Source organism: Scophthalmus maximus, chromosome 7 (genome assembly GCF_022379125.1).
Source record: "Scophthalmus maximus strain ysfricsl-2021 chromosome 7, ASM2237912v1, whole genome shotgun sequence".
Classification (NCBI taxonomy): Eukaryota; Metazoa; Chordata; class Actinopteri; order Pleuronectiformes; family Scophthalmidae; genus Scophthalmus; species Scophthalmus maximus.
The window spans coordinates 5,066,063-5,210,241 of NC_061521.1; the positions used below are offsets into that span (position 1 = coordinate 5,066,063).

At 42.3% G+C, this 144,179-nt stretch overlaps 3 protein-coding genes and 1 long non-coding RNA gene across 21 annotated transcripts in view; 2 read left to right on the forward strand and 2 right to left on the reverse strand.

Moving 5' to 3' along the window:
• The first annotated feature begins 5,572 nt into the window (after nt 1–5,572).
• lsp1a (lymphocyte specific protein 1 a) lies at nt 5,573–63,645 on the forward strand. Of its 6 annotated transcripts, XM_035642342.2 has the most exons (12): nt 5,573–5,931; nt 19,497–19,643; nt 26,608–26,887; nt 28,300–28,442; nt 28,683–28,878; nt 29,175–29,375; nt 36,710–36,753; nt 45,297–45,378; nt 46,870–46,998; nt 54,853–54,942; nt 55,303–55,388; nt 62,792–63,645. In XM_035642342.2, coding segments are annotated over exons 1-12 (1,458 nt in total). In that variant the 5' UTR covers nt 5,573–5,872; the 3' UTR covers nt 62,793–63,645. The 6 variants fall into 6 exon arrangements, 5 of the variants coding, with proteins under 5 accessions (XP_035498235.1, XP_047189154.1, XP_035498236.2 ...); XM_047333198.1 differs by lacking the exon at nt 62,792–63,645 and having other exon boundaries at nt 55,303–55,392; XM_035642343.2 differs by lacking the exon at nt 62,792–63,645 and having other exon boundaries at nt 29,238–29,375; nt 55,303–55,392.
• prr33 (proline rich 33) lies at nt 55,624–66,166 on the reverse strand. Of its 2 annotated transcripts, XM_035642341.1 has the most exons (4): nt 66,009–66,166; nt 65,570–65,617; nt 58,953–61,713; nt 55,624–55,920 (listed from the first exon to the last, which is right to left on the reverse strand). In XM_035642341.1, exons 3-4 carry the CDS (start codon nt 61,696–61,698, stop codon nt 55,634–55,636), a joined length of 3,033 nt encoding a protein of 1,010 aa, XP_035498234.1. In that variant the 5' UTR covers nt 61,699–61,713; nt 65,570–65,617; nt 66,009–66,166; the 3' UTR covers nt 55,624–55,633. The 2 variants fall into 2 exon arrangements, with proteins under 2 accessions (XP_035498234.1, XP_035498233.1); XM_035642340.1 differs by lacking the exon at nt 55,624–55,920 and having other exon boundaries at nt 58,095–61,713; nt 66,009–66,162.
• A 2,208-nt stretch (nt 66,167–68,374) lies between these two features.
• tnnt3a (troponin T type 3a (skeletal, fast)) lies at nt 68,375–82,192 on the forward strand. 12 transcript variants are annotated; one of them, XM_035643034.2, is made up of 16 exons: nt 68,375–68,517; nt 70,478–70,518; nt 70,824–70,837; nt 71,488–71,496; nt 71,973–72,105; nt 73,437–73,456; nt 74,270–74,288; nt 74,432–74,477; nt 74,574–74,690; nt 75,408–75,485; nt 76,005–76,118; nt 76,328–76,440; nt 77,365–77,455; nt 77,963–78,003; nt 79,114–79,154; nt 81,876–82,192. In XM_035643034.2, exons 2-16 carry the CDS (start codon nt 70,499–70,501, stop codon nt 82,082–82,084), a joined length of 1,065 nt encoding a protein of 354 aa, XP_035498927.1. In that variant the 5' UTR covers nt 68,375–68,517; nt 70,478–70,498; the 3' UTR covers nt 82,085–82,192. The 12 variants fall into 12 exon arrangements, with proteins under 12 accessions (XP_035498927.1, XP_035498926.1, XP_035498931.1 ...); XM_035643033.2 differs by having other exon boundaries at nt 68,376–68,517; nt 71,973–72,113; nt 73,439–73,456; XM_035643038.2 differs by lacking the exon at nt 73,437–73,456 and having other exon boundaries at nt 68,376–68,517; nt 71,973–72,113.
• A 41,680-nt stretch (nt 82,193–123,872) lies between these two features.
• Nucleotides 123,873–144,179, reverse strand: part of LOC118315770 — a 22,837-nt gene continuing 2,530 nt past the window's right edge. The window contains exons 2-3 of the long non-coding RNA XR_007031035.1: nt 136,472–136,512; nt 123,873–124,722 (exon numbers count right to left, since the gene is read on the reverse strand). This is a non-coding gene — a long non-coding RNA (uncharacterized LOC118315770). The remainder of the gene's footprint in view (nt 124,723–136,471; nt 136,513–144,179) is intronic.

Genomic DNA, 144,179 nt, shown 5'->3' on the forward strand with positions numbered 1-144,179 from the left:
CATTATGCTATAAACACCGCTAACCAATAGCCATAGTACTGTGGACCTAGCAACTAGCACTCTGATTACAAAAGCACAGTAGCATACGGTATGGTTACAGAGTGCGACAATAAAATGGAAAATAAGAGATAAATGAAACAGGGATAATTACTGGTCAAGCAGAACGCATCGTTTGTGAATCTGTTAGCTCTCGTTGCTCTGTCATCTGTGGAGCCGCTCCGATGTTTACATCTGCTCGATCTGCTTCCTTCTTTTTAGTTTGTTTTTGCTCGTGGTCTTTGTCGTATACGCAGTTTGTGGCAAAGGAGGTGGGCAGTTTTTCCATGCTTGGTGTTTATCTTCCCGTGTTTTCAAACTAACTCCGCTTCAGCTCCTTGTTGCGAAGACGGGAGCTTGGTCGTGTTGAGTCGAGTGTGTGCACAGGGACTGAGAAGTGCACCGCAGCCTGTACCCGAATGATTAACAGAGAGAGACCCCCTTGGCTGTGATTGGTGATTTTTCTTCGGGCGCAGTGGATTCTGGCAAATGGCATTAATTGTAGTAGGGGGAGCTAAATGACCCAGAGTCTGTCACAGATGATTTGTCTCACATATTACTACCAGGATTTAGCGACAGTTTCAGCAAATATGAAAAAAAGTGCAAATTCTACCAACAGCACCTTTAACACAGCGTTTGTATGACTGGGGATACATCAGTGTAGCCTGGTTTGCCTGTACCCCCAACTCCAGTCATCAGTTGATCACTCTTTAGAAAGCGTCTTGATATCCCTCACCAGTGCATGCATGAGCCGCTTTCGTCCGGGGCGAAGCTGGACATGCCATCTCAGCTGATGATGATGGTCGATAGCCACGGCCACGTTAGTATTTTGGCCGGTTGCAGATTTACTTGAACTCGTTTCTGATGCCCATGACGTGGTTAATTTTTGCTAGTGTCAAGACAAATAAAGTCAGCTTATATTTCCTAAACCACTGTAAATTGCTTGTTAAATTTGGGTCCAAGAGGTTGAAAGCTCGGTTTACGAGCAGCCATCTGGTAGGGGGCGGAAACGGAAGACGTTCATGCCTTTCTGTGTGGAATTAACATGTTCTCCCTGTGTATATGTGGGTTCTCTCCGGGTAACCGGCTTCCTCCCACAGTCCAAAGACATGCATATGGGGTTACAGGAATCCAGACATTTTTTTTTTTTTTAAACATGGAGCGTAGAGTCCAGGTAGGCCTGTCACGATAATTGCGTATTGACTTATCGCACGATACATGAACATGAACTCTATAATTTCTTTTGACCTTGATAATCGTCATTGTGTTTACATGGGTGTTTCTGCCTCTCAGCAGTCTATGATAATTTTGCAAAATTATTGCCGCCACTTCTTCAGAGTTTTATTAAATTTAATGAAGTCGGAATTACATGACTCTGCGAGGGCATTTATTTTTACACAACAACACAACGACAGAGCGCTGTCGGTGAAACGCCACCAAGGAAAAACAGTGAGGACAGAGTTGGGTTACCGAATACGTGAAAAAGTTCAAATTCGGTATTGTTTTCCGGCTATCTGCAAGGACGTGACTACCTGCTAGGAGGATTTTATTCATCTGACAGGTCCTGTCTGACTACGTAATGAATTTACGTACCGGCCTGCTTGTTGGTTCCTGAGCTTGGATCAGTTGACTCCTTGTCTGCCACTGATATGAAAAACAGACTTTCTAGCCTTGGTTGGTAATTTGGCAGGCTTTTGCGTCTCTTTCCTGTGGAAGTTTAATTAAATTCAATTCAATTCAATTTTATTTGTATAGCGCCATATCACAACATATATTGTCTCAAGGCACTTTACATAGTGAGGTCAATATTACAATATTACAGGGAAAACCCAACAAATCCCACAATAAGCAAAGCACTTGGCGACGGTGGAGAGAAAAAAATCCCTTTTAACAGGAAGAAATCTCTGACAGAACCAGACTCAGTTGTGGGCGGTCATCTGTCTCGACCGGTTGGGGTGAGGAGAGAAATGAGGAAGAGAGGAGAGGTGGGCAGAAAGAGGATGGGAGGAGAAACATTAGGAGAGAAGAGAGAGAGAGGACAGTTGTACAACCGCCTTTGTAATCTCTACCAGACTGATACTTATAATTAAAAAAAAATACAATTATGTTGTTGTTATTATTAGTGATGATATTAATATTAATAATAACAATAATAATGACGGGTTTGGGTCCTGCAGCTCTGGGGTCAGAGATACACTAGGAGAGATAGAAAACCCAAACAGGGTTAGTGACATGTACTGTAAACATATAGGGGGGTAGTATAACAGTTGCTTTAATTTCTACCAGACTGATACTTATAATTAGTGAAAACTGATACTTATAAATACAATGATGTTATTAATAATAATAATAGTATTAATAATAATGACGGGTTTGGATCCTGCAGCTCTGGGGTCAGATCTACTAGGGGAGAGAGAAAACAGAGTTAGTGACAAGTTTAAGCATGCTGCTTTGGCAGGCCTGCATGGAGTTGCGGATCTTCAGAGAGCAGAGGCTTTGACTCCCCTAAGCGAGGTAGGAGGAAAGGGAAGAGAGACTTTACCCCTCAAGGGGGCATGAGAAAATAGCGTAAGAAGAGAGTAGAGTGAAAAGAGTGTTAGCAGTGGGTGCGCTGAGGTTTTATAGGCCTGTTGACCCCCTGGGGTCTGGGACACACAGTGACCAATGGCAGCTGGAGCTTGGAGGAGATATCACAACAAAGGTGTGAAAGGTGAAGCATTCTGGGAATCAGAGTTTTTCCAGTCGGTTACTTTGTCTTTAGAACAAAGGGCCACATGGTAAAGTCCTCCATTTTGTGAGGCATGACATGTGGAGCAATGCACAGTGTTTGATGTCCTGCGGGAGTGTCAGTCGGCTCATCAGCACAAGCACCTCACAAGCTCCATTAAAGATCTTAAACATGCAACTAGATGTTGTACCCTGAATGCACATTAGTTATCACATTTTGCCCCTAAGGCTGCTTTGATGAACTGCCCCCATTGCTAAAAAAAAATCCTATAGGAAACTGGCAGAGAATGCAGTGATTATAACACATTTGCTAAAAGCTCAAATGATTCAGTTGCGAAAAATGACAAATAATATTGTTGACTGCAATAATTTCTGGCCTTATAATCGTCTGACAAAAAGTAGTTAGAGTCCGGGAGCGATTAGTCAACTGCAGGGGTCACTTCAACTACACTCGTCGGTGTATCTACGCAGGAATTAAAATTCTCAGTCGCTACAATTTCCAACAATTAAATTCCAGAGAGGCCACGCATGAGACATGCACCTATGGGAAGTGACCACATGGCGGAAAAAAGTGGGGGAGACTAAACTGGCCAGAAAAAAATTTATAAAAAATCAGCCAGATTCTACATATATATTAGGGCTGTGACGATATGCTTTTGTCCCGATTCGATTTGTATTACGATTCTGCTCAAGCAGTCTGCTCCGGGACCAACCCCTTATTTTCCCTCCAACAGCGCGGTGAACATACACACAGAGACTTTCAGTATGGAACCGACGCGTTGATGCATTTGTTCTTGGACATCAGCTGTAACATTAGATGCTAGCATGTACACCGGACTTCTAGCTGATCCGCTCTTTTTCTCTGTCTCGCTCGACACACATACACACACCACACGACACATACTCCATGCACTGCCCCATTCACAACAGGAGTTACGCCACTCATGCAACAGGGGCAATAGTAAATATACAAGAGTGGTTTCCTTTTCAGAAAAAGCAACATGTTTATTGCTTATACGATAACTTTCTGTCGTTTACTTCCACCTGTTTCACTGTTTTCACTCAGAAGCCAGTTGTGTGGCGGGAATAATCATCTTTGCAGAAAAACAGAGAGTGGTACAACTTTAGTTACATTGATTAAACGAAGCTCCGGTGGTTTAGGAGTATCCGCCATTCTGCTTTTGGCTGTTTTTTCCAGAAACGGATATGACGTTGCGTCGTCGCCGTCTCAACCCAAAAAATAATAGAAATATTGATTCTGGGGAGAAAAATCGATTTTTATAATCGTCCCATTAAAAATTGTGATACATAACGATGTGTTTTTTTCGACCACTATATTTATTTTGATTTTTTGCTTTATTCCCTGCTAACACCTCACTCAACAATGGCAAAACTAACCATTGACCCCTTTTCCTAATTCAATGTAAATTGTGACCTTTTTAACTTAAACTAGAACAGCACATCGTAATTTCTGTAAGTTGTCTATTCATTACCAAAGCATTTATCAGTAATACAGTTAAAATGGGTGAAAATGTGGATAATTGCGTTGCAGCCTGATTTAAGAAGTGCCACTAAATTTTTTGCTTGTGCCATTCAAATTTCCATTAAGGGGCTACAGTGCTTCTATTAAAAAAAGTTGGTCTGGAGCCTTGGGTTAGGTTAGTTTGAGACTCTAAATTGACCATGTGAACATGCGTATGGAAGCCTATAGGGGACTTAATTCAAATTATAATGTAAATGTGAAAATGAAAATGAGAATACAATAATCCAATTTTCATTTTCACATCCTTGTATGGGCATTCTATGACTATATTAAAAAGATAAAGCAATTTGATAACAATATCAAAATTTAAATGAAAACTCCATTTGACTTTTCATTTTCAAAGACTTAACCTGCCCTTCAGTGGACAATATTCAATGTAAATGCAATGTAAACAATGCAACCTAATTTTCCATTTTAGCAAGCAATATGTAGGTCACAATTAAAATTAAAATGCATTTCTTACCATTTGAAAATTAAATTTGACTTATGCTGCTGCTAACGCTGCTGCTAGCTGTGTGTTTGGTTTGCATGTGATATTTTAGTCTGGCAGTACTCCAGTGATAACTTAGCTCAGCATGACAATAAGTACACACAGCCTTGGTTTTATCAACCGAGCCATCTGGCAACATTTTGAAATGGAACTTCCCATTCAAAAGCCCTCTCTGCATCATTCAGCTAGCGTCAGCATTCAAAGTCATGTGAAGAAAGATGATTCCGGGGGTCAAACCTGCGTAAACGGCAACAATTTTTTAATCAAGTTAAAGTTAGGTTCTGTTATCGCGTTATTATCGCGTTAACTTTGACAGCCCAAATATATATATTTTTTATTGGTAAATTAACCAAAGAATAATCAACTAAACCGAAAATAATCGTTAGATCACTCGAAAAAATTATCGTTAGATTAATCGACTAATCGAAAAATTGACTAATGACTAAATTAGTTGACTAATGGGTTGACGTCCAATGTTTTGTCAACCTAGCCCTCCACACTGAACTCCACCCTCTGCAGACTGTCGCTCTTTGAAAATGTCAACTGAATATTGACTCTAGTGTAACGTGACTGCTAAAGAAGACCACATGACCCTGTATAACAGAGAAAAGGCAGTGAAGAGGAAGAGAGAGAGGGATGTTGGGCCCCACTCCAGAGATCTTCAATGAAAACCACATGTAGGACTGAGGGGCGGCGTTGGAAGGAGGAGGGGTGTTAATACCTAAAACCCCGCCTCTGAGAGACGGAGGAGGTAGTGACACTGAGCACCGCTCACATTCCCAACAGGCATTGCAGGAGAGTAAACCCTTTACAGCAAGAAGAGAGTCTGTGTATGTGTGTGTGTGCGTGTGTAACCACGAGAAGAGCCTTTAACAGTACAGCACACATCAAGCGTCAAGCTAAATCTGAGCTCCTGGCTTTGGAAGAGCTGCAGGAAAGAAAGCTGCCTTTAAGTGTTGAGTAAAAGAAGAGGAGAAAATTGTTCTCAGTGGCCGGTGTGATCTGTTTCTGCCAGAGGGAAGACATCAAGAGGACGAGGAAGAATTAGAAGTAGTAGAAAAAGAAAGGAGGCCAACATGTCAAATGCACTGCTGAGGAGAAACTCCAGCAAGCAGGGTTTACAAAACCTGATGAGGTATGTGGTCGATGTCTCTCTGTTTCTCATGCTGGTTTCTGTTTGTTTTCGTTCTACACAAACAGAAAGAAGAAGCTCAGGTTAATATTTAAACATAACACACAATTTAAACACACACTGGTTCAGATTTGTTAGAGATTTGGTAAAGATATTTATTATAAAATCAGTAAAGATGTGAAATGTGAGTTTTCCCTGAAATTAGGAGAAAGACTGCCTTTTCATCTGCAGATGAAGATAAATAGGATTGGTTCATGTTTTGAGCATGGGCTTGTGCTTTGTTACATTTTCAGTATGTGTGTGTAGTGAACACGTCTGTTTAAATGAGAACAGTGGGATTACTGGGAGTGTTTTGGTTTTTTTGATCTACTTACCTCCTTTCGCATGAATTAATTGAGCATAACAAAGAACAAATTAAAAATGAGTTTTGCTTAGTAATCATTTACCCTTCGAAAGACAAATAACAAGCACGCTTCATCTGTGGCCAGAATGAGAAAAATCAAAACAGGAAATGTAGTGCTTTTTAATTTTCAGTCCAGACGCCCAAGGCTGCTCCACTTCACTATGAGGGGAAGTGGTGTCGATGAAATGTGACAGAGGTGAAAGGTCACCTGAGTCAGTCTTTTGTGTTTTGGGTGCTTACGGGTGTTGGCATGTCCTGTCATTTGGGGACAGATGTGTTTGCATCCTGTGTCAGGTTTCCAGTGTGACCCCCCCCCCCCCCCCTCCCTGTGGTTTTGTAATGGAGGAGATAACAGCTCATTCTGCTGACGGGCTAACACTGTAGTGCCAGGAGCTTCGGGCTTTTGGGATGGTGACTGTGTCAGATGGCATCCTAAATTGTCTCTGTGACTTGGAGAGACATGACGGAGTGTATGTTGGACCTCGTCCAGTCAAAACCTGCTGTCAGACATGACTCAGTGTCGCACAGTGCCTGCTGAGGCGACTTCAACTTCTCCTTCTGACAACATTCATTACATTATATTTCAGAGGTAGATATTTGTCAAGGTATTACTTTACTACTAATAATTCACTGCATTTAATATTTCATTTAAGAAACACAATATAAGGTTACAAATACAACACACTGTTAAACATCAAAGCAGTTATTTTCTAACACTTGTGGCTTGTGACCTCTTATGATATGAACAGTTTCGGTTTTGGGCCTGGAACCCTTCTGCATTTCAAATGTCTGTGAGTTGTTCAGTCTCACAAAAGAGATTATCCTATTTAACCGTCAGGTTAAACTTTTCAAAGCGTAAAGAGGTAAAAAAAAAAAAAAAAAAATCAATCATTGGGCAAGCTTGACCTCTGGGTTTGGATTCACTGGACTAAACTATACTATATATAAAAGTAGGTAAAACTAGCTCTACATGGAGCAGCTGCAGCAGTTAAATGCTCCTGAAGATTTGATACACAATGTTAACAATGTGTTATATAACATATGATAATTCAGTAAGTCAGTCAAGGGCCATTTCTCTGTGGGACCAGAACTTTTACTTTAACACTGGAACTACATTTTGACAGTCGAGTGGGACCGTTATTAGGGTTAACACGATCTGATCTGATGCTCAACTTTGATGTTACAGCAGACATTTTTTTGAAATCTAATTTTGACTTCATGTAGATGGTAAGATAAAAAAAGACTGATTCAAGTCCCATGTTATTTGACTCCAAAACAGAAATCAGCAAAGGTAACCACCCGTCCCACAAACATATCACTGACAAATGTACATAAGGGGAAATAATGCCACTGACAACAACAGCAAGAGGGAGAGGAGGGTTTGAGTGAGTCAGAGTTGTTGAACTTTAATATAAAAGTATTTACTTTCCACGTGATGTCTTTGTACAGAGAGCTGGAGCATTAATTTGTCAATGCATTGTAGCAGTGAGTTAATGCTTGGTCAGGACGACTCTGTAAGTGGAGGTATTATAATGAGTGAGCCCTGAGTCACAGTGAAAAACAGCTGTCGGGCTCTATGTTCATGCAGCACATGCAGTAACAGCTGGTCTCACTGACTCAGTCCGTTCAGCAGATGGCATCAGTCTGGAGGAGGTGACATCACTCTCCAAACTGACCAAAAAACACTTCATCCAGTGTGATTCATTCTGCATCTTTAAGTGTCTAGCTCTAACGCTCCCGGCGGTTGTGTTGTAACTGAGTTTTTATTTACTTCAGTCTCAATTAAAAAAATAAATAAAATAAAATAATAAAAATAAACATGCAAATATTTAACTGTACATAGGTGAAAATAATAAGCACATGTTTTTTCTTTGTTTCATTGCCAATTGAAATGTGAGAATTTACACTCAAGATTCATTATCTTTTCTCAAGAGCATGATTTCATTTTTTAGAATCAGACCTTTTCAATGATTATTTTCAGTTCATCATGAAAAACATTATTATAGGCCAAGAGCTGTTGCACTAAATACAGTATTTTAATGTCAATTGTCACTAAAGTCCTCCCTTTTTTTCTGGAGTTGCGGACATACTGTACTGGCTATTGTGACGACAAACTTGTGACCTTTCAGATAAAAGATGGTTTCTTAATTGAAATATTGAGAGCAGCTTTTATTTTTTTCATTTAATTTAGTCAGCATATGTTTCCATGGCCAGAGATAACTGTGGCATCTTGTGCAGGTGACATCATTTGGAGTACTAGTGATTGTGGTGTGGAGCTGCGGAAAAGGTTCTGCAGATACATGCCTTTGACCAATCTTGAGTCAGTCTCAGCTGTTGATCCTGCCGTTTCACACCATTTTTAAGTATCAAATAACTATTTCTGAACCAAACTGATCAAAAGCATGTTTTCTTAAACATACATCAGTGTAATAAGAACTGCCTAAAAGGACAGATACCATCTTTGGGAAAATTGATATGGAGGCAAGTTTTATCATCTATACTGCAGCCAGACACCAGGGCACCATGTGCCAACTCACTGTGTTAGAGAGGCTCTGAATATTTCGTTCATGACTATTATCTTGGATTATTATTTCTACTTTAAGAGCAGAGTTAAGTTGTGAATAATATGTGCCTGTCACTTTAAGTGCGCAATGCATTCTGCGTTGTTTTCATTCAGTAGTACAGACCGGTGAATTCACAGACAGTTCGCCACGCTACAACGTTCATATGTGCAGCGCTGCAGTGCCAGTGTGCGTCTCTGAACACACACACACACACACACACACACACTCTCAAGCCAAATGCACTCAGTACCTGTACTGTACCCTGTCTGTGCCTACAACGGATTAAAGTTGCCTTAGACCGACTTCACTCTCCTGTCAAGTGTGTCCTGACCGACGCCCCGGGGGCGAATGGAGCATACTCCTATTGATCCAGTCACCTCATACAGTCCTTCACCTAGCCTCTCCAACACCTTAAGCCTGTAAAGCCCAACTATCGAAAAAAAAATAGCATTTTTTTCTTCACCTTTCAGATGTTCAGGCATCTGATTAAGAAATTAAAGGTTTTTGAAATTTTTCACGTTTTAGTAAGTTTTTAGGGTAACGTAATTTTGCAACGCTGGGCCTCAGTGGTAGCAGGACTTCTGTTTTTGCACTCACAGTCTGAATGAATATACAGAACTAATAAGGGATTATTTAGAGGCTTGTTTGCTCATGTAACCCTATAACAACATTTATCATGAATGATCACCACACAACAGTCATATTTTTTATGAATAATAATTTATTCATATAAAATGGGGGGGGGGGGGATCTGAATTTTCTAAAAATATTTACGAAACTCAATGACCTGAATGAAAGCCTTGACATAGACCAAGTGTTCCACCATGTTCATTTGCAGTGACATTGCACTTGCTGCAGAGTGTTGGTGAATCCTTCATAACAGTTTCTGCAGCGGACTCTCTTCATCTTCACAGTGAAATGTGCAAAGTTGGTGCACAGAAGTCCTCTTGGCTGGAACCCTATATTTGGTGGACTCGAATCACCTGAGGACGGTCTCTTCTGAGAAGTCAAAGGGCTCCTTGATGGCACTGTCTGTTACTGGGCTCCCATTGCCTGAAGAAGGTTGTCCTCTTTGGTGTGTCGACCAAGATGAGAGAGGATGTTAGTTGTGTCTGGAACAGTCTCCTGTTCAGTATCTCTTTCCTAGGAATGTTGAGAGCTTTGCAGTCCCACTTGTAGAGGAGCCAGATGTAAACCATGGCGAGGATGATAGTGCGCCAGAATATGAAAATGTACCAGCGACGCAATGTCATGGGGAACTCGTATTTGACTACAAATTAGTCCTAAAAAATTGACATCTCCCTTGTATTTATTATAGGCACCCACAATGTAAGGCCTCTCAACATTAATGTAGGTTTTGGTGGCTTTGTCCCATCGCTGAATCAACATCACCTGACAATCCAAGTTCAGATTTGGCTTGTACCCCGTTGACACTTCAAAGTGACAGATCATGTCAGAGATTTTATTTTTTTCCACAATTAGAACCCTGGGTGTGGCTGGCCTTGCATGTATTGTTTAGTTTAGATGAATTTCCCCTTGAAAGGAATCACAGAATTGTGCTATTCGGGTACCACTTGCAGCCTGTCCCTGAACAAAGCAACAACCGTCCCCCAGAGCACTTACATCCCAACATTCCAGAAGATTTTAAAACCTGTTTCTCAATGCAACAAGCCACTCTTTGGGCAAACACACAAAGCCCATAAAAAAGCCCAGGATCAGTGAATTACATTTTTTTAACTGATAAGATACAGATGCAACTTCAAATTCTGCTACAGAGTTTCAACCAGAAATTCTATAAACTCAAAATTGGAACTTGTATTGGTAAGAAGACACATTTAGAATTCAGGAATAATGAAAAGGATTATATTTATATTCGTATTTTGTCCATATGTGAACATGTGAGAAGTGCAATGTCCCCAGGTAATGTGTAAGGTGCACAGGCTATTTTGACTACCGCTCTCACCCAGTGTTGTAAAATTGCAACATGGACATAACAAGCTCAAAATCTAATTTGATGAATGTATTCCACAGTAACTTGGTATCTACCTGTTCTAGACATTGTAATAAACGCACAAATTAATATTTCAGGCATTTTACTTTAGTCTTGATTTATAAAATCTAATAAAACAAGGAGATGAGCTTGAAGGAAAGTTGGCATGTTGTGTGACCATGTGGATAGACCTGTATGCACATGTGAGGATAAACAAAAGGAATCATTGACTATGTTAATGTGGTCTTTAGGGGAAAAAAAACATTTACAGATATATTTTTAGGACAGCTGAAAGTGATGTTCCAAAATTGCAACAGTGGGCCTTACAGGGTTAATCATGTCCTGTTACTCATCCTCTGTATTGTGTCAGTGTCCAGTCCTTTTGTCTTCCAGTTGCTATGCAGATGGCTCTGTTAAATAGCAATGGCCCTTTTTTATCAGCCTTTATCATCCAAATGATTTCGTTTCACTTTCATCATGTCATTCATCTGTATATAAACATTGCTAGAAACCCACCAAACCCACCTGCTGGCCAAGGTTTACTGAGTGGTTGTAGATGAGTTTTAGTCAAACTTGAGCACAGGTTATGTGACATTATAACACAACTTCACGTTTCACTTGTTTACTCAGATATTTCCAACAGAAGCTTTGACTTGCCAACTAACTTCGACACAATTATATTTCAAAAGAAGCTATTTCCTAATCACACACCTGAAAGATTGCCTGTGAGTCAGCAGGTTTACAGTATCACTGTGATCACAAACTGAGCACATCCCAATAGAGACTTGAAGACTGGAGCCCAAACCATGTTATCAGATTGTGTGCCGTTCATCGCAGCGGTTCAAGGCAGGCATGCAGCAGGGTCGATCTGTTTTTAATCATCTCTTTCTACGAGACAAACACCCCCCTGGCCAGCGGTGATGTCATCCAGGAGGCATACCTGCTTCAAAACAGACTGACCGCTGTGACCTCTAACCCCTGAATCCTACACACATGGGTGGGTTGCCTCAATATTTATGATACAGGGAGATAAAACACTAAGGAATGTTTTTTGGAGGGAGAGGTCGGTGGAGTTGGCTGATGAATGATGGGGGCACTGAAAACAGAGGCAAAGTAAACACAGCAGGCTTTCCTGTTTCCAGAGCTTGTATCTGTGCAAGCAGATGACAGCTTTTTAATTCTTCCACAAGGGCAGTATCACTTCCTCGAGTGACAGTTATGTGCTTTGTATACCCTCCATCCACACATGTTCCACATTTCATTAATTCAAAAAATGTTTTGCCTTTGCATCTGCAGGTTGAAAAAGGTCTACCCAGTACATTAAATAGTGACGACAGGGGGGCTTGAGCAAGCATCCAATTGTGATGAGTTCCGAGAGAGGATACATTGCTTCGACCACACTGACTGACTTAAAGGGTCAGTAAGGGATTTTTCTGCCCGGCCAGAGCAGTAAAAATGGAGGTCGCGGCAATCCGCGACCTCCAGTATGGGGGTCTGATGCACTAACCACTAGGGCAAGACCGTGGAGTTGAAGCACCACCCGCTGCCACGTCTGTGCATGTGTTGACGAGTGATGTTTACAGACTGCACTCTCGTTGTTGTTTGGTGTGGTATACACCTTTTTTTTGGTTTTCGATCTACAGAGCCTGGGCTGCGCTGAATACCCAGATGTTTTTGGAGGCGCACACCCAAAAGCGACAGCTAACGGACGGTGAGGAAATATTCGCTGATTTTTACAAAATGTGTATTGCTTTAGAATTGCTTACTGCCCCTTTAACATGAACTTTGGTGCTAAAACATGTTAAAATGCACAGGCTGTCCTAAACTTGCAGACTGCCGAAACGCCCCCTAAAGATCTACTCGGGTACTGAGCCTGAGCCAGACATTGTCCAAATTCTGCTCAGTCTCTACCTAATACTGTAGGTTCTAATTTTACCGCTGTTTTACTGTGTCAGTGTGGAACCAAATGGACCTGAGAGTCAACATTATCCGCTCTGATCAGGCTGGGCGTCACATGTTCGGAGCCTTGTTGTGACGAGGGAACTGAAGCCAAATTTATTGCAGGAAATCAATTGCCAAAGAAATTCTGCTGTTAAATGAGCGATGATTTACAATGAGAAGGCTTCTCAGCAAAGGTTGTTTCGAGTTATTTGATTGATACTGAACAAACACAGGAAGGTATTGTCCTGTCCTCCAGTAAAAATCCAGAGGGCAAACAAATCTGCAGGCTGGTCAGACCTCAGGGATCAGTGGTCCATTTGTGCTCTGCATGGGGTTCATGGCACTCAGACATGCAGCCATAACATGGTGATTACTGTCTGCTGTTGGTCTCTGTTTTTTTTGTTTTTTTACCACAGGTCTTACTGCCTGCTGGTTGCTGGAGTGTCTAGGACACAGGCAGCTGTTGTCCAACTTGTTACTGTATATTCCTGAAGAGTAGGAATATACAGTATAATTTTCTGTCCTCATTAGGGACTTTAAGTGGGGAGTCAGTAATTTAGTACACAACTGCAGTGGTTATACAACTGTTCTCTCTCTCTCTCTCTTTTCTCCTCCTGTCTCTTCTTTCCCCCTCTTTCTGCCGACCTCTCCTCTCTCCCCCATTTTTCTCATCACCCCAACCGGTCGAGGCAGATTGAGCCTGGTTCTATTAGAGATTTCTTCCTGTTAAAAGGGAGTTTTTTCTCCTCCACAGTCGCCAAGTGCTTGCTCATTGTGGGAACTGTTGGGTTTTCTCTGTAATATTGACCTTACTATGTAAAGTTCCTTGAGGCAATGTATGTTCTGATTTGGCGCAATACAAATAAAATGTGATGTAATTGATTTGAACTGTTCCTGGTCTCTCACTCCCGCCTCTATCCCAAATGTCTTCTCTTTCAGCGAGGCAGCTGGCCGACCACCTCTGGTTCTGTTGGATATCTTTTCTCTCCACTGTCCACAAGTGTTTTCTCATAGTGGGAACTGTTGAGTTTCTTTCAATACCATCATAAAGTCTTGAGCTTTCTTGTAGTGTTTCTTTCTGATTTGGCACTGTACCATGTTGTAGTCCTCCACATTGCATTAATTCTCAATTTCTTTCTTTCCTTCTGAGTCTCTTCCGATCCATTGATCAGGAAACAATATCTGATTAAAATGTCTGAAAATCGGAGCAGAGGGGGAAAAGGGGGGATGTGTTATTCAGTCAGGGTGTATTTTGAAATTTAATTATTACAACAGTTAAACGAGACAATACTTTTGTCATCATATTGTGTGGCTGAGTTTCGGCTCTGTTCTGGCTGTGGAAAATCAAATGTGAGCCGCCTTGTTTTGGCCTGATACTAATCATGGGAAAGTTTCAGCAAATGTTCTGGATCTGCACATCCCTCCTGCATAGTAATGAGTCCAGCATGAATACAGCAAGCTGGTGCAATTTGATTGTCTGTTGATTTTGATCTCAAAGTGCTGCTGTGATTTTTAAACTCTCTAAATGTAAAAATCATACTGACTTTTTGGAAAAAGGCCTAAAAATCGAACACTATTCATATTGTTTTTGCAAAATCATCATGTTTGATTAACATTTTAATGGAATTTGATACTTGCGTCATATTATAAAAAGAAGACTCAAACCAAATATAACAACAAATAAGTAATAAATAAAATCAGGATAGAATGCACAACTACCAGTTGGGGCGTGTCGGGTATAATGGAAGATAGGTGAAGTATGTAAATTAATTAGAGATAAATAGATTAAACTTTAGGTTCCAACTTTCCCAACCAATGTACCTGCTATTATCAGTCTGCCCCACATTTAAAGTTTGGTTAGCATGTTGAGTCGTTCCCTTTATCCCCCACAGCGCATCGGTGAGATGTGCAAATTTGTAATATTGCTTAGAATTACAACGTTATCAGCTGCACATCTTTCTTACATGTAAAACTTAACCTTGGAGCTATGTGAAGGAGTGAATCAGTCGGCAGTTTAACTCTACACGTCCTGAAGCCCGTGGCTCCCTTCTCACAACTCTTCTGGTGACTGCAGTGAGATTTTTTTTTTGTTTTTGTTTCTGGGAAGTGGTGTCTCTTTGTTGTCATGTCAGAGTGAATCAGTGCCTTCCGTCGCCCTGACATGTTTTAACACAACAGTGACTTCATCTCACAAAGGTTTTCCCACCGCTCCTCGTCTTCCAGCAGAGCCCTGCAAGGAAACCATGTTATTTTCACGTCATTCAGCAGAGTCATCTGACCGATGGCAGCATGTGTGCTTACAAAATAGCAGATGAGGCCTCAGTTGCTTGTTTGAAAGGCTTTTAATAAATAGGTATTTGAGAACTTGATTTAAACACTTGTATGTGCACTTGTCTGCTCCCTTGTCTTTTTGACAGGGCAGAGCTGAACAGCACTTTTTCAGCTGTTATCAGAGGAAGCTTACTAGGAGGTAGCCTGTTCAGTCTTGCCTCTGGTGTCAGTTTACAGAGAATCAACTCAGTAAAAGAGAAAAACTGTTCGACTCCCGCAGAGGAGGAGAAAGTGTTCTGTGTGTTGTTGCACTTGTCTACAGAGGCAACATTACCCCGATACTGTCCAGGGCAGCTCTGTTTGAGCAGGGGGGATTTCTGCCCTTGCCTGATTAGATGACATGAACTGGGGGAAAACAAGATTTGGTTTTGATAAAACACAGGATGGGAAGGAGGAAGTAAAGCTGGTAATCCCAGAACTTTAAAATCACTCTGAGGGAGGATTTATCATTTAGTCAAAATCAGATGTTTGAGCTGGTGCCAGGTATGACTGAATCCCACAACACTGATTACAGAAGGGAGATGTAATGAGAGGCAGAGTTTAGCTCAAACACTTTGAACAGCTTTAAACACCCGAACTGCTGATGACCACCAGCCTTACAGGATTTTGGCGGCTCGAAACAAAGTTGTTTGAGGCCAAAAACACCAGCACAACCACCGAATCACACACACATTGCTCATCACTGAATAAACAGAGAACCACATCACATACACATTCCTCATGACTGACTAAACAGAGAACCACACATGTAGAGGGCTGTCATTTCAGAGGAGGGAGCAGAAGCCCCTGAAGCCTCTGAACATGTTCCCTCAGGAGCAGTCAGGGTCCTGGTGCCTCGGAGTTTCCCAAATATTTCAATTTAATAATGATACGTTATATCATCATTCAAATATGGGCTGGAGGATATTGCATAGATAATGTATGTTATATGTATCTTACAAACAAATATTTTGAACCAGAAATGTATTTGTGTCAAAATATTCATAAGCTCCATTTATGTCCAAATATGATCAACAAAGTACAACTTAAAAGCCAATGGTTAGTCTGAAATTGTTTGGGGAAAAGTGGAGATCTAAAATATGCGTAAAAATTGTAAATCAAAAAAACAGATCATCCTGTTGCAGGAACACATTGTTGAAATAACTGTGGTAATGTTCTTGTTTGATTTATTGAAAATCTTGACTTTTGGAAGAAACGCGACTGTCAGACTCGATGTCAGATTCAACAAACAAACAATGGATATTGATCAGTTTGGGAAAAAGCTTTTATTTTGAAAGTCAACTGTCTCTGTATCTGTCATACTGTCTGACACTGAATGAAGCATCTTGACACATTGACCACTGCCTCTTTGCTGCTCTCCGCCCCTCTAAAATAAGCAGAGGTGTTGGATGTTCCCTTCTCTCCACTCAGCCTCTATTGGATCACATGAGAGAAACGCCCAGCTAACCCAAATCCAACTGTGCACCAGCCTCTCCACCTCTGTCCCTTCGGCGTTTCCCCTTTGCACTCTGTCCTCGCTGCCCACAGGAAGGACAGAGAGAAAGGAAGCGTAATGGATTAGGAAGTCAATCTGATGCTGACAAGTGTACAGTTTATCAGTTCTGTTGTTGCAGACCTCTGAATCAGCGTCCACATGTTAGGCATTTTCAGTGATTCATTCAGTGCCTGGAAAAATGGCTGAGCTCCATTGGCCGTGCCAGTGTATCTTTTGTTTTGTTGTGGGAGAAGCTGGGGATCAGGTTTAAAAATGAGTGCAGGTGACAAGTGAGGCAGCAGGTCAGCTGCTGATCAATCAGCAGCAGGTGGTGCAGATGCAGTGGTTAACTTTCATCTTTCCACAGTATGTTTTCCATTTGGATGCAGCCACCACCACTTGCATGAGCATACTTTTCTTTTTTCTTTTTTTTCCTGGCCACCTGACGGCAGTGTAAACTGGTTAAATCATCACCCTTCACATTGATATATGGAACTTGTTTAACAGTTGCCTATATCTACATTGTTTCTGTCCACCTAATGAATATAAGACTTTGGTCTCCTCCACCTCCTGAGGGAAATATCTGTCTCCTTATCAGCTAAATGCTCAACCAAGTTCACCTGCTGCACTCTAGCCAGAGACAGAGAGAGAAAAGAAAAAAAAACAATTTCACCGTTACACTTTGTTAGCATGCAGGTTGCTCTATCGTTAACGATAATAGAAGACAAGACATGTTAGCAGTTACACACAGGATCAACTGGATTTGTGATTTTTCAGTTTCCTTTGGCTTCATAACTGACACTCATCTTTTTTGGGGATCATCTTATCAAATCTGGAAGTTATTCCAGATGCTTGACTTTCTCCAGATTTTGGTCATGGAATTGTTGTATGCTTGTAAGCCTTTCACATAGTCACATGGTTGTTTCACTGTTCCACTGTCAGTACTGCTAACATGACTGTCTGAAAATAACTAGTAACTATTAATCTGATTGAGTGGTTTATCTTTTGATGAGTAAAAGCCTGGAAAAAAAGATCAACATGGATTTTGAATATTTACACCTTTAAATTGATGCTTGTAAATCTGGGAAGAAAACGCAGGGAGGACAAAGAGTCAGAGAGGTGGTGACGCTGCAGTGAGCTGGAGCTGAGAAGGTTTAAAGACAAAAGCTTCATCCATGATGATGCTTAAGGTCAGAGGTCACAGCGGGTTCCCTCTAAATCCATCCCTCTGTTTAGAGAAAGTGGAGGTGGGTGGCCGGAGCAGATGGAGATTGGGAGCCATCTATTAGTGACCCAGAAGCCAAATGTGAGTTATTCGATACTTGAGCAGCCAAATGCAGCTTATTGACCCGTTAGTCCTTCCAGAGCTCATCAACACAAACCAGGGGCCTGTACCTCCGAGTTGTTACAAAGTAATCGTCACAACAGTGAATTAATATTATCAAAATAATAATTATTATTATATGATGAGATGAAACACTGATATACCTGCAGGTTAATGCAGTTATAGCGACAGCAGAAAGTGATACTCAACAAGATAACCCAGATGAGGTGTTTTCAGATTTGACTGTAAAGGCATTTTTGTATTTTATATCATTAGATGAACTCACAGGCACATCTACAAAATAATAAACACAGACTTTTAAATTAAATAAAGTTTTTACTCTTGAACAGATTTAACCTCAAACAAGTCACAAAGCTAGAACAGGATAATAATCATTTGGAAAAGAAAAAAGTGGCAGTTCTTTTGGTTCTTTGGTTTTGATTTTGTCATTGTCATGGCGTGTCGAGCTGAGTTACAGAAATCAGAGCCTTGTCAGTCTCAATTATGCTGCCTGTGCCACTCTGATGAGAGGAACCATTTACTGAAAAACGCTGTCTGATGATTTATGTGAAACAATCTGTTGTCAAGTGAATGTCACCATTTACATCTGAGGTGAGGGGTTGGGATTAAAAGCTTTCAGTGTCGGCATGTATCAGGGTGCATTCATGTTTGGCTGGTCAACTGCGGATAAAGAAAGATTAACAGTGTTTGCAATAAATACAGTGATGTCATGCTGACATGAGGTGAAGAGCACATGTGTTTATCCTGCAGATAAACAGCCGTGTCGTTTGTCTTCTGAGGCCCGGCAGATGTTCCCCTGGCCTGGACCTCGTCCTCTTCATGACTCAACAGACCCTCCGCCTGACATTTGACGATGAGTCGGGAATCTGTCGTCTTTGTGACGACAGATTCTTCGTGGCTGCAGCCAATGACTGAATGTGAAGGAAGCTTATGAAGCTTGAAGGAAACAGAACTTCCGAATGTGGTTAGGGTTAGGCGTGGTGTGGACGCTCTTTCGCCACTTACAAAAAGGGGGCACACTTTGCAAGGCTGCAGCTGGACCCTCCCCATATTATGGACAGTTGCTATCACAACAGCATTGGGTTGTTTGTTGATTGTAGGTCTATCCATTTGCATCCCAAAGCAACCGTTGATAGTGCCCCATCCCCTTGGAAATCCAAAAATGTTCAAGACCCATTCACAAATGTTTGTCTCCAGTCTGATCACTTCTACGGTTTCCTGTCACTATGGAAGTAGGGGAGAACTGAATGGAATGAAGCAAGTCTTGGGCAATATATTCTGTTTCTGTATAATAATGAAAATATTTTTCTGAGCATGAACAACCCAAGAAAAGTTATGTTTTTTCTCGAGTTAAATCTGAAGTCACAAAAACGTAGTGGGGTAACATATATGTTTTGCTCAGAAACACTGAGGAAAAATGAAGAGGCAATAGTAGTTCACTTCAGTACAGACCCAGTATAAACAATCTCTGTTACTCCCAACCCCGTTATTAACCACACTGTGTCCTCCTTCCTCCACAGACTGACTGCTCAGAGAAGCATCGAGGACGCTGAAGAGGTGGAGAGGGAGCATCGGCGTAGAGCCCGAGAGGCTTTGGAACATACAAACAGCGGTTCAACACTTGTAGAGTCCTCACCAGAGAATGGGATGCCGACAGAGGAGAACATGTAGGTACAGACAAAGAAACATCAACTAAACTGGATCTATGGTCTCGTACTGGGTGAATTCTGGTGCGGTTTGTTTATAGTCTGACAGCAAAGAAATCAATATCCCTATCTGTGTAAGTGACCAGAGTAATTACTATCAAAATATTTTGGTAACCATGCTTGTGTAACCATGGTGTACATACATAGTCATGTATGTACATGACCATGTCAGAATGGGGATTTTCCCTGATACAGCAGAAAGTGAAAGTGAGTGAAGCCAAAGTGTTTATTATTCCATATATTTTAACAGCATGATAAGCACCATCACTTAAAGTGCCATTAAGGGCTCTCTACTATTAATTATTAACTATTAATACCTAGATACCAGATGTCGCCCAGACAAGATGGCGGCGCCATTCATTTCAACGGGAGTTGCTTACCCAGCGCATACTCCGGAAAAGTTTCCTGACTTCTGCGTTACTTCCGGGATATGCGGCTCATAGATTCTGCGCAGTAGCGTTTCTCCCATTGTGCATCGTGTTATGAGGACAAGCGAACCGCGTTCTGGATCTCGCTCTGCGCGTTCATGAATGCTAGGCTACATCCTATGCTAGCGAACTTCACAGATGTTTAATCAGACTTCTATGGGACTCGCCTCTGACGTGAAACCACATATGCATTTAGATGGCAACAGGGACCAACAACAAAGTTCATGTGAAAAGTAAGTTTATAAAGTCATTGATTTCATGGTTAATTGTGTGTAAAATATTAACCAGGGAAAAATAGTCATTGGATTCTCCACGACAAACCATAACCAAGCAAGAAGATTTCATTCTGTCTCTGTCATTTTTATTGAGACACGGATGCTGTGTGTGTGTGTGTGTGTGTGTGTGTGTGTGTGAGAGAGTGTGTGTGTGTGTGTTTGACACATATAACTACAACGTGCTGGATAAAATTATTACACTGGCTTTACAAATAAGTTCTTAGCCTGTTTATATTGAACAGTATATTTGTATGACATTTCTAGTGTTAATGCTGATATTTTTCATGGTTCTCCACAGTTCTCTGATGTATTATAAGATCTAACTCCATGGATGATCTCCGAGATAGACTTCTCTTCAGTGCAACTCTGTCTCCTCTTGCAGTCACATGACCTGTCAGGATTTCATTCACCATGAACTTATTTATACTATATATATATGTATGAATATATTTGAAACAGTTTCACATTTAGAATATTCCACAACACTGCAGAACCACGTTTTTTCATGAAATACATTCATGGCCCAAATATTTGATTTGAAAAAAGAAAAAACAATCGATAGAAGTTCAAGATCTTTTATTTATTGAAATAAGAAAGCATATTACTGAACATTTAGATGATTGAGATGAACGAGAACTAAAGCTTTTACCAAGATTAAAACTCCATGACTTAAAAATATACAACACAAAGATTAATAAAGGACCATGTTCCCAGCTAGGGATGTCCTGTTAACAGTTTTACAGGCGACTCTGTTACCATTGCAGTCTATGGGAAAAATCCTTTTTGGGCCGCATTGGATTTTTTTTGACGTGAGACCCGCAGTTGACTAATCACTCCCGGACTCTTGCCCCTCTCACACACATTGGCCTACACTGGCACTCACTCCCTCGTCTTTTTCTTTTTTTTTGAAGTCTGGAGCCCTGTTGCTTACATTTGCATATTTGACAGCAATTCCTTTTTCGTATTTGTCACGTACCAACTCTAGCTTGCCAGGATTCGTTTGAATTTCAAATTTCAGAGAAGTGCACAGAAATTTCCCACTCCAGGAGAGCACTGTTAAAACACCTTTATAGTGACTAAATTTGCTCAGATAAGAGTCCCTATGGTCAATGTCAGACATTTTAGAGGACAAGAACAGACAAAAAACACTTTTTTGACTGTAGGGGGACTTTAAGGGGAGACACTACAGGTGAAGACTGTAAAATTTACATTGAATAACCTCATCTCAATCGCCACATTGATAGGCAAATTAGGTGTTAACTTATTAAAATTAGATAATTTGCATGAATTTGCCAAGACAATAGGATAACAAATTTAACAAAAACACATCATCATAGAACTTCAGGTTAATTATATACATCAAAACAGTATTTCTCCCTGAAATGTTATGTTTAAATATGCATATTAGCTTGTTTGGTGAATTTAGGATAAATCTACAAATGCAAACATGCAGAGGGTAGTAATACAAACACCATCTGAATGTGTATATGGAAGTTGAAAGAAGACATGGAAGTAAAATAGACCAAAATCTAAAAATTTACCACAAGAAAAAAGTGTCCTGCATTAGTAACTTCATAATTTTGATTGTAGGCTCCTCATCTAATAACTATTCATTATAATAGTTATTTTATGCTGATAGATCTTTATCAATGATACAGACAGCCCTCCGTCGAATGTGAAAGGAGGGTTGATTGTGGCATAGTTTCCTTTGTTGTTGCCTGCTCTTGTGATAAACCTAGTGAATACAAAATATGACCATGGTCTCTGTGTGAACAGATTATGTAGTAGAAATCTGTTGAGTATTAAACAGTTGCATGTTAGGGGTATTAAAATAAATTGGTAAATCAGAGATGTGCTATTATATTTTACTTTTTGTTTTTCAACATTTTTTTTTATAAATAATCATGAGAAGGGCCCCTTTACTCATTTGAGCCCCTGCCTTCCTTAGTGTCTTTGCACGTCCCTGGTAGGTTTGATACGATTTTACAAGCTTCAAATGACAGAAAGGAGCATTTAATCCTTAATCTTATCTCTAAAACTCTAAACTTTTAGATGTGATATCTTTTCACAGGAAGTAATTACACCACACGGCATGAAATATCTTTGTTTGGCCCTGGTTTCCCTCTAAAAGATGCAAACATAACAACCAAATATGCCTGAATTCCTTGTCCATGCAATCATGGGAAGTGAGGAAGCTATTAAAGAGAGAACATTATATACTCAATTGCCTCACAATCCAATGACTTCCTGTTCAAGCTGCGAACTGAGCGACTGTATTTTTTTTGGTGATAACTGCAAGCTTAAAAGTGTGTTGTCATGTTTCCCAGCTGTGAAACTAAAGATCTGACATGCTGCAGCATTGGTTTCCCACCTCCTTACTGCTTGCCGTGCCCTGATCTGTTTGCGGCCTTGTAAGGACAACGGGTTACATAAAACAAATGTTTCCATTGGGAAAAGTCTTCCCCTCCCGTCGTGGTGATGTGAAGAAAAACACACAGATGTCTCCTCATTACAAAACCTCCAAAGAATGTTTACTGAGAAAGCATCCCAGGAGAGAAGTACCCCCATTTCAATGGTTGTGGTGTTTCAGCTGACATATAATTTCAGACTTTTAATTACAGCTCACACCTTCAACACCTTCTCTTCCATCACATCACAGGACACGGTGACTCGACATGAAGTAGTTCCACTGCTGCAGGCTGTACTTAAAAGGTTTTCTGTTTCAGACGCAGGGGTAAAGTAAGTTTTTTTTTAAATCCCTTTGTTAATCTTGCTACATGAGCCTAATGTCAAGATTTAATATAGAGAAGTTTTTTAAAAGTTTCGCTAAAATCAAACCAAGTTACAAGAACAATTCTACATTTGATCACTGGTGAACAAATAATGTGTTTGTCTCTAATAATGTCATACTTTGTCTCACGAATGCATTTTTAATTTCATTTTATTTATCTATTTTTTTGGAGCTCTGTGGTGAGAGGAATAATCAGGCGTTGATATATTGATAAAGTTTGTCAGTTTGACACATTCATTGGTTCTGGTGATTTCATGTTGACAAGAATAATAACACAGAATATCACCAAATTCTTCTGGATAAGATTATCTCGTTAAACAAAGCTGCCGTACGCATTGAAATGTTACGGGTGGTGGCAAAGACGACGGACCCAAATGCAAAGTGCAAAAATGATTTAATAAAAAGAAAAAAGACAGACTAACAGTCTCACAAGAAACAAAAGGGCAAAATCCAAACTAACTGAGAATGTCCCACAGGAGAATCACTGGAAGCATAACACAGGGAATAAGCAAGACCAGGAGACACAAGTAACAAACCGACTGGTTGTTGTAACAGTGACAAAGACAAAGGGAAGAACAAGGACAAAATAGACACAAGGAGGCACGGGTAATGGGAAAAAGGTATAACATTACGAACAGGTGTGGACAATCACTGGGGCAAGAGACACAAAAGTCAAAACACTAAACACACAGGAGAACAGGAAGTGACAACACACAAGGAAGAAAACCACAAAGTAAAACAGGAAATCACAAATTCAAGATACAAGGGTTATAAAAGTAACTTAAATTAAACCTAGAAATAAGGAAAGTCACTACAAAACAAAACAGGAAACAACAACAAGGGACCGAGAAACCAACACAACAGATACACAAGGAATAACAATCAAACAAAAGTCCACCAGAAACAAGCGGTCATGAGGGGAGAATCATGACCGAAATCCTGGCATTTATAATGGATTTCAACTTCTTTAGCCCCTACAGTTTATACAAGATGCGCATTGCTGCCTTCTGTTGCTGCTAACATTTTGTTTAAAATTAAAAGAACGATGGCAGAGTCGTCAGTCAATTCAGAAGTCAGTTTTACACTGCTGAGTGCTACATGCAGCAGTGCAGTCAGTACCCAAAAATAAAAGTTTCATAATGATACGATTTAAAAATATATATATATTTTTTACATTTTACACAAAAGCTTTCTTACTTAGTCTTTTGCACAATTGCTTCATTGTAGAGCTGTGAGCAGCACACTTTGTTTGAGTCTGTCACAGTTAGACAGACTCATTCCCTATAAAGTCTGTACCGTACTCAGCAGGCAGGTCTCAACTTAACAGCAGCCCTGCTCTCTACAAGTGTAAAAGTAGATTTCTTAACTCAGTAATCATCTTCATGGTTCACACAGCCAACACAGAAACAAAAGCGCTCGTTATGGCTGATTTGCTGCTGAGAGATCAGGCCGAGACTCCCATCATGCATCGTCGCCTGGCCCCGGCCGGCCGAGTGTCTTAATTATGTGTGGAATGTTGAGGGAATTCCTTTCTACCAGCTCCCAGATACATAAAGTGCCATTTTGTTTGCATTTAGTGAGGGGGAACCGACAGAGACACTGCTAATTGTTGTAAAATTGCCTTATGATGAGTTCCCCTTAAACAATACTTTGTCAATATTCAGTTTTTATTTACCTCCGAATTTCAGTTCAAAGATTTACCTGGATGAATTAGATTAAACTATATGGTGCAGTGTTTTCCTCGGAGATGCTGTCTTCTGTTCAGACCACAATACTGACCCACCCAGAGCTTCACATTTAATATCTGGAAATGAGCCACAGGTCCAAAACTCATGAAGAAATGTCTCTCTCCTGTATTTAGTCAGGTTTCTTTCCAAATGTAGCACATGTATTTTACTAAATGTACTGTAAATGTGCAGAAGGAAATTAATTATTATTTCCATCCACTGCTATTACTGTATGTGAATGTGAGTTGACTGGTTAGTGATATAAACATATGGTTGTATGTGACTCAGCAGTCGATGCCACTGCAGAGGAAGAGGACACAATGAAATAAGCCTATTAAAAGAGCTCAACATTCATGTGATTTCAAATCTGTTTTCATTGCGTTTTGTATCGACGCACCAACTTCTCCACCTTAGTCAAGCATGAAAAACTTGAAACTTGAGGGATATTTTGACTTTTGTTGTACAGTATTGCAGATAAATAGCCTATAAAAGTTTCATTAGCGTGGCAAACTAGGATGGATCAACAACTGTGCTAAATGTTACTGTATAGTATGTTTCTATTTCCTGCTTCTCTGGTTCATTGGTAGTTATTTCAGCTGTACAGGACGCTACTCATTCATTCGCTGCACGGTGGTAACAGAGGCTGATCAGGGGAGAAATGTATGACACTAATCTTCTGCACTCAGCGAAGAGACACAGACTGCACCACTAAGTTTCAGGTGTTGAACTGGGAGAGAACGCTGCTAAGTGTTGGATGTACTAACCTGGAAATCGACAATGGACATTTAAAAAAAATCCTTGCACTGTATTTCTTGGCTATGATTCCAAATAATTTGAATGCCTACTACGCAGTGTTTTTTGTCTATCCTGGACTAACATGGCCCCCACTGTGACCAGCTCCCTTCAGCCAGTCTAAGTCTCTGTTTACCAAAGCACTGAAAGCCATGTTAGAAAAATCCTTTCGCGCCTTTGACGGACAGAAACTGGAAATCTTATATTGTGCAATGGATTAAATCACCAGGTGCAAAAACAAACAGAATGTCTCATTCCCACTTCCTAAGGTAGGGATAGTCCACAAAATGGACACAGACAAAGTCAGCATCTCCACTAATATGCATGTTGATTATTTTGGGCTATAATAATTCAATTGATATGTTTTGGTTAATATTCGACCCATGTTAGTGCAGTGTTCACTGTGATGTTTTGTCGATGAGCCGGCAAAAACACGGATTCATTTAATTTATTCTGTAAACTGCATGATGTCACTGTGGACATCATCAAAGGTCACAAACCAGCTTCATCAGCACTGCATTAGGAGTGTTAATTATGAAATAATAAATAAATTATCTTACATTCGTAAAATTATGAGAGCTTGACAGATTGCAGCAGCAGCATTGGAAGATGGTTGGAATGTCGCAATCAAATATTTTTTGTATTTTAGGTGTTTTATTTGTGATATTGTTATTTCATTTCATCGTTGGCGCTGTGATGCTGGTTCTGTCTTCATATCATATTTAATTTTAATGACACATTCAACTGAGTTCTGCTGGCTGTGATATACAAATATTGAATACATTGATGAAGGTGCAAAAGTAGAACTGAGCTGCGGTTGTATTTTTGTTAAACATGGCTTGAAACCACAAATCAGTAACACTCCATCAATAAACTGTCCCCACTGTCCTCTGCTATCTCATCTCACTTCAGGTACAATAGAGACTTCAAACCTAGCAGCTCCCCATCTCTGGAGGAGGACGAAGGCTTCAGTGATTGGACTCAGCGCAGAGAGAGACAGAGGCAGCAGCATCTGCAGGAGCTGAGCCAGGGTGGTGAGGAGGATGAGGAAGAGAACACGATAAACAAAGCTGCATCCGTAAAGACTGTCAGGGCCTCTGTCACTTCCTCCAGTCGACTTCAGGGACTGAAGCAAGAAGAGACGGACAGGGCCAGAATGGAGGCGGAGAGGAGGAAGGAACATGAGGAGGAGGTGATTCAAGCCGAGAGGGCAAGGAGGGAGAAAGAGCGGGTGGTAGAGGAAAAAAGAAAGAGTGAGGAGGGGATGACCAGCAGGAGAGGCGAGGTTCAAAGGACAAAAACAGATGTATCAGACTAAAGACAAGTCCAATTTATATTCACGCTGTGTTCTAAAAAAGTTTAAGGTCTAAGTCAAATGTAAAGTAATTTGAGAGAGGTCTGTTATTATATATTATTTAAATTGAGACTATCCCCAAGTCAGGTTTTGATTCAACTATCAATTGATTACTCAACATAAGTCTCAGAATAAAACCCCAAGAGATGATACAAGTTCACATTGCTAGTTATTTAATTCACATCCAATTTTAGTCATATAAAGCAGGTCTATGTCTCATGGAATTCAGGACAACAGTTCTCAGTACATGCCCAAATTTCACAACTTTTCCTATGTAAAATTCATATGAAATGTTTTAAGTAAGTAGAGAAAGTTAGAAAGTCCAGGTGAAGTTTTCAGTCAAAGAGTCAGTCTTTGTAAGTCAAGTTCTTAATTCTTTCAGACGACACAGGTCTTAAGTCTTGATTCATTCAGCACAAGTCTCACATCATCCCTGAAGATCTTTAGGTTTGAAAATGTATGAGATGAGACAAAGTCTTGTTTCAAGTAATTTATAACCTCTCCTAGTTGAGTCTTTAATCATTCAGGTACAAGTCTCAATTCAGTTGAGGCAGGTCCTTGTGAAGTTTCAAGTAACACATTTCATATAAGACAAGTCACAATACTAATAAGCCAAATTCCTAAATTAATTCAGACCACACCAAGCCACATTTAAGGTTGTCTCAAGCAGGTACAGTACAGTCAAAAGTTAGGCAATATGATAACACAATGTGTCATTAGATGCAAGATCTGGTCCTGGTGAAATCTCAATTATTAGAGACAAGCCCAAGTTTAGTTCCCAGAGTCAAGTCTTGAGCCATTTGAGACACGCTGAGTATCGAGAATTTGTGTCAGAATTTGGCACATTCAAGTCTTTCAGAGAAAAAACAAGTAAATGCACGTGTTTGTAAGCAAATTACTTTACATTCAGTACATTTCATCTACATTTTCCTCATGAAGCTTTGACCAAGTTGTCTTAGCCTTCATATCTAGCTGTGGTTTGTAGCAGTCAGGTTACAAGTAGGTGAAGTCTTACAACACGTCAAGTCGCAAGTCCTCACTGTTCACAAGTCTAAAGTGAGTCCAGGTCTCCGGTTTGATGTCCACAGTTCTGTGAACATTCAAAAAGCTAAAGATGACATCCCCCTTTAAATACTCTTACTGCTGTTATCAATGGTTCGTGAGGGCTTTCACTGATAAAACATACATGGTAGTCATCTATATTGTTATATGTTAAAGGAGATCTGTTTACTTAAACCTTTCATGTGCAGGTGGGGAAAAGAAAAGAAGTTAAAGTATCATACACATCAAAAGTTTTCCTTCACCAACAACCGAAACATAGCAACTCCAATGGGGATGCAACCAACGAGGAGGTGGCGTCACACATCAACAGTAAGACAAAGAGATCAACCAGGTATGTACTGTGTTTAATGTATTTATCTTTATCTTTAATAGATAATATCCTTTGTTAAAATGGTAACATTTACCAGCCAGTATAGGAGCAGATATGCATTTATATATGGACAGAGCAGGAGCACTCAGTTTCAGCTATCTGGAAGATCAGAGGTACTTTAAAAAACTTTAGGACACAAGGACAGTGTTTTGGACAGTCCAGAGCCTCATATGTAAAACCTCCCTGGTGTCTGCGCATTAGAGCCATGGAGCCAGAGGAGGCGGAGGCCATCCTGGAGACGGAGCAGTGTCTGGAGAAGATCCGACGAGGCTTCCAGGTCAAGGAGAGCCAGAAGCTGGAGCAGCTGAAGAGTAGGAGGGAGGACAGACACCGGGTCAGGGAGGAATATGAGCACCAGAGGGAGGAGGAGGAACAGCAACGGCTGGCCAAAGAGGAGGTGACTGTGCCTCATTCAAATTCCTTGTTTCAAATCTGAAATACATAACCCAATCTCCAGTTTGTCTTTTAAAAGATGTACTGGCTGCTAAACTGGAGAAAGTACAATTCATGACCCACAGTGGTCTGTTGAAAATCCAAAGTAAGGCAGCTTAGCTACAAAGACCAGGCAACCGATACTTTTATATTAACAGTGGGTCAAAGGGGTGTTTTTATTTGAAATAAGTTGCTTTTTAGCCTCTTTTAGCTCACAGTTTTGGTTTAATGACAAGTTAACACAAAGTTAAACATTCGCAGCTAAAGAGCCAGACAGTCTTATGTAGAAATATGGAGCTGAACAGTGCTCGTGACTGGCTCCAGGGGGGGAGGAGATGGATGAAGGAAGACAACGAGAGGAGGAGGGTGGACACAGCGGAGAGGATGAAGAGCCTGAGCACGTCCAGCGTGGACGGGGACGAGATGTTCAGTCCCTTCAGTCCCCAAGCTCCCACATACAAGGTAAAAAAAAATACCTGCAGACAATTCCCCAAGATATTTCCCAGTCATATTTCCACACTGTGGGCATCACTATGTTCTGGTTGACTCTGGGTACGGCAAAACAATGTGCAGTTACATTTATATAAGTGGTTGCTAGCAAAAAAGTGTTGAACATGCAAATGATTTATTCATGTTAACAGTGACGTTTATCTGCAATTCTAGAATCCCCTCCCAAAAGCTTCTGGTACTTACATATATTGACAGGACAAGACTGTGGGAACAAGAAAGTATATTACACTAATACTGTTGTGGTTCACACATGTTCTCTTTGAGCCCTAATTTCAAGCTACTCTGGGAGAATCAGTGACCAAAATGTGACAGCAAAGATGATGAATGACACAATGGAAGTGGCCATTCGCAGTGTGACACTAAGAGGCTGGGGAAGGAGTAAACATGAATTCAGTAATGAGGTTTACATGGAGCTGGCATTGCTAAATCCAGGAGAGTCGGATGCTGTGGATGAGCAACAGCTCATTGCTTCACATGGACTCTGTGTGGATGGGTGGCTAGCAGTAGCTACTGTGGAGAAGAAAGGTTTATTGATTGTTTTTTTTAGGTTGAACTGTCCTTCAGCTTGCTGATCCATTAACTTACGTGAACAAATATCACTTAGATTATGTTCACAAACCCAATGACAAATACCTGTGTTATCTCCACAGCCAATGGGTTCAGCCTCAGCTTGTAAGTCGCATGTGTCTGCGTGCGTGTGTGTGTGTGTGTGTGTGCCTGAGTATGTGTCTGTTTGACAAGCCAATGTGTCCTCACCAAGCATGTTGTGTAATCAGAGAACTCACTGATAGTTGCAATGTCTTCGGTGTGAGTTTGATTTGTGAACAGTATCCACCAACACAACAGTGTCATGTTCCTGCTGTTCCTGTTGTGGGCACAAGTTGTTATCTTGTGGAAAGCCCCTGAAGTGCATTTGTTTATCTGGTGCATAGAAGATTCGCGACTAAAGGAATTTCTAGGACTTCAGGGGTTCTGTAGTTGGATGTTGTATCAGTGTTGTTAATGGAAATGTCTGTGTGCATGGCACTGCATGTGTGTTGTTCACATCTGCACCTTGGTTTTTCTTTTTCTTCCCTGAACTGAACTTTTACAAACACAACTGTTCGAGTTTAGGAAAGAACTTTACAACATGGTTTTCCATATGAGACACAATGAAACAAAAAGTGAATTTGTGTGTAAAACGGTGCTTGGATTTGATTTGTTGACGGACTCTGTGTGTGTTTCTACCAATGAAAAGCTACTCAGAAAGATTCACAATTCATTACAGTTTTTTTTCGATTGCTAACATGCATTGGTCCAAACTGAAGTCACATTGTCAAAACTCTTCACACAGTCAGTGAAACAGAAGTTATGTGGACCACACTGTGGATCATTTTCCATTGCTTTCACAAAAAATGCATTCAATGACCACATTCTACAAAATCTATGAACTCTCATCACATTCACACTCCACCGACTGCAAAACACTATATAGTTGCAGCACATGTTTCTCTTAAAAACACATTCAAAACAGAATGATGGGAAATTTCATGCATTTAGCATTCTAATAATAGAAATATATAGAAAATCTTGCAGAATAATTACAAACATAGCTGATTACAAATTCAGTTGAAAGGCTACCAATTTGTTTTTAGTCTCATGACCAAACAGAGAACAGGGGATGGCTTGAGAAGGATTTTGTTTGGAAACATGGTCGTGGAAGAAAGGTTGGAAGAAGAGTGTCAGAGAGAGGGAGTATGAGTGGAGGAGAATAGAGAGCGAAGACTAGAACCCTCACAGTACATTATAAGAGATTATACTATACATTGTGTTACAGTTTTTTTTGATTGCTAAATGACAGTGGGCACAACTGGAGCCACATGTGCAAAACTCTAACCACAGTCTGCACAGCAGCAGTTCATGTGGAACCAACTCTAGTTCATTTAACATTGCTTGAACACAGTTAAAGTCTACACAATTGGCTTCAACCACAACCTGCACAACAATGTGGATTTACAGCACTTTGTTCAAATACTAACACACTGCTGTCAAAACTGTTAACCACACATTCAAAACAGAATTGATTTCAGTCTGGTGCATTTCAAACACTGCTGATTGCATTTCAGCTGAAAGTCTAAGGTGTCTTGTTTTAGACTTGTTATTGAACACAACACAGAACCAGTATAGTATAGTAAATCTTTATACAGTACCAGTCAAAACTTTTGACTGGTACTGTATATATATAGGGAAACCTTTAGAAAGACTTTTTTTGGAAATTGACCAAGGAAGACAGGTTGGTAGAAGGAGAAGAGTGGCAGGGAGAGTGCGGATGCATGGAGGAATGCCTAGAAAAAGACAAAGAGCTGTAATTTCTGATGAAATAAGGGCTACACTTATCAACCATGTTATGTTATGAAATAATTTTCATGTGAAATGATTTCACTCTTTTCTTAAAGAAAATAGTGATTTGTGTGAAGTCACTCAAATTATTCAAACTGTAAAGATGAAAAGTTTTTAATTTCTGTATTGGTGTTTGATTGGTAGTGTTTTTATGTTGTGTTTTATGTGACAGTGCGTGTTGTCTCCATGAAGGTTGTTCAAAGTGTTTCGCTGCACTGAGCCTGTTTTGAGACGTGTGTGAAGAGTTGTGTTTGTTTGGAATGACTTTTGCAGGTGATGTGAACTGTTCAGCTCCGGTGACTGTTGGTAATGCAGACTGTAGTTAGAGTTTTGCACATGTGGCTCCAGTTGTGCCCACTGTCATTTAGCAATTGAAAAAACTGTAATGTTGGGGTTTTTTGTAATCATTATGCAGCCCTGGAATTTGATCCTTTTTTTTCAACCTTTTATTTTGCTCAAGTAAATTACAATATGCAAGGACATGTAAAATGTGTTTTTCTTATTGTATCATAAAATACTGGTTTATGTGAAAAATCGTTCAAACTTATAAGGTAAATGTTCATCATTTAGGTGATGCTCCATGTTGTTAGTGTTTTTCCTAAGTCAGTGTGTTGTGACTGAAAGTGTTTGCTTTCTGAGTGAGAATTGTTGTCAGTGTTCTGGTGGAACAAGCTTATTTTGAGACATACAAAGTGTTGTGGTGAGTAGAGTGAGTTTTGGACGTGAGATTATTTCTTTGGCCCAGATGCATTTTGGTAGTGCTGTGTTGTGTTGTCTTCACATTCAGTATACCCCTCTTGTCCTTGACCCGCCTTCACTAAACCCCTAAATCAAAGCAGCTTAATTGAATTTAAAATCCTAAATATATTTTGAAAGAAGTAACAACTATTCATTCATCACAAACTGTGTGATTATCTGAGTTTTCCCCTTTTCACAGTGGAGAAAGACTGCATTTATTCAGTGGGCACCACTTGTATTTGCTACAACACAGCTATCATAATTGTTTTCTTTACTAAAGTGGAGATTTATTATAAATATTATTATTTCTTAAGGGTAATGCATAGGTGGAAAACAATATTTGGCTGGTCTGATGAACAGGTAGAAAGTTGAGGCAATGTCCAGGGAATGGTAAACAGCATATCTTGTGGGCCCTGGGGTCATCTTTATGTAATTTTTTTTTCCTACCATCCTGCCTTTGTTGTCATATAGTGATGTGGACCATATTATTCTGCTGTTCTTTGACAAAAAAAGTCTGTCTTCCAGCTTGGGGTATTTCCTCTACATCTGAAGATGATGGATCATGCTCAGGGTTGTATTCCTCCCCATCTTCTTCTTCTGATACCTCTTCCTCTTCTAAATCAAAGTTGTCTTGCAGGACATCTGAAAAAATTAGATCTAGGGCCTGTTCAAACTGAAACGTGCCCTCATGGCTTCAGCACAGAAAGAACTCAGGGTCACTGTCATCTGCAGCCTATTTATAGCCTCTGAATGTAGAGGGAATTAGAAAACAATGGTTTCAAGAAATGTTTATTTTGTGTCTGCATTTGTTTGAACTTGACTTATGTATGGGGTCGGGGAAAGGTGATGCTGTACCCATGCAAGAAAGTTTTTGTTCTGTCTAAGAACAATCAGTAGCACCTCATAAACTAATTTTGTCTTAGACAATATTTGTACCCTGGTGGTGAACACCTTACATGGAAATATGAATACAGGCAATATTTCCCTTTCTAATGTTGGGTCATTCAAGGAAAAGTCATCATATTTCAAGTTGAAAAAAGATGATTTAGGGAGTTTTTTCTGCTGTTGAACACGTTGGCGGGTCATTTAGCCATGGGATGAGTGTGTAGACTTTTGAAAAAAGTTCAAGCAATGAAAAACGAACTTGTTCACATCAACTGCTGCTATGCAGTCTGTGAATCCGTTAAATTCGACCCCGTAAAAAAAAACTTTCTGTTTCGTGACAAATCACGCTTCGCCACAGCCACACCTTTCGACATAGACTCAAACCATGAGTACGGTTTGATCATAAAGGTCTTTTCTACATGTTGCCCAAGTTTGAGGTGGATCCGATTAACCACCTTCAATCTGCCATTTCTGCCAAATTAAAATCAAAATGGCCGACTTCCGGTTGGGGGGAGCTAATGGTTTTATTGTAGGTTGTCATGAGATACACGTGCTGACCAAATTTCATTAATCTATTTCAAATTTAAAGGTGGGCCTTGACTTTGAAATGTTTTAGGGGGCGCTATGGAGCCCTTTTGACACAATAAGCCCAAAGAGCCATTTCAGATGTAATGACTTGCCACTCTTAACATGTCTGCCAAGTTTCATGAGACACAAAGCATCCTTCAGCAAGTCCTTCAAACACGTATTCGTATTTGATGGCGAACATTCATCACCATGGCAACAGCATTTGACACATGGTCAAAACTTTCACAGTATAATATCAGCCATGTCTCACAACTAAGCTGACAAATTTGAAGTGGATCAGGTGAACCTGAAAGGCAGAGGAGGTAAAATTAAAATTTCGAACATCCTGTTGCCAGTAGGTGGCGCCATGACCTATGGTCGATATTGACATGGAAATGTGTTGTGAGCGGGACGGTTATAATTCCTCAGAAATTTGGTAACGATATGACCACATATGGTGGAGTTATGGCATTGTGAATTTTGTTAGCCATTAGCTCGTATTCGCCGCCACGCCACGCGGAGAGCGTTACATGAAACGTCACAGAATTTTCTATATGACATTATACAATTGGTATAACTGTTCTGAGTAAGTTTGAGGTGGATCAAGTGAACCTGCAAGGCGGAGCATGTAAAAGTACAATTTGTAACGTTATGTAATCAGTAGTGGCGCTATGACCTAGGGTCAATATTATCATGTAGCCGTATGGAGGGCAGGACTCTTACCATGCCTGAGAAGTTTCACACAGATCGGACCATGCACCTTTGATTCATTACAGATGCTATATGCCACCTAAAACACAAAAATTACCTATGGGAACGCTATTAAGCTCCTGGGTCTCACTTTGGGCCAAGCTTCGGTCGCTGAGTAGCGTGAGCAATATCTGACGGGTATGCCAAATTTCATGAGTTTTCCCATATGGGAACAGCCTCAAAAATGAAGAATAATAGAAGAATAATAACTAAAGCATGTTGTCCCATTCAGTTTTTCAGGAGGAGTTTGTTAAAGTATGATGTGTGAAAATGTCAGAAAACGCGCCAAAAAATCAAAAGTGCCGACATCCTTTTGGTCTGAGGTAATGGCAGCCGCTGACTTTTTTGTAGGTCTTGACAAGATAGACGTGCATACCAAATTCCGTTCATCTACATCAAACGTAAAGCTGATATAAATGTGTTAGGGGGCACTATCGAGCCATTTTGCCATGCACATGCACAAGACTAATTCCACAACGAATGGCACACCTTCCTAGCAAATTTGCAAATTTCGGTGAGTTTTCATGCATGTGAAATGTGCATGTGGCCCTCCGGTGTGTGACGGAGCTTTTGATGTGTGGGCTAAAAGAGGGATTGGCACTTTAAGAAATCTGTTCATTGACAAAACGTTCATATCTTTTGAGCCGTTAGTGTTTAAATGTAATCCCGCCGGCTCTCATTTTTTCAGATTAAAACTCAATTCACACCACAGGCAAGCACCAGCCACCCTTGAACATATATTCTGGTCCTTCCCAAAACTAACTACCTTTTGGCAATCAATATTCAAATCCTTTTCAGATGTTTTAGAAGTACCTATAGAACTTATATTGCAATATTTGTAGTAATCTCACAAGATATAAATCTTAGTCGTCAGGCAAAAAAGTTAGATAGCCTTTGCTTCTCTCCTAGCCAGACGACTCATACTGTTGAAGTGGAACGCTAAATTTCCCCCAATCTTTGGGCTTTGGATAAATGACATCGTACATCATCTAACACTAGAGAAAATTTGTTACACCACAAGAGGGTGCTCAGAAATTTCACATTACATGGCAACCTTTTTTAATGTATGTAAGAAAAATGGAGGCTACTGATATAGCAACTGTTTAACACAGACCCTGTATTACATCTTATATAGTTATTTAGATACCTAATTATTGTTGTTTATTTTTCTTTCATCTAATTTATTATTATTGTTCAGTTTCTTTTCCATTTTTTCTTTCTCTCTGCTGTCTTTGATTGGTTATCCTCTGTTTCACCCATGATTTTTGTGATAACTATTAACTTATTTATATGTATGGGTAACTGGGTTTTTTATATATATTTTTTAAAACTTTTATGTGGTACAGTAAACATTTTAAAGGGAGGGGCTCTGCTGGAGCTGAATAGGGAGGCACGGGGAGGGGTAAACCCATTGTCTAAATGTATCAATGCTTTAATGCATATTGTTCAATTTTTTGATGTCAACAAAAAAACTTTGAACAAAACAAAATATCAAACCCAATGAGGACCGAGCTCTCTGCAGCAGCACAGGTTTGATTTCAGCCTGCAGCCCTTTGCTGCGTTTCATCAACCTTTCTCTCTCCCCTTTCAAACTAGACTTTGTGCTCTCACTCCTATCAATAAAGGCTGAAAAAAGAACTTTTACAAAATATTAAACCTCACAACAAGCATGGGGAAGTTATTTTGTTTAAGACATACAGATCAGCCTCTTCCTCAGGGACATGTGGACTAAAAAAGGACATTCCTTTCATCCTTAGCTCGTCCCTGAAGAGCGAGCGATGTAGCTGCTCTGACGACTGCTACGGTTTAATGAAGACTGTCTCAGACAAAGCTGTGGGCGTCTGCCCAAACGCAGGGCCGAGCTGCTGTTGACTCACTTCAGAACCAAGGCAGCAGCGTTGAGGAACTTGTCCCATGTTCATCAGATAAATTACCGTCAACTTCACTTTCTTCTTCTGCTTTTTCAGATCACAGAGAGAAAGGAGTCTCTGAACCACTTGCTGAAGAAAAGGTAAATATCCTGATTAGCTTTACATCAAACAGTGACCATTCTCTAACTGTTCTATCAAACTGATGATTTGTGAATCATGTTAGAAACATCTCCCCAAAGTTTCAGGCAGACATGTTTGGTATCTTTGGAAACATTGTGATGTCCGCTAGAATTAGAAATAAACATTTGTACTAAATTGTTGTCCCAACCAGGAGTTCAAAGCTGCTTCCAGCAGAGAAAATGAAATTTAAAAGCAAAGGTTTTGGGCAGAGCAGCACTGAGCTTTGAACTTCTGCTAGCAGCTAACTGTTTCTCCCACTCAAATTCTTCTTGCCGCAGTGGGTGTGTTGGTTAACCCTCCACAGTCCAAAGATACAAACTGATGAAGAGGGTCAGAAGTGACCTCTCTCAGTGCATTACCCTCTTCGGCCGTGATTTATGGCTCTGCTTAATTCCATCCAGATGCTGACAGCTGTATTTTCTCTGCTGGTTGGTGAGGTATGGCGGCTCCAGGCAGTCTGCAGCAGCTTAACAGCTTGGAGTAGCTCTCCGCAGGAGTGAAGCCTCGGTGTGGATGCTTTTATTTAAAAATGACATGGCCGTTGTTCAGAGGGGGCGTGATGCCAGAGGTTAGAACCTTTGACTCCAGCAGTGTGAGTGCATCTGAGCAATAACCTGCACAAAACAGGCTTCATGGGGATATGAGCACTTTTTCTGTTAAACCTGCATAATTGTTGGTATCAGAAACAAGTTGTGAACTCAAAACTATTCAGGTTTCATCCAAATGGATATAAAAATCTAGATAATCTCTACAAGAAAATTTGAATTGATTTCCATTTCCCTCCATTATGTTACAGTAAGTGACAGTTAAATTGAATCGTGATGTGAAACTTGTTGAAAGAGAGAGCACACTTTTCTTTCCTGTATTACTTCAAGGGACAGTCGCCTCATTAGTCCACCTATGATGTATCTGACTGGCCATTTTTCCTCATTCCTGCAGAAAACACTTGAGTGTCTCAAAATTGTTCACCTCTACCAAATGTAGGTGACTTGATGATTCATGTGGTGTGGTGGTTGTGTCTAAAGCTTGATATATGCTTGATGCATCGGTTCGTCAGCATGGCAGCGGTGACTTCATTTTGACATTACTGCCCGTGTTGTGAGGTCGTACACGTCATGTTTTGCAACTTGGCACCCGCGGCGCGTCTGGCACACTGGCAATATGGACGGGCTGGAGGAAAAACTTGGACAGTACCGTCTGTTTACATGCACATATGATCAGAATGGGACGCAGATTTTGACAGATGATAAAAACAGAGAATAATTTTTCATGGCCCTGTTGAGATCTCTCCTTTAACACCAGTGTAGTTTCAAAGTGAATCAGGAGATAAAAGGCCCACAGTTGTAATTTCATCACAAATTCTGTTCATGGCTTTAAATGTTATATTTACATCTACGTTTATTGGCCCTATTGTTTAGCGTAACAATTCTATTGAATAGTAAATGACTGCCACAGGTATCATTTAGACTGGGGACACCACTTTTTAAGGGTACAATGTATTAAAAATGTTCCGAAAAATAGCGTGCACAAAGAAATGTAATAAATGAGAACACAGGTTTATTTGAAAAAGAGAACATGTACAATCTCAGGAATAGTTTGTCCTTTCACACTTTGTAGGTGTATTTCTGGGGACCCAAGTGGTGCAATTTTGACACATTTAATATTAGTAAACTTTGAAAATGAAAATAGAAAAGCATACATTGCTCTAACTTTGCAGCAGCAGGGCGGGGTGAACAGCACTCTGTGCAGCAGCAGGGCACAGGCACTGCACTAATTGTCAAAAAAGGGGGGGTACCCAGTCATAATCTTGCCTAAGGCACCAAAATGGCTAGGCTAGGACTGGGTGTTGATATTGTCTTGAAGGTTATGATTAGGCTGTAGCCTGACATTGTAAATCCAGTGTCTACTGGTATTGCTAACAAATAGTAGGCCTATGTTACTAGTGTTTTGTGTGCAGGATGTGGGGGAAATACTTTTTTTCCTTTATCTGAGAAAAAGTGTCCCCACCACTTTTCAAAACAAAGTGACGCCCATGATGATTTCTAATTTAACCTGTCCTTGGTACCAGGCTCTAAATGTTCTTGGGGATGGCATTGTCCAGAGACAGGTGATAATGTTTTGCAATGAGTGCTCAGGAGAGATGCGTGTTTTCCTTTTAATATGATAAGCTAGAGCCAAACAGTGTCGTTTGGGGGGAATTGAGGGGAGGTTTTCATTAGGACACTGAATTCGTCCCCAACAAATCATGGCCCTGTTGAGATCTCTCCTTTAACACCAGTGAAGTTACAAAGTGAAGAAGGAGATAAAAGGCCCACAGTTGCAATTTCATCAGAAATTCTGTTCATGGCTTTAAATGTTATATTTACATCTATATTTATTGGCCCTATTGTTTAGTCTAATGATTCTATTGAATAGTAAATGACTGCCACAGGTATCCCCACCACTTTTTGAAATGGACAATTTAGTCCCCACCACTTTTTCATTCATTCGTCCAAAGGGCGAAAAGAAAAACTCCTTCCTTTACATTGTTTTTCTGAAAGCAAGTTTAAAACCACTATTTCTTCCTCATCTACCGATCCCAAAACCAGCTCTGTCGCCGCTACCATGGTGCGTGACTCCTCTTTCTTCTACTTGTGGTGATTCCAGCAGTGTAGATTGTGTTTTGTCAGCAGCAACACCTTTTGTTTAGGCGAAGACTGCACTGTCAGACGCCCCTGAAGCGCGAGTATAAAAGAATTGTGAATTGCTGTGATGTATTTTTTTTTGTTTCTGTTTTTTTTCTTTCTATTAGTTTATCAGAGTATGGTGTCATTGTCTGACTCACAAAAAGCGACTGACCCAAACATTTACTAGAGTTCCGACGACAGATGCATGAACAATCTCACCTCACCTCTTTATTGCTGTAGGTAAAACTCGCTACCGACTGAGTTGAGTTACACCTTACAACAAGCTAAAAAATGATTTCAATATTTTGTGAGATCAACAGTGTCTCTGATGACATTTTAACTGCACATCTGTTGAAGCAAATGATTCAGATGATGAATGAGATTTCTCCCCAATGTGGAGAAATGACCTCATCCAGCAGCACGAGAATGAGAATAAGACAAAACAATTTCAGACAAACCTTCATTTATTCACCAGTTAACCCAGATTTGAATCAATTTTGACACCTGGAGTCCACTTGTGCTTGTACTTTTCGGGTTTTGATTAAAGCGTTAACATTTCAAACTAAGGAGGCAGAAATAAACTGAGGAAAACACACCTGAAACTGTCACAGTCTGCTCACCTACATACTGGCTCCAGTAAATTTCCACTCACCCCACCTCTGCTCCTATCTGCCAGCCAGCCACACCCACCTCATTAGTTCATTCCCCTCACCTGGTCTCTCAGCTGCATCTCATCCACAATCAGACCAAGTATATGAGCCTCTCCAGTTCACAGACTCATTGCCAGATTGGTCTTTGCATCGATGACAGACTTTCCAGCGTTTGGACTGATTTCCCGGCTTCGACCCTGCTTCACCTCGACTTCCCTGCCTCGTCTCTGCTACGGTAAACACCTCTGCCCTTCGGCCCCCGACTACTAGCTTTGTCAAGTGTGTTTCTGGAGCACTGTCTGCCTGTCTCCTCGGCGACCTGGCTTCTCCCCGTACCTGCTCTTCGTCGTGAGTTTCCAGCCATGAATGCTGTGGGTTGCCTCATCTAAGCTGTGTTGCACCCCGGCCATCTGGACTGCTCCTGGGTGTCTGCTCTTCCGCCTGGTATATGCTACAAGCTGCAGTTAGACTGTTTTCTCTGCCAACCTGCTGGTCTGCTGCAATAAAACACATTACCAACTCTCCCTGTGGTGTACCCCCTCCCCCCACCCCGTTACAGTACAATCTGGCCAGTCATGGACCCAGCAGACACCTCGTCACCATCAAGTCACTTAGAGAGGATTAAGAATGTCCTCCAGCGACACGAAGCAGCAGCTTATAACCAAGCACAGACTCTTGCAGCGTTAACCACCCAGATGCAGCATGAGGTCTCAAGAGCATGCACCAGGGGAACCAGTCAGTGGTCGACTTCTCCATTGAATTTCGCACCAAGGCCCGCCGGAGTGACTGGAACTCTTCGGCCCTCTGTGACACTTTTCATCATGGTCTGGCTGACTACATCAAGGATGAGCTAGTCTCTCATGATCTCCCATTGACATTGGATGAGTTGATTGGGCTGGCCATCCGAGTGGATCTTCGGGTTCGGGCTCGGAGAGAGGAGAAGAAGCAGGTCTCTTCGGGTCATCAACCTCATGGCCGTCAACAGAGATTCTCCCCTGCCACCAGCTCCACCACCCCTGTAGGACTACAGCCAGGGGGTCCTGAACCCATGCAACTAGGTAACCAGCCTTACACCGGAGGAGTGGGAGCATCGTCGACAGGCTAACCTCTGCCTGAACTGTGGCCAGGCCGGCTATTTTGTCTCTCATTGTCCAGCAAAAGCCAGGGCTCACCAGTACTGGTGAGCCATACCTCCATGCAACCTTTCCCAAACCAAAGACCCCTGTTTCACATCAAGCTTCTCCTCCAAGAGGGTTCCCATTCCCTTTCCACCTTCATAGACTCTGGAGATGACGCCAGCATCATGGATGAAGGGCTCGCCCACCAGCTGGGGATTGGTCGGGTTCCTCTATCTCACCCGATAGCAGTCAACGCCCTGGACGGTCATCTTCTGGGGACTGTCACTCATTAGACCACTACAATGCCCCTGCTGTGTTCCAAGCCTTGGTAAATGACGTGCTGAGAGACATGCTAAATCGTCATGTGCTTGTCATTCTGATCTTCTTTAAATCCTATGACGAGCATGTCCACCACGTCCAAACCGTCTTGCAGTGTCTCCTAGAGAACTCCCTCTTCGTGAAGGCAGAGACATGTGAATTCCACGCCACTTCTGTCCCTTTCCTGGGGTACATTGTGGGCCAGGGCAGTATACGGATGGATCCAGCCAAAGTGTCGGGGGAAACCTCCTGGTCAGTTCCGGACTCCCGCAAGCAATTGCAACGGTTCCTGGGGTTCGCCAATTTCTACCGCCGTTTCATTCGCAACTACAGCTCCATTGCCGCCCCTCTCACAGCTCTCACCTCCTCCAAGGTCCCCTTCATCTGAACTCAGGCTGCAGAAAAGGCCTTTCTGACCCTCAAGTCCCAGTTCACCTCTGCTCCCATCCTCCAGGTACTGGATCCAGATCGTCAGTTTGTGGTGGAAGTGGATGCCTCCGATGTGGGAGTGGGGGAGGTCTTATCTCACCGTTTGGCCACGGATGACAAACTTCACCCCTGTGCCTTTTTCTCTCGACGCCTGTCACCTGCAGAGAGAAATTATGACATTGGGAACAGGGAGCTGCTGGCCATCAAGTTGGCCTTGGAGGAGTGGCGACATGGGTAGAGGGGACTAAACAACCCTTTTTGGTATGGACTGACCACAAGAACCTTGAGTTTATCACAACCGCCAAGAGACTGAATTCTTGCCAGGCACGTTGGTCTCTGTTTTTCACCTGCTTCCATTTCTTCCTTTCCTACCGTCCTGGTTCCCACAACGTCAAGCCTGATGATCTGTCTCACCAGTTCCAAGGGTAGGAGAATGCTGTCAATGGGTCTGATTCCATCCTCCCGTGCTCCTGCAGGATTGCCACCTTGATCTGGGAGGTTGAGGAAAGGGTGAGGTCTGCCACCAAGGGTCAACCTGGACCCAGTGCTTGCCCCCCTAACCGTCTATTCGTTCCCCAAACCCTGAGGTCTGATGTTCTCCCGAGGGCCTACACCTCCAAGCTCACCTGTCACTCGGGGGTCCAAAGAACCCGTGACTTCCTCCTTCCTTGTGTCAGAGGAGGACACAAAGGAGTTTGTAAAAGCCTGCCCAGTCTGTAACCAGCACAAGTCATCTCGCCAGGCTCCAGCTGGCTTCCTACAGACTCTCCCAGTGCCACATTGCCCTTGGTCCCACATATCACTAGATTTCGTCACAGGTCTACCCCCATCGGACGGCAACACGACCATCCTCACTGTGGTAGACCGGTTCAGCAAGGTGGCACATTTTGTGCCCCTGCCTAAACTCCCCTCAGCAAGGTTCTCCTCCACGTCTTCCGGCTTCATGGTCTCCCTGTCGACGTGGTATCAGATTGAGGACCCCAGTTTGCCTCTGTTTTCTCGAAGGAGTTCTGCGGACAACTTGGAGCCAAGGTTCCACCCCCAGTCCAATGGCCAGACGGAACGTAAGAACCAGGAGATGGAGACGGCGCTTTGCTGCATGGTCTCACAGAATCCATCATCCTGGTCCCAACAGCTATTGTGGGTCGAACATGCTCACAATACTCTGACCAGCTGACCACGGGTCTTTCTCCATTTCAATGTGCACATGGGTACCAACCTCCACTCTTCCCGGCCTCGGAAAAAGAGGTTTCCTTCCCGGCTGTCCGGACCTTCATCTGCCGTTGTCACCGCACCTGGACCCAAGCACGGATTTCTCTTGAACGTTATGCCACCTCTGCCAACCGTTGTCGTTCTCAGGCGCCCACATACCAGGTTGGGCAGAAGGTGTGGCTGTCAACCCGAGACCTTCCTCTACGGGTGGAATCCAAGAAATTGGCACCAAGGTTCATCGGCCCTTTCACCATCGAGAAGGTCATCAATCCTGTGGCGGTGAGACTCATGCTCCCCATCCATGCGGGTTCATCCAACGTTCCACGTCTCTAAGGTCAAAGAGAGCCCACTGGTCCCTGCTGCCCTACCTCCACCGCCTCCGCGGTGCATTGACGGGGGTCTCACCTACTCCGCCCGTCGCCTCATCCGATCCCGATGTCGAGGAAGGGGCCTCCAGTACCTTGTCAACTGGGAGGGGTATGGGCCAAAAGAGAGATCCTGGGTTCCGGCTCGACACATCCTGGACTCCCGCCTCATCAGGGATTTTCATCAGCAGCACCCTGACTAACCCACTCGGACCTTGGCTGCCCCTATAAATCCCCGGTGGGGGGCTCCCCCGGCTCCTTCTCCTGAAACCCCCGAACGAAGAGAAACCATCCTCGGAGGGGGAAGGAGCAACAGCTGATTGATGATTTCCCGGCTTCGACCCTGCTTCACCCCGACTTCCCTGCCTCGTCTCTACCACGGTAAACACCTCTGCCTTCTGCCTCCGACTACGAGCTTTGTCAGTGTGTTTCTGGAGCACTGTCTGCCTGTCTCCTCGGCAGCCTGGCTTCTCCCCGTACCTCATCTTCATCGTTAGTTTCGAGCCATCAATGCGGTGGGTTGCCTCATCTTACAGACTCTAAGCTGCTAATTATAAAAAATAAAAAAAATATCTAAATATATATTGAAGTAAACTAATGTAAACTAATCTTTTTAAGGTTGTAGTTGAGAGTTTCCCCCTCTCTTTGTATTTGGGTGTGTTAATGTTGGGGCTGCCGCTATCTCAAAAACTGGAACCTTTAACTCCTTGATCATGACAGACAATATTTTTTTCCCATTGCTCATTTAAGAAAGCTGACACCAATAAATGTATTCTTTGTTTAAATTTTCCAATGGACAATAAATCATAGATGTTTGCTTCTGGCTGCTAGCAGTAGCTTTAGCAACATGGCTACCACTATCAGCCTGGCTCATGTCTGGCGACTGAAGAAAACAAGAAAAAACTTTTGTGCTATGACAAAGGTAGAGGAAAGTATATTGTATTAATAGGTAGGGAGGTTTTCACTCACTGATATAGTAGAAATTATCCTAACTGAACATTGGTCATGTCCCGTTGCTCTTTTCATAGTTGGAGTGGTAAAAATCCACTGCATGGGTCGGCCAATTGTCTGTAAATGACACCATGAAGTTTTCCCCATCTCTGTCAGTCTTCCGCGTGTGCCTGTCGTTCAGGGTGATCATGACAACATACTGCATGCATGATCAGACACTGGGCTCACTTCACCGAAATCCTCTGTAAATGTTCATGCCCAGCAGCTGACAGAATTGCATAGTGAAAGCTAGGCTCATAGGGAACTAGTCTCAACACAGATTACGTCAGTGTTTTATTACTGTACGTTGTGCAAAGTGCATGTACTTCGTAATGAAAAGTTAAAAACCTACATTTTGCCACTTTATGAGTTACAAAGAATTGTTGAAAATTCTTGAGATCTGAAAGTTTTCAAAGATACCAAATATATCAGGCTAAATTAAGGATAATTTTTTCTGACATGATGCACAAAGCTTCAAGAATAGTTCCATTTAATGGAATGATAACCCATTAAAACACAATAGTCTTGGGTTTTTGTTGCACATCACTGAAACAAGATGACACAAACTGTGATGTAATGGCATGGTGTGGGGAGGGGTTTATCACTTCAAATTGACTAAGGTGGTATTTAAGGACGAAATGGTGGTTCTTGAGGGTAAGAAAATCAACATTTAAAGAAGATCATGCCTTTATCTGATCCCAGATTTGCATCCCTGGTTTAACTGGTTGCCTTATTGGTTGTTTTGTTTTGATCAGCAACAGCTTTAAGAAGACACAGCCTCTCATCCTGATGTCCAAGATTGACGACAAGCTTGAGCAGTACGCCCATGCTGTGGAGGTCAGCTTACACACACACAGTTCACAAAGTCACATTTTATATAACATCCTTTGAGGTCCATACTAAATCATTGAACATACATGACATGGCACTTGACATAGCAGTCAACAATTTTACTTTGTCTAGTTCTATCAGCTCTGGTGTAGCAACAAGTCTCTACTTCATGAATTCTCCTTCTAAATTCAGTTTGTCTCAGTATGTATGGTATTGTGAAAGTTACTTGTTGGGCACCAAACTCCGCTGATGAACGTTTACTCTATCCAAGTGCATTTGTTGTTGTAACTCACAAGGTTTAGCTGCATTTGTTGAGTTTAGTTGCACATTTCTATCTGTAATGATGCTCAAGTTCACAGCAACTAAGGCAAAAAGGGAGACATGACAGCTCCCAAAACAGAGGGCAAAATGTCTTGATTGGCCCCGATTTATCATTTAGACCTTTGCTCTTATTTTCTTGTTCTCTCTCCCCTATTTTCCTGTCTCCTGACACCTCTGGTATTCTCACACTTGTTGATTTGCTTTCCTGTTTGCCTTTTAAGATGCAGCTGTGGACGCTACTTGGGGTCAGACTCTGTTACCAACTTCTGGGTGCAGACTCTGTCTTTTCCAGCTGGAAACGTATGCTCTGTAGTTCCAACTGAGGAATAAAACTTGCAAAGACAATGTGATTGTTGACACATTTCTTTCTTACTGGGAAACTCAAAGAATTTCCACTACAGTTACTGGCTGCAACATAGGCCATAAAGCCGCACTCCTCCATGTTAGTTGATGGAACATTTCCCATACTAAATAGCGGTAGTAAGTAAACAATACATATTTTTGTCCAAAAGATGGTTTCTGTCATATAACATAGTTCTATCACATGTTCAAATGCTCAAATTTCTAATAAGCTTAAGCACCCAATTTCGAGATATTTCCTATTTTTGTACATTGGAAGTGGAGACATGTCGTCCATACATAGTCATTAGTCAGCAATGACGTGTGTGTGTGCAGAAAAACAACAAAAACTTTTGTTGAGAATTTTTAATGTTGTTTGCCTTTTTTTTTACATTTGTGACTTTGTGTGCCACAGTTGACATTTTCTCTCATTCCCCTGCCAGAGCTCAGTCTGCAGGATGCTTTCATCAAATACAGATACTGACACACCCCTCAAACTGCTGAGACAAAAAGCATTTGCCCAGAGACCTTTTTTTTGTTCTTTTCTAATGAAAAATCTTGCGACAGTAAGTTAAATAAATGTTAAGAGAACTGTGGGTCGGTGGTTCGCTCAATCCGCATGCCGAAGTGTCCTTGAGCAAGACACTTAATGCCACTTGACTGCTGTACTGGCAGAACATGAATGAAACAGAAGAGGCACAGTAAATAGCAGCATTGAATGAATGTTTGTGAATGGGTGAAAGTGACCTATATACCTGGATACTAGATCACTTTGATATCCGTTTTAATTTGTGTGCACAGCTCTAATTCAGATTTATTTTTATGCATAACTCTCAGGAGGCACAGGCAGTGAAGGCATCGATGACAGACCTGCCCAGCTCACCTGAGGTCATTTCCTCCAAGAAGAACCTGTTTGAAGCCGGAGAGGCCTGGAGTCAGAGTCCAACCAAGGGAGCAACCTGCAAGGTCAGAAAACTTACAGGGACAATTCCTGCTCTCACACAAAAACTTTTGTATCGGCTGAATGATGAACCTGTTGCTTTAAGGGGCTCTGAGTGAGAGATTTCAAACTGTCATGCTTTAGTGACTCCTAGTGGTTTCACAAATACTTGCCAAAACGCCACACACGCTGAGATGAACTGGTGAAAAGTAACAAAATAGATGGGAAAAAAGGCAAAATTGAGTCATAATGCCACTTAAATAATTTCAAAGATGAAAACACACACCTACAAAAATCTATCTTGTTCAAATACATCCATATGTGCACTATTTTTAAATTCAAGCCCTTTTAGATTAACTTTGTGGATTGATACAATGTGAGAATAATTTAACTCATAATTTTCTAAACTGATTTAAGTCTTGTGCATTATAAATAACGATTCAGAGAATTAAATCGCTACAAGGTGGAACAAGACCTGCATTTCCGTCTCGCATGATTTACATTGCGCGGCTGTGGTCATTATGTTAATGTGACAGAATTCAATTCAGACTCGTTTTTTATTAAACCTTTGCTCAGATTGTTTCTCGGATAACTTAAAATCCAGATGTGTGACAACTAAAATCCTTTATCCTGTTAAAATAAATTGGTAAAACCACCAAGTTCTTAAAAGTACCACACACCCTGCCCCCCACACACCTTCGCTGCCTCCAATGCTCCCGCCCCTCCTCCCCCCTCTCTTCCCTGTGGTGAGCACACCGGATCCAATCCCCCCACCTTCACAACACCTACATCCCCCCACAGACAGTCAGAACCCCCTCCCCCACTGGACTGTGACAACGGCCCAGGTGAAGAGACAGTTGGAGAGACTTCACCAACGCAAGGCTGCGGGACCTACGGGCATCAGCCCCAGGGTTCTGAAGACTTGCGCCAGCCAGCTGTGTGCTGTTCTCCAGCATCTCTTCAACCTGAGCCTGAGCCTGGAACAGGTACCGGTGCTGTGGAAGACGTCCTGCCTCATTCCTGTTCCGAAGAAGTCAACTCCATCCTGACTCAACGACTACCGACCAGTTGCCCACACATTCTCATGTGATGAAGGTGCTGAAGGTGCTGGAGAGGCTGGTCTTGGCCCACCTGAGGCCACAGGTGAGATCGTCGCTCGACCCTCTACAGTTTGCCTATTAGCCTCTTCTGGGGATGGACGACGCTGTCATCTATCTGCTGCAGCGGGCCCATTCGCATCTGGATGGTGTTGGCAGGACTGTGAGAATCACTTTCTTTGATTTTTCCAGTGCTTTCAACACCATCCAGCCACTGCTACTGGGTGACAAGCTGCGGTTGATGGGTGTCGGCGCGTCCACTATCTCCTGGATCGCTAACTACCTGACAGGGAGGCCACAGTTTGTACGACTGGGCCGTGTTCTGTCTGACATGGTGGTGAGTGGTATAGGAGCTCCACAGGGGACTGTGCTGTCTCCTTTCCTGTTCACAGTATACACCACTGACTCTAAGTACAACTCTAAGAGTTGTGCCACTTGCAGAAGTTCTCTGATGACTCTGCAGTGGTTGGGTGTATACGGGATGGACAGGAGGGAGAGTACAGAGCACTGGTGGACAGGTTTGTGGAGTGGGCGGGAACAAATCACCTGCTGCTGAATGTGGACAAGACCAGAGAGATGGTGATCGACTTCAGGAGGAAGAGAACAGCTTCACAGCCCCTTTTCATTCTGGGGGAGGAGGTGGAGACAGTGGAGGACTACAAGTACCTGGGAGTCAACATCGACAATGGACTTAACTGGAAAACCAACACCCTGACTGTGTACAAGAAGGGAATGAGCAGACTCTACTTCCTGAGGAAGCTGAGATCCTTCAATGTCTGCAGCAGGATGTTGGAGATGTTCTATCAGTCTGTTGTTGCCAGTGTACTGTTCTTCACTGTGGTCTGCTGGGGGAGCAGCAGGCTGCAAGATGGACGCGTTTGAAACTGTGGTGGAGAGGAGGACTATGAACAAACTGTCATCCATCCTGGATAACCCGGACCATCCTCTCCACCTCACACTGGGCAGACAGCTGAGCCCCTTTCTTCAATAGGCTGATTCAGCTTCGCTGTCACAAAGAATGTTACAGGAAATCGTTCCTGCCACAAGCAATGTGTGATGTGTGCTATGTGAAACGTTCTGCTGCTACACCAGAATTTCCCAGCTTGGGATGAATAAAGTATTTATCTATCTATCTATCTATCTAAAAGTATATTGTAAAAAAAGTGACATAACACTGTTTTAGAGTCAATGTTGACTCTTCTTCGCCACTGACATGCGACCAAACGAAGAGTAATTACTTGATTAAAATGATGGATTTCTCGAGGTTTAAAAACGTTGGAAACATTTTGGTTACATACACAACTCAACAACATGTATAACTCATGTATAGTTAATTTAGGACATTTTAACGTGGAAAGGTTACATCTCATCTCATCTTCAACCGCTTATCCGTGGTCGGGTCGCGGGGGCAGCAGCTTCAGTAGGGGGCCCCAAACTTCCCTTTCCCGGGCCACATTAACCAGGTCTGACTGGGGGATCCCGAGGCGTTCCCAGGCCAGTGTGGAGATATAATCTCTCCACCTAGTCCTGGGTCTACCCCGAGGTCTCTTCCCAGCTGGACGTGCCTGGAACACCTCCCAGGGGAGGCGCCCAGGGGGCATCCTTACCAGATGCCCGAACCACCTCAACTGTCTCCTTTCTACGCAAAGGAGCAGCGGCTCTACTCCGAGCTCCTCACGGATGACTGAGCTTCTCACCCTATCTCTAAGGGAGACCCCAGCCACCTTTCTAAGGAAACCCATTTCGGCCGCTTGTACTCGCAATCTCGTTTTTTCGGTCACGACCCATCCTTCATGACCATAGGTGAGGGTAGGAACAAAGATTGACCGGTAGATCGAGAGCTTTGCCTTCCGGCTCAGCTCCCTTTTTGTCACAACGGTGCGGCAAAGCGAATGCAATACCGCCCCCGCTACTCCAATTCTACGGCCAATCTCACGCTCCAGTGTCCCCTCACTCGCAAACAAGACCCCGAGGTACTTGAACTCCTTTACTTGAGGTAAGGGCAAATTTCCCTACCCGGAGTAGAAAATCCACCGGTTTCCTGCTGAGAACCATGGCCTCAGATTTTGAGGTGCTGATTCTCATCCCAACCGCTCCACACTCGGCTGCGAACTGATCCAGTGAGTGCTGAAGATCACAGAGCGATGTTGCCATCAGGACCACATCATCTGCAAAAAGCAGTGATGAGATCCCCAGGCCACCGAGCTGCATCCCACCCCACCACGACTACGCCTCGATATCCTGTCCATGAATATCACAAACAGGATTGGTGACAAAGCGCACCCCTGGCGGAGACCAACCCCCACCGGGAACGAATCCGACTTACTGCCGAGAACCCGGACACAGCTATTGCTTTGAGTATACAGGGATTGGATGGCCCCAAGAAGTGACCCCCTCACCCCATACTCCCTCAGCACCTCCCACAGTATCTCCCGGGGGACCCGGTCATACGCCTTCTCCAAATCCACAAAGCACATGTAGACTGGATGGGCATACTCCCAGGCCCCCTCCAGGATCCTTGCAAGGGTAAAGAGCTGGTCCGTTGTTCCACGTCCAGGACGGAATCCACATTGTTCCTCTTCAATCTGAGGTTCGACTATTGGCCGAACCCTCCTTTCCAGCACCTTGGAGTAGACTTTACCCGGGAGGCTGAGAAGTGTGATACCCCTGTAATTGGCACACACTCTCTGGTCCCCCTTTTTGAACAGGGGAACCAACCGCCACTCGTTTGGCACTGTACCCGACCTCCACGCAATGTTGCAGAGACGTGTCAACCAAGACAGCCCCTCCACACCCAAAGCTTTCAACATTTCTGGGCGGATCTCATCAACCCCTGGGGCTTTGCCACTGTGAAGTTGTTTGACTACCACAGTGACCTCCGCCAGGGAAAATGACGATGATCCTCCATCAGCCTCCAGCTCTGCCTCTACCATAGAGGGCGTGTTAGTCAGATTCAGGAGTTCCTCAAAATGCTCCTTCCACCGCCCGATTACCTCCTCAGTTGAGGTCAACAGTGTCCCATCCTTACTGTACACAGCGTGGATGGTTCCCCGTTTCCCCCTCCTGAGATGTCGAATGGTTTTCCAGAAGCATCTTGGTGCCGACCTAAAGTCCTTCTCCATGACTTCTCCGAACTTCTCCCACATCCACTGTTTTGCCTCTGACACGGCAGAGGCTGCAGCCCTTCGGGCCCGTCGGTACCTTGCAACTGCTTCCGGAGTCCTCTGGGATAACATATCCCTAAAGGACTCCTTCTTCAGTAGGACAGCTTCCCTGACCACCGGTGTCCACCACGGAGTTCGAGGGTTACCGCCCCTTGAGGCACCTAAGACCTTGAGACCACAGCTCACCGCCGCAGCTTCAGCAATGGAAGCTTTGAACATTTCCCACTCGGGTTCAATGCCCCCAACCTCCACAGGAATGCCAGAAAAGCTCCGCCGGAGGTGTGAGTTGAAAATCTCCTGGATGGGGGCCTCCTCCAGACGTTCCCAGTTCACCCGCACTACAACCCGTTTGGGCTTACCAGGTCTATCCAGAGTCTTCCCCCACCCCCGGATCCAACTCACCACCAGATGATGATCAGTTGACAGCTCCGCCCCTCTCTTCACCCGAGTGTCCAAAACATGTGGCCTCAGATCAGATGAAACGATCACAAAATCGATCATCGACCTTTGGCCTAGGGTGCTCTGGTACCATGTACACTTATGAGCATCCTTATGTTCGAACATGGTGTTCATTATAGACAAGCCATGGCTAGCACAGAAGTCTAATAACAAACAACCACTTGGGTTCCGATCAGGGAGGCCGTTCTTCCCAATCACGCCTCTCCAGGTGTCTCCATCATTGCCCACGGTGTTGAAGTCTCCCAGCAGAACAACGGAGTCCCCTACTGGGGTCCTTTGCAGGACTCCATTCAGGGTCTCCAAAAAGGCCGAATACTCTGAACTCCTGTTTGGTGCATATGCACAAACAACAGTCATAGTTTTCCCCCCCACCACCCGAAGGCGTAGGGAGGCGACCCTTTTGTCCACCGGGGTAAACTCCAACACAGCGGCGCTCAGCCGGGGGTTTGTGAGTATCCCCACACCCGCCCGTCGCCTCTCCCCCTGGGCAACTCCAGAGAAAAAAAGAGACCAACCCCTATCCAGGAGTACAGTTCCAGAACCGAAACTGTGCGTAGAGGTAAGCCCCACCAGATCCAACTGGTAGCGCTCCACCTCCCGCACAAGCTCCGGCTCCTTCCCCCACAGAGATGTGACGTTCCACGTCCCCAGAGCCAGCTTCTGCAGCCCAGGTCCGGTTCGTCGAGGTCCCCGACCTCCACTGCCACCCGTGTGGCAGCGCACCCGACACCAGCGGTTCTTCCTATGAGTGGTGGGCCCACAGGATGGAGAGGAGGTAGGTGCCACGTAGCTTTTTCGGGCTGTGCCCGGCCGGGCTCCGTGGCAAACCCGGCCACTAGGCGCTCGCCGACAAGCCAGCCGCCTGGGCCTAGCTCCAGACGGGGGCCCCGGGCTTCCTCCGGGCTGGGTCCCTTTTCCTCTTCCTCTGTTGTCCATGGTGTCTTTGTTGAACCATACTTAGTTTGGCCCCTCGCCTGAGACCACTCTGCCATGGGAAACCCTACCAGGAGCACTAGGCTCCAGACAACACAGCCCTCAGGTTCATAGGGACACACAAACCCCTCCACCACGGTAAGGTGATGGTTCCCGGAGAGGGGAAAGGTTACATGTTATACCTTAAATGAGCTGTAACAGCTGCAACATAGGTGTGAACTCAGAGCTGCAACCAAACCCACTGGCACAAACAGATCAGTCAGTGGGAACATGTTTGTTGACCTCAGAGCTACAACGTCACATGTCTGCTTATATCCTGGCAACAGATCTTTCTCTATTTGTTAAATATAAATGAGTTTAATTGGGGTTCTCTGGTATAAACAAACAGAGAATAGTGGTAATGAGCTCTTAACTGATGAAGTCCAGGATTTCCTGAAATTAGCGATCAATGTTCTGTGTTGGTTTCCAGAGCACTGTGAAAATATTAGTTAAATTTGTTGTAATAATTCAAAGCACTCAAACGTTTCTAGTCAAATAAATTGATATTATTTGTATTAATATTAATTAAGTTGTACTTGAACCCCTTAGTTTACATGAGTTGAATCACAATTGAGTTCCAATGTAATGCTCTGGTTGAGTCACCTCACCTTGTGTAACAATTTGAATTCAGTTAACTGAACTTGAGAAAAGCTAAATTATGGATCAGGACGCTGATGGTCTGAAGGTGGGCGTAGCCAACCTGATCACCCAGTGGGTAAAAGGCCCCTCTGACTACAGCAGACAATCGCTCTGCAGACCAACAGTAAGTCACAATCACAACATGAAATTTGCGTGAATCGCAACACTTCCTAGAGTTGAAATATTTGGTGACCCGTTTGACGCAATAGCCAATTACCATTGAGATCGTACAACAGTCACTGTCATCAGACGTCCTGTATCAGAAACAGAGGATAACTATTGTCACTGTGTTTGGGCAGCCCAAGCTTTCTGATACAAGATGCTATTTGTTTCGTGGCCGGGAAAAGGAGAGGGCTTGACAACAAGTGAGCAAGGAAGTTGGGCGCTAGCTTTAGCCCCAGTTAGCACAACCGCTTTGTGTGGCTTCCCCATTCATTCCTGTCTGCCTCTTTTTCATTCAACAGTTCATGTGTGTGTGTTTGTGTGTGTGTGTGTATGTGTTTGTGTTCGAATCTGGTTTGTCAGAGAAAGTGGAAGGAAGAATGGGCAATGATACATTATTTGCGCAAATGAAGCAAATAAGCACAAATGTTTCAGGGAACATTAGTATGAACAATTTCTGTAATTCCTGAGATGGAGTCAACCCTGTCTGGGGGTAACAGGTTCCGCTGAACTGAGGAACTGAGTGTAGAAACTGAGCTGACTGTCCTTTGTTCAGGTTGCAGCTTTGTGGGTTGGTGATGTGAGGTTTTGCTCTTGTGGAGAAACAACAAATGTGAATACAGCTTCTTATCTTTTTTTAAAAGCAGTACCTGATTGATGACTTCACTTGGATCTGTTTAGGTGTATTCAAATTATTTAAAAGAATAAATTAATAATAATTGGAAACCACAGAAAATATATGCTAACAGGTGTTTATCGATCTTTTTTATGTGTCATTTGAATCTCACACAGAGATTCAGATGCCTGAGCTGCTGACATTCATAAATAAGTAGGAGCTCTCAGAAATGTCCCCAAATGTGTGTTCTGCTCTCAGAATATACCTTACCTTTCCATCAGTATTGATCAGTATTACCCATGCATTTGCAGGGGAGATTTCATCTGATGATGTGATTGATGACTTTGCACCAAGGAAGGCGATGAAGGTCATGATTTAAATTACTGTTATGCAACTGCGTGCAACAGTAGTGTGTTGTTCAGTTTGCGTTTTTGTGTGATATAGGATTTGTGCAATTTAGAGTTTTGTTTGTGTTTTGTTAGTAATATGTTATAATTTAATTGAGTAGGAATTTGATTCTTTACTTTATTTGTATCTTTATGCAACATTTTTTTCCTGTTCTTTGCGCTTTATTTTAATTGTTATGATTGTGTATAAGTTTGGTATTTCTGATTGTATATAATAATATAAAACGGCAATTAATTCTGAATAGTTGGAGGGTAACACAATTATTGTTTGTCCGTTGGGGGGTGGGGGGGGGCTCAGGTTTTAGCGCTTTACAAGCTAGAACCGCCACTACCTGTTAACACTGATTATTGATTGATTTATCAGGATGTGAAGCCTGGAGGTGTGATGCAGAAAAAAAACATGTGGGAGGTCATCGGAGACGCATCAGGGAGGCCCAGACAACGAACCAATAAGGTGAGTACGCGCACACAAATATACTCAATATACTAACGAACTTCTTCTTTCGATTGTTTACAGTGTTAAGCACAGAAAATCAGTTCTCCTCTCATCCCAGACTGTATATATGTTTTTATGCTGTTGAAGTTTTCATTCATGTTGATTTATCTCTGTGAAAAACTTTGTAGCAGTTTGTTTTAATAATATGAAAAAGTACAATTGTAGTTTATTAAATTTCCCAGTATAATCTTGCAAGCTGATAATACACAACAGAGTTCGGTCCATCATTTTCACTGCGTAATTAAATTTTTAACAGTTTTCATCAATACCAATATATCACATCACTCCTAAACTGACTATTGTGTTTTCTCTCCTCAGGGATCAGCAACTTGTAAAAAGTACAAATTTGTCGTCACTGGTCACGGCAAATATGAGAAAATCCCTGTGGACAAGGAGAACCACTGGTAAGTCGAGAGATTTTAAATAAGATAGAAAGATGCTGTCAGAGAAATGGCAGAAAAATGTAAGTCAAATCTAGTGAAGCTCTTTTTTTAGCTCCTTTTGTGCAGGACGGCGGTGCAGAGTACTTCACATAAAGAAAACAACACATGATAAAGTGATAAATATGATATTTATTTTTTTAAGCCAGTGCCTACTGGTCCCTGTGATGCTGCTGAGTTTCATCATCATCATGTGTCTTTTAATTTTTCTAATTTGGCTCTTGCGTCTTTTCTTCCTCGTTTTTGTTTATTTCGATCTGATGTAAAATGTTCTCTTTGGTGGAAAACATTTGGAAGAGGACAGCCTCCCACATCATTGTTGCCTTGGGAGCGTCTTTGGTATGGTTCTTGTCCTGAGTGGCAGGCGTGTCATCTGACTTTTCAGCCTTCTTCTCCTCATTCTGATCCTGCCCAGTGGTCTCCGTCTGAGAGCCAGTTTCTGGAAATTTGGGCTCCTCCTGCTCCACTACCATGTGCTTCTTGAGTCGTGACCAACCACTCAATTTTGATTTTACTCCCTTCGGCTTTTGTATGACCTTAAGAAGGGACTCGGCAGCTGGGAGGGACTCACTAATTTTTCAATTATTGGTGTGTGAGAGAGACTAAAAATGATTGAAAAAAAAATATTCCAGAACGTTCCAGTCAGGTACAGTCAAACAGATGAGTAAATTAGCATTCCACTCTCCCCAAAGTAATTTGTATTTGCAGCTTCACAAGAAATAGACAAAGAACAGAGAAATTTGTCATAGGGTTTATTTTGCAAGTGTCAACAGGATCCCATCTTCAGAGTAGGAAATGACAGAAAATCTACCCTCTGAGCTTCACATTGTCAAAAACTGTACCTAGATGAATCCATAGCTCCAGCACACACTAGAAATCAGATTAGAAGGAACATTATAAAACACCCAGCAGGTTTGAAAATAAAACTGGAAAAATACATTGCCCTGCCCTGCATCACAGTAAAACCATTCTGTGTCTTGATCTTTGACCCCACAGTTCAATATCTCACTGTCCTCCATCATGGCGGAGTCTCTTCAGCATTCATCTTCTATCACTACTTACACAAGCTTTTAGCTCGGGCTTGCTTCTTCAAGTCACAATGAAATCAATCACATTTTAATTTTCTTTCCAAATATTTGAGACTCTTGTCTACCCTACTGTGGAGGTAGACAGGAAGCATTCACTCACACGGGACGGTTAAGTGCAATACTGAGCGTAGGTCAACAATCGAAAATTTAACACCTGTGTCCAAAAAAAAAATGGACAACTTGGAGTTTAGATTGCAGCTAATGAAACACGTGCCATCACATACCTGATGTAAATGTTGAAATTAAAAAAAATTGTGTGACTTTTATCAAAAAAGTATGCAGCTTTGATGCTGTTTTGGTTTTATTTATTTTTTATCATCATTTTACTTTTTTACTTTCATTTCTTATTGTAATCTAATATCTAATCTAGCATTTTTATGTTTATTATTTTTGTTGTAGTGTAAAGCTCTTTGTAAAGTGGCATACAAATAAAGTTATTAATAGTCAGACAACTAAAAATCGCAGCAGACACACAACGAGTGTGTTCTTTCGTGATTCTCCTGTAGTTCTTTCTCTTTTTACATTTTAATGTATCACAGATGGAGGAGATGGAGAATAATAGAGGTGGATTTACAAACTTTAAGCTGATTGAGATTACGTAAAAAGACACTAAAGTATGAGGAATATCACCTTTCCTGTACTTTCATCAGGTCTTTCAGCAATTGCTCTTTACTATTTCAACTATAAATTCAAAAATAAATGCCCTTTTTCCCTGCCCATGTCACATTAAGGAATTTTTGCCCTTAAAATGTTACTTCATTGTGACTTTTAGAAAGTTCTTTCATAAAACATAACCATAAACAGCCTGAAAAAAAATTCAAATATCCTATCACTTTACATGTACATCCATTAACTAGTGAAAGGTCTTACCTTGAGGCAAGTAGCACCATTTTTAATAAAACTGGATATTTTAATGATCATTAAAGACCCAGTGTTCAATGTTTGTAATATTTTTGGCAGCATCTGGTGGTAAAGTTGCAAACCGCAAGCAGCTGAGCAGCCCCCTCCCTTTCCCTCCCCAAGCTCTGGCTTCTCAAACTTGTCAGACCGCTTGCACTGTCGAGCAACGGGGACACTTTATGGTGGCGCACCGCTGATTCCATGTCTGGTTTCCGGCAGCGCTGGAAATTCAATGCGAATGCGTGTATTCTGTGTCCGTTTTGTGCAATCATATTCAACACGACATAGCAAACATGGCGACTTACACAGAAGTCAGGTCAACCTAAAGAATTATATTTAACTCATTCGAAATTGACGGAAAAACATCGATTCTTTTTTTGCAGGTGATTATACATATATGAACACAGTTATAGACAATATATTCCATTTCTGTGAATAAGTTCTTCTAAATATTACACACTGTAGCTGTAAGAAACATGATTTCTCAGTGAGTAATGATTTGTCTTAAAACCATTTACTTTTCATCTATTTGTATTTTATAACTTTGCTAAAAGTTGATGTATTATACTAAAAAGCAGATTTTAGCTTTTGAACACTCTAAATCTTGAGTGAGATGCAGCATTTAAATAATCAGAGTCTTGGTTTCTCAGACAACATTTTCTTCACAATAACCAAAATACTGTAACAAAGTAACAATCTGTATTTATTGTGAACACGTGATGTATGGAACAAATGAGAAGCTCTGAAATTACATAAAACATAAAGGCTTTGATCTGATATGATGTCTGAATGACTTTAAGACAAATGTAGTTCTCTCTTTCCATCTAATCCACAAATACAAACATTTAACATCCAGACAATCAGTCACATAAATGCAACACAAAGCATATGGTAAAGTATAAAGTTAAGGCCATCATTCATTTAACACAGAGACTAAGACTCCAGACCTGTACATAATTTCTGTTGCAAATATTTCTGCTGCTGTACATTCAACATAAACTTTTTGTCTCTACATTTTCAATTTGGCACTTCACATTAGATGTAACCTAAGGAGCAGCGAACCCCCTTGCGGTTCTATTAAAGTCTTTTGGTTCCTCTTCTTTACCTTTCCGCCCAATCAGACCCATTTCAAACACAGTTGAAATTTTCGTCATCGGCCTTGATGCTGCCTCTTTTAGCCTTTTTGCATCAAACTTCGGACTAAAGAGTAGCACAGGAAGCCGGTATGCAAATGAAGGTATCTCTTTCAGCTCGTCATTTGGCTCTTGCGTCTTTTCTTCCTCGTTTTTGTTTATTTCGATCTGATGTAAAATGTTCTCTTTGGTGGAAAACATTTGGAAGAGGACAGCCTCCCACATCATTGTTGCCTTGGGAGCGTCTTTGGTATGGTTCTTGTCCTGAGTGGCAGGCGTGTCATCTGACTTTTCAGCCTTCTTCTCCTCATTCTGATCCTGCCCAGTGGTCTCCGTCTGAGAGCCAGTTTCTGGAAATTTGGGCTCCTCCTGCTCCACTACCATGTGCTTCTTGAGTCGTGACCAACCACTCAATTTTGATTTTACTCCCTTCGGCTTTTGTATGACCTTAAGAAGGGACTCGGCAGCTGGGAGGGACTCAATGCCTTCTTTTTTCTGAAGTGCAGTTTTTATTGTTGGTTCTGCTGCCTTATTTTTCCCTTCATCTTTACTTACTGTTGATTGCGCAGCAGGTGCTTTAGCAGGGGCTGCTGAGCTTGGCTTTGAGCCTCCAGCTTTAGTTGTAGTGGCAGTTACGGGTTTCACTGACTCATTTTGTTGTGTGAGGTCAGCTTTTGCCTCAGTTCCAGCTTTCTGTTCGGCAGTCTGGACTTTATCTTTGCCTAAAAGTTTCCTTACTGCCTTCAGAGGGTCTCGATCACCACCTTTTGACAGGGGAGGTCTGGTTTCAGGCGTTTTTATTCTTGGTTTGATATCTTCTTGAACTGGTGTTCCCACCGTCTCAAGAGTCTTCAAATCTGCTGTTGGAGGTTTAGTCTTTGGTGATTCTTGAATCACCATTTCTTCTTGTTTTACACTAAACTGACTGGATACCGTATTTGTATGTAGTGTAAAAGGTGACCCTGAGGTGTCAGATGCCTGTGAAACAACAATAATAGGGATTGGGGGTGGGGCGGGAAACCCCTTATCTCTCAGATGAGGTTTATCTACATCTTTGGGGGTTTCTTTGACTTTAAACACCTCAGCTTCTGAAGGCTCTTTCACAGACAGTTCTTTGCTCTGTGTTTTACACTCTGCTGATTCCTCTTTTGTAACTTCAACCCCTTCTTTTGTTGATGTCTTAGAACCCGATATACCAAATGCTGGAGAGAAAGTTTTGATTCCACCATAAGCAGCATATTCCGCTGGTGTCAATCCACGATAAGGAGATTTTGACTTTTGAGCCACCTGGCTTGGGGTTTTAGGTCTCTGAAAGGCTACAGGTGATACACCAGTGGGTGTTTTTGGTCTTTTATAGCCATGTAATGTGGTCATAAGTTGTGACGCCTCGTAAGTTGGAGTCTTAGGCCTCTGATAGCTGTAAAAAGTCATTGCTGGTGTTGTTAGCTCAGATGTAGGAGTTTTGGGTCTATGAAAGGCAGCTGGGGCAGTTTGGTTATTTTGTCTTCCCAGAGCAGGCTCTGATTTTGACTTTTTTAAACTTTGTTGGATTGGTTTAGCTTCAGGTGTCACCTCTGAAAGAATGTCCCCATTCACTATTGTTTCAGTAGACTTAGGCTCACTAGTCATCACATTTTTGGAAGCAGGCAAACTGCTCATAGCAGAAGCCATATTTGGCGTCCTCTCTGGCTCTACTGTGATTGGTGACACTGCAAACAAGAGAGGATTGGCTTTTGAAATTTCAAATACAGGTGTTGTAGACCGGCCCACATGGTATGCTGGGGTTCTAGGCCGTCCTGTTGAAGTTCTTGATGTTTGGAACTCATAAGTCGATGTAACTCTGATTTCAGGTGTTGGAACTGCTATTTTAATGTCAGGTGTTGAGGTGGCTCTTTTGATTTCTGATGTTGGGGTGGCTCTCTTGATTTCAGGTGTTGGGGTGGCTCTCTTGTTTTCAAGTGTTGGGGTGGCTCTCTTGATTTCAGGTGTTGGGGTGACTCTTTTGATATCAGGTGTTGGGGTGGCTCTTTTGATTTCAGATGTTGGGGTTGCTCTCTTCATTTCAGGGGTAGGAGTTACAACTGTGACAACTGTAACATCTGTTGTGGTTGTAGTGGTGCTTTTAATTTCTGAAGTTGGTGTTTTTCTCTGGGGATCTGTGCCAAAGAAAGGAGACTTAGATGTCTGCGTTGTATTTCTTTTTACCTCAGACACTGGAGTCAAATCTTGTTTTGTTTCTTTTGGTATTTTATTTTGAGGTATCGTGCTGCCAATAGCAGTTAATTCCGCTGTGTCATACACTGGTGGGGTTCTGGATGTTTCATAGTAAGATGTGCTCGCTGTGTACATCCTAATTTGAGGGACATCAAACATCGGTTTGGGTGACTTTGAGGGTTCAGTTGCTCTAAAAGTTGGACGAGGACTTTTGGATTTGATGAACGGGGTCAACACAGTAAGAGGTCGAATCAAAGCTTGACCTCCTGCAGTTGAATATGGAGTTAGACCTCGACTCTTGGGTTTTGGCTGTGGAGTTGCTGCAGCAGCAGCAGGTCTTAGACCAGCATGATTTTCAGCAAATGTGCTTAAAGCTGGCTTTTTCAGCTCAGCAGCTGGCTTTGTCACCTCAGGTACAATATAAGGTGATAGAGATATTTTGGGTATTGCCTGTTGGGCAACTGGCCCGAGAACTGGGGAGACTCCAGAAAGGTTGGCCAATGGTGAATACGAAGGAACTGTGGTGACATGCTGCGAGTAAGAGTATGATGGGAATGCCACTGTCTGAGGAGAGAACCTTGCTGCTCTGCCATAAGCTGCACGCTGAGGGTAAGGGGAAGCCACATGTTGATAAAGTGGCCTGACAGTGAACCGTGGAGGCTGCTGGATGCCGAAAATGTTGGATGGTGTCTCTGGAGTCCGGGGAGGGGTGGAGTGGTCACTGTGCTCGAGGTCAGGACTTGCTTCATTCACAGGGGAAAGGCTGGAGCGAAAAGGTGCTGCGGACTGCGCCGCCTGAGCAGAGACATTTTTCTTAGCTGTTCTCTTGAGCAGCTTTTGAAGCCGAACGTTGTCCTTTCCAGGCTTGGGCAGCAGGGTTGGAGGGTACTGCTGGGAAAGCAGGCCCGGCTGGGTGACAGCAATAAAAGCAACAGCCATGAGCGCTGCAGCACCCTGTGAAGAAAAAAAGAAAAAAAAACTGTGAGAAAAGGTAGATTCATTGGCTGCAGGAACCAAAGCATTTGTCAAGTGTAAAGTTCTACAATTTGACCAAAACTTTGGACTGTATACATTTTGTTGCAAAGATTCCTGCAGCTATACATTCATATATATTTAGTTGTTTTTTTTCTTAAATTTGTATCACATAGTTTAAGTAGGAGTTAATCCAACCCTCTGGTTCCCCATCTTCAGTTTTTATTTTTAGTTTTTAAATTCAAACCCATTGTGAATACATACCAGTGAAATCCAATTTTTTTTTTAAATCCTGCCTCCTCTACTCCTGCTATCTCTGTTATCTGTTCCTAACCAAAATTCGATTGGTTTACAGTAAAGACACAGTAATTAATTAAATAAAATTTCCCCCCTCCAAAAGGCCTCAAAGTATCTCAAATCTTATTTGATGAAACATTTATGAAAACTGAAAACCCTCTGAAATGGGGCTTGAAACCATCCACTCTCTCTCCCTCATTGAGGAATTCTGAGACTACGATTATTCATGACATGCAAATGACACAGGCTGAGCACTGCTCACCAAAGCTGCTTGCGCTAGGTTGACCGGTGGAAGAATGTGCGCAACAAGATTGCTAGCGGCAACATTGGCGAGATTCAGACATAAAAATTTCACGAACTGCTAATGCTTACTGTCTGTTGACACAACTGCCGTCCTCTCATGGATGTGCTACCTTTGCACTGGAAGATTCCGTTTTCTTTCCATACATTTGCATATTCAACAGCGATTGGTTTTCTGTATTAGTGACGTACCAAATCTAGCTTGCCAGGACTCGTTTGAATTTCAAATTGCAGAGAAGTGCACAGAAATCTCCTACTCCAGAAGAGGAATGTGAAAAAACCTCTATAGTGACAACATTGCTCAAATACAAATAGTCCCTATTGTCAATGTCAGACATTTTAGAGGACAGAAACAGAAGAAAAACACTTTTTTGAGTGGAGGGGGACTTTAAAAGTCTTAAAACCTTAAGCTCCCCAAAAGGTAACTGAATATTTAACTTTTCTTTTTTGTCTTTTTTTGCAGATTTATGTCAAGGTGATTAATAAGCAGGTTTCATCTCTTCAGGTGGTTTCCACTTTGACCTCACGACATCTATCAGCTATTAAGATATCCATCAGGACCAGCTCTACAACAGTTACAGTTATAATATTTAATTTAGAATCAATAAATCACCTTTTCTGACTCTCAGTTGGACGTGTACAAACTCAACAGCTAAAGTCCCAAATGTCTATATTTGTTATTTGTTGTTCTCTTTGACATTCTGATTCTGTCATTGTGATCTTACTTATTCTATTTTTTTTTCTCATCATCCCCAGTTATTGATAATTTTATCATAGTATGTAGGGAATGTAAAACATTTACATTTTCCAAGCATGTAGAAATAAAAGACTATACAATGTTATCTCATCAATTCTGCACTTACACTTTGGCTAAAGAGCAAGCTCAAACACTTGTTCTTTTTACAGACACTTTTTCCATAATTGTGAAAGTAACATCGTTCATACTAAAAATAGTTGGTACTTATTTGGAGGAATAATGGAGGATTTCTATGAGATATTACATTGACACCTGATCTGTACAATCAACCTCTGTTACCTGTGTATGTTTTAGTTTGAACTAACTGGTTCCTTTAATTAATTAAAAATAGTTGGTACTTATTTGGAGGGATAATGGAGGATTTCTGTGAGATATTACATTGACAACTGATCTGTACAATCAAACTCTGTTACCTGTGTATGTTTTAGTTTTAACAAACTGGTTCCTTTAATTATGTCCCTAATTGCTTTACATTCACCTTCAATGTCCTTGAGATTTTTGCTGCATATGTGTTTGTAACTGCTTTTCTTACATAAATTAAAAAATAATTTTCTTCTTTAGTAGTGCCTTCCATTTTTCTCTCTTTGTGGTTTATAGTTAATGTTAAACAATCAAACTGCTGGAGCCTATAAACACGCAACATCATATCATTTTTCAATAATGTTATTTGTGTCCTCTGGTCCCAAGCAACATACCTGAACAATACTATTAGGTTATGGTCCTCAGAGGATGATTAATACTGGTCAAAATGTGCAATTCCAATCCACATATTATTATAAACTAAAATATTGTTTAGTCTGATGTAAAATTCCTCAGCCCCAGGAATTCTGTGAAATGTTTTCATGCTTCAAATGAACCTATAATACTAAGGTAACAACATAAGATTCTGTCGTTTGGGTTTCAGATATTTTCATGTGGCTGTCAAACACGTGTCTAACCTCCACACACACACACACACCAGACACACACACACACACACAAACACACACAAACACATCCTGTTTGTGTGAGTGCTGTTTATGAGAGTCACAGATCAGTGCTGCAGGCTGAAAAAGCAACAGGAGCATCGAGCTCAGCTCTTCCTGGATGATGTTACAGCCTCACAGCTGATCCTGGAAGCTTATTTTAGTTTGAAGGCAGAGAGGAGGCTGGCCAATAACCTGCATCCCCTTTTTAAGACTCAGGCTGTATCACTTTGGCAGAAAAATACTGGGATGCAGATGAGATCGAGCTCCTGCAGCTTCAGCTGCCTTTAGGGGAAGCGAAACAAACTCCCTGAAACAGGAGAACTTTGTAAGACATATGAATATTAACTGCTTTATGTTTCAACATCAACTTCAGTTGGATAAAGTGTACTCTTGCAGGTAGATTTCCATGTCTTTAGTATGGTGGCAAAAGAGCGCTGCAATGGCCCAAAACATTTGGGAGCAATCTACTGCAAATGAAGAATGTGCTGCAGGAAGCCTATACATTACCAGCAAACACTCTGCAAAAAGAGGACAAATTCAAAACCCAAAACACACAAATGGTAATCCAGTCAACACAACAGAACTTCTGTCGGACTCTAGGGTAGCGCTAAGCTCTGACCCAGAGACAGAGCTCCAACCTATGGACCAGGGTGTGAGGGAGTGAAGGGGCATCATAAAAACGTGGATATTCATTTTTGTTTCCCTTAGCTAGAAGGCGTCAACGAAATGTGGTTTCATCCTCTGGGTCCATGAACATTCAAAGCATATTAAATGAAAATATGGTTATTTTGTTGTAGAGATATCAAACCGTAGATTATGATATCTGAAATCAAAATATGTCCGTATTTGGTAAGATATCTAACTCTAAATCTAGGTCTTGGACTCACACACTGACCAATACCTCCAACCTTGCTTAACTTTGAATACTTAAAAGTAACTTAAAATACATTAGGCTTGTTTTATTTGTGTTTTCCTTAATAAGGATCTCAAATCTTTTACACCGGATGTCAGGAAACTGCACTCTGAGGGAAGATTGTAGGCCTCTACAGGTAACACTTCACATGGTACACTTCACAGGCTGGGCTTTATTTGTACAGCTGGAGTGCAGCTTTGTCATGTCAGGATCCTCTCGCATCATTTCCCACAAACATATACACATATAGACACATATGGTTTAATATCCAGGGTTAACTATGTATGTCACCTCAGTGAAATGTAGGCCAGATCTGGTTGTGTTTTAAAGACCTCCCCTCCCTCCCTCCCTGAATCTGATGCCTGACTGACACATGAGAGTTCACTCCTCCTTTTAAGGCTCTGGTAGGTTTGGTATTTGGAGCGCCTTCAGGATGAAAGTTCAAAAGAGGAAAGGGTAATAATAGCTGTGAAATAAAAGCCAAGCGGCTCCACAATGGCCTCCTTAAGTGAATGAATCCATCATTTACCTCCAGTGAAATTGTGTGGCTTCTCACTCAAATACAGCAAACCGTGAGTTTAAATGGAAACAGGAAGAACTTACCAGGTAAAAACTTGTTGCCAATGTCCAAAGCGCTCCAGACAGGTTCCCCTTGACATGACAAGAGAAAACACTGATTCAAGTTCAATGTAAAATACCAAACCTAACAAGGACAACTTTATTTCCCACAATTACACAGAATGAAGCAGAAAAGTGATCATCAGTCACTTGTGCCTCATTAAACCCAGGACAGATAATTGACAGGGCAGAGTGTTTTGAATTGGTATGGAGTAGAAACGATGCAAGGCTAACACTTAGCTCAGCCCAGTTGGTGCTTTAATGTTGCACTGAGGACTAGATAAATGAAAAACCCCATCTGCTCTCCAAACACACATCAGACCACTGGCTGCCAAGGTTGGGGGGTTCTCCATTCAACAGCAGCTGCTAACAGCTTCCCTGTGCTCTATCTTAAGTATAAAAGGTGCAATTATGGTGTGTTTACCTGTCCGACTGCTGCTTGGGGGGCGGCCGGCCGGCTGCTGCCTGCTTGTCCCAGCCCAGAGTGTTAGAGCAGCAGGTTCATGCTATGCTCAACTCGACCCCCCTTCCTACAAATGGAAGGAACAGACGCCATGGCATTCCAAAAATAAATCCCAGCCCTGCGAGCTGTGTGACAGCAAGTGTTGTCCTGACAGCACAGCAAAGCTGGGCGAGACGCAGACAGCACGGACACGCCATGGGACCTTGGGTTTCACTAAGTCAGGACTTTAAAAGTTGGGTCCGAGCGCCACCCAGGGGGCCTTAAAGGATGTATCAGTGATCTGATAATGGACTCCTCACTATTGTTCACAAAGATGAGAAGGGGTTTAATTTTGCATGATATGAATTCTATTGAAATAATCCTGATTAAGGAATTCTTGGGGATGTTTGTTGTGGTTAAAGAGGCTAATGATGAGAGTTACAGGTCCTTCATGGAGTCCTAAGGATTTCTGAGCAGGTGCATTCTTAAGAGTGCTCTAAGTTATGCTCAATCAGTTTGACATTTTACTCTACGTCACTGTTGTTGTTCCAGCCAGCTACACTAAATGATGAAGTGAAAAGCCAACCATATTCAGTCTCTTCTGTCCCAGTTGTGAAAAGAGGAGCAAGAAGAAGAGATATACAGTGGAAGTACAAACTCAGGCACCTCAGATGGTTATTTGGTTAGTTTAGGAAAGTTACAGAAATTGTCAGACAGAGCCCTTCCTAATCCAAAGATGACTGTGGTTTTCTCAAGGGGTTCAACAAGTCTGAAAAAAACTACAGGGTCCTTTTTGAAGCTCCAATGGGCGCATCAGGCATCACTGGTGTGATTAAAGGAAAAGATTCTTAAAGGGTTCCAAATGTCCGAGGGGTTATGAATCATGAATGAAATATGAATGGGCTTCTGCATATACCTGAGTGAACGGGATTGGGACAAGGGTTTTCAGGGCTCCTCAGTGAAGTTTTTTTAAACTGCATTCAAGTCAACATTCAAGTTGAATTTACGACTGGAAAAATTAAAGGCTCTGATATACCTGATGTGTGCTAACGTTAGAGTTATTGAAGTATTGAGATGGTTCCTGGATATTTAAGGGGGGTCCTTTATGTGGTCACAAAGCTCTTGGAGGGTTACTAATGGTCCTTCATGATGCCCTGAACTGTATCCCCTGATTTAAAAAGGGATTTCATAAGTATATCTGCAGGTTTCAGTAGTGTTCAGATGGGTTATGGGGTCCTTGTAGGGTTGCGTATGATTCAGGGGCGCTTTCAGGAGACAATAAGTTAGTTCCAGGTATCCTCAAGAGGATATTAGGGGTCATTCATGGGGATCAAATGATGTCACAGCATTTTCAATGGCTAGTGTTGAACCTTGTTTTTTTTAAGACACTTTACTGGGTTCCATGAGTCCTTAAGAGCGTTTTAGGGATCCCTCTGGTGCTTCCAGTAGTCTGGATGTAGTTTTCTTTGCAATTAAAGGTTTGTAGTGTTTGCCAGAATAAGAATGTTTAATTTGACCATATTGTTCACATGAAATTATCCAAATTAGACAACAACTGTTTCAAGTGGTTTGTTTAAGTGTTGTGTATTACAGCAGCTAGAGCAAAGTCATGTCAGTTCAACTGTAAATCATGAACAACAAAATCAAACAGTAGGTCCCTGGCCTATTTGTGCTTCAGGGACATGAAAACATTTGACACCCTGCCCATTTGGGTGGCCGGGGGTCTCTACTCTTAATTTTGTCATTGCAGCTCCCCCTGGAGGATATTAGAAGATCATTCAGAATTCCCAAACCAGTGAAAACCAGTCACTTCATGATGTATCTCATTCCAATCCAATTTGACTTATAAAAAAAAATATAACACTCAATAATCAAACATTTTACACGACAAAAAGAAAGCAAATATTAATTAGCAATAAAAAAAACTGATTGAGGTATGGTATCCATTGATTTTTGGGGATACAACTTTGGTCTGCCTGATTGATTTTTGCAAACCAGAGAGTCAAGAAAAGCCAGTTAAAAGACCACTTGAAAAAGATGGTTTTACATGTTGGATTCCTCCTAGGTCTTGCCCTCCTTTGACCAAACTGTACACTATGTTTATAGATTCTGAAACAGCACCTGCCTCTCCTCCCTGACGTCCAACGTCTCTTCTCACTCTAAACTGAAATTTGCTTGCCTAATGCAGTGCCCCCAGAATAGCAACCTGGGAGCTTCTTGGCTGCCCCATTCTCCAAACTTGAGCCTCCTTCCTTAGCATTCAACCCTTCCATCTCCTTTTTGAGTGCCAGCGGTGGGAGGGGGGACCAAATTCATGGACCCTGCCCCACCACAGGCCCGGCCTCGCCTCAGGGCTGGCTCCTCGGCCAATGGGAAGGCCAAGCAGATCGAGTGTCACTATAACAGAAGGACATAATCAGCGCGGTAAGTTTGCAGAACCTTACAGCCTGTCGCGGCCAGCAGGGATCTCACTTCTTTCAGCTTTTCTGAGGTAAGGAAGAGATGAGAGAGAATGAGAGTGTGAGTGGTAGAGAGGATAGGAAGATCAAGTGCAATGTCCCCAAACATCACACAAAATATGAGGACAGCTGAGTTCACATGTTTTAAAATCACTGCCATGACTTGAAGAGGCTATTTTCGAGGTCTGGCTGAGAGTGGAACTGTTGTCAAATAATGGACAGTGGACCAAAGAGGAAAACACAGGCAAATACCTTTGAAGCCCAGAGAGTATGATGCTTTTGTGTTTGAGCTCAGAGGCAATGAAATCTAGTTTGTGTTGGTGTTTAATTGCAGCCTCACATGCAAATAAGCAGTGTTTTTTGTTTTTGTTTGTTTTACCTGGCTGGGTCTCTAAAAAGCCCTGATAAATTGGATTTTTTTTTGTTTGTAGGTAGGTAAAACTTTGAACTGAGAAAAAGTTCAGAGGATCCAACAGGAGCAGCAGCTATTACCATAAAGAATTTTGTTGTTGTTGCTGTGCCAGTTTGGTCTAAGTCCAGAGACACAGAGGAGGTTCATACCTATGGGATTTACAGATGGCTTAAACCCTTCGAAGCAGCTTTCCACTTCAGGAGACAGAGGATGATACTAATGAGTTATGTAACGACATGAAAACAGTGGCAATAAATCCTGATATTGTTTTGAGATATTTGAAGTTGCTTTGACATTAACATTGCTGTGAGGTTCTGTTTTTTTGTTTTTTGATGGAGGTTTTCTTTTCATTTTGTTGTTGATGTAAAGCTGTAAATGGTTGTGGCATGTGTGTAGACTAAAGTGCACATAGCATGAGGATAAACACTTCAACATCTTGAACAGGAGCCACCAGCCTACAGAAAAGATGAAAACAAACTTTTAATTGTGTTTGTGTTATTTTCAAGCTTGCAAATGTAACATAATGGTATCAACAATTCGCAATTTATAAGATTTAAAAAACAAATACAAGGAAGTCAGGGGAGGCATTGGACTTTCAACCTTCACAGCTTCCTCTCAGGGTTTATTTTAATTCTTGAGTAAAGTGGGCCCAGTCAGCAGGGAGCCTCAGGAAGATGATTGAAGGAACCATGTGAGAGCAAGACGGCCAGATAAGGAAATGAAGGTGGAATTATGGGTAGTGGTCCAGGGGAAGGAACCCAATCTACAACATTGCTTCCACTGAAACCAGATCTGGGACCTGTGCAGCTGTCTGTTGGAAATAGTTGTGATGTGGAGACACGTTCTTGGGGGCCTCATGCTAATGAGGCTAATGTGCAACTATTCATAAATCTAATCACCAGTAGATTAAATTATTAATAAATTCAGGCGAATATCTTTATGGTTGCTTAATTCCGATGCTGCATCCAGTCTGGGATTTTACAACTGAATTCCAATAGGATTGTTTGCTGAGTAAGATTTTAGATGTGAAAGAATTGTCTTTAAACCCTTTGATTCCTAATAGATTCAGAGTGATGAGAGAGGGCAGCAGGTTTAGCGTTACCTTGACCCTTGGAGCTTTCAATCCTTTTTTCCCTGCAACATTAACCTTCTGTCAGCAGTTGACACAGGCCAGTGGCATAAATCTATGTTTGACTCCCTTCTCATTTATCATCAGAGAAGCAGATTCAGAGCTGAGGCTCGAATTTCGGTCCAGTCTGATGCTAATTATAAACTGATACAATATAAGATATTAGCTTCGGACGAATTTCGTTAATGTTGCTCAGATAATATACCCATATTATATACATTTTAGATGAATTAGGAACAACATTTTTTAATGAATCTATTTGACTATTACTAAGACTATTATTGGGTGAGAGTAAAACATGTGCTAGCAGGCAGGTGTGGTTTGGTCAGGGTGGGGCAGGCAGCAGATATTTAAGACGTCTGCAACTTAATCCTGAGCTATTAATACAGCAGGCTGCTCAGTTGCTCCTTGCAACCTGACTTGAAGTTGCTCTCTTCTCTCTTACCTCCAGGTTGCAAAGTCCACTGTCACCATGTCTGACACAGAGGAAGTGTAAGTCAATTCACATTTTAATTCAAAAATTGACAAAATCTCAAATTAGATCATCATTAACTTTAAAAAAAGTTAATGATGATCTAATTTGAGGTCCACTTACTAGCTTTATTTCTGTCCAGAGATTATCTTTGTTGATATCTTATACAGATGGAAACCGTGGGAAAAGCTAGTTTTGATTTAAGACCTTGATTTAAGATGACTTTTGCCAAACTAGTGTTTCCACAGCCAAGAATGAATTTTGAAAAATTATTTTGATAATAAGCTTTAACTCTAAATCAGAATTTCTTTCTTCTGTCTTGCAGTGAACAGGTCGAGGGTAAGTAACAAACATTTTCACATTAAAAAAATAATAAATAAATCCCCCACAATGAGTTCCAGGTACAGTCCGGAGTTTCATGCTAAATCTCAGTATTTTTTCTGAATTTTCCCTAACTGACTTTCCATCCCCTGTAGACGGTTAATTGCTCTGGACAAATTCATACGTTTACAGGTTTGGCTTGACTCCTCCAGATTCAAGTTGTGCAATAATGTTCGCTCTTTTGAGCAAATATCCACATAGCCTACAATTTCCTCCCGCTGTAGCCTGGTTCAGGCATTATCGCTGGCAACAAGAGTGTCAAATATGCTGTGGGAAGTTTAAATTTACACTGAATATATCTGAACTGCACAAGTCTGCATTGACTCGTTGGCAACGTGTCCTGCAGCTCTGCATGTCCATCTGCAACAATGCAGTCCTCCTGAGCTAAATGCACTTTCAGATCAAAACAAAAAGTGACGTTTGTGTTTAAAGCCACTCCAAAGTCAAGCCTGCAAGTGTTGATCAGCCCAGCAGGACTGTGCTGTGTATGCTTAGCATGGATCCCCAGTGTACCCACATTTTGCATTTGTATTTTGTCAAAAATGGGTACAAACGGGATCTTTTGTTAATGTTGTTCTGCTCCTTTTTTTTCTCGGATGGACGTGAAGAATACGATGGTAAGACACAGCCTGCAGACTCCGGATGATAAGTCTCACGTCATTGATACTAATTTGTCAGTCACTTTTGAAGACGTGTGTTCTTACCTCCACCTTCACATGTACTCTTTATGGCATGCTGGTTAAAACTAACATTATTTGAAATTATAAAAAGACGGGTTAAAAACAAAGATCGCGTCAGGATCGAATGTATCTTTTTGTGCTCAAACAGAGAGTTGCAGTGTAGGTATTTCCAGGAATCATTCACATTTCATCCACCATGACTGACCATTAATGACCTTTTCCCTCATATAACTGCTTGCTGTTTTAGCTGCTTCAACACCATCTGGTGACAGTTCTCCCCCATGAACCTTCTCATGTCTCACATCCCCTCCTATACTCACCCATACCAACTCCATCTCTTTCCTCTTTACCTGCTACCATTAACCCTCTCACCGCCCTTCCTCTCCCCTGGTGACTCGCTGCATGTTGTGTAGCTGTAGAAGAGGAGGTAGTAGAGGAAGTAGAGGTGGCCCCTGAGGCGGCCCCTGAGGCAGAACCAGAACCAGAACCAGAGCCAGAACCAGAACCAGTGGTAGAACCAGAGCCAGAACCAGAGCCTGAGCCTGAGCCTGAAGGTATGTGGCATGGAGGGGGGAAGGGGGTATACTCTCATCCTTTCCCAGGCGACAGGTGCACTCCATGCTAATGCTACCTTTCTTTCACCCCTGACAAAGTCAGAATTGTCTTTTAATGTACTAAAGCATATGTTTTGGACCCAAAGTCCTTCCCCACATCTACGTTAGCTTCTGTCTGTTAGCTTTCTGTTTCAAAACATTTTCTGACAAAGGTTTTTGAAAATTAATTAATTAAACATTCTTTCTGAAATAGCTGAAACAGGCTATTAGACAATATAAATGTAAAATGATTATTTAGAAATACAAAGCTTGTCTAATTTTTCATCTGCAGTTTGAAGATTAAGAATTGAAATCTAAATTGTCCTAACTTTTACTTATTTGCTAATAATTCTCATGGAAAAAAAAAACTTTTGTCAATTTGTCCTTGAGTAAGTCATGGAAAGCTGCAAATAAATCAAACAGAGGAGAAAGGGAATTTCTTTAATACAGAGATAATTTGTTATCTTAAATTCAAAGGAAAGACAATTTATGGCCTCTTTTATCAGTCTAACCCATACACTACTGTGCCACATGTACACCGAATACTTGTATTCGGTGTACATGGTTGCTTTTTCATTATTTTGACATGTGTTGAAAGTGAACATCAGATTAAATACATAATAAAACCTGAGCAGCGTCCTCAAAAGGAGTAACATTTACTACAAGCATGAAAATGTTACACAAGTTTATTTAATTTTAAGAGAAAAAGATGGTGTCACAGATAACTTCTTTTTCAATATTTACCTATTGGATCTTTATGCACAGATGCTGGTGGGGAAGACCTCTATGTCAGTGTTTTATCCTTATTTGCTATTTATAATTCAGTTTGGCTGTGATTAGCTGCCACATGGAGGAAAACTGTAAATGTCTACCTAAATCCTCTGACTTTTAATCTCTGAAACGTCCAATGGCACATGGATGCAGGGTTAAATGTTAATGGGTTCACACTTTGTTCAGCCATTTTAAAGTTAAACTTTGGCTTCAACAAACCAAGACCTTATGTATTTGTATATTCTCAAACACTGGCTGAGATCTTCTGAGATATTCCCCCATTTTCTTTCAATTGCTTCCACATTTTTTGTGTTGACAGGTGATTTCACATCCATTTTTCTCAGCCTTATTTACTTGATTTGTTTTTGACTTATTTGAGAATTTACGGTAATTGAAAATTCCTCCTCATCTCTGAGCGAGTATTTAGCTATATGGATATCCAGTTTGCTGCTCCCGGTTTGCCCACTAATGCTGTTGTCTATTCTGCTTTTGTTTTCAATGCTTGCTGCATGCAGAGGCTGTTGAAGAGGAAGGTATGTTCATTTAAAAACTTATAACAAACTGAAATCTCTCATTCTGGTTTTGGAAGGACAACAGTGTCCAGGTCTGATGTCTGTACTCGGGGGAACACCTGCTGTTCACTAAATGTCAGTTCCAATTGTATCTGAAAATCCAGGAGCACTGCCCAATTTTACAAAAAAATTCATGGGGGAAAAAATAAAAAAACACACATACTCAATTTTAAAAAGCCTGTGAAGGGACTTTGTGAAGAGTTTGAGAGGTAAAATTGCTAGGGGAGGAGAAGGGCGAAAGAATATGAAATGCTAACATGCTTCACTGCACAGCGACTCCACCTTTACACTCTTGCTATGCCCCTCATCTGCATGGCATGGAGCCGCCAGAATCCGGGTAAAAACAAAAGATAAAACTGGGGGAAATGATTTGCTTGTGTACGACAGTTTTGGGGTCAAGCCAAAAAAAGAAAAAGAAAAAAATGTTAAGAAAAATCATGTTTGTGACAAATGAAAAAGCAACACACAGAGGCTTCAAGAAAAATCTTATGTTCATTTCTGTAATAATAAAAAACTTTACTGTAACTGCACTTAAAGCAAGATGATCCACAAAACTCCATTATCCCCTTACAGCTTTCTTTCCGTGAAGTTTTCATTTTTTTTGCTCTTATTCATCAGTTTTTCTAAGCCTAACCGATAAACATGGTTACAGCTTTATTTTTAAATCTTGATTTGTTTGGTCATATAGTTTAATGCCTGAGAAAACTGAAAAAATCTGCTTTGTTTCTAACCCAATGAAATGTACTTGTCCCTTCTTCATTTCCTAACTCGCAGAGGAGAAGCCAAAGTTCAAGTAAGTTTCCTTCTTACATGATCGCACCTCGAATGATTTCCACAGACATTTAGATTTTTGAGTCATTTGGCTGAAAACACAGCAAAGCATCGCTATACTCAGCAATGTGCATGTGCACTTAAGACCCCAAAACTCTCTCGTAGGCCCAGCGCTCCAAAGATCCCAGATGGTGAGAAAGTGGACTTTGATGTAAGTTGGCCTGAAGTAAAAATGTGAAGGATTTCTGTTGATTTGGGGTAATTTCTCTGCGGCGCTGAGTGTTGCTTCTGTTTTTCTGCGCTGCAGGACATCCAGAAGAAACGTCAGAACAAGGACCTGGTCGAGCTGCAGGGCCTGATTGATGCTCACTTCGAGTGCAGGAAGAAGGAGGAGGAGGAGCTGATTGCCCTCAAGGACAGGATTGTGAGTTTTTCATATATGCCATGAATAAAAACAATAACACTTCCTTGGGAATATGTCACACTCACTTTCATATTTTAGGCATTTTGTGTGCTTTAAAGGAGACATCTTATGCTTTTTAAGTTTTTCCCTTTCCTCTATTTGTTTGTGTTAAAGGTCTGCAAAGTTTAAAAACCTAAAGCGTGCGGCAAAGGGAGCACCTCTCCCCGACAATAAACACTGTTCCTAAAACTGCTGAAATGTCTCGTCAGTAGTCTGGCCGATACTTAATAATACCTTTATATGGTGACATCAAATCTGACATCAACATATCACGGAAATGCATGAGGCACGCATAGCGGCTGGGTAAAGCAAGAGATGAGCCCAACACTTCCTACATGCGCTGGAGGGATTGACAAATCACAACAGACTGGGCTTCATTGGGAAGGGGACCTAAAAGACAATGGTTTCACAGAGAGGCTGAAAAGAGTGCAGGAATGGACAGTCTGAGGAAACTGATGTGTTTTCTGAACATTAGAGCATGTTAACCTTTTCAAGTAATTACCCGAATTAAAATTATAAACCTCAATATGAGCATAATATGTCTCCTTTACACAAGACCCACCAACTGTCACACCACCATTAAGTAAAGTTTTAGAGTACAGACAGAACAGACATAATGTTGTCTTTCTGCTGTGTTCAATAAGATGCTTGACTCTGTGTTTGTCTTCTGTCCGGCAGGAGAAGCGTCGTGCTGAGAGGGCCGAGCAGCAGAGGGTCCGCACTGAGAAGGAAAAGGAGCGCCAGGCCAGACGTGAGGTTTGTGGTTTCATCGCATTCATTCATTATTTCAGCTCTTTAGTTCTTTCATCATGAAAATGTGTCTCTTATATCAGAGATTTGATTTCTTATTGGTCAAAAAATGTGCTTATCCTCACCTTGACCTTTACATACATTTTGCACATTTTCAATCTGATTTTAGATGTGGATAATTTCCTGATGAAGGAAAAAAAATGCTCTGTTTACGCTGTTCTAATAATTTGCACAACTTGAGTATTTCTAATTTCATATTTATAATCAATTAATCAATCAAAATTATAATTCTACATTATTTCTTAAAAGAAAATGCTACATTCTTTATTTCATTATAATGATTTTTGCTGTAATTATGAATTTGCTTTTTAAATGTCACATTATATCTATTCTATAATTTTGTCATTAGTCAACCTGCTTCCTGTATCATTTTGAAGTCTGAATGGTGGATCTGTGCTCGGAGGCCTCAGTCTGTGCTCAGAGGCCTCACTCACACTGATGTATTTCTTTATGTTTGCCCACCAGGAGGAGAGGCGGATCAGAGAGGAGTCCGACGCCAAGAAGAAGGCAGATGACGAGGCCAAGAAAAAGTCAGCTCTGTCCAGCATGGGCTCCAACTACAGCAGTCACCTGCAGAGAGTCAGTGCACACTCTGATGTCCTCTGCAGCAGCATCTGGTTCTCTGGATAGCTGTTAACCTGCTTCTGTACTGTGTGTGTGTGTGTGTGTGTGTGTGTGTGTGTGTGTGTGTGTGTGTGTGTGTGTGTGTGTGTGTGTGTGTGTGTGTGTGCGTGCGTGTGTTTGTGTTTGTGCGTGTGTGTGTGTGTGTGCATCTCTGTACTGAACAGGCTGACCAGAAGAGAGGTGGAAAGAAAGAGACTGAGAGAGAGAAGAAGAAGAAGATCCTGGCTGCTAGGCGTAAGCAACTCAACATCGACCATCTGAACGAAGACAAGCTGAAGTATGAGGCATATTCTTCATGTTTTTTTTCTCAAGTACTGTACTCAAGTATAAATTTAAACTATTACTTTAATTGAGTATTTTCTTTTCATGCCACTTTAAACTTCTATTCCATTACAATTCAGAGGGAAATATTGTATGTTTGTATGTTGATCCACTTATTTATCTGACGTGTTTATTACTTTAAAAATTAAGATACAGATAAATAAAGAAAAGATTAGATTGAACTATATGTTTTACACAGACGATGACACATTTAGTTGACTCTAGTTGATTTTTTGACTGGCAGAAAGTGAACTGAAAACTAGTTTGATCATCATATAATTAATTTTCATGAAAAATATCTAATATTTCATGTTTCCAGCTTCTCAAACGTGAAGACTTGCAGCTTTTCCTTTTTAAGCATTCCAACCATTTTGCTTTTACATTTTATCAACAATAATTTATGAATGTTGGTATGACAAACAATTAACCAATCAATTGAGAAAATAATCACCTGATCAATGCATATAGAAAAAAAATCATTAGTTGAGGAACTGTACAAAATATTTAGAATTATATCCACCTAAAAATGCTGCTTACACATTCATATATGATATGTATATATATTTACAACAGTTACAGGGCCCTTTTCTAAAGTCAGTACTTAATATGAATACTTATGGTACATCTTTCTGATTATACGTTTAATACATACTTCATTGCAGGACTTTTAAATGAAATGCATGAGTAGTTTTTACAGTGAAGTATTAGTACTTTCACTATAGGACTGAACACTTCCTTCACTGTATGGAGGAAAAGACTCTAGTCAAAGATTCTAAAACACTCAATCATAATCAGACCAGGTGAAATGGTTTAGCTCTGTCTGCTCTCTCAGAATCAGTTGTTGTTGTTATTTGAACTCCCATTCTTGTGCTGTTTGCAGGGATAAGATCACTGAGCTGCACGAATGGATGACCCAGCTCGAGTCTGAGAAGTTTGACCACATGGAGAGACTGAAGAGGCAGAAGTACGAGGTGAGACTTCATCACAGTTGTGATGACTTCATCACAGTTGTCTTCACATCATGTGAAGACAACCATTGAGGATACCTTCTGGTATCCTCAATGGTCAGGTTTAGTACCCCACATTTAATAACTGTTTTTTTTAATACTTTTATATCTATTTATAAAAATACCATACATTGAAATATATCATTAAACGACAAAGTATCATTCAGAGCCTTTTTAAATAGATTTTATTTAGATGAAATGGTAATCCACCACAGCTGTCTATACGTACCTCCTCCCATATTCACATACATTGCTTTAGATCTGCAGCTGTGGAGCTTTGAATTAGGTGCATCACAACTTTTTTTCATCCTTTACCTTGAAATTTAAGTATATTAATGATATTAAATTTAAATTTTAGTCTCAGTAAAAGTGCAGGTAAACTACAGAGAACGTAAAGGCCAGAAACCTTTCAGCTGAGCGTCCCATCAACTCAGGAGTTGAACCCTTAACATGCTCTTTGATTTTCTCCAGGTTACGACCCTGCGTAAGCGAGTGGAGGAGCTCAGTAAATTGTAAGTATAGCTGAGCAGGGCATGGTGCCTGCCGGCTCCAGGCTCGCTGCATGTTAGCATGAAGAAAGGTCAGAGAACCAAAACAGTGCCTCTGGTCTAGAGAGATTGCAACACACCACTGAAAAAAACTAAAATAAGAGAGAACTGAATGGTTTGTTTCCAAAGTGATGTCTGTTTACTGAAGATCCACCTTTAGAAAGACTGAATCAACATGATTTCTGCTGTGACAGCAGCACCGCATCATGACTTCATTTTCATATCTGTCACAATTCTTATTGTTGATACTAAACAGTAACATGTAATACTTAATACAAGTATAAGTAGTTTAGTTTGAAATTAAACACAGCGGCCACAGTAAGAAAAAATGGTTACGCTCATTTTAAAGGTGTTCCTAATAACTCTATTAGGAAATAACTATTATTTCAATGAATTCAAGTTAATTATTGACTTTACCTGATAAATGACATAGGAAGGATGTAAGGACTAAATGTAAAGACTAAGCCGCCCTCACAATACTTAATTCTCATTAAAAATTTTAACATGGGGCAGCTCAACTTTCTTTCATCCTCTGCAATGGCCTAATGTTTTTCAGCAAAAGTTTCTTTTTGGCCTTCATTTCATAACAATGTCATTTTGGAATCAAACTCTTCAGTTAAGAGCAGATAGATTTGGTACCGTGGACGTGAAGGTGGTGTTGGGTGACTCGGTGACTCGGTGTGGGAGTGAGCACTCAGGCAGGTAAGTACGAGCCTGTGTTGAGGTTACAGAGCCGAGCTGAGGTCGGACATCTCTGAATCATTCCGTGTGTCTCTCTTGGGAAAACTGCAGCTGGCGTTTTAAAGCACAAATGATCAGAAAATCACAATTAGGTGCAAAATTCATGATGTGATATCGTCTCAGAAACTGAAGATTTAGTTCAAATCAATTAAATGTGAAAACAGTTAATTGATCATTAACTGATCATATGCACGCCCGCCGTCTTAGTTTCCCATGATTCCTCAGTCTGCAGCTTTCAGCCCATGGAGCCTTTTCAAAGAGGAGGGAGTCGGTGTCCTCTGACGTAAACGTGTTCTGGTGCGTGTTAAAGCTGCTGCTGTGTCGTTTTTTCAGGTTCTCATGTTTAGGAAGCGCATTGACAAGTTGCAGAAGCAGTAAGTACTGTCGCTGCTGCGTTCACTGACAAGCTGTAATCTCAAAACATAACTCCGTTTAACCCACAGTTGTTATCTGGGTGAATATCACAACCCTTCAGCGAGACGGTTTATGGCAAGAAGGTGTTGCTCATAGGTTTTAGAGCATAAGTACAAAAGGGAAATATATAGCCTGTCAAACTCAATCAGATATTGTCTGAGTATTTCATTATGGAGGTGAGAATACAGTTTTACAGTTTGAGGCATGTGCCCCCCAAGGGGTCATCTGAATATCTGACAGCACAATTTTTAAACTATGCAGACGAATGCAGAACGGTACAGTTTTGCACATTTTTTTTCTCCTCATCTGACTCAGCTGGAGGTTCTGTAAATCTGCCTTATTCTTCTGCATTAGGTTAAGTTTAAACCAGCAACCTAAATTGCCACATAAAAATAATTAAATTTGTCTATTTGTGAGGTGATTTATATTCATATTCACCTCACAAACAAGCCATAAACACACCAAATCCTCACTAAATGATTGCTCCAACCCAACCCCACACCGAAACTGTGTGGAAGTCGCAGCAGAGGACCGGCCGGTAGCCACCCTACGGTTATCCATTAGCCTACATGATAAAAACACAGCAGCAGCAGTTTGGCATCAGGCCTGTGATGCCACCACCCATTTATCCCTTCAGCAGATTAAAACATTGCCACAAGCTTAAACTTAGAAAAAATAAAATAATGTCATTTGAGAGTTTAACAGACCTGCTAGCCAGCTAATAGAGCTGCAGGCACGGCATATCTAACAACAATAGCTAACAATGAAAATAATTTGCATGAATGAAATTAACTAAACAAAGAGGGTAACTTGTCATGATGTTTTAGTTTTCCCTTGCTCACCATGCTTTTTCTCTCAGTGATTTAATTTAGCTGAGAAACTGATTTTTAGGGTTGTTTGAGAAAAGGTTAGTCTACAATTTAACTTAAACTCCAATCTGCTGCTTGTCTGTAATGCTATTCAAAGACACAATCGGCTGCCTATATGTTATTTGAAAACCCGAGCTGATACATTCACTTTACTGTGTGGGAGAGCCAGTTACTCCAAAGGTGTTCACTTTAGGTCAGTGGCTGTCGGACTCAGTAATTAGTAAGTCTGTGCAGGTAAGTGCTGCATGTGTGTGACAATGACTCTAACCTGAGTGTGAATGAACAGTAACAATTGGTGTGATGTTGCTGGCTGGTGCATATGCTGCAGTGGCCTGACATCCCTCCATTAAAATGTCATGAAAATGTGCAAAAGAAGTTGTTTTCCTCTTCAAAAAATGTTCAGGTTGCTTTTCACAATCACAAGATTAGTAGAAAAAAAGAGTAACATTCATTGATGCTGTGGGTTGCTTTTGTTTACACAAAGTGAACCCTTTAAAGCCTCAAATCAAACCGATTATCTTCTCTATATTTGTTTGACTGAGAGTTAAATTTTGTGTTGAAATCGTGAATGTTCTGAGGGGATTTGGGGAATTTTTCAGGTATAGTGTAAACTAGTGGTGTAACGATACACATATTTGTATTGAACCATTTGGTACAGGGCTTTCGGTTTGGTAAACATTGCGAACCCAAATATTCATTGTAATCCTAAATAAAGCTTAAATTGTGTGAAATATAATGTTCTCAGAGCCACTGCGCTTAACCAGGCAACGCACACTACATAAGATACAGCGTCAGCGTGCTGTCTGCCACTCCCCTCCCCAAAGCAAAACATTGCACTCCAGTAGCAGCCGGGAGGCTAAGCTAAGCTAAGCTAGCTCATTACGATATGGTTAATAATGCCATTCAAACAACTGTATGTCGCATCTACTACACGAGAGGTTACATCAGTGGGACTACTTCAGTCATGTCAACTCATTAACGCCGACATCACCCCGCGTGTCAATAGGTGGAACTGGACATAAACACGGAGCAACACACGCTACAAACTATCCCTGCAGCGTATAGGAAACGTTCATCTGATTCAAACAGAGAAAAACATATAGCGGGGGCGTGTGGTGCATTTATAGCCATGGATTCCTGCTTTTTATAATAAAACAAAAGCCCAAACAGAGAGCCAACTGTCCCAAGCACTGTGCACATCAAGGGCTACACAAAGCTAACAGCACAGTACCTCTCTGCACAGCATTACTTGGCTGTCCCTAGTGACATTGTCACATTAAGCAGATCTGTGCGGTGTACAGATGATGTGGACATCTTTCTTTTGAAAAAAACTAGTTTAAAAAGACAGTGAGTTCCATGATTAAACAGATGTTTCTTTTGTACTGTTCTTTTGTTTGTTGTTGTTTATAACTACTACAAAACTACTGATCTGCTTTTGTTTTGGATGCTGTTAAGAAGACACCCCAGAAGAAGTGTCATTGTTCAAAGTCCAAAAACATGAATTTTAAACGTGAATTGTGCGAACCGTTACACCCCAAGTGTAAATTGCCTGATAAGGCATGGTGGTACAACCCTTGATATTTCTGTGTTGACAGAAAAGAAAGATTTTTTTTTCATTACACTTTGCTAAGGAGCCCTTGAGCAAGGCACCAATCCTTCATAGAATAGTTGTGCACAAGAACACAGTGAATTTGCATGGAACTTCAGCCTGCACAGCTGCCGGCTGACCCTTGTTGACTACTTGAATGTTTAAAAATGGTTGAAAACAACCATAGTTGACATGTATTCCTTTTTTTTCTGTTCGTATCACAGCAGCAAGAAGGGAGCCGCTGCCCGCCGCAGAAAGTAAACGGGCTAGCCTCGTTGCTGCTCAGAAACCAAACTGCGATCGACTCGGACACACGCCTGATGAAGAAACGCACACAATGGCGAAGGTCGTAGCTCAGAAGAAGCAACTGATGCTGAGGTTTACCCTGAAGTTACCAACTCACGTCATCATACATGCAACCAGGAGCCTTTAGCTGCTGTTCAATAGGAATAAAAAGTACTAAAACTGATTCGCTTTCTCGCTTCCTCACAATCGACTGTTTGGTTCTCAGTATTTTTGTAAATAAAGTGTGACTCTTCAAGCCATGTCTGTGGATCCGTTGATACTCAGAAATCAATAAAGTTCAGTATTTTTAGTCTTGTAATTTTAAGGTCATTTGTTGGCGCAGAGATGAACTGGACTGGGTGTTGAAGGTCTCGTAAAGAGGCCCTGAAATTTCTCCATTGCCTGATTCATCACCACAAAGTCTCAGGATTTCTGTCTTATCCACATGTTCTAAAGAGTGTGGTATACTTTAATAAATCGGTGTTTAACCCTAACCCTAGTGTTGTGCATCGGTTTGGGCTAATTTGGTTATCAGCAAAAATGTATAGTTATCAAAGATAATTATGATTATAATTTTGAAAATCAATAGAGGTTATTAATCAATGTGAATTGCAACGGGGCACCACCCGGAAACCGGGACCAATAACCAAATCGTCAATTCAGTCTCAAGAATTAAAGGTGTTCACTCAAAATGTTCATATCTGCTAGATATGAGCATTTATGGAGTGAACTGAACACAAATAACACAAAACAACAAGTAGAACAGCATTTATTAACTTAGCAATATCAATGTACAATCAATACTACTTTTTATCAACAAATGTTTATTAATCAACAAATGTTTATTAATCAACAAATGTCTATTAATGACATTAGACATTAATGTCTATTAATGACATTAGACATTGATGTCTATTAATGTCTAAGCTACCAATCATATATCATATGATCATCATATGAAAAGAAAACAACAAGCAAGAGTGTGTGTGTGTGTGTGTGTGCGCACGTGGGTGTGTGCGTATGAGTGTGTGAGCGAGTGTGTGTACAGGCATGTGCCCGTGAAAAGGGCAGCTACCTTTAAACATGTGTTTCTAACAAAGGAGAGATCGGGGACAAAGTTAAGTACGGACCAGAATCTCTCCAGCACCAGCAAATGTTTGTTAGTAAGAAAGCAAAGGGAAAGCGATCAAAGCAGCAGTAAGGCTCATGCGATGGTGACTGAGATCCAGCACCTGGTTTGTGACGCAGGGGCACAGCAGCTCAGCTGGTGAGCCGGCGCGTCTCTGGTCTTGAAGGTGGATTTATGCTTGACGCATCGGTTCGTCCGCGCGGGAGTGGTGACATCCTTTTGAGGTCACTTCCTGTGGCGCACTCAACTGATGGAACATGAACGAGTTCGAGGCAAGATAGTGCAAGCAGGTCCACCTGTATAGGCACCTGTACGACCCGTCCATGAAGGATCACCAGGATACACAAATGGCACAGAATTCCTGGAACGAAATTGCCATTAATCTAGCAAAAGAGGAGACCTTTTGTAAAAAAACCTGGACAAACCTCCGGGATCGCTTTGTGAAAGCAAAAAGGCGACACCAGTCCCGAAGTAGGGATCCCGGGGGAAACAGGAGTGCGACGATTATTACAGAGCTGGGGTGGCTGTCTAACTTCGTCAAACATCGACAGACAGAGACCAATCTGAAATATAAGGGAAATAACAATATTTTTACTGTTTTTTCATCTGGAAGGTCGGCGAGTTGTTATTGCAGTTGTGGAACGATGTTTATGGCTAAAGCAGGATATACATTTCTGTGTTTTACTGTTACTGTTCACGCTTTTTGCTTTAAGCATTTTTTTTAGATATATGTGGTTCTATTTGTGTTTTTTATGGACCTGCTTTTCACCTGACCTTTTCTAAATGTTAACCTTTGTTTTGTTTTATTTCCACCAAGGACTCTCCCGTGGATTCTGATACCGTCTCCAGCCCTTGCTCCACCAGGCCGAGTTCACCTATTCAGGACCCCTGCTCCACCAGGTCGAGTTCACCTGTTCAGGACCCCTGCTCCACCAGGTCTTCGTCATCTGTTCAGGACACCCCACCACCACTGCTGATCCCTGCATCCCTGCTGCTTGATGGCAATGCCAATCCAGCATCACTTGACCCATCATCAACCACAATCTGTGCACCATCTCTTTCATCCTCGTCCATCTGTGGGCCCCCACCATCATCAGGATGAACGAGAAGGAAAGCAGAAGATGATGGTATTAAACAGAGACTGGATCACCTGGCTGTGGATAGGCAGGCGATCATGCAATTCCTGCAAAAAAAACAAGGACAGGGAGGAGCAAGAGACGCCTGAATAGAGGTTCGCTCTTTCTCTGGCTGATATATTAAAAACAATTGACCCAGCACATCTTCCGCAAGCCAGACTCAGGCTTTTAGGTGTGGTCTCAGAGCTGGCAGCGGAGCACCCACTGGTGTTGTGATGATGATATTTTTTTTCTTTCAAATAAAGTTATTTTGCTCCCTATATATTTGTCAGATTCTGTTTGTTTCAATTCCACTACATGTAGATACAATCTTACAAATGGATCTTTGAATGCTCAGGAGACCTAGAGTAAAAGTTCCCCCTAACATTAGATTTGTCATTTGTCAAATCAATAGAGCTGCAACATTGGGCTTTGGGAAAACACTATCATAATTTTTCACACTTTATGATATACAATGGACCCAACAATTAATACATTATTCATCAACTGATTAATCAGTAATGAAAAAAATCACCAGGTGCAACCATACAGGGTAACTAGATGCACTTTAGTGGGTACATTAGAAAACAAGGTTGTCCTGAGAGAGAAAACAGAGACGGAGGGTGTCCACATATTTGTTAAAAAAACTGTATAATTTCATGTTGCGATTCCCTGCAAAAAATGAGGCAGGAGCTAAGATTCCACAGTTGCAATCACATCAGCTACCCCAGATATTCTGTTCATAGCCTTCGAATGGCATCTCTCCATAGTGTATTGACTCTTTTGTTTAGCCTACAGACGACATTGAGTAGTAAATGACTCCTTATTGCACCTGTTTTAGGTGGAACCATGTTCTGAATCCACTGGAATTATCCAGGGGATGGTTTGCTTTGTATATGATAAGTAGCAACCTAGCCAGACAGTGTTGTTAAGTGATAGGTGCAAATGATCTGGAATGTGTGCTCAGGAGATGCAAGTATTCCTTTGTATATGATAAGTAGCAACCTAGCCAGACAGTGTTGTTCAGTGATAGGTTGACATTTGTCATCATAGTGACATGAACAATCCCTTCATAACAATAAATCCATATTGCACTATTCATGTTTACAATTTTTATTCTTATTTTTTTATCCTGTATATAATAGGTAAATGTTAAATGCTTGTGTGTACCTTTGTAAATTGAGAGTGTAAAAAAGCCGGAGTCAAATTCCTTGTACGTGTTACACCTACTTGGCCAATAAAACTGATTCTGATTCTGAAATTCACTTTCCAACTAGGGCCAATATACATAATTTAGCCAATATAATTCGATCACAACCTTATTGATAACCCATCCATTTGAAGTCACCATCATCACAGGATTTACCAAACATCAACATCAATCTTTATCTTGTTAACCTCACAATTTATTGAAATCCCCTTTATGTCATCAGCTGGTGCCATCATAATTGCTCATTTTCGCACATTTGGGTTCACTGAATCAAGACAAATCTCACTTGTAATGATATTTTTATGGGGAGCAAGAAAACAGCACTCAAGGGTACCACAGTAAGTTCAAAGTCATTTTCATTTCGGAACCACACATTACAATTTAAAGAAGCAGCTCAGTTCAGGCAACCTCTCCTGATGACATTGTCCTGCCAGGGAACATGTCCTTCCTCTGTGAGGAAAAATGACTTTAGGTCATTCCTCACTGCAAGTGCAGCACGGGATGCACGTGTGGTGGAGAGTCTCCCAGGCTCTACCAGGTTGGTGTCACCTGCCACAAGCCTCCTCCACTCACCAGCCTGAAATTCAGGCCCTTGTGCTGCATCATCTGGGAAGGTGTGTGGGATGTAGATGTAGACACCGCAGCATCAGTGTGTGCCAGCATGGCACAAGAAGGGCCTTCACAACAGCCACAGCCTTGTCTGGATGAAAGTCAATAGGCCTGCCCAGAATCCTCTAGCGTGCTGCCAAGATACCAAAAGTAGAAAATAATTTTCAGATATACAAATACTGAACAGATATAATAACACAGGCACAGGTGATATACTTAATGTGCAACAACTTAAGAAAGTTACCTGGATATGGACGCATCAAGTTCCCTTGCAGTGGGAAGGCGGCATCTACCACGACCACATGAGGCAGCTTGGTGTTGGTGCCAGGCAGGTTCACAGGCTGGGGCAGGTCCAGGGTGTTCTGCAGGAGTTGTGATCCAAAACGACTGCTCTGGAAGATTCCCCCATCACTCTCACGACCGTAGGCTACAATGTCCACCATTGTGAAATGGTAGTTTGCATCACAGATGGCCATGAGCACGATGGATTGTGCACCTTTGTAATTAAAATAGTCACTTCCTGCATGTGGAGGGGCGTGACGTGTTTCCCATCAATGCACCCTAAACAATTGGGAAAGTTCCAGATTCTCCAAAAGTTCTGTGCAATCTGGGCTCATTCGACCCCATTGGGCAAGGACACAAAGTCACTTTTCAGTGCCTGCCAGATAGCCGCACACACTTCGCTGACGATGGGGGAGACGTAGCTGGCAGCAACGGTTCTTTCATTGCTCCCAGATGCCAGGATCCTCAGCGTGACCGCTAGCCTCTCCTGCCAGCTGATCGGGATGCAATGGGTTCTGCGGTGCCGAATGAATGGCGTGATCCGACGGAGCAGGTCGTCAAAGCGATGTGCTGACATGCGGAAATATGCATTTCTTCGTCCGTCTCTCATATGGTCTTGACCAGGATGTTGAATTCGCCCATGGCATGTCTGTCTTCGTTCAGACACTGAACACACAACACTGATAATAACGCAGTTATTATAACAGCAATAAATGGGACACGACGGTCCGGTACAAACTTACACAGTAAGGTAAACTTACTGAAACACACATAAATAGCCTACCTTCTGACCAGAGCTAAAGCCTCTTATTGTACTCCTTTGTGGGGGAATGAGCGTGTATGGTCCATCCTCGGGTGCGGCGATGCGCGAGGCGGGAGCCGCAGCGATGCGCGAGGCGGGAGCCGCGGCGCTTCCTAGCGACTGCCGACGGTGCCCGGTCCTCCGGGTTCGGATCGACCGGCTGTCGACTCGGTTGAAAGACTGTGGGTTCAGGTCTTTCCTTCTGCAGGGATCAATCGACAGAGCGTTCCGTATCGGCGGCTCTTGTCTCAGTGACTCTTGTCTCGGTACTGGTGCTGTGTGCGTTTCCAAACGCGCACAAGGGAGAGGAAAAATAAGGTGGATTCCGGTTCGTCCATCAAAGTCGGGAATCTTGGGGCCTGGTTCAGCTGCGTGCATGGTCACTTCTTTTGGATTCTAGAGTAATCGTCGCGGTGGACGCAGTCGAAGTGAGAAGTGGTTACCTCCTTTGTAGGACAGAGAAGCCCTATATGACGGTCCCTGCATAGATATGTGTATTTAAATACATGTTTACAAACAAAGTAAATACACACACTACAGGTGCAGAAAAGCCCCAGTGTTTCAGTTCTTCTTGGTCTGAAAGCTAGTGGCTTTATGGACTCATTAACGTCAGTATTCTTTAGTAGAAGGCTTTTTCAAGACTTGAATCAAACAATATTTCTGAATATTGTCACTCTGATGAGTCACCACCTGACTGAGAGAACATGAAACAGATTTAAAGCAGAGATTAATACAGCAGGAATATCAGAACCCCAGGTGGCCATCCTATCAAATTGGTGACCATGGGGATTATAGTTGGGTCAGATTTTACTTTAGAATAAATGTCTGTAGTTTGGTCTCAGGGTTGACAAACAATAAAAAAGCAACATGAAGAATCCAAATGAGGAATTGATCCATTCTGCTCCAGATCAGCTTCAGTGGATCCAGCAGATACTTTGACAGGTCAAACAGTAACTGCACTGGTGTAAATGACAAAATGAATGAGTAGCGTACCTGACTTCATCTTAGTCTAAAGAGAAGAAAAGCAGGAGTGACGTAGTCATGTCTCTTGGTTCTTCTTACTGTAATTGCCTGGGAGCTGAGCTCTGTAGTCTGGGGACGACCAAAAGAAGTTTTGCTGAAACAGATGAAAAATGATCTCTGTCTTTGAGACTAGGAAAATGTTATGTGATTTATTATAATTGATACATTTTTCATTCCAGTGGAGATTAAATGCACTTTACATTTTATACTCTCTCTCTCTTTCTCTCTCTATCTCTCTCTCTCTCTGTGTGTGTATGTGTGCGTGTGTGTGTGTGTGTGTGTGTGCATGCGTGTGTGATGTGTAGCACATCTAATAAACTTCAATGAGTATGTCAGTGTGTAGCAAAGTTGTTTTGGCCTTCACTTAGTCAGTGACAAGTGACAAGTTTAAATATACTTCAGTTGCTTAATTACATAAAAACTCATTAGAACATTAGAACATATTTTTATTGAAAGGTGGATCCTGCAGTGCAGAAATAGCTGCAGGTGCACTGAGCGCTCACATGAGGGAGGTGTAGATCTGTGACTCTGAGACCAGACCACGTGTTTCTGTTGAAACCACAGTTTGACATTGTTTTGGGACAATTATCAGCTGACGTGATGTGATGATCTCTTTGAATCATAACTACATTTTTACTATCATATTCAAATATTCATTCAGATATGAAATAGATAAAATATGTTTTTATCAGCAACCATTCATAACTTTACCTACACTAACATTTAACTCCACTTCAACCATTTCACTCAGTCTAAATCTCACATAGATTCTGGACTGAAATCATAGACCTCATATGTGACGCTGTTCCTGAAATCAAGATTTAGCATTTATTTCACTCAACCCTCCCGCTTGCCACGCGTGTAATTTTCAGAGGCCCCTGGGTCTCTCGGACCCCCGGACACCCCCCGGAGCCTCCGGGCTTCTCTGAACCCAACCCCGGGGTCGGACAAATCGCCCCGGAGCCTCGGGGTTGGGGCTTCTCTGACCCCACGAGTCGGACAAACCTCCCCGGAGCCTCGGGGTCGGGGCTTCTCTGACCCCACGATTCGGACAAACCGCCCCGGAGCCTCGTGGTCGGGTCGGGGCTTCTCTGACCCCAACCCCCGAGTCGGACAAACCGACCCGGAGCCTCGGGGTCAGGTCGGGGCTTCTCAGACCCCAACCCCCGAGTCGGACAAACCCCCCCCCCCCAGCCTCGGGGTCGGGTCGGGGCTTCTCAGACCCCAACTCCCCCCCCCCCCCCCCAAGAGAGAGAGAGAGAGGGAGATAGAGAGAGAGAGAGAGAGAGACACACACACACACACACACACACAGAGAGAGAGAAAGAAAGAAAGAAACAGCGGCGACCCCTGGACACGGGTGATAGAGGGTGCCCCAACTCTTCATAAAAAGGACACAGTCGGGCGCTCTCGTGATCAAGGCCTTCACCTGATCTCTGCCTTGGGCCTATGCGCACATCCCGGTGGCGATTTAAAAACACCCCCCCCGGTGGACCGAGTATGCAAAAGGGTAGCACAAGGGTTAATCTTTGAATTTGTCAAAATAATATTGAATGAATTAATTGGGGATAACTATGTATTAATGTTTCATTTAAAACTCAATATTACATTTGAAAGAATAATGTCTAAAGGAAATATTTGTTTATATACAGCTTTAGTATGACATTTTGTAATTTTTTGGATACTTTATGTAAATGCGAGGAAATATTTAATCTTTTTTTTTGAATGTACAAAAAATTACCCTGTTGTATGACATCAAAATATTGAATTATCCATAGGCCTTATAGCACAACATCAAACAAAGATATGACTTTTCTTAGTATTTCCCATAGTTTGTCACAAAACAGTATTTTCTCAGCATAATACATATATTTTGACACAGTATCAGAGTATTTTTTTAAAAAAAGTTTGGCACAACATATCGACAAAATACATTAGTTTTGACAGTTTTCTTACAATTTAACATAGTTTGTCACAAAACAGCATTTTCCGAGTGAAATACGTCAGTTTTTACGTTATTATTGTATTTCACTTTTTCATATATCAACTGTTTTTTCAGCAATATACGTCAGTTTTGAGACAGTGTCATTGTATTTCACGTGGTTTGTCACAGATAGGCGTTTTCTCAGCAAAATACGTCATTTTTGAAAGAGTATCAATGTACTTCACTTAATTTTTCACGAACAAGCTTTTTCTCATTGAAATACGTCAGTCTTGACACAGTATCATAGTTCTTAACTGATTGTGTCAAAACCAGTGATTTCTCATTCAACTACGTCAGTTTTGACACAGCATCATAGTTTCGAACGTAATGTGTCAAAGCCAGCGTTTTCTCATTGACATACGTCAGTTTTGACACAGTATCATAGTTTTGAACGTACTTTGTAAACACCAGCGTTTTCTCATTGAAATACAACAGTTTTGACACAGTATCATAGTTTTGAACTTATTGTGTCAAAACCAGCGTTTTCTCATTGAAATACAACAGTTTTGAACTTATTTTGTCAAAACCAGTGATTTCTCATTAAACTACGTCAGTTTTGACACAGCATCATAGTTTCGTACGTAATGTGTCAACACCAAAGTTTTCTCATTGAAATACTTCAGTTTTTACACCGTATCATGGTTTTTAACCTATTGTGTCAAAACAAGCGTTTTCGCATTGTAATACGTCAGTTTTGACACAGTATCATAGTTTTGAACGTACTTTGTAAACACCAGCGTTTTCTCATTGAAATACAACAGTTTTGACACAGTATCATAGTTTTGAACTTATTGTGTCAAAACCAGCGTTTTCTCATTGAAATACAACAGTTTTGAACTTATTTTGTCAAAACCAGTGATTTCTCATTAAACTACATCAGTTTTGACACAGCATCATAGTTTCGTACGTAATGTGTCAACACCAAAGTTTTCTCATTGAAATACTTCAGTTTTTACACCGTATCATGGTTTTTAACCTATTGTGTCAAAACAAGCGTTTTCGCATTGTAATACGTCAGTTTTGACAAAGTGTTATGGTTTTGAAACTATTGTGTTGAAACCAGCGTTTTCCCAATGAACTAGTCAGTTTTGACACAGTACCATTGTTTTGTGTCACAACCATTGTTTTCTCATTGAAATAAGTCAGTTTTGAAGCTATTGTGTCAAAAACAGCATTTTCTCATTGAAATACGTCAGTCTTGACAGAGTACCATAGTTAACTGATTGTGTAAAAAAAGCAACTGTTTTGACACAATATCATAGTTTTGAACAAATTGTGTCAAAACCAGTGTTTTCTAAATGAACTACATCAGTTTTGACAAAGCATCATACTTTTTAACCTATTGTGACAAAACCAGCGTTTTTTCATTGAAATACGACAGTTTTGACAAAGTGTTATGGTTTTGAACCAATTGTGTTTAAACCAGCATTTTCCCAATGAACTAGTCAGTTTTGACACAGTATTCACTGAGTCCGACCACCATTCACTGAGTCCGACCACCATTCACAGGGTCCGACCACCATTCACTGAGTCTGACCACCATTCACAGGGTCCAACCACCGTTCACTGAGTCCTACAACCATTCACAGAGTCCGACCACCATTCAAAGGGTCCGACCACCATTCACTGAGTCCGACCAACATTCACAGAGTCCGACCACCATTCACAGGGTCCGACCACCATTGACTGAGTCAGATCACCATTGACTGAGTCCGACTACCATTCACAGGGTCCGACCACCATTCACTGAGTCCGACCACCATTCACAGGGTCCGACCCCCATTCACAGGGTCCGACCACCATTCACAGGGTCCGACCACCATTCACTGAGTCCGACCACCATTCCCAGAGTCCGACCACCATTCACAGGGTCCGACCACCATTCACAGGGTCCGACCACCATTAACTGAGTCCGACCACCATTCACTGAGTCCGACCACCATTCACTGAGTCCGACCACCATTCACAGGGTCCGACCACCATTCACAGGGTCCAACCACCATTCACTGAGTCCGACCACCATTCACTGAGTCCGACCACCGTTCACAGGGTCCGACCACCATTCACAGGGTCCGACCACCAAGAGTCCATGCCTCAGAACAGGGGCTTTCTCATGGGAAGTATGATAGTTTGCACGACTCCTGGGACTGACAAGGAGGGCCTCAGACCAAACAGGGACTTTCTCAGTGGATTAAAAAAACAAACCTCTCACCAATCTCAGCAGTCGTCAGAAAAATCGCCACATGACCCCGGGTAGCTCGTAATCGATCCTGCGCCGATTAGGGGGTTGTGTGGCGACAATCACGCCTACAGGAGATGGAAGTATCCAAGCGTCCTCGCTGCCAACTCCTTTGCCTCGGCGTGGCCAAACATTCCCTGAGCTGCAGCGTTGGCCTTGGGTCCGCCGCGAGTCCCTTACCATGATAAGCAAGAGAGTTTCCCACTTTCCTCACCAGAACATAATTTTCTGACTCGCACATACTGTACGCTGCAAGAGGCTTTTTATCTGAACAAGTAACGTAACGGGTTGTTCACACCCCTTCACATCAATAAAGGGCAATACAATAAAGTCAGACTGTAGCTTGACAGAGCACCAGAGCTTGTATTCAGTACAGATGTAAATGCCTTTCCCAGAGACTTTCCCAAATAAATATTACATAAAAGAATGAGACAATATTCCACATTGTGCTTAAAAATGATATTGCACGCCGCTCATGGTGTATTTTCTAGGCTGAGCTTAGAAAGATTGCAGAAGATAAATGTGAAAATATGGCTCAATTTACCTCCAGATCCATCTTCAGAGCTGGTCTTGTGCAGGGACATTCTAGACGAAAAGAGTCAAAAGATCGACATGAGAAAAATGCAAATTTCATGAATATCATTGTCCCTGCGACCACAGCTCTTCAAAGCACATTCCTTAAGCAAAAGCAAAAAGTGTAATGTACATTTTTTGGGAGCCGAGTTGCAGGGGAGTTTTCCACCACTGGGGGTCAGTGGTGGTACTTATGTGAATAAAAACCAGGCTCCTGAGGCTTGAGAGGGACAGAGAGAAGGAGGAGAGGAGAGGAGGTCTGTGCTAATACTTGGTGTAGTAAAGAGAGAAGTATGTTCAACACGATGAAGACCAAGAGTGGTCAGTCATGTGAAAGCGTTTTCTCATTGAAAATACTTCAGTCTTGACACAGTATCATAGTTCTTAACTGATTGTGTAAAAAAAAGCCAGCGTTTTGACACAGTATTATAGGTTTGAACTTATTGTGTCAAAACCAGTGATTTCTCATTCAACTACGTCAGTTTTGACACAGCATCATAGTTTCGAACGTAATGTGTCAAAGCCAGGGTTTTCTCATTGACATACGTCAATTTTGACACAGTATCATATTTTTGAACCTACTTTGTAAACACCAAAGTTTTCTCATTGAAATACGTCAGTTTTGACACAGCATCGTAGTTTTGAACCTATTGTGTCAAAACCAGCGTTTTCTCATTGAAATACAACAGTTTTGACACAGTATCATAGTTGTGAACTTATTGTGTCAAAACCAGCGTTTTCTCATTGAAATACGTCAGTTTTTAACCTTTTGTGTCAAAACCAGCGTTTTCTCATTGATATACGTCAGTTTTGACACAGTATCATAGTTCTTAACTGATTGTGTAAAAAAAAGCCAGCGTTTTGACACAATATTATAGTTTTGAACGAATTGTGTCAAAACCAGCGTTTTGTCATTGAAATACGTCAGTCTTTACACAGTATCATAGTTCTTAACTCATTGTGTCAAAACCAGTGATTTCTAATTCAACTACGTCAGTTTTGACACAGCATCATAGTTTCGAACGTATTGTGTCAACACCAAAGTTTTCTCATTGAATTACTTTAGTTTTGACACCGTATCATGGTTTTTAACCTATTGTGTCAAAACAAGCGTTTTCTCATTGACATACGTCAGTTCTGACACAGTACCATTTTTTTGTGTCAAAACCAGCGTTGTCTCATTGAAATACGACAGTTTTGAACCTATTGTGTCAAAACCAGCGTTTTCTCATTGAAATACGTCAGTTTTGACACAGTATTATGGTTTTCAACCTATCGTGTCAAAACCAGTGTTTTTTCATTGAAATACGACAGTTTTGACACAGTATCATATTTTTGAACCTATTGTGTCAAAACAAGCGTTTTCCCATTGGAATACGACAGTTTTGACACAGTATCATATTTTTGAACCTATTGTGTCAAAACAAGCGTTTTCCTAATGAACTAGTCAGTTATGACACAGTACCATTGTTTTGTGTCAAAACCAGCGTTGTCTAATTGAAATACGACAGTTTTGAACCTATTGTGTCAAAACCAGCGTTTTCTCATTGAAATACGTCAGTTTTGACACAGTATTATGGTTTTCAACCTATTGTGTCAAAACCAGCGTTTTCTCATTGAAATACGTCAGTTTTGACAACTTGCTATGATTTTGAACCTTTTGTGTCAAAACCAGCGTTTTCTCATTGAAATACGTTAGTTTTGACACAGAATAATAGTTCTTAACTGATTGTGTAAAAAAAGCCAGAGTTTTGACACAGTATCATAATTTCGAACGTAATGTGTCAAAACAAGCGTTTTCTCATTGAAATACGACAGATTTGATACTATCATATTTTTGAACCTATTGTGTCAAAACAAGCGTTTTCCTAATGAACTAGTCAGTTATGACACAGTACCATTGTTTTGTGTCAAAACCAGCGTTGTCTAATTGAAATACGACAGTTTTGAACCCATTGTGTCAAAACCAGCGTTTTCTCATTGAAATACGTCAATTTTGACACAGTATCATATCTTTGAACCTATTGTGTCAAAACCAGCGTTTTCTCATTGAAATACGTCAGTTTTGACAACTTGCTATGATTTTGAACCTTTTGTGTCAAAACCAGCGTTTTCTCATTGAAATACGTTAGTTTTGACACAGAATAATAGTTCTTAACTGATTGTGTAAAAAAAGCCAGAGTTTTGACACAGTATCATAATTTCAAACGTAATGTGTCAAAACCAGCGTTTTCTCATTGAAATACGTCAGTTTTGACAAAGTATTATGGTTTTGAACCTATCGTGTCAAAACAAGCTTTTTCTCATTGACATACGTCAGTTTTGACACAGTACCATTTTTTTCTGTCAAAACCAGCGTTGTCTCATTGAAATACGACAGTTTTGAACCTATTGTGTCAAAACCAGCGTTTTCTCATTGAAATACGTCAGTTTTGACACAGTATTATGGTTTTCAACCTATCGTGTCAAAACCAGTGTTTTTTTCATTGAAATACGACCGTTTTGACACAGTATCATATTTTTGAACCTATTGTGTCAAAACAAGCGTTTTCCTAATGAACTAGTCAGTTATGACACAGTACCATTGTTTTGTGTCAAAACCAGCGTTGTCTAATTGAAATACGACAGTTTTGACACAGTATCATATCTTTGAAATTATTGTGTCAAAACCAGCGTTTTCTCATTGAAATACGTTAGTTTTGACACAGAATAATAGTTCTTAACTGATTGTGTAAAAAAAGCCAGAGTTTTGACACAGTATCATAATTTCGAACGTAATGTGTCAAAACCAGCGTTTTCTCATTGAAATACATCAGTTTTGACAAAGTATTATGGTTTTGAACCTATCGTGTCAAAACAAGCTTTTTCTCATTGACATACGTCAGTTTTGACACAGTACCATTTTTTTGTGTCAAAACCAGCGTTGTCTCATTGAAATACGACAGTTTTGAACCTATTGTGTCAAAACCAGCGTTTTCTCATTGAAATACGTCAGTTTTGACACAGTATTATGGTTTTCAACCTATCGTGTCAAAACCAGTGTTTTTTTCATTGAAATACGACAGTTTTGACACAGTATCATATTTTTGAACCTATTGTGTCAAAACAAGCGTTTTCCTAATGAACTAGTCAGTTATGACACAGTACCATTGTTTTGTGTCAAAACCAGCGTTGTCTAATTGAAATACGACAGTTTTGAACCCATTGTGTCAAAACCAGCGTTTTCTCATTGAAATACGTCAATTTTGACACAGTATCATATCTTTGAAATTATTGTGTCAAAACAAGCGTTTTCCTAATAAACTAGTCAGTTATGACACAGTACCATTGTTTTGTGTCAAAACCAGCGTTGTCTAATTGAAATACGACAGTTTTGAACCTATTGTGTCAAAACCAGCGTTTTCTCATTGAAATACGTCAGTTTTTACACAGTATTATGGTTTTCAACCTATCGTGTCAAAACCAGTGTTTTTTTCATTGAAATACGACAGTTTTGACACAGTATCATATTTTTGAACCTATTGTGTCAAAACAAGCGTTTTCCTAATGAACTAGTCAGTTATGACACAGTACCATTGTTTTGTGTCAAAACCAGCGTTGTCTAATTGAAATACGACAGTTTTGAACCCATTGTGTCAAAACCAGCGTTTTGTCATTGAAATACGTCAATTTTGACACAGTATCATATCTTTGAAATTATTGTGTCAAAACCAGCGTTTTCTCATTGAAATACGTTAGTTTTGACACAGAATAATAGTTCTTAACTGATTGTGTAAAAAAAGCCAGAGTTTTGACACAGTATCATAATTTCGAACGTAATGTGTCAAAACCAGCGTTTTCTCATTGAAATACATCAGTTTTGACAAAGTATTATGGTTTTGAACCTATCGTGTCAAAACAAGCTTTTTCTCATTGACATACGTCAGTTTTGACACAGTACCATTTTTTTGTGTCAAAACCAGCGTTGTCTCATTGAAATACGACAGTTTTGAACCTATTGTGTCAAAACCAGCGTTTTCTCATTGAAATACGTCAGTTTTGACACAGTATTATGGTTTTCAACCTATCGTGTCAAAACCAGTGTTTTTTTCATTGAAATACGACAGTTTTGACACAGTATCATATTTTTGAACCTATTGTGTCAAAAAAAGCGTTTTCCTAATGAACTAGTCAGTTATGACACAGTACCATTGTTTTGTGTCAAAACCAGCGTTGTCTAATTGAAATACGACAGTTTTGAACCCATTGTGTCAAAACCAGCGTTTTCTCATTGAAATACGTCAATTTTGACACAGTATCATATCTTTGAAATTATTGTGTCAAAACAAGCGTTTTCCTAATAAACTAGTCAGTTATGACACAGTACCATTGTTTTGTGTCAAAACCAGCGTTGTCTAATTGAAATACGACAGTTTTGAACCTATTGTGTCAAAACCAGCGTTTTCTCATTGAAATACGTCAGTTTTGACACAGTATCATAGTTCTTAATTGATTGTGTAAAAAAAGCCAGCGTTTTGACAAATATCATAGTTTTTGAAACATTTGTTTCAAAACTAGTTTTCTCATTGAACTACATCAGTTTTGACAAAGTATTATGGTTTTGAACCTATCGTGTCCATGAAATACGTCAGTTTTGACAACTTGCTATGATTTTGAACCTTTTGTGTCAAAACCAGCGTTTTCTCATTGAAATACGTTAGTTTTGACACAGTATCATAGTTCTTAACTGATTGTGTAAAAAAAGCCAGAGTTTTGACACAGTATCATAATTTCGAACGTAATGTGTCAAAACCAGCGTTGTCTAATTGAAATACGACAGTTTTGAACCTATTGTGTCAAAACCAGCGTTCTCTCATTGAAATACGTCAGTTTTGACACAGTATCATAGTTCTTAACTGATTGTGTAAAAAAAGCCAGCGTTTTGACAAATATCATAGTTTTTGAAACATTTGTTTCAAAACTAGTTTTCTCATTGAACTACATCAGTTTTGACAAAGTATTATGGTTTTGAACCTATCGTGTCCAACCAAGCTTTTTCTCATTGAAATACGTCAGTTTTGACAACTTGCTATGATTTTGAACCTTTTGTGTCAAAACCAGCGTTTTCTCATTGAAATACGTTAGTTTTGACACAGTATCATAGTTCTTAACTGATTGTGTAAAAAAAGCCAGAGTTTTGACACAGTATCATAATTTCGAACGTAATGTGTCAAAACCAGCGTTTTCTCATTGAAATACGACATTTTTGAACCTATTGTGTCAAAACCAGCGTTTTCTCATTGAAATACGTCAGTTTTGACACAGTATTATGGTTTTCAACCTATCGTGTCAAAACCAGTGTTTTTTTCATTGAAATACGACAGTTTTGACACAGTATTATGGTTTTGAACCTATCGTGTTAAAACAAGCGTTTTCTCATTGAAATACGTCAGTTTTGACAAAGGGTTGTGGTTTTGAACCTATTGTGTTGAAACCAGTGTTTTGCCAATGAACTACTCAGTTTTGACACAGTACCATTGTTTTGTGTCAAAACCAGCGTTTTCTCATTGAAATACGTCAGTCTTTACACAGTATCATAGTTCTTAACTGATTGTGTAAAAAACAGTGATTTCTCATTCAACTACGTCAGTTCTGACACAATATTATAGTTTTGAACGAATTGTGTCAAAACCAGTGTTTTTTCATTGAAATACGACAGTTTTGACACAGTATCATAGTTTCGAACGTAATGTGTCAACACCTAAGTTTTCTCATTAAAATACTTCATTTTTGACACCGTATCATGGTTTTTAACCTATTTTGTCAAAACAAGCGTTTTCTCATTGAAATACGTCAGTTTTGACAAAGTGTTATGGTTTTGAACCTATTGTGTTGAAACCAGCGTTTTCCTAATGAACTAGTCAGTTTTGACACAGTACTATTGTTTTGTGTCAAAACCAGCGTTGTCTCATTGAAATACGACAGTTTTGAGAATTGTGTAAAAACCAGCGTTTTCTCATTGAAATACGTCAGTTTTGACACAGTATTATGGTTTTCAACCTATCGTGTTAAAACAAGCGTTTTCTCATTGAAATACATCAGTTTTGACAAAGTGTTATGGTTTTGAACCTATTGTGTTGAAACCAGCGTTTTCCTAATGAACTAGTCAGTTTTGACACAGTACTATTGTTTTGTGTCAAAACCAGCGTTGTCTCATTGAAATACGACAGTTTTGAACCTATTGTGTCAAAACAACCTTTTTATCATTGAAATACGTCAGTTTTGACACAGTATTATGGTTTTCAACCTATCGTGTTAAAACAAGCGTTTTCTCATTGAAATATGTCAGTTTTTAACCTTTTTTTGTTGAAATCAACGTCTTCCAAATGAACTAGTCAGTTTTGAAACAGTACCATTTTTTTGTCAAAACCAGCGTTTTCTCATTGAAATACGTCAGTTTTTAACCTTTTGTGTCAACACCAGCGTTTTCTCATTGAAATAAGGTGAGTTTTGACACAGTATCATAGTTCTTAACTGATTGTGTAAAAAAAGCCAGCGTTTTGACACAATATCATAGTTTTGAACGAATTTTGTCAAAACCAGTGTTCTTTCATTGAAATACGACAGTTTTGACACAGTATCATATTTTTGAAGTTATTGTGTCAAAACAAGCGTTTTCCTAATGAACTAGTCAGTTATGACACAGTACCATTGTTTTGTGTCAAAACCAGCGTTGTCTAATTGAAATACGACAGTTTTGAACCTTTTGTGTCAAAACCAGCGTTTTCTCATTGAAATACATCAGTTTTGATACAGTATCATATTTTTGAAATTATTGTGTCAAAACAAGCGTTTTCCTAATGAACTAGTCAGTTATGACACAGTACCATTGTTTTATGTCAAAACCAGCGTTGTCTAATTGAAATACGACAGTTTTGAACCTATTGTGTCAAAACCAGCGTTTTTTCAATGAAATGCGTTAGTTTTGACACAGTATCATAGTTTTTAACTGATTGTGTAAAAAAAGCCAGCGTTTTGACACAGTATCATAATTTCGAACGTAATGTGTCAAAACCAGCGTTTTCTCATTGAAATACGTCAGTTTTGACACAGTATTATGGTTTTGAACCTATCGTGTCAAAACAAGCTTTTTCTCATTGAAATACGTCAGTTTTGACAAAGGATTGTGGTTTTGAACCTATTGTGTTGAAACCAGCGTTTTGCCAATGAACTACTCAGTTTTGACACAGTACCATTGTTTTGTGTCAAAACCAGCGTTGTCTAATTGAAATACGACAGTTTTGAACCTATTGTGTCAAAACAAGCTTTTTCTCATTGAAATACGTCAGTTTTGACACAGTATCATAGTTCTCAACTGATTGTGTAAAAAAAGCCAGCGTTTTGACACATATCATAGTTTTTGAAAGAATTGTTTCAAAACTAGTTTTCTCATTGAACTACATCATTTTTGACAAAGCATCATACTTTTTAACCTATTGTGTCAAAACCAGCGTTTTCTCATTGAAATACGTCAGTCTTGACACAGTATCATGGTTCTTAACTGATTGTCTAAAAAAAGCCAGCGTTTTGACACAGTATCATAGTTTTGAACTTATTGTGTCAAAACCAGTGATTTCTCATTCAACTACGTCAGTTTTGAAACAGCATCATAGTTTCGAACGTATTGTGTCAACACCAAAATTTTCTCATTGAAATACTTTAGTTTTGACACCCTATCATGGTTTTGAACCTATTGTGTCAAAACCAGCGTTTTCTCATTGAAATACGTCAGTTTTTACACAGTATCATAGTTCTTAACTGATTGTATAAAAGCCAGGGTTTTGTCATTGAAATACGTCAGTTTTGAACCTATTGTGTAAAAACTAGCGTTTTCTCATTGAAATACGTCAGTTTTGACACAGTACTATGGTTTTGAACCTATCGTGTCAAAACCAGCGTTTTCTCATTGAAATACATCAGTTTTGACAAAGTGTTATGGTTTTGAACATATTGTGTTTAAACCAGCGTTTTCCCAATGAACTAGTCAGTTTTGACACAGTATCATTGTTTTGTGTCAAAACCAGCGTTTTCTCATTGAAATACGTCAGTTTTGAACCTATCGTTTCAAAACCAGCATTTTCTCATTGAAATACGTCAGTTTTGACAAAGTGTTATGGTTTTGAACCAATTGTCTTGAAACCAGCGTTTTCCCAATGAACTACTCAGTTTTGACACAGTATTCACTAAGTCCGACCACCTATCGATGAGTCCGACCACCATTCACAGGGTCCGACCACCATTCACTGAGTCCAACCACAGTTCAAAGAGTCCGACCACCATTCACTGAGTCCGACCACCATTCACAGGGTCAGACCACCGTTCACTGAGTCCGACCACCATTCACAGGGTCCAACCACCATTGACTGAGTCCGACCACCATTCACAGTGTCGACCACCATTCACTGAGTCCGACCACCATTCACAGGGTCCGACCATCATTCACAGGGTCCGACCACCGTTCACTGAGTCCGACCACCATTCACAGAGTCCGACCACCATTCACAGGGTCCGACCACCATTCACAGGGTCCGAACACCATTAACTGAGTCCGATCACCATTCACTAAGTCCGACCACCATTCACAAGGTCCGACCACCATTCACTGAGTCCGACCACCATTCACTGAGTCCGACCACCATTCACAGGGTCCCACCACCATTCACTGGGTCCGACCACCAAGAGTCCATTCCTCAGAACAGGGGCTTTCTCATGGGAAGTAAGATAGTTTGCACGACTCCCGGGACTGACAAGGAGGGCCTCAGACCAAACAGGGACTTTCTCAGGGGAAGTAGAGAGTTTGCCAGCCTGTGTAGTAGTGTGATACACCACGGGTACTGACATAGATTAGATATATGAACATGTTTTTGTTTATATCCCCTTCCTTGGCCGATGTAATTTCACATCCTTATCACGGTAGCTGTGAAATGAGAACTACGGGTACCCGAGGTCGGTAATTAGGGACAATAATACACAAAGGACATCAAGGTTTCGTACACACTATCAGCCTTTATTGAATGACACAGGTTTTGCTTTATAACACACAACACAAATCCCTAGTTGGGAGTTATGAGGGTTTGCAGTGTAGTATGATCCGGACTCAGTGAACGCTGGTCGGACTCAGTTAACGCTGGTCGGACCCAGTGAACGCTGGTCGGACCCAGTGAACGCTGGTCGGACCCAGTGAACGCTGGTCGGACTCAGTGAATGCTGGTCGGACCCAGTGAACACTGGTCAGACCCCGTGAATGCTGGTCGGACCCAGTGAACGCTGGTCGGACTAGTTAAACCCTAGAAGCCGAGAAACTCTGTTTTACCGGTAGCCCGGGTCTCTGAACGCTGACCGTCACATCATAACAAGGGAGAAAAGGGTTCGATGAGCAAAGTCATTAAGTCGGCTATGATCACAACACAGGCCTAATATCCGTATGTTGTATTTCGTTTAGTACGTGAACAGAAGGAACAATCATTTTTGAGCCAGCCCGCTGTATTACACAACGGGTTGGATGGCGAAGGTCTTCACGGGGAAGGATACCATTTCCGGGACACTGGATACACGCTCTATCATAGGTCATATCATAGGTCATAGCCGACTTATATTCCTCAGACAAACCACCCCGGAGCCTCGGGGTCGGGGGTTCTCTGACCCTACGAGTCGGACAAACCGCCCCAAAGCCTCGGGGTCGGGGCTTCTCTGACCCCAACCCACGAGTCGGACAAACCGCCCCGGAGCCTCGGGGTCGGGGCTTCTCTGACCCCACGAGTCGGACAAACCGCCCCGGAGCCTCGGGGTCGGGTCGGGGCTTCTCTGACCCCAACACCCCCCCCCCCCCAAGAGAGAGAGTGAGAGAGCGACGTGCCGCTCGCCAGACCCCTCAGTAAACCAAGGGTCTGCAACCAACGCTTGCTTCGCTTAGTAAAAACCTGAACATATTAATTGTTTAATCAATACTCTGTGTTATACCTTGTAGGAAGAAGCCGGCTGCAACTGCGGGATATCCCTGGAGAAAGCCAAATATCTCTGGGATATGGGTCTCGCATTGTGGTGCAACAGCTGTTATGAGAAAACCTTTCCCGTACATCTAGCCCGAGGGGTACTATGTCACCAGGATTCCCTTTGTATCCCAGTGATAGCCCTAGATCAAGTCTGCCGAGTGGAAAGTACGGCAACCGTCGTCTGGACATCGCTAACACCTCACTTCGACCCAAGAATCCGATGGGCCAAGTTCGGGTCCTACCTTCCCACCTACATGAAAATGTGGGTATTCCCAGATGGTAAATATGCCTCTTCCAGTCACTTCAGCGATGGTAGATTCGTGGCAATAGGAGCGCAGTTTTCCGGCGGCCAGGCACCAAGTTCTACCACAGAAGTCGCAACTCAAACCGAAGGAGTTGGCTGGTACTACGAGGGTACAGGAGAAGGACTAATTGAGGTGGGATGGCCATCTGGCACTCCGACTGAGAGTCGGGAGAACGAGCAATCTTCAGGTTCATCCATGTCCATGTCCTTGTTGGTAGAAGAAGAACTACAAGCAGCCCTTAAAGCTATCGAGGATCATTGCAAAGAAGAAGGACTTTTGAAACCTGAGTCGGAGCCAGAGAACAGCCTCACAGAGGCATTGCTGACCCTCGAGACGGACTTAGACAACAGCCTCAAGGAAATACCAACGGAGGACACCCAAGATGCCGTCGGAGCCGAGGAATTCACCACCCCGGCTGCAGAGGGAACACCATACCTAGAGGAACCACTAATTCTTGATCAATGGGAACTGATCAGTGAACAAACTCCAGGACCCAAGGAGATACCAGGAGGAGAAACACCCCCTGAATCGGAGAGGGTGCCAGAAGAAGACGTGCTTATTCTTTCGGTAGAAAGAGAGGATGATCTACTCGAGGAACTGCCATCCCCGACACGGGAGGTGCGCTGGTCCCCGACACTGATTAGAAGAAAATCCCCGTCACCAGAAAGAAGGAGAAGATTCCCCTCATCGATCATAAGAAGATCCCCAACACCTATAATGAGGAGGTCCCCGACGAGAATGATACAGATGACACCGCCGCAGGACAGATGGAGACCTCGACCTCAAGAAGGGGGTGTCAAGAGAAAGTTGAGATCTCGCTCTCGACACGAATACCGGGCACATGGACAGAGATAAACAGTCCACTTCACAATTGAGGTAACACAGAGAGAAATATGAGAAAGTCAATCATAAAAGCATTGCAAGCCAAAATAATAAGATGTCATGATAAATAACTGTCTAGAAAGAACGAATCACAAACATGTAACCGCTATAACAAAGAGTTGATTTAGAAACAAAGTACTGAAATAACGTATGAATTAATGTAATCAACAATAGAGATGATTTTATAAGAAATGTAATGGAAACTGTAAAATGTAACCTCATATGACCGCTCACAAGAGAAAAGCAGAAGTGCTCAGTAAAGGAGAGAGGGGATTTCAAGTATTGTGTAATACAGAGAGCAGCACAGAGAATGGGTGATGTGTATTGATAAAGATCAACGAAGATTGTGCCATAGCCATTGCATTAATGCTACTGCTAAAACACATTCGGCACGTACGCTGGAAAGAGGGGAAGAGTCAGAAATGTCTTAATGTTGCCATAAAAGGGAAGAATTAAACGTTAAGGGTTGTTATTGGATTAACACCAAACAACGACGATCAAGGGGGAAGGCTGAAGTTTGCTGTCCTAAAAAAATGTATAAAAAGACGCTGAGCAGAACGGCTCGGGGTTAGTCGTCGGAGCTCTTCGCAAGACACCATGGACGGAGCAAGTGGACATCCAGCCTACATCTGCTGAGGACGAGACTTCAGGACATCTTCCACAGTTCTGCGAGAGGAGGACTAACCGCTGCGCCCTTGAGCTGTGGATGACAATTCGGACACTTGAAGACTCTCTCCACGTTCACTCCGCTGGACATGAGATAGAGACTGAACACGGACGGTTTGGACTTCGTACGGAGTCAAGCGGCTGCAGAAGGACTTCTATCTCCCGGCGGGAAGGGCGTTGTCCCCAAGGCCAGGGGACTCGTTCCCTCCAACCAACATCAACAAGTAACAACGAATTAGAAACTGAGCCTCAGCACTTAGAGATGAGAGTATTCCACGTGATTTTAATCAGTTTAATCATTTATGGGAAACTATATCCTTTTAATTATTGTACCATATTTACTCTTTTGATGATCATGCTGTGTGCTCGCCATTGCTAACGGTTTTAATAAATATAAACTTACAATTAAAGAAAGGTTGTGATCATTGAGTTCTTTCAGAGACAGTAAAAGTATGGAGTTTTGACGTTAAACATCCTTAAGGTTTTTATAGGTTGTCCTAGCCAACTAAATAGCAACAGATCCCTGGGACCTTATTCTTGGTCACTAAAATAATCCTAGCACTTAACAAGAGCCCAGATCACCCGAGGAGAGCTGCCGTTAACGAAATGGCTGACGGAGGCAGTGTGGCGCACAGGGCTGTTCGGCCGGCTGCGCTGTTCAGCAGAAGCGGAGTAAGACGTCCGGACGAAGGCAGTGAGACAGCTAGGCAAGTCTCCTCACCACCAGCTTAAACAAGCGCGGGTTGCCTCATCGGGGTAATACTCCATAGTACCCGCACTCGGACCCTTTAAGACGGAGAGCTGGACCGGCACATCCCTGGCAGGGGGAAGTGTGCCTGGCGGATCTAACACTTGGCGCCCAACGTGGGGCTCGACAACGAATCGAGTTCCAAGAAGAACCCCGGTGGCTGGAGGACAGCCACTGTTAACAGTTAGACGGCCCGAGGAAAAGCAACCGACAAGAGAAGAGCGGTTGAAAGGTGTGCAGCAGAAGAATATCTGCTTGAGCATTAACGAAGAAGAATAACCAACGAGGGACGTTCGGTTACCCGATGGCCAGCCAAGAGGAAAAGGCCGTCGGCCCCACAAAACCTGCAGGAGCAGGCGGGGAAGAAAGAGCGACCGTCGCGGGACCGCAAGACAAAGCCCCGACGACGACGCTGGACAGCCCAACCAGTCTGAACCCCCTCCCTGGCTAGGGTTCCACGCCCTGATTAGCCCATCTCCAAGATATGATGCAGTGATAAAGATGACAGCTCAGCTCACGGACATGGAAGGAAGAATCAGAGGAGAGAAGGTGAAATCCACCAGCAAATATACCAAACATGAACAAGAAATAAGACTAATAAAGAGAAATAAAGAGGGAGTAGGACCAGGAGAGGTACATGAAGAAGAACGAAGTGTCGTGGCTAGTGCCAACGACGACGACGAGGAACCGCTTCTAAGGGATGAAGACGTGGAAGAAGGAGGAGAAGAGTCTAGTGAAGAAGGGGCTTCAAGCAGGTCTGAGCCAGACCGAGAACCCGATGAAGAACCGGGGCAAAGAGGAGAAGAGGAGGAGAGTGAGCACCTAAGCCAAGGAGAGTTTGTCCGATCCCAGTCCAGGGGCCGAAAACCCAGGGTGGAGGAATTGAAGGATGAACACCGGAGCTGGCAGGACGAACAAAGATATGGAGTACAAGACTGGAAAGACGACGCCTCTCGAGACTCTAATGCCCTGACACCGGCCCAACAACTGCCTCTACCCAGGACCCTAACCTCCAGACTGACCCCCCACGTGAAGTACCTAGCTCAGCAAACCCAGATGAAGAATAGGAACCCGAAAGAGGGAGGTAAAAGAAAAGAAAAGACAAGACAATTCTCACCCCCTCCACGAACCTCTGGGAAAATGGAAGATCTAGTGCAACTGGAACCCATGCCGAAGGGGGCGCGCAAGACCAAAACTCCCTCAGGGTTTACCGCCTATCATTGGATCGGTAGTCCCTGGGATATCACGTCGGATGGACTGCTGGTGTTTACTTCAGAAAAGCTGAAGATACGTAACAAACAATTCCGAAGTGCATTAAAAGGACGGGCTGGGGCAGACTATAATGACGAAGTCAGAGAGGCTAAAAGCTCGATGGTCAATAGAGATGCAGAAGGAAAAGAAGTAATCATGACCAGTGGAGGGAATCTCCCCCAAAGTACGAAGGAATTGAAGAGCTGACAAAATACAAAGAAGAAATGCTGAAAGTCCTGGAAAAAGGGGTGGTCCGAGCGAATGACATGGGAAACCGGAGGATTGTTATCTGTGTGGACGGACTTCGATCCGATAATCTGCCCTGGGAAGAAGCGGAGAAAATAGCGGTGGCAGCGGTGAAGCTCAAGATGAAAATGCCGAACATACTTGACGGCTTAAAAGAACTGGTGATCGTAACATCAGAGAGCCAGGACAAACACCGCAGGGACCAAGTACTGGCCACCGTGAGGTCGGAACGAGAAGAGAGGAGCCGCAGCCGGGACAGATCAGCGAAAGAAACCTGGCACGGGCTGACAAAGATGGAACCCTTAAATACCCCAGTACAGCAAAAAGTCCAGACGCCAGAAGAGACGCCCGTGCGGGTGGCCACCAGAGACATTGGCACCACAGTTCAACCCCCAGAGAGAGCCCGTAGTCAAAGACCCGAGGTCTCGTACTCAGAATACAGAACCACTCAACCCAGGGCATCGAGCATCCCAAGACAAGAGGCAGTAGAGAAAATGAGACCGTTGGAAGAGGATCCTGAGCCCGGGGAAAGGATAATGGGGCTGGAGGACGACTTCAGCGGGGACGAAGAACTAGAAGACGAACAGGTGTCGGCCAGCCCACGGTCAGCGAACGATCAGTCAGAAAGGGAGTATAAAGAACTCCGGGCAGCCACCTGGAAAGGAGCAAAGAAGGAAGTGGAAATAAAAAATATAAAAACCGCTTTCAAACGGATCGCCAGAGATGCCAACTGGGGACCCCTGGAGACCAGAGACGGAAGGGAGGCCTATGCTCCAGAGGTAGGTCAAAGGGGATATGACATTCCAGAGGACTGGGTAGAAGACACGGAAAGGTCCCTGGCCCTCACAGTCTATGCTCCCCGGAGAGAATGGGCTAATTACCTCATGACCCCAACCTACGCCTCCCTTACAGTACATAAACCCCTGACGAATAACTTCAGAATGGCATACCTGGCCGTAACACACGACTGCATGCTGAGACGACTAAAAAAGGCGGCATACTTAGCGGCTAAAGAAGCAGAGCGACGGAAAACTGAGGCATTTTCAATGTCGCAGGAAGACGAGGACCAGGATCGGACAGAGGAGGAAGTTTTCCACCCGATGGCAAGGGACCTACGGAGACCAGAGGCAACATCAACCCCCGTCGTTCTAGCTCAAGCTGGCGGGACTAGCCAAATGGCGCTAGGGCAAAACCCACAGCCAAACGATGAAAGAGACTACAGAGAATTCAAGAAAATCAAAGACCTGATAAGACCTAAAAAAGATGGGGAGGAGATAAAGGATTACCTCAAAGAAGTCTGGGAGCTGGTGGAAAACAATTCGGAGAATGACGGAGCTAAAAGAATCACAAGCCATAAAGTTGACCATAGCGAGCCAGCGAGGTATCACTACAAACGGATAGTGTGTGAGGACTTGGACGAGGAAGACATCATTTGCACCAGATTTGCACCAGAGCAGAGACAACGCTGGGGACCGGAGCGGGACCAAGCACCCTACCAGAGATCACCTGCAGAACCACATAGGTACAGGACTGAGGGACCAGGCCCAAGACGAACTGGTCCCCCACCGCCAAGAGATATCCCAACCCAACCCAAGAGAGGAGATTATCTATCTCCTGAAGAATATCAAAAGTTAACCCCAGAGGAAAAACAGGCTCTCCGAGATGCGCGCATCGCAGCGGGAGGAGAGCCACGGAAGTAATGGCACAAGGGGCGCAGGTCGTTCTGGACAATGCCTACTGAATCATCAGGAGGGGGATGGAGACCTGTGATTAATTTCAAGGCGTTGAATCGAAGAACGGTAGCAAACAGAGCGAGTGTAATCAACCCGCAAGGTGCTCTAAAAACCCTGCAAGTAAAGAAGTTCAAATCCTGTATTGATTTAGCGAACGGATTTTTTTCCCTGAGACTCGCCAAACAGTCACAGGGGAAGACAGCGTTCACACACAAAGGGAAAGCCTATGTGTGGCAAAGGCTGCCACAGGGCTACAAAAATTCCCCGAATGTGTTTCAATCAGCAGTGATGGATGTGCTAAGTGGGCTTGGAGCCACAGTCTACATTGACGATGTGTTCATAGCAGATGACACCGAAGAGGAGCACCTGGAGAGATTGCAGAAAGTGGTGGAACGGATATCGGCGGCAGGACTGAAGCTCAATCTGAAGAAATGTCAGTTTGGACAATTCCAAGTGAACTATTTGGGCTTCCAGGTCGCAATGGACCTGGGGCTTTCAGACGGTTACCGGGAGAAAATAAACCAGATCACACCGCCGACAACACTGAATGAGTTGCAGAAAATCTTAGGACTTTGCAATTATGTCAGAGACCACGTTCCGGGCTATCAACAATATGCCAAACCCCTGTATGCATGCCTCAAAACAAAAGAAGTACTAAGAAATGGAAAACCCGACAGAAACTGGAACTGGACTGCGACGGACCAAGACAACTTGAGGAAACTGAAAGACGCGATTCAACAGGCTGTTAGACTGGAGCCACGAAGCCTGACAACAAAATTGATGGCCGACGTCAGCTGTGAAGAAGAAGACGCGGTATTACGAGTGAGTAATGAAGGAGGAGGGTTGGTGACCTTTTGGAGCTACACATTGTCCTCGGTGGAGAAGAAATATCCCCCGGAGGATAAAGAGCTAGCTGTCCTAGCTAAGTACTGGGGAGCGCTGAAAGACCTAGCCCAAGGCCAGACCATCAAAGTCACCACACGGAGTCAAGTCCACAGGTTTCTGAGGAAAGAGACAGTGGAAAGCACTAAGGCAACCAATACAAGATGGGGAAGGTGGGAGGACATCCTGCTGGACCCAGATCTTGAAATAATCCCAGAAAAACCTCCAAGCAAGAAAACGACGAAAGAAGAGACCACAGACAAGAAACCGTATGAGTGGACACTCTATACGGATGGATCAAAGAAAGGACAGGACGATAACGCCTATTGGGGATTTATTCTCAAACTGAATGAAAAAGAAAGCTTCAGGCAGAGAGGCCGAGCTCTAGGCAGTGCCCAGGCGGGTGAAGTCACCGCCATAATGGAGGGACTGCGGGAGTTAGGAAAAAGAAAGATCAAGAGAGTACGAATAATAACGGACAGTTTTTATTGTGCTCAAGCTCTGCAGGAAGATCTAACCATTTGGGAAGAAAACGGCTTCGAAAGCGCCAAAGGGAAAAATGGTCGCGCATCAGGACTTGTGGAAAAAGATAGCTGAATTAAGGCTGAACATGGACTTGGACTTGGTGCATCAAAAAGCACACGTTCGTGAAGGAACGCATTGGCGGGGAAACAACGAAGTGGACCGCTATGTGCAACAAAGGAAAGTCGTTATCGTCGGGATCGAGAAGTGGGACAAAACACCCAAAGGACGGGTGGTCCCAGAAGAATTCGTGAAGGAAGTAGTGCAGGCCGTACATGAAGCGCTAGGCCATGCAGGCACCATTCCAACACGAAAGGAACTGGAAAAGCAGGACCTTTGGATCCCGGAGAAGCAAATCCGCAGAATCCTCAAAGACTGTGAGACATGCGGAAAGTTTAACGCAGGCCGCAGGGGACAGCGAGTGGATGGCCAAACCATAAAGAGCACCGTACCATGGGGATCAGTGTGCATGGATGTGGCTGGTCCTCTGGGGATCACTGGAAAGAAGGGGGAGAAGTACCTTTTGGTGATTGTGGACTCAATGTCAGGGTATGTAGCGACAAAAGCAGTACGGAAAGCTAACGGCAGTAGTGTTGTGAGTATGTTGGACCAAGTTTGCAGCAATCTCGGAGTGCCCAAGGAACTAAGGACGGACAATGGTTCTCATTTCCGCAACGCCCAAGTGGATCAGTGGTGTTTGACAAACAGAGTAATGAGAATTTACTCTCCACCCTACACCCCACAGGCCAACGGAATAGTGGAACGCACCATTGGAATAGTGAAAGGATGGATTGGTAAAAATGCCAATTCCAAAGACTGGAGCACAAGGACATTGGAAATTGCGGCAACCTTGAATGACAGGCACTGAGCCAACAGACCACCCCCTTCTGAGGAACTGAATCAACGCCCCTTTGTCTCGCAAGAAGTGGGGAGGGGCTTGGGAGATAAGAAACCGGACCCAAGTCTCAAGGCACGCGACCATCCGACTGGAACTGCAGTTAAAGCCAAGTACGAAGTATCCGACATTGTGATCGACATTCTAGATAGTAACACGGTGTTGCTTAAAAGAAAGGGGATCCAAGGAGTGGAGCAGCTGAAGCCAGTTCCTAGCTAGGAACAAACCAGAAGCCAGACAATGGTCACCTATGGAGAAACTCCACCACCCTTTGTCAGAGTGGCTACTGTCAATGGGGTGGTTGTCCTAAGAAGAACCACTTCAGGGCTTTGGGCAGGACGGGCCCTGAAGAAATTAGAATACGCTAAGAAGGGATACCTGTCAGACCAGGAGGAACTGGTGGAATGGAGAGAAGTGAAGAATTCATGCGTGCTGTGCATGAAACCATCTACGCTGACGGTCCAATGGGAGGGACCGGGCCACCAAAAGCCGTTGAGGTGTAATGGGGCCAAGGAAGAGTTTAAAGGCATGAGGTACAAACCTGTGAAGGTTATGGATGCTTATGTGTGCGGCATTTGTCGGATGACAACCCTGCCTAGGGTGAGAATCATCACCCAATAAGGGGTACGGCAATGGATTGGACCGAGTGTTCCTGCCAATGGGATGGAACACTCGTCCGGCTGTGTAATCAGTGTCGACTCCAGGCCAACCAGGGTCGACTGCTGACCGTGGGTCAAGCCAAAGGATGGCAGGTAAGGAGATTCGCAGACGCACTGATGAAATTCAACACCGCACCGGGATGGGAAACCGGGAACGTGGTGATGATGTCTGCGACAGCAGACATCATCACCACGTTCCCCTCGAGCAGTAGGGAAGCGACCTTGGATGAACCGCTTGTTGCCTAAAATGTGGAGCAACAAGAAAGGGGAGTCCAAGAAAAAGAAGTAAAAAGCGTAAATAAAAAGAAGCAGCTGCCGATCAAGAATGCCGAAAAAGAGATGTTATGGACCACAGAGGATTGATGCATGTACATGGAATACAATGATGAAATCAGGAGCCCCCATTTTAAGGGTACGAAATTGGTACCAAGAAAAGCATGCGGTGGACATTGATCTAACCAAACCAGAGGAGGACTATGACGCCCTGTCATACACCGCCTGGAGATCGGTGAATTACTTTTGTACCAACCTGGAATATGTGAGGGATAGATCTCTCCATACCCGGAAGCATGTTGCTAAGTTCCAGAATAAAATCAGGATGGGAACTTATGTATCGACTAAACCCAGAAACCAAAGAAATGGAATATGTAAACACACCAATGTTCATCATTCCAACCTGCTTCCCATGGATCTTCAACGTAGTTCATGGAAAAATTAGAGGATACACTGTGAAACTAAGATGGGGACCCCACTACCTGGATCCTGTGCTAAAAATGTTTTATGAAATAAGTCTGGGACCGTTTGTGATCTGGACCAACAGTTGACTAATGAGTGGCACTACAACCGACTACGAAAAGGGCAAACTCAGAGCCGGATACCTAGGGGCATTCCGGAGCGTGCTCGAGAACCAACACCTACCAATCTGGTTTGAAACAACTCTCCCAGAAAAACCACACTGGAGAGACCTTCCGCCCGTGGGGGACCCTAGAATGGTGACCCTAAGGGGGGGGGGGGGCTTTGACAGGGATTTTCTGTCAAAGCCACTATGTGGCCTGGAGGACAAGGGAAGTTGTATGAGAACATAGCACAGATGCATTTCGCCGGGCGGAAGTATGAGGCAAGCTGTCAGAGCCTGTTGCCCAATCTGGAGGGACCTCTAGATAAGGCCATGTTCGCAACGGTCGCCACCTGGTCATGGGCGTGGCGAGGGCTAGACCCAAGACTCAAGGCTTACCCTAGCCCACGCTTCGGACAAACCGCCCCGGAGCCTCGGGGTCGGGGCTTCTCTGACCCCAACCCACGCTTCGGACAAACCGCCCCGGAGCCTCAATGTACTTCACTTAATTTTTCACGAACAAGCTTTTTCTCATTGAAATACGTCAGTCTTGACAGAGTATCATAGTTCTTAACTGATTGTGTAAAAAAAGCCAGCGTTTTGACACAGTATCATAGTTTTGAACTTATTGTGTCAAAACCAGTGATTTCTCATTCAACTACGTCAGTTCTGACACAGTATCATAGTTTTGAACGTACTTTGTAAACACCAAAGTTTTCTCATTGAAATACGTCAGTTTTGACACAGCATCGTAGTTTTGAACCTATTGTGTCAAAACTAGCGTTTTCTCATTGAAATACAACAGTTTTGACACAGTATCATAGTTTTGAACTTATTGTGTCAAAACCAGTGATTTCTCATTCAACTACGTCAGTTTTGACACAGCATCATAGTTTCGAACGTAATGTGTCAAAGCCAGCGTTTTCTCATTGAAATACGTCAGTTTTGACACAGTATCATATTTTTGATGGTATTATGTCAAAACCAGTGATTTCTCATTAAACTACGTCCGTTTTGACACGGCATCATAGTTTCGAAAGAATTGTGTCAGAACCATAGTTTCGAAAGAATTGTGTCAAAACCAGTGTTTTCTCATTCAACTACGTCAGTTTTGACACAGCATCATAGTTTCGAACGTAATGTGTCAAAGCCATCATTTTCTCATTGAAATACTTCAGTTTTGACACCGTATCATGGTTTTTAACCTATTGTGTCAAAACAAGCATTTTCTCATTGAAATACGTCAGTTTTGACAAAGTGTTATGGTTTTGAACCTATTGTGTTGAAACCAGCGTTTTCCTAATGAACTAGTCAGTTTTGACACAGTACCATTGTTTTGTGTCAAAACCGGTGTTTTTTCATTGAAATACGACAGTTTTGACAAAGTATCATAGTTCTTAACTGATTGTGTAAAAAAAGCCAGCGTTTTGACACAATATCATAGTTTTGAACGAATTGTGTCAAAACCAGTGTTTTCTCATTAAACTACGTCAGTTTTGACACCGTATCATGGTTTTTAACCTATTGTGTCAAAACAAGCGTTTTCTCATTGGAATACGTCAGTTTTGAACCTATTGTGTCAAAACCAGCGTTTTCTCATTGAAATGCGTCAGTCTTGACACAGTATCATAGTTCTTAACTGATTGTGTAAAAAAAAGCCAGCGTTTTGACACAATATCATAGTTTTGAACGAATTGTGTCAAAACCAGTGTTTTTTCATTGAAATAAGACAGTTTTGACGAAGTATCATAGTTTTGAACTTATTGTGTCAAAACCAGTGATTTCTCATTCAACTACATCAGTTTTGACACAGCATCATAGTGTCGAACGTAATGTGTCAAAGCCAGCGTTTTCTCATTGAAATACGTCAGTTTTGACACAGCATCATAGTTTTGAACCTATTGTGTCAAAACCAGCGTTTTCTCATTGAAATACGTCAGTCTTGACACAGTATCATAGTTCTTAACTGATTGTGTAAAAAAAAGCCAGCGTTTTGACACAATATCATAGTTTTGAACGAATTGTGTCAAAACCAGTGTTTTTTCATTGAAATACGACAGTTTTGACGAAGTATCATAGTTTTGAACTTATTGTGTCAAAACCAGTGATTTCTCATTCAACTACGTCAGTTTTGACACAGCATCATAGTGTCGAAGGTAATGTGTCAAAGCCAGCGTTTTCTCATTGAAATACGTCAGTTTTGACACAGTATCATATTTTTGAAGGTATTTTTTCAAAACCAGTGATTTCTCATTTAAACTACGTCAGTTTTGACACAGCATCGTATTTTCGAACGTAATGTGTCAACACCAAAGTTTTCTCATTGAAATACTTCAGTTTTGACACCGTATCATCGTTTTGAACCTATTGTGTTGAAACCAGCGTTTTCCTAATGAACTAGTCAGTTTTGACACAGTACCATTGTTTTGTGTCAAAACCAGTGTTTTTTCATTGAAATACGACAGTTTTGACAAAGTATCATAGTTTTGAAAGAATTGTGTCAAAACCAGCGTTTTCTCATTGAAATATGTCAGTTTTTACACAGTATCATAGTTCTTAACTGATTGTGTAAAAAAAGCCAGCGTTTCGACACGATATCATAGTTTTGAACGAATTGTGTCAAAACCAGCGTTTTCTCATTGAAATATGTCAGTTTTTACACCGTATCATAGTTCTTAACTGATTGTGTAAAAAAAGCCAGCGTTTCGACACGATATCATAGTTTTGAACGAATTGTGTCAAAACCAGTGTTTTCACATTCAACTATGTCAGTTTTGACACAGCAACATAGTTTCGAACGTAATGTATCAAAGCCAGCGTTTTGTCATTGAAATACGTCAGTTTTGAACCTATTGTGTCAAAACCAGCGTTTTCTCATTGAAATACGACAGTTCTGACACAGTATCATAGTTTTGAACTTATTGTGTCAAAACCAGTGATTTCTCATTCAACTCCGTCAGTTTTAACACAACATCATAGTTTCGAACGTATTGTGTCAACACCAAAGTTTTCTCATTGAAATACTTTAGTCTGGACACCGTATCATGGTTTTTAACCTATTGTGTCAAAACAAGCGTTTTCTCATTGAAATACGTCAGTTTTGAACCTATTGTGTCAAAACCGGCGTTTTCTCATTGAAATACGTCAGTCTTGACACAGTATCATAGCTCTTAACTGATTGTGTAAAAAAAGCCAGCGGTTTCACACAATATCATAGTTTTGAACGAATTGTGTCAAAACCAGTGATTTCTCAATAAACTACATCAGTTTTGACACAGTATTATGGTTTTGAACCTTTCGTGTCAAAACCAGCGTTTTCTCATTGAAATACGTCAGTTTTGACAAAGTGTTATGGTTTTGAACCAATTGTGTTGAAACCAGCGTTTTCCCAATGAACTAGTCTGTTTTGACACAGTATTCACTGAGTCCGACCACCATTCACAGGGTCCGACCAACATTGACTGAGTCCGACCACCATTCACAGAGTCCGACCACCATTGACTGAGTCCGACCACCATTCACAGGGTCCGACCACCATTCACTGAGTCCGACCACCATTCACAGGGTCCGACCACCATTCACTGAATCCGACCACCATTCACTGAGTCCGACCACCATTTACTGGGTCTGACCACCATTCAAGGGGTCCGACCACCATTCACTGAGTCAGACCACCATTTACTGGGTCCGACCACCATTCACGGGTTCCGACCACCATTCACAGGGTCCGACCACCATTCACTGAGTCCGACCACCATTCACTGAGTCCGACCACCATTCACAGGGTGCGACCACCATTCACTGGGTCCGACTATCATTCACAGGGTCCGACCACCAAGAGTCCATCCCTCAGAACAGGGGCTTTCTCATGGGAAGAAAGATAGTTTGCACGACTCCCGGGACTGACAAGGAGGGCCTAAGACCAAACAGGGACTTTCTCAGGGGAAGTAGAGAGTTTGCCAGCCTGTGTAGTCGTGTGATACACCACAGGTACTGACATAGATTAGATATATGAACATGTTTTTGTTTATATCCCCTTCCTTGGCCGATGTAATTGCACATCCTTATCATGGTAGCTGTGAAATGAGAACTATGGGTACCCGAGGTCGGTAACTAGGGACAATAATACACAAAGGACATCAAGGTTTCGTACACATTATCAGCCTTTATTGAATGACACAGGTTTTGCTTTATAACACACAACACAAATCCCTAGTTGGGAGTTATGAGGGTTTGCAGTGTAGTACGATCCGGACTCAGTGAACGCTGGTCGAACTCAGTGAACGCTGGTCGGACCCCGTGAACGCTGGTCGGACCCCGTGAATGCTGGTCGGACCCAGTGAACGCTGGTCGGACTAGTTAAACCCTAGAAGCCGAGAAACTCTGTTTTACCGGTAGCCCGGGTCTCTGAACGCTGACCGTCACATCATAACAAGGGAGAAAAGGGTTCGATGAGCAAAGTCATTAAGTCGGCTATGATCACAACACAGGCCTAATATCCGTATGTTGTATTTTGTTTAGTACGTGAACAGAAGGACCAATCATTGTTGAGCCAGCCTGCTGTATTACAAAACGGGTTGGATGGCGAAGGTCTTCACGGTGGAGGATACCATTTCCGGGACAGTGGATACACGCTCTATCATACAGGTCTGTATATTCCTCAGACAAACCGCCCCGGAGCCTCGGGGTCGGGGCTTCTCTGACCCCACGAGTCGGACAAACCGCCCCGAAGCCTCGGGGTCGGGGCTTCTCTGACCCCAACCCACGAGTCGGACAAACCGCCCCGGAGCCTCGTGGTCGGGGCTTCTCTGACCCCACGAGTCGGACAAACCGCCCCGGGGCCTCGGGGTCGGGTCGGGGCTTCTCTGACCCCAACCCCCCCCCCCCCCAAGAGAGAGAGAGAGAGAGAGAGAGAGAGAGAGAGAGATAGAGAGAGAGAGAGAGAGAGAGAGAGAGAGAGAGACACACACACACACACACAGAAAGAAAGAAAGCCACAGCGGTGACCCCTGGACACGGTGATAGAGGGTGCCCCAACTCTTCACAAAAAGGACACAGGCGGGCGCTCTCGCGATCAAGGCCTTCGCCTGATCTCTGCCTTGGGCCTATGCGCACAGCCCGGTGGCGATTTAAAAAAAAACCCCTGGTGGACCGAGTATGCAAAAGGGTAGCACAAGGGTTAATCTTTGAATTTGTCTAAATAATATTGAATGAATTAATTGGGGATAACTATGTATTAATGTTTCATTGAAAACTCAATATTAAATTTGAAAAAATAATGTCTAAAGGAAATATTTGTTTATATACAACTTTAGTATGACATTTTGTAATTTTTTGGATACTTTATGTAAATGCAAGGAAATATTTAATATTTTTTTTGAATGTACAAAAAATTACCCTGTTGTATGACATCAAAATGTTGAATTATCCATAGGCCTAGTAGCACAACATCAAACAAAGATATGACTTTTCTTAGTATTTCCCATAGTTTGTCACAAAACAGCATTTTCTCAGCATAATACATATATTTTGACACAGTATCAGAGTATTTTTTTAAAAAGTTTGGCACAATATATCCACAAAATACATTAGTTTTGACAGTTTTCTTACAATTTAACATAGTTTGTCACAAAACAGCGTTTTCCGAGTGAAATACGACAGTTTTTACATTATTATTGTATTTCACTTTTTCATATATCAACTGTTTTTTGAGCAATATATATGTTTTGAGACAGTATCATTGTATATCACGTGGTTTGTCACAGATAGGCGTTTTCTCAGCAAAATACATCATTTTTGAAAGAGTATCAATGTACTTCACTTAATTTTTCACGAACAAGCTTTTTCTCATTGAAATACGTCAGTCTTGACACAGTATCATAGTTCTTAACTGATTGTGTAAAAAAAGCCAGCGTTTTGACACATCTAAGTTTCAAACGTAATGTGTCAAAGGCAGCGTTTTCTCATTGACATACGTCAGTTTTAACACAGCATCGTAGTTTTGAACCTATTGTGTCAAAACCAGCGTTTTCTCATCAAAATACAACAGTTTTGACACAGTATCATAGTTTTAAACTTATTTTGTCAAAACCAGTGTTTTCTCATTGAAATACAACAGTTTTGAACTTATTGTGTCAAAACCAGTGATTTCTCATTGAAATACGTCAGTCTTGACACAGTATCATAGTTCTTAACTGATTGGGTAAAAAAAGCCAGCGTTTTGACACAGCATCATAGTTTCGAACGTAATGTGTCAAAGCCAGCGTTTTCTCATTGACATATGTCAGTTTTGACACAGTATCATAGTTTTGAACGTACTTTGTGAACACCAAAGTTTTCTCATTGAAATACGTCAGTTTTGACACAGCATCGTAGTTTTGAACCTATTGTGTCAAAACCAGCGTTTTCTCATCGAAATACAACAGTATTGACACAGTATCATAGTTTTGAACTTATTGTGTCAAAACCAGTTTTCTCATTGAAATACAACAGTTTTGAACTTATTGTGTCAAAACCAGTGATTTCTCATTGAACTACGTCAGTTTTGACACAGCATCATGGTTTTTAACCTATTGTGTCAAAAAAAGCGTTTTCTCATTGAAATACGTCAGTTTTGACAAAGTGTTATGGTTTTGAACATGTGTTGAAACAAGCGTTTTCCCAATGAACTAGTCAGTTTTGACACAGTATCATTGTTTGGTGTCAAAACCAGCGTTTTCTCATCGAAATACGTCAGTTTTGAACCGATTGTGTCAAAACCAGCATTTTCTCATTGAAATACGTCAGGTTTGACACAGTATTATGGTTTTGAACCTATCGTGTCAAAACCAGCGTTTTCTCATTGAAATACGTCAGTTTTGACAAAGTGTTATGGTTTTGAAGCAATTGTGTTGAAACCAGCGTTTTCCCAATGAACTAGTCAGTTTTGACACAGTATTCACTGAGTCCGACCACCATTCGATGAGTCCGACCACCATTCACAGGGTCCGACCACCATTCACTGAGTCCGACCACCATTCACAGGGTCCGACCACCATTCACTGAGTCCGACCACCATTCACAGGGTCCGACCACCATTGACTGAGTCCGACCACCATTCACAGGGTCCGACCACCATTGACTGAGTCCGACCACCATTCACAGGGTCCGACCACCATTCACTGAGTCCGACCACCATTCACAGGGTCCGACCACCATTGACTGAGTCCGACCACCATTCACAGGGTCCGACCACCATTGACTGAGTCCGACCACCATTCACAGGGTCAGACCACCATTTCTTGAGTCCGACCACCATTCACAGGGTCCGACCACCATTCACTGAGTCCGACCAACATTCACAGAGTCCGACCACCATTCACTGAGTCCGACCACCATTCACAGGGTCCGACCACCATTCACTGAGTCCGACCACCATTCACAGAATCCGACCACCATTCACAGGGTCCGACCACCATTGACAGAGTCCGACCACCATTCACAGGGTCCGACCACCATTCACTGAGTCCGACCACCATTCAAAGGGTCCAACCACCATTCACTGAGTCAGACCACCATTCACAGAGTCCGACCACCATTAACGGGGTCCGACCACCATTCACAGGGTCTGACCACCATTCACGGGGTCCGACCACCATTCACAGGTTCCGACCACCATTCACTGAATCCGACCACCATTCACTGAGTCCGACCACCATTCACTGAATCCGACCACCATTCACTGAGTCCGACCACCATTCACAGGGTGCGACCACCATTCACAGGATCCGACCACCATTCACTGAGTCCGACCACCAAGAGTCCATGCCTCAGAACAGGGGCTTTCTCATGGGGAGTAAGATAGTTTGCAAGACTCCCGGGACTGACAAGGAGGGCCTAAGACCAAACAGGGACTTTCTCAGGGGAAGTAGAGAGTTTGCCAGCCTGTGTAGTAGTGTGATACACCACGGGTACTGACATAGATTAGATATATGAACATGTTTTTGTTTATATCCCCTTCCTTGGCCGATGTAATTGCACATCCTTATCACGGTAGCTGTTAAATGAGAACTACGGGTACCCGAGGTCGGTAACTAGGGACAATAATACACAAAGGACATCAAGGTATCGTACACATTATCAGCCATTATTGAATGACACAGGTTTTGCTTTATAACACACAACACAAATCCCTATTTGGGAGTTATGAGGGTTTGCAGTGTAGTACGATCCGGACTCAGTGAACGCTGGTCGAACAGTGAACGCTGGTCGGACCCCGTGAATGCTGGTCGGACCCAGTGAACGCTGGTCGGACCCAGTGAACGCTGGTCGGACTCAGTGAACGCTGGTCGGACCCCTTGAATGCTGGTCGGACCCAGTGAATGCTGGTCGGACCCAGTGAACGCTGGTTGGACTAGTTAAACCCTAGAAGCCGAGAAACTCTGTTTTACCGGTAGCCCGGGTCTCTGAACGCTGACCGTCACATCATAACAAGGGAGAAAAAGGTTCGATGAGCAAAGTCATTAAGTCGGCTATGATCACAACACAGGCCTAATATCCGTATGTTGTATTTTGTTTAGTACGTGAACAGAAGGACCAATCATTGTTGAGCCAGCCCGCTGTATTACACAACGGGTTGGATGGCGAAGGTCTTCACGGTGAAGGATACCATTTCCGGGACAGTGGATACACGCTCTATCATACAGGTCTGTATATTCCTCAGACAAACCGCCCCGGAGCCTCGGGGTCGGGGCTTCTCTGACCCCACGAGTCGGACAAAGCGCCCCGAAGCCTCGGGGTCGTTGCTTCTCTGACCCCAACCCACGAGTCGGACAAACCGCCCCGGAGCCTCGGGGTCGGGTCGGGGTCGGGTCGGGGCTTCTCTGACTCCAACCCCCCCCCTCCCCCCCCAAGAGAGAGAGAGAGAGAGAGAGAGAGAGAGACACACACACACACACACACACACAGAAAGAAAGAAAGCCACAGCGGTGACCCCTGGACACGGGTGATAGAGGGTGCCCCAACTCTTCACAAAAAGGACACAGGCGGGCGCTCTCGCGATCAAGGCCTTCGCCTGATCTCTGCCTTGGGCCTATGCGCACAGCCCGGTGGCGATTTAAAAACACCCCCCCCGGTGGACCGAGTATGCAAAAGGGTAGCACAAGGGTTAATCTTTGAATTTGTCAAAATAATATTGAATGAATTAATTGGGGATAACTATGTATTAATGTTTCATTTAAAACTCAATATTACATTTGAAAGAATAATGTCTAAAGGAAATATTTGTTTATATACAGCTTTAGTATGACATTTTGTAATTTTTTGGATACTTTCTGTAAATGCGAGGAAATATTTAATAATTTTTTTGAATGTACAAAAAATTACCCTGTTGTATGACATCAAAATTTTGAATTATTCATAGGCCTAATAGCACATCAAACAAAGATACGACTTTTCTTAGTATTTCCCATAGTTTGTCACAAAACAGCATTTTCTCAGCATAATACATATATTTTGACACAGTATCAGAGTATTTTTTTAAAAAGTTTGGCACAATATATCCACAAAATACATTAGTTTTGACAGTTTTCTTACAATTTAACATAGTTTGTCACAAAACAGCGTTTTCCGAGTGAAATACGACAGTTTTTACATTATTATTGTATTTCACTTTTTCATATATCAACTGTTTTTTGAGCAATATACATCAGTTTTGAGAGAGTATCATTGTATATCACGTGGTTTGTCACAGATAGGCGTTTTCTCAGCAAAATACATCATTTTTGAAAGAGTATCAATGTACTTCACTTAATTTTTCACGAACAAGCTTTTTCTCATTGAAATACGTCAGTCTTGACACAGTATCATAGTTCTTAACTGATTGTGTAAAAAAAGCCAGCGTTTTGACACATCTAAGTTTCAAACGTAATGTGTCAAAGGCAGCGTTTTCTCATTGACATACGTCAGTTTTAACACAGCATCGTAGTTTTGAACCTATTGTGTCAAAACCAGCGTTTTCTCATCAAAATACAACAGTTTTGACACAGTATCATAGTTTTAAACTTATTTTGTCAAAACCAGTGTTTTCTCATTGAAATACAACAGTTTTGAACTTATTGTGTCAAAACCAGTGATTTCTCATTGAACTACGTCAGTTTTGACACAGCATCATGGTTTTTAACCTATTGTGTCAAAAAAAGCGTTTTCTCATTGAAATACGTCAGTTTTGACAAAGTGTTATGGTTTTGAACATATTGTGTTGAAACCAACGTTTTTCCAATGAACTAGTCAGTTTTGAAACAGTACCATTGTTTTGTGTCAAAACCAGAGTTTTCTCATTGAAATACGTCAGTTTTTAACCTATTGTGTCAAAACCAGCGTTTTCTCATTGAAATACATCAGTTTTAACACAGTATTATGGTTTTGAACCTATCGTGTCAAAACGAGCGTTTTCTCATTGAAATACGTCAGTTTTGACAGTGTTATTGTTTTGAACCAATTGTGTTGAAACCAGCGTTTTCGCAATGAACTAGTCAGTTTTGACACAGTATTCACTGAGTCCGACCACCATTCGATGAGTCCGACCACCATTCACAGGGTCCGACCACCATTCACTGAGTCCGACCACCATTCAAAGAGTCCGACCACCATTCACTGAGTCCGACCACCATTCACAGGGTCCGACCACCATTGACTGAGTCCGACCACCATTCACAGGGTCCGACCACCATTCACTGAGTCCGACCACCATTCACAGGGTCCGACCACCATTGACTGAGTCCGACCACCATTCACAGGGTCCGACCACCATTGACTGAGTCCGACCACCATTCACAGGGTCCGACCACCATTGACTGAGTCCGACCACCATTCACAGGGTCCGACCACCATTGACTGAGTCCGACCACCATTCACAGGGTCCGACCACCATTGACTGAGTCCGACCACCATTCACAGGGTCAGACAACCATACACTGAGTCCGACCACCATTCACAGGGTCCGACCACCATTCACTGAGTCCGACCACCATTCACAGGGTCCGACCACCATTCACTGAGTCCGACCACCATTCACTGAGTCCGACCACCATTCACAGGGTCCGACCACCATTCACTGAGTCCGACCACCATTCAAGGTGTCGACCACCACTGACTGAGTCCGACCACCATTCACAGGGTCCGACCACCATTCACAGGGTCCGACCACCATTCACTGAGTCCGACCACCATTCACTGAGTCCGACCGCCATTCACTGAGTCCGACCGCCATTCACAGGGTCCGACCACCAGTCACTGAGTCCGACCACCATTCACTGAGTCCGACCACCATTCACAGGGTCTGACCACCATTCACTGAGTCTGACCACCATTCACAGGGTCCGACCACCGTTCACAGGGTCCCACCACCATTCACTGGGTCCGACCACCATTCACAGGGTCCGACCACCAAGAGTCCATGCCTCAGAACAGGGGCTTTCTCATGGGAAGTATGATAGTTTGCATGACTCCCGGGACTGACAAGGAGGGCCTCAGACCAAATAGGGACTTTCTCAGGGGATTAAAAAAACAAACCTCTCACCAATCTCAGCAGTCGTCAGAAAAATCGCCACATGATCCCGGGTAGCTCGTAATCGATCCCGCGTCGATTAGGGGGTTGTGTGGCGACAATCACGCCTACAGGAGATGGAAGTATCCAAGCGTCCTCGCTGCCAACTCCTTTGCCTCGGCGTGGCCAAACATTCCCTGAGCTGCAGCGTTGGCCTTGGGCCCGCCGCGAGTCCCTTACCATGATAAGCAAGAGAATTTCCCACTTTCCTCACCAGAACATAATTTTCTGACCCGCACATACTGTACGCTGCAAGAGGCTTTTTATCTGAACAAGTAACGTAACGGGTTGTTCACACCCCTTCACATCAATGAAGGGAAATACAATAAAGTCAGACTGTAGCTCGACAGAGCACCAGAGGTTGTATTCAGTGCAGATGTAAATGCCTTCGAGACTTTCCCAAATAAATATTACATAAAAGAATGAGACAATATTCCACATTGTGCTTAAAAATGATATTGCACGCCGCTCATGGTGTATTTTCTAGGCTGAGCTTAGAAAGAGTGCAGAAGATAAATGTGAAAATGTGGCTCAATTTACCTCCAGATCCATCTTCAGAGCTGGACTTGTGCAGGGGCATTCTAGACGAAAAGAGTCAAAAGATCGACATGAGAAAAATGCAAATTTCATGAATATCATTGTCCCTGCGACCACAGCCCTTCAAAGCACATTGCTTATGCAAAAGCAAAAAGTGTAATGTACAGTTTTTGGGAGTGGAGTTGCAGTGGAGTTTTCCACCACTGGGGTCAGTGGTGGTACTGACCCCCAGTGGTGGGGGTCAGTACCACCCCCACCACTGGGGGGCTGGCTTTTTTTTTGTGTAAAAAAAGCCAGCGTTTTGAAACAATATCATAGTTTTGAAAGAATTGTGTCAAAACCAGTGTTTTCTCATTGAACTACATCAGTTTTGATAAAGCATCATAGTTTTTTACCTATTGGGTCAAAACCAGCGTTTTCTCATTGAAATACGTCAGTCTTCACACAGTATCATAGTTCTTAACTGATTGTGTAAAAAAAGCCAGCGTTTTGACACAGTATCATAGTTTTGAACTTATTGTGTCAAAACCAGCGTTTTCTCATTGAAATACGTCAGTTTTTACACAGTATCATAGTTCTTAACTGATTGTGTAAAAAAAGCCAGCGTTTTGACACAATATCATAGTTTTGAACGAATTGTGTCAAAACCAGTGTTTTCTCATTCAACTACGTCAGTTTTGACACCGTATCATGGTTTTTAACCTATTGTGTCACAACAAGCGTTTTCCTAATGAGCTAGTCAGTTTTGACACAGTTCCATTGACTTGTGTCAAAACCAGCGTTTTCTCATTGAAATACGTCAGTTTTGAACCTATTGTGTCAAAACCAGCGTTTTCTCATTGAAATACGTCAGTCTTGACACAGTATCATAGTTCTTAACTGATTGTGTAAAAAAAAGCCAGCGTTTTGACACAATATCATAGTTTTGAACGAATTGTGTCAAAACCAGTGTTTTTTCATTGAAATACGACAGTTTTGACAAAGTACCATAGTTTTGAACTTATTGTGTCAAAACCAGTGATTTCTCATTCAACTACGTCAGTTTTGACACAGCATCATAGTTTCGAATGTAATGTGTCAAAGCCATCGTTTTCTCATTGAAATACAACAGTTTTGACACAGTATCATATTTTTGAACTTATTGTGTCAACACCAGCGTTTTCTCATTGAAATACAACAGTTTTGACACAGTATCATAGTTTTGAACGTAATGTGTCAAAGCCAGCGTTTTCTCATTGAAATACGTCAGTTTTGACACAGTATCATATTTTTGAAGGTATTGTGTCAAAACCAGTGATTTCTCGTTCAACTACGTCAGTTTTGACACAGCATCATAGTTTCGAACGTAATGTGTCAAAGCCATCGTTTTCTCATTGAACTACATCAGTTTTGACAAAGAATCATACTTTTAACCTGTTGTGTCAAAACCAGCGTTTTCTCATTCAACTACGTCAGTTTTGACACAGCATCATAGTTTCGAACGTAATGTGTCAACACCAAAGTTTTCTCATTGAAATACTTCAGTTTTGACACAGTATCATATTTTTGAAGGTATTGTGTCAAAACCAGTGATTTCTCATTAAACTACGTCAGTTTTGACACAGCATCATAGTTTCGAACGTAATGTGTCAAAGCCATCGTTTTCTCATTGAAATACAACAGTTTTGACACAGTACCATTGTTTGGTGTCAAAACCAGCGTTTTCTCATTGAAATACAACAGTTTTGAACTTAGTGTCAAAACCAGTGATTTCTAATTAAACTACGTCAGTTCTGAAACAGTATCATAGTTTTGAACGTATTTTGTAAACACCAAAGTTTTCTCATTGAAATACGTCAGTTTTGACACAGCATCTTAGTTTTGAACCTATTGTGTCAAAACTAGCGTTTTCTCATTGAAATAAAACAGTTTTTACACAGTATCATAGTTTTGAACTTATTGTGTCAAAACCAGTGATTACTCATTCAACTACGTCAGTTCTGAAACAGTATCATAGTTTTGAACGTATTTTGTAAACACCAAAGTTTTCTCATTGAAATACGTCAGTTTTGACACAGCATCGTAGTTTTGAACCTATTGTGTCAAAACTAGCGTTTTCTCATTGAAATACAACAGTTTTGAACTTAGTGTAAAAACCAGTGATTTCTCATTAAACTACGTCAGTTTTGACACAGCATCATAGTTTCGAACGTAATGTGTCAACACCAAAGTTTTCTCATTGAAATACTTCAGTTTTGACACAGTATCATATTTTTGAAGGTATTGTGTCAAAACCAGTGATTTCTCATTCAACTACGTCAGTTTTGACACAGCATCATAGTTTCGAACGTAATGTGTCAAAGCCATCGTTTTCTCATTGAAATACTTCAGTTTTGACACCGTATCATGGTTTTTAACCTTTTGTGTCAAAACAAGCGTTTTCTCATTGAAATACGTCAGTTTTGACAAAGTTTTATTGTTTTTTTACCTATTGTGTTGAAACCGGCGTTTTCCTGATGAACTGGTCAGTTTTGACACAGTACCATTGTTTTGTGTCAAAACCAGTGTTTTTTCATTGAAATACGACAGTTTTGACAAAGTATCATAGTTTTGAAAGAATTGTGTCAAAACCAGTGTTTTCTCATTGAACTACATCAGTTTTGACAAAGAATCATACTTCTAACCTATTGTGTCAAAACCAGCGTTTTCTCATTGAAATACAACAGTTTTGAACTTAGTGTAAAAACCAGTGATTTCTCATTAAACTACGTCAGTTTTGACACAGCATCATAGTTTCGAACGTAATGTGTCAACACCAAAGTTTTCTCATTGAAATACTTCAGTTTTGACACAGTATCATATTTTTGAAGGTATTGTGTCAAAACCAGTGATTTCTCATTAAACTACGTCAGTTTTGACACAGCATCATAGTTTCGAACGTAATGTGTCAAAGCCATCGTTTTCTCATTGAAATACAACAGTTTTGACACAGTACCATTGTTTGGTGTCAAAACCAGCGTTTTCTCATTGAAATACAACAGTTTTGAACTTAGTGTCAAAACCAGTGATTTCTAATTAAACTACGTCAGTTTTGACACAGTATCATAGTTTTGTGTCAAAACAAGCGTTTTCTTATTGAAATACGTCAGTTTTGACAAAGTGTTATGGTTTTGAACCTATTGTGTTGAAACCAGCGTTTTCTCTTTGAAATATGTCAGTTTTTACACAGTATCATAGTTCTTAACTGATTGTGTAAAAAAAGCCAGCGTTTCGACACAATATCATAGTTTTGAACGAATTGTGTCAAAACCAGTGTTTTCTCATTCAACTACGTCAGTTTTGACACAGCATCATAGTTTCGAACGTAATGTGTCAAAGCCAGCGTTTTGTCATTGAAATACGTCAGTTTTGAACCTATTGTGTCAAAACCAGCGTTTTCTCATTGAAATACGTCAGTTTTGACACAGTATTATGGTTTTGAACCTATCGTGTCAAAACCAAAGTTTTCTCAGTGAAATACTTTAGTTTGGACACCGTATCATGGTTTTTAACCTATTGTGTCAAAACAAGCGTTTTCTCATTGAAATACGTCAGTTTTGAACCTATTGTGTCAAAACCGGCGTTTTCTCATTGAAATACGTCAGTCTTGACACAGTATCATAGCTCTTAACTGATTGTGTAAAAAAAGCCAGCGTTTTCACACAATATCATAGTTTTGAACGAATTGTGTCAAAACCAGTGATTTCTCAATAAACTACATCAGTTTTGACACAGTATTATGGTTTTGAACCTTTCGTGTCAAAACCAGCGTTTTCTCATTGAAATACGTCTGTTTTGACAAAGTGTTATGGTTTTGAACCAATTGTGTTGAAACCAGCATTTTCCCAATGAACTAGTCTGTTTTGACACAGTATTCACTGAGTCCGACCACCATTCGATGAGTCCGACCACCATTCACTGAGTCCGACCACCATTCACTGAGTCCGACCACCATTCACAGAGTCCGACCACCATTCACAGGGTCCGACCACCATTGACTGAGTCCGACCACCATTCACTGAATCCGACCACCATTCACTGAGTCCGACCACCATTTACTGGGTCCGACCACCATTCACTGAGTCCGACCACCATTCACAGGGTGCGACCACCGTTCACAGGGTCCGACCACCGTTCACAGGGTCCGACCACCGTTCACAGGGTCCCACCACCATTCACTGGGTCCGACTATCATTCACAGGGTCCGACCACCAAGAGTCCATCCCTCAGAACAGGGGCTTTCTCATGGGAAGAAAGATAGTTTGCACGACTCCCGGGACTGACAAGGAGGGCCTAAGACCAAACAGGGACTTTCTCAGGGGAAGTAGAGAGTTTGCCAGCCTGTGTAGTCGTGTGATACACCACGGGTACTGACATAGATTAGATATATGAACATGTTTTTGTTTATATCCCCTTCCTTGGCCGATGTAATTGCACATCCTTATCATGGTAGCTGTGAAATGAGAACTATGGGTACCCGAGGTCGGTAACTAGGGACAATAATACACAAAGGACATCAAGGTTTCGTACACATTATCAGCCTTTATTGAATGACACAGGTTTTGCTTTATAACACACAACACAAATCCCTATTTGGGAGTTATGAGGGTTTGCAGTGTAGTACGATCCGGACTCAGTGAACGCTGGTCGAACAGTGAACGCTGGTCGGACCCCGTGAACGCTGGTCGCACCCCGTGAATGCTGGTCGGACCCAGTGAACGCTGGTCGGACTAGTTAAACCCTAGAAGCCGAGAAACTCTGTTTTACCGGTAGCCCGGGTCTCTGAACGCTGACCGTCACATCATAACAAGGGAGAAAAGGGTTCGATGAGCAAAGTCATTAAGTCGGCTATGATCACAACACAGGCCTAATATCCGTATGTTGTATTTTGTTTAGTACGTGAACAGAAGGACCAATCATTGTTGAGCCAGCCTGCTGTATTACACAACGGGTTGGATGGCGAAGGTCTTCACGGTGGAGGATACCATTTCCGGGACAGTGGATACACGCTTTATCATACAGGTCTGTATATTCCTCAGACAAACCGCCCCGGAGCCTCGGGGTCGGGGCTTCTCTGACCCCACGAGTCGGACAAACCGCCCCGAAGCCTCGGGTCGGGGCTTCTCTGACCCCAACCCACGAGTCGGACAAACCGCCCCGGAGCCTCGTGGTCGGGGCTTCTCTGACCCCACGAGTCGGACAAACCGCCCCGGAGCCTCGGGGTCGGGTCGGGGCTTCTCTGACCCCAACCCCCCCCCCCCAAGAGAGAGAAAGAGAGAGAGAGATAGAGAGAGAGAGAGAGAGAGAGAGAGAGAGAGAGAGACACACACACACACACAGAAAGAAAGAAAGCCACAGCGGTGACCCCTGGACACGGTGATAGAGGGTGCCCCAACTCTTCACAAAAAGGACACAGGCGGGTGCTCTCGCGATCAAGGCCTTCGCCTGATCTCTAACTTGGGCCTATGCGCACAGCCCGGTGGCGATTTAAAAAAAACCCCCCTGGTGGACCGAGTATGCAAAAGGGTAGCACAAGGGTTAATCTTTGAATTTGTCTAAATAATATTGAATGAATTAATTGGGGATAACTATGTATTAATGTTTCATTGAAAACTCAATATTAAATTTGAAAAAATAATGTCTAAAGGAAATATTTGTTTATATACAACTTTAGTATGACATTTTGTAATTTTTTGGATACTTTATGTAAATGCGAGGAAATATTTAATATTTTTTTTGAATGTACAAAAAATTACCCTGTTGTATGACATCAAAATGTTGAATTATCCATAGGCCTAGTAGCACAACATCAAACAAAGATATGACTTTTCTTAGTATTTCCCATAGTTTGTCACAAAACAGCATTTTCTCAGCATAATACATATATTTTGACACAGTATCAGAGTATTTTTTTTAAAAGTTTGGCACAATATATCCACAAAATACATTAGTTTTGACAGTTTTCTTACAATTTAACATAGTTTGTCACAAAACAGCGTTTTCCGAGTGAAATACGACAGTTTTTACATTATTATTTTATTTCTCTTTTTCATATATCAACTGTTTTTTGAGCAATATATATGTTTTGAGACAGTATCATTGTATATCACGTGGTTTGTCACAGATAGGCGTTTTCTCAGCAAAATACATCATTTTTGAAAGAGTATCAATGTACTTCACTTAATTTTTCACGAACAAGCTTTTTCTCATTGAAATACGTCAGTCTTGACACAGTATCATAGTTCTTAACTGATTGGGTAAAAAAAGCCAGCGTTTTGACACAGCATCATAGTTTCGAACGTAATGTGTCAAAGCCAGCGTTTTCTCATTGACATATGTCAGTTTTGACACAGTATCATAGTTTTGAACGTACTTTGTAAACACCAAAGTTTTCTCATTAAAATACGTCAGTTTTAAAACAGCATCGTAGTTTTGAACCTATTGTGTCAAAACCAGCGTTTTCTCATCGAAATACAACAGTATTGACACAGTATCATAGTTTTGAACTTATTGTGTCAAAACCAGTTTTCTCATTGAAATACAACAGTTTTGAACTTATTGTGTCAAAACCAGTGATTTCTCATTGAACTACGTCAGTTTTGACACAGCATCATGGTTTTTAACCTATTGTGTCAAAAAAAGCGTTTTCTCATTGAAATACGTCAGTTTTGACAAAGTGTTATGGTTTTGAACATGTGTTGAAACCAGCGTTTTCCCAATGAACTAGTCAGTTTTGACACAGTATCATTGTTTGGTGTCAAAACCAGCGTTTTCTCATCGAAATACGTCAGTTTTGAACCGATTGTGTCAAAACCAGCATTTTCTCATTGAAATACGTCAGGTTTGACACAGTATTATGGTTTTGAACCTATCGTGTCAAAACCAGCGTTTTCTCATTGAAATACGTCAGTTTTGACAAAGTGTTATGGTTTTGAAGCAATTGTGTTGAAACCAGCGTTTTCCCAATGAACTAGTCAGTTTTGACACAGTATTCACTGAGTCCGACCACCATTCGATGAGTCCGACCACCATTCACAGGGTCCGACCACCATTCACTGAGTCCGACCACCATTCACAGGGTCCGACCACCATTCACTGAGTCCGACCACCATTCACAGGGTCCGACCACCATTGACTGAGTCCGACCACCATTCACAGGGTCCGACCACCATTCACTGAGTCCGACCACCATTCACAGGGTCCGACCACCATTGACTGAGTCCGACCACCATTCACAGGGTCCGACCACCATTGACTGAGTCCGACCACCATTCACAGGGTCAGACCACCATTTCTTGAGTCCGACCACCATTCACAGGGTCCGACCACCATTCACTGAGTCCGACCAACATTCACAGAGTCCGACCACCATTCACTGAGTCCGACCACCATTCACAGGGTCCGACCACCATTCACTGAGTCCGACCACCATTCACAGAATCCGACCACCATTCACAGGGTCCGACCACCATTGACAGAGTCCGACCACCATTCACAGGGTCCGACCACCATTGACTGAGTCCGACCACTATTCAAAGGGTCCAACCACCATTCACTGAGTCAGACCACCATTCACAGAGTCTGACCACCATTAACGGGGTCCGACCACCATTCACAGGGTCTGACCACCATTCACGGGGTCCGACCACCATTCACAGGTTCCGACCACCATTCACTGAGTCCGACCACCATTCACAGGGTGCGACCACCATTCACAGGATCCGACCACCATTCACTGAGTCCGACCACCAAGAGTCCATGCCTCAGAACAGGGGCTTTCTCATGGGGAGTAAGATAGTTTGCAAGACTCCCGGGACTGACAAGGAGGGCCTAAGACCAAACAGGGACTTTCTCAGGGGAAGTAGAGAGTTTGCCAGCCTGTGTAGTAGTGTGATACACCATGGGTACTGACATAGATTAGATATATGAACATGTTTTTGTTTATATCCCCTTCCTTGGCCGATGTAATTGCACATCCTTATCACGGTAGCTGTTAAATGAGAACTACGGGTACCCGAGGTCGGTAACTAGGGACAATAATACACAAAGGACATCAAGGTATCGTACACATTATCAGCCATTATTGAATGACACAGGTTTTGCTTTATAACACACAACACAAATCCCTAGTTGGGAGTTATGAGGGTTTGCAGTGTAGTACGATCCGGACTCAGTGAACGCTGGTCGGACTCAGTGAACGCTGGTCGGACCCAGTGAACGCTGGTCAGACCCAGTGAACGCTGGTCGGACCCAGTGAACGCTGGTCGGACTCAGTGAACGCTGGTCGGACCCCTTGAATGCTGGTCGGACCCAGTGAATGCTGGTCGGACCCAGTGAACGCTGGTTGGACTAGTTAAACCCTAGAAGCCGAGAAACTCTGTTTTACCGGTAGCCCGGGTCTCTGAACGCTGACCGTCACATCATAACAAGGGAGAAAAAGGTTCGATGAGCAAAGTCATTAAGTCGGCTATGATCACAACACAGGCCTAATATCCGTATGTTGTATTTTGTTTAGTACGTGAACAGAAGGACCAATCATTGTTGAGCCAGCCCGCTGTATTACACAACGGGTTGGATGGCGAAGGTCTTCACGGTGAAGGATACCATTTCCGGGACAGTGGATACACGCTCTATCATACAGGTCTGTATATTCCTCAGACAAACCGCCCCGGAGCCTCGGGGTCGGGGCTTCTCTGACCCCACGAGTCGGACAAAGCGCCCCGAAGCCTCGGGGTCGTTGCTTCTCTGACCCCAACCCACGAGTCGGACAAACCGCCCCGGAGCCTCGGGGTCGGGTCGGGGTCGGGTCGGGGCTTCTCTGACTCCAACCCCCCCCCCCCCCCAAGAGAGAGAGAGAGAGAGAGAGAGAGACACACACACACAGAAAGAAAGAAAGCCACAGCGGTGACCCCTGGACACGGGTGATAGAGGGTGCCCCAACTCTTCAAAAAAAGGACACAGGCGGGCGCTCTCGCGATCAAGGCCTTCGCCTGATCTCTGCCTTGGGCCTATGCGCACAGCCCGGTGGCGATTTAAAAACACCCCCCCCGGTGGACCGAGTATGCAAAAGGGTAGCACAAGGGTTAATCTTTGAATTTGTCTAATTAATATTGAATGAATTAATTGGGGATAACTATGTATTAATGTTTCATTTAAAACTCAATATTACATTTGAAAGAATAATGTCTAAAGGAAATATTTGTTTATATACAGCTTTAGTATGACATTTTGTAATTTTTTGGATACTTTCTGTAAATGCGAGGAAATATTTAATAATTTTTTTGAATGTACAATAAATTACCCTGTTGTATGACATCAAAATTTTGAATTATTCATAGGCCTAATAGCACATCAAACAAAGATACGACTTTTCTTAGTATTTCCCATAGTTTGTCACAAAACAGCATTTTCTCAGCATAATACATATATTTTGACACAGTATCAGAGTATTTTTTTAAAAAGTTTGGCACAATATATCCACAAAATACATTAGTTTTGACAGTTTTCTTACAATTTAACATAGTTTGTCACAAAACAGCGTTTTCCGAGTGAAATACGACAGTTTTTACATTATTATTGTATTTCACTTTTTCATATATCAACTGTTTTTTGAGCAATATACATCAGTTTTGAGAGAGTATCATTGTATATCACGTGGTTTGTCACAGATAGGCGTTTTCTCAGCAAAATACATCATTTTTGAAAGAGTATCAATGTACTTCACTTAATTTTTCACGAACAAGCTTTTTCTCATTGAAATACGTCAGTCTTGACACAGTATCATAGTTCTTAACTGATTGTGTAAAAAAAGCCAGTGTTTTGACACATCATAGTTTCAAACGTAATGTGTCAAAGGCAGCGTTTTCTCATTGACATACGTCAGTTTTAACACAGCATCGTAGTTTTGAACCTATTGTGTCAAAACCAGCGTTTTCTCATCGAAATACAACAGTTTTGACACAGTATCATAGTTTTAAACTTATTTTGTCAAAACCAGCGTTTTCTCATTGAAATACAACAGTTTTGAACCTATTGTGTCAAAACCAGCGTTTTCTCATTGAAATACATCAGTTTTAACACAGTATTATGGTTTTGAACCTATCGTGTCAAAACCAGCGTTTTCTCATTGAAACACGTCAGTTTTGACAGTGTTATTGTTTTGAACCAATTGTGTTGAAACCAGCGTTTTCGCAATGAACTAGTCAGTTTTGACACAGTATTCACTGAGTCCGACCACCATTCGATGAGTCCGACCACCATTCACAGGGTCCGACCACCATTCACTGAGTCCGACCACCATTCAAAGAGTCCGACCACCATTCACTGAGTCCGACCACCATTCACAGGGTCCGACCACCATTGACTGAGTCCGACCACCATTCACAGGGTCCGACCACCATTCACTGAGTCCGACCACCATTCACAGGGTCCGACCACCATTGACTGAGTCCGACCACCATTCACAGGGTCCGACCACCATTCACTGAGTCCGACCACCATTCACAGGGTCCGACCACCATTGACTGAGTCCGACCACCATTCACAGGGTCCGACCACCATTGACTGAGTCTGACCACCATTCACAGGGTCCGACCACCATTGACTGAGTCCGACCACCATTCACAGGGTCCGACCACCATTCACTGAGTCCGACCACCATTCACAGGGTCCGACCACCATTCACTGAGTTCGACCACCATTCCCTGAGTCAGACCACCATTCACAGGGTCCGACCACCATTCACTGAGTCCGACCACCATTCAAGGTGTCGCCCACCATTGACTGAGTCCGACCACCATTCACAGGGTCCGACCACCATTCACAGGGTCTTACCACCATTCACAGGGTCCGACCACCATTAACTGAGTCCGACCACCATTCACTGAGTCCGACCACCATTCACAGGGTCCGACCACCATTAACTGAGTCCGACCACCATTCACTGAGTCCGACCGCCATTCACAGGGTCCGCCCACCATTCACTGAGTCCGACCACCATTCACTGAATCTGACCACCATTCACAGGGTCCGACCACCGTTCACAGGGTCCCACCACCATTCACTGGGTCCGACCACCATTCACAGGGTCCGACCACCAGGGGCTTTCTCATGGGAAGTATGATAGTTTGCCTGACTCCCGGGACTGACAAGGAGGGCCTCAGACCAAATAGGGACTTTCTCAGGGGATTAAAAAAACAAACCTCTCACCAATCTCAGCAGTCGTCAGAAAAATCGCCACATGATCCCGGGTAGCTCGTAATCGATCCCGCGTCGATTAGGGGGTTGTGTGGCGACAATCACGCCTACAGGAGATGGAAGTATCCAAGCGTCCTCGCTGCCAACTCCTTTGCCTCGGCGTGGCCAAACATTCCCTGAGCTGCAGCGTTGGCCTTGGGCCCGCCGCGAGTCCCTTACCATGATAAGCAAGAGAATTTCCCACTTTCCTCACCAGAACATAATTTTCTGACTCGCACATACTGTACGCTGCAAGAGGCTTTTTATCTGAACAAGTAACGTAACGGGTTGTTCACACCCCTTCACATCAATAAAGGGCAATACAATAAAGTCAGACTGTAACTCGACAGAGCACCAGAGGTTGTATTCAGTGCAGATGTAAATGCCTTCGAGACTTTCCCAAATAAATATTACATAAAAGAATGAGACAATATTCCACATTGTGCTTAAAAATGATATTGCACGCCGCTCATGGTGTATTTTCTAGGCTGAGCTTAGAAAGAGTGCAGAAGATAAATGTGAAAATGTGGCTCAATTTACCTCCAGATCCATCCTCAGAGCTGGACTTGTGCAGGGGCATTCTAGACGAAAAGAGTCAAAAGATCGACATGAGAAAAATGCAAATTTCATGAATATCATTGTCCCTGCGACCACAGCCCTTCAAAGCACATTGCTTATGCAAAAGCAAAAAGTGTAATGTACAGTTTTTGGGAGTGGAGTTGCAGTGGAGTTTTCCACCATTGGGGTCAGTACCACCCCCACCACTGGGGGGCTGGCTTTTTTTTTGTGTAAAAAAAGCCAGCGTTTTGACACAATATCATAGTTTTGAAAGAATTGTGTCAAAACCAGTGTTTTCTCATTGAACTACATCAGTTTTGATAAAGCATCATAGTTTTTTCCTATTGGGTCAAAACCAGCGTTTTCTCATTGAAATACGTCAGTTTTGAACCTATTGTGTCAAAACCAGCGTTTTCTCATTGAAATACGTCAGTCTTGACACAGTATCATAGTTCGTAACTGATTGTGTAAAAAAAAGCCAGCGTTTTGACACAATATCATAGTTTTGAACGAATTGTGTCAAAACCAGTGTTTTTTCATTGAAATACGACAGTTTTGACAAAGTACCATAGTTTTGAACTTATTGTGTCAAAACCATCGTTTTCTCATTGAAATACAACAGTTTTGACACAGCATCATAGTTTCGAACGTAATGTGTCAACACCAAAGTTTTCTCATTGAAATACTTCAGTTTTGACAAAGTGTTAAGGTTTTGAACCTATTGTGTTGAAACCAGCGTTTTCCTAATGAACTAGTCAGTTTTGACACAGTACCATTGTTTTGTGTCAAAACCAGTGTTTTTTCATTGAAATACGACAGTTTTGACAAAGTATCATAGTTTTGAAAGAATAGTGTCAAAACCAATGTTTTCTCATTGAACTACATCAGTTTTGACAAAGAATCATACTTTTAACCTGTTGTGTCAAAACCAGCGTTTTCTCATTCAACTACGTCAGTTTTGACACAGCATCATAGTTTCGAACGTAATGTGTCAAAACCATCGTTTTCTCATTGAAATACAACAGTTTTGACACAGTATCATAGTTTTGAACTTATTGTGTCAACACCAGCGTTTTCTCATTGAAATACAACAGTTTTGAACTTAGTGTCAAAACCAGTGATTTCTCATTAAACTACGTCAGTTTTGACACAGCATCATAGTTTCGAACGTAATGTGTCAACACCAAAGTTTTCTCATTGAAATACTTCAGTTTTGACAAAGTGTTAAGGTTTTGAACCTATTGTGTTGAAACCAGCGTTTTCCTAATGAACTAGTCAGTTTTGACACAGTACCATTGTTTTGTGTCAAAACCAGCGTTTTCTCATTGAAATACGTCAGTTTTTACACAGTATCATATTTTTGAAGGTATTGTGTCAAAACCAGTGATTTCTCATTAAACTACGTCAGTTTTGACACGGCATCATAGTTTCGAACGTAATGTGTCAAAACCATCGTTTTCTCATTGAAATACAACAGTTTTGACACAGTATCATAGTTTTGAACTTATTGTGTCAAAAGGAGTGTTTTCTCATTGAAATACAACAGTTTTGAACTTAGTGTCAAAACCAGTGATTTCTAATTAAACTACGTCAGTTTTGACACAGTATCATAGTTTTGTGTCAAAACAAGCGTTTTCTCATTGAAATACGTCAGTTTTGACAAAGTGTTATGGTTTTGAACCTATTGTGTTGAAACCAGCGTTTTCCTAATGAACTAGTCAGTTTTGACACAGTACCATTTTTTGTGTCAAAACCAGTGTTTTTCATTGAAATACGACAGTTTTGACAAAGTATCATAGTTTTGAAAGAATTGTGTCAAAACCAGCGTTTTCTCTTTGAAATACGTCAGTTTTTACACAGTATCATAGTTCTTAACTGATTGTGTAAAAAAAGCCAGCGTTTCGACACAATATCATAGTTTTGAACTTATTGTGTCAAAACCAGTGATTTCTCATTAAACTACGTCAGTTTTAACACAGCATCCTAGTTTCGAACGTATTGTGTCAACACCAAAGTTTTCTCATTGAAATACTTTAGTTTGGACACCGTATCATGGTTTTTAACCTATTGTGTCAAAACAAGCGTTTTCTCATTGAAATACGTCAGTTTTGAACCTATTGTGTCAAAACCGGCGTTTTATCATTGAAATACGTCAGTCTTGACACAGTATCATAGCTCTTAACTGATTGTGTAAAAAAAGCCAGCGTTTTCACACAATATCATAGTTTTGAACGAATTGTGTCAAAACCAGTGATTTCTCAATAAACTACATCAGTTTTGACACAGTATTATGGTTTTGAACCTTTCGTGTCAAAACCAGCGTTTTCTCATTGAAATACGTCTGTTTTGACTAAGTGTTATGGTTTTGAACCAATTGTGTTGAAACCAGCATTTTCCCAATGAACTAGTCTGTTTTGACACAGTATTCACTGAGTCCGACCACCATTCGATGAGTCCGACCACCATTCACTGAGTCCGACCACCATTCACAGGGTCCGACCACCATTCACTGAGTCCGACCACCATTCACAGAGTCCGACCACCATTCACAGGGTCCGACCACCATTGACTGAGTCCGACCACCATTCACTGAATCCGACCACCATTCACTGAGTCCGACCACCATTTACTGGGTTCGACCACCATTCACTGAGTCCGACCACCATTCACTGAGTCCGACCACCATTCAAAGGGTGCGACCACCATTCACAGGGTCCGACCACCATTCACTGAGTCCGACCACCGTTCACAGGGTGCGACCACCGTTCACAGGGTCCGACCACCGTTCACAGGGTCCCACCACCAAGAGTCCATCCCTCAGAACAGGGGCTTTCTCATGGGAAGAAAGATAGTTTGCACGACTCCCGGGACTGACAAGGAGGGCCTAAGACCAAACAGGGACTTTCTCAGGGGAAGTAGAGAGTTTGCCAGCCTGTGTAGTCGTGTGATACACCACGGGTACTGACATAGATTAGATATATGAACATGTTTTTGTTTATATCCCCTTCCTTGGCCGATGTAATTGCACATCCTTATCATGGTAGCTGTGAAATGAGAACTATGGGTACCCGAGGTCGGTAACTAGGGACAATAATACACAAAGGACATCAAGGTTTCGTACACATTATCAGCCTTTAGTGAATGACACAGGTTTTGTTTTATAACACACAACACAAATCCCTATTTGGGAGTTATGAGGGTTTGCAGTGTAGTACGATCCGGACTCAGTGAACGCTGGTCGAACAGTGAACGCTGGTCGGACCCCGTGAACGCTGGTCGCACCCCGTGAATGCTGGTCGGACCCAGTGAACGCTGGTCGGACTAGTTAAACCCTAGAAGCCGAGAAACTCTGTTTTACCGGTAGCCCGGGTCTCTGAACGCTGACCGTCACATCATAACAAGGGAGAAAAGGGTTCGATGAGCAAAGTCATTAAGTCGGCTATGATCACAACACAGGCCTAATATCCGTATGTTGTATTTTGTTTAGTACGTGAACAGAAGGACCAATCATTGTTGAGCCAGCCTGCTGTATTACACAACGGGTTGGATGGCGAAGGTCTTCACGGTGGAGGATAACATTTCTGGGACAGTGGATACACGCTCTATTATACAGGTCTGTATATTCCTCAGACAAACCGCCCCGGAGCATCGGGTTCGGGGCTTCTCTGACCCCACGAGTCGGACAAACCGCCCCGAAGCCTCGGGTCGGGGCTTCTCTGACCCCAACCCACGAGTCGGACAAACCGCCCCGGAGCCTCGTGGTCGGGGCTTCTCTGACCCCACGAGTCGGACAAACCGCCCCGGAGCCTCGGGGTCGGGTCGGGGCTTCTCTGACCCCAACCCCCCCCCCCCCAAGAGAGAGAGAGAGAGAGAGAGAGAGAGAGAGATAGAGAGAGAGAGAGAGAGAGACAAACACACACACACAGAAAGAAAGAAAGCCACAGCGGTGACCCCTGGACACGGTGATAGAGGGTGCCCCAACTCTTCACAAAAAGGACACAGGCGGGCGGTCTCGCGATCAAGGCCTTCGCCTGATCTCTGCCTTGGGCCTATGCGCACAGCCCGGTGGCGATTTAAAAAAACCCCCCCTGGTGGACCGAGTATGCAAAAGGGTAGCACAAGGGTTAATCTTTGAATTTGTCTAAATAATATTGAATGAATTAATTGGGGATAACTATGTATTAATGTTTCATTGAAAGCTCAATATTAAATTTGAAAAAATAATGTCTAAAGGAAATATTTGTTTATATACAACTTTATTATGACATTTTGTAATTTTTTGGATACTTTATGTAAATGCGAGGAAATATTTAAAAAAATTTTTTGAATGTACAAAAAATTACCCTGTTGTATGACATCAAAATGTTGAATTATCCATAGGCCTAGTAGCACAACATCAAACAAAGATATGACTTTTCTTAGTATTTCCCATAGTTTGTCACAAAACATCATTTTCTCAGCATAATACATATATTTTGACACAGTATCAGAGTATTTTTTTAAAAAGTTTGGCACAATATATCCACAAAATACATTAGTTTTGACAGTTTTCTTACAATTTAACATAGTTTGTCACAAAACAGCATTTTCCGAGTGAAATACGACAGTTTTTACATTATTATTGTATTTCACTTTTTCATATATCAACTGTTTTTTGAGCAATATATATGTTTTGAGACAGTATCATTGTATATCACTTGGTTTGTCACAGATAGGCGTTTTCTCAGCAAAATACATCATTTTTGAAAGAGTATCAATGTACTTCACTTAATTTTTCACGAACAAGCTTTTTCTCATTGAAATACGTCAGTCTTGACACAGTATCATAGTTCTTAACTGATTGGGTAAAAAAAGCCAGCGTTTTGACACAGCATCATAGTTTCGAACGTAATGTGTCAAAGCCAGCGTTTTCTCATTGACATATGTCAGTTTTGACACAGTATCATAGTTTTGAACGTACTTTGTAAACACCAAAGTTTTCTCATTAAAATACGTCAATTTTAACACAGCATCGTAGTTTTGAACCTATTGTGTCAAAACCAGCGTTTTCTCATCGAAATACAACAGTATTGACACAGTATCATAGTTTTGAACTTATTGTGTCAAAACCAGTGTTTTCTCATTGAAATACAACAGTTTTGAACTTATTGTGTCAAAACCAGTGATTTCTCATTGAACTACGTCAGTTTTGACACAGCATCATGGTTTTTAACCTATTGTGTCAAAAAAAGCGTTTTCTCATTGAAATACGTCAGTTTTGACAAAGTGTTATGGTTTTGAAGCAATTGTGTTGAAACCAGCGTTTTCCCAATGAACTAGTCAGTTTTGACACAGTATTCACTGAGTCCGACCACCATTCGATGAGTCCGACCACCATTCACAGGGTCCGACCACCATTCACTGAGTCCGACCACCATTCACAGGGTCCGACCACCATTCACTGAGTCCGACCACCATTCACAGGGTCCGACCACCATTGACTGAGTCCGACCACCATTCACAGGGTCCGACCACCATTGACTGAGTCGGACCACCATCCACAGGGTCCGACCACCATTCACTGAGTCCGACCACCATTCACAGGGTCTGACCACCATTGACTGAGTCCGACCACCATTCACATGGTCCGACCACCATTGACTGAGTCCGACCACCATTCACAGGGTCAGACCACCATTTCTTGAGTCTGACCACCATTCACAGGGTCCGACCACCATTCACTGAGTCCGACCAACATTCACAGAGTCCGACCACCATTCACTGAGTCCGACCACCATTCACAGGGTCCGACCACCATTCACTGAGTCTGACCACCATTCACAGAATCCGACCACCATTCACAGGGTCCGACCACCATTGACAGAGTCCGACCACCATTCACAGGGTCCGACCACCATTGACTGAGTCCGACCACCATTCAAAGGGTCCAACCACCATTCACTGAGTCCGACCACCATTCACAGAGTCCGACCACCATTCACTGAGTCCGACCACCATTCACAGGGTCTGACCACCATTCACGGGGTCCGACCACCATTCACAGGTTCCGACCACCATTCACTGAATCCGACCACCATTCACTGAGTCCGACCACCATTCACTGAATCCGACCACCATTCACTGAGTCCGACCACCATTCACAGGGTGCGACCACCATTCACAGGATCCGACCACCATTCACTGAGTCCGACCACCAAGAGTCCATGCCTCAGAACAGGGGCTTTCTCATGGGGAGTAAGATAGTTTGCAAGACTCCCGGGACTGACAAGGAGGGCCTAAGACCAAACAGGGACTTTCTCAGGGGAAGTAGAGATTTTGCCAGCCTGTGTAGTCGTGTGATACACCACGGGTACTGACATAGATTAGATATATGAACATGTTTTTGTTTATATCCCCTTCCTTGGCCGATGTAATTGCACATCCTTATCACGGTAGCTGTTAAATGAGAACTACGGGTACCCGAGGTCGGTAACTAGGGACAATAATACACAAAGGACATCAAGGTATCGTACACATTATCAGCCATTATTGAATGACACAGGTTTTGCTTTATAACACACAACACAAATCCCTAGTTGGGAGTTATGAGGGTTTGCAGTGTAGTACGATCCGGACTCAGTGAACGCTGGTCGGACTCAGTGAACGCTGGTCGGACCCAGTGAACGCTGGTCGGACCCAGTGAACGCTGGTCGGACCCAGTGAACGCTGGTCGGACTCAGTGAACGCTGGTCGGACCCCTGGAATGCTGGTCGGACCCAGTGAACGCTGGTTGGACTAGTTAAACCCTAGAAGCCGAGAAACTCTGTTTTACCGGTAGCCCGGGTCTCTGAACGCTGACCGTCACATCATAACAAGGGAGAAAAGGGTTCGATGAGCAAAGTCATTAAGTCGGCTATGATCACAACACAGGCCTAATATCCGTATGTTGTATTTTGTTTAGTACGTGAACAGAAGGACCAATCATTGTTGAGCCAGCCCGCTGTATTACACAACGGGTTGGATGGCGAAGGTCTTCACGGTGAAGGATACCATTTCCGGGACAGTGGATACACGCTCTATCATACAGGTCTGTATATTCCTCAGACAAACCGCCCCGGAGCCTCGGGGTCGGGGCTTCTCTGACCCCACGAGTCGGACAAAGTGCCCCGAAGCCTCGGGGTCGTTGCTTCTCTGACCCCAACCCACGAGTCGGACAAACCGCCCCGGAGCCTCGGGGTCGGGTCGGGGTCGGGTCGGGGCTTCTCTGACTCCAACCCCCCCCCCCCCAAGAGAGAGAGAGAGAGAGAGAGAGAGAGAGAGAGAGATAGATTGAGCGAGAGAGAGACACACACACACACACACACAGAAAGAAAGAAAGCAACAGCGGTGACCCCTGGACACGGGTGATAGAGGGTGCCCCAACTCTTCAAAAAAAGGACACAGGCGGGCGCTCTCGCGATCAAGGCCTTCGCCGGATCTCTGCCTTGGGCCTATGCGCACAGCCCGGTGGCGATTTAAAAACACCCCCCCCCGGTGGACCGAGTATGCAAAAGGGTAGCACAAGGGTTAATCTTTGAATTTGTCTAATTAATATTGAATGAATTAATTGGGGATAACTATGTATTAATGTTTCATTTAAAACTCAATATTACATTTGAAAGAATAATGTCTAAAGGAAATATTTGTTTATATACAGCTTTAGTATGACATT

What these genes read in the sequence shown, in the direction of transcription:
- lsp1a (XM_047333198.1), top strand. Translation starts at nt 5,873, where the DNA reads ATGTCAAATGCACTGCTGAGGAGAAACTCCAGCAAGCAGGGTTTACAA. An exon ending in AACCACTTGCTGAAGAAAAG is followed by an intron (nt 36,754 to 45,296) that starts GTAAATATCCTG and finishes TGTTTTGATCAG; the next exon opens with CAACAGCTTTAAGAAGACAC. An exon ending in AGTACGCCCATGCTGTGGAG is followed by an intron (nt 45,379 to 46,869) that starts GTCAGCTTACAC and finishes CATAACTCTCAG; the next exon opens with GAGGCACAGGCAGTGAAGGC.
- prr33 (XM_035642340.1), bottom strand. Translation starts at nt 61,698, where the DNA reads ATGGCTGTTGCTTTTATTGCTGTCACCCAGCCGGGCCTGCTTTCCCAG.
- tnnt3a (XM_035643033.2), top strand. Translation starts at nt 70,499, where the DNA reads ATGTCTGACACAGAGGAAGT. An exon ending in AGCGCCAGGCCAGACGTGAG is followed by an intron (nt 75,486 to 76,004) that starts GTTTGTGGTTTC and finishes TTTGCCCACCAG; the next exon opens with GAGGAGAGGCGGATCAGAGA. An exon ending in CTGAACGAAGACAAGCTGAA is followed by an intron (nt 76,441 to 77,364) that starts GTATGAGGCATA and finishes TGCTGTTTGCAG; the next exon opens with GGATAAGATCACTGAGCTGC.